General features: G+C 37.1%; 1 protein-coding gene across 1 annotated transcript; it reads right to left on the bottom strand.

Annotated features, from left to right (window-relative positions):
- Positions 1-62,974: 62,974 nt before the first annotated feature.
- prdm5 (PR domain containing 5) lies at positions 62,975-136,172 on the bottom strand. Its single transcript, XM_058764107.1, has 16 exons — positions 135,930-136,172; positions 132,857-132,940; positions 124,961-125,083; positions 120,489-120,663; positions 119,546-119,723; positions 119,363-119,458; positions 119,108-119,229; positions 116,135-116,214; positions 108,632-108,716; positions 108,387-108,544; positions 106,640-106,733; positions 102,430-102,590; positions 94,404-94,497; positions 76,922-77,007; positions 69,226-69,330; positions 62,975-63,744 (listed from the first exon to the last, which is right to left on the bottom strand). The coding sequence occupies exons 1-16, from the start codon at positions 136,026-136,028 to the stop codon at positions 63,580-63,582; spliced, it is 1,905 nt and encodes a 634-aa protein (XP_058620090.1). The 5' UTR covers positions 136,029-136,172; the 3' UTR covers positions 62,975-63,579.
- Positions 136,173-144,179: the final 8,007 nt, after the last annotated feature.

Genomic DNA, 144,179 nt, shown 5'->3' with positions numbered 1-144,179 from the left:
ATTGTACTGGTGGCATTCTTGAAACTTGCATGTGTGGTTTGGCCAATGAGTTTGTGTTAAAGTTGCGTGCAGGAAGGAGGGAAGCGTGGCTTGCTAAACACGAGCCATGTCTCACTCTGGATAGAATAAACACATGTCCTCAGGGACCGGCAGAAGATTGATAAAGCTCCTGTTGAACTCAGGGAAATCCCATGTCTGGCACGGGCTGAATTTGGGGGTTTGTGGGTGACTAGGGTGGAGAGTTAAACCACTTCCCCTGCTTGTTAAACAAGGTCAATAAAAGACATTACACTCTGGGCTCGGCAAAAATCTTTAGCATGTCATTGCTTTCGTCTGCTGGAGAGTGACTTCAGCTTTTGGTTGATCTACAGCATCATGCCAGATGGATCTTTCATGGTGAGTTGAGGTGCGAATGACAGAGCTACCATCCTTGGAAACTGAAATTTGATGTGTTGAATGTATAAAGATTGGTTTCAAATCCAAAAACTTCAGAGTTTGTTTAAAAAACTGTATAATGTGTTGCTTTACTATGACCTGCACTAATACTAGTAGTGCTTTACATGATAAAGTTTGTATAGACAGCTTCTTGGTCACAGTTTGGTCTGCTGGGTAAAATTGGACTATGGTTGGATTAGAGCTCTAAATCTTAGGATTTGGTTTGAGTTAGAATTTACTCACACTTCAAGCAAGGCATGATGAAACATTTCCATCTCTTAATTAAGACCAGAGCCATTTTGAGAGTTGCTAGGCTAATTCAAGTGACAGTTCGACCCAAACTGAAGCTTGTTTTTTTCCTCACTAAAAACTTCAAAGCATCCAGTCCAAACACAGCCGAAAGGCCTCTGAACCATCTGAAAGCTCCTCATCTATCCACAGTCACATGATTCTCCATTACCACGCTAGGGTCAGGAGTGCAATGAGTTGGGAAACTCTTCAGTCCGTTATTGCATGGGCATTCAACCCTGCTTATTAGCTCCAACTCTAATAAAACTCAGCCTAACCAACTAATCAAGGATTAAATGATTACAAGCAGGTCTGTTGAAGCAGGTTGGAACTAAACTTTTCAGGACAGTGGGTTAAAACCCCTGCATTATTGTATTGATCTGAATGATAGTCCCCACTATGGGATGCAAGTATCCGGGGCTGTTGCTATGGTTTCTGGGCCCTCTGAACACATGAAAAGCATATTAATTTGGGTCCCCATTGGGCAAAATAGGGATGTGGTGGGGGTGGGATGTCCTCCTCAGTACAAATCGCTTCCCTTGTTTGCATCAGGCCCTCTCTCTGATCGCTCGGAATCCTAACCTTCCACCTTGTTACGGCACCCCTGCCATCCCCACAAGAATCCTTTACCATTTTAACTAGAAAAAAAACTTTCTTGGTCAACCACCTTCACCAGTTTTGTTGATGTATAGTCTCAGACTCAGATGTCACGCCCACGGACTGTTGGCTGAATGTCTGATGCATATGGCACTCAAAATTGAAAACACTTCAGGGGTTTTGAAGTTGACATCTGATTTGTTGAATTCTACAGGATTTCTGGGATATGTGTGTGTCGCATTCTTAAACGTTCTGCCTGGAAACAGATGCTGTGATGCCAAACCCCTTCATGAAAGAAGAAAGCCGTCATGTTTACAATTGTGAGCGCTTATCAGGATCAACTAAAAAGGCTGGATTTTCAAAAGTATGTGAAAAATTTTAAGTTTGCGGCATAATATCTTTAAAATATGTCCAAGAGTTTTACACTCCAGTGTAAAACTCCACTTTCAAAGTGGCCAAGGTTCCCAGACCTTCTGCCATCAGTCTGAAGCTCTGGCTACGCAAGACTAGTTGATTCACTGCATAACTATATTGGTATACCAGCACCAAACCAGCATAGAAATTTATGCTAGTCTATTTAGCAGGCTACTTAATATGAGAGAAACAGATTTTAGATTTGCAGGTAAGGAGGACTTTAATCAGAAAATATGTTGTTGAGGGGGCTGATGACCTAAGGTGAGTTGGGGTTGAAGGGGTTCAGGAACGAGGCTTATCCTTGTCATCTTCACAGTGCTTCTCATCTTGTTTCACACACTTCATCGCTCTGAAGGAATTCAACATGTTCCAAGAGTGGGAGTTACGAGAGGCCAATGCTTGGTTGGGGAAAATGGTGGGCACCCTTCCCAGAAATAACAAATTTGTAGAGATCAGTGGAACACTGGATTGTATGAAGAACAAAAGAGGAATAGGAGCTTGAGGAGTGGAGAGGAGTGAGCATCGACAGTCAGAAATCTTTATAATTACAAGTTATCATTGTGTCCATCTCTTTTTTATTAATGTTTTTTGCTGTCTTCTCTAATATTGTGATAATACACATGCTTCCTTGTTCCTTGTCCGCCTCTTTTCTATCATCAGCTTTCTATCCCTCCCTCCCTCAGCTTCTATTCTGCTTCCAGGATCTTGTCCATGTTTTTTGTGGGTCACTTGGAAGTGGAAAATTAGCCTTGTTTCCTGAGGCAGGGATTCATCCCACTTATCTCCAAATTAACTTCCAGAGTTCTCGATGATAATCGTACTGATCATCACGGTGAAACAGGAGCCCCAGTAACACACTGCGATAAGTGGTACATCACTGCAGTACCATGGTCTTGCACACATCACTGATTAGCGGTCTGCTAACTTGATCCCTTTACAGTGAGAAGAGAGAGGCTGTAGGATCAGAGCTCCTTCTCTGTAGGTCTAATCCCCATCTCGAGCAGGCGATACTGTGATTGGACATCCCACAGTCTCTGGATGTTTAAGCACTGCGGTAGTTGCTCTGAGTTTGTGGAGTACCAGAACTTTGCAAGTGTTGTCACTTATAGCGCTATCATTGCTAATAACAGGCAGGATTAGCTCTTCTTCTGCTTGATCTCATAATCCTCTCTCTCTATTGCTGTCTCAGCTCATCACAATCCCAAAAACTTCATCATCTCTCTCTCTGCTGTGGCATATCTGAAGGGTATTAAAAGGAATTGACCTCATGTTTGAGGTTTCTGGCCCTGTTCTTTGTCAGGGAGCTCAGAGCTCATTACCACAATGGTCCTGCAAGACTTACAGTCTCATGAGTTAATGTCTTCATTTTCTGGTACTGCTTTAATCAGTTCATCTGTAATAATGCTAACACATTCTACATTTACAGTACCAGAGATATGCTTTTCAAAGTGACTCACAATGCAATGTATACATTTAGTCAATTCTTGCATTCCATGGTGCATTGCTTTCCTTCTGGGAAAGATGGCTCATCTTACACATATTCACACTAACTCCGCCCACCAACGTGTGATTAGGCTAGTCAAAACTACAAAAGACAATCATCTAACAACAGGTACAGTGGTGTAGATGGTACAGCGTGTGCTGTAGTAATTTTTGACGCGATCGATTACATAGTCTCAATACGGTGGCATCCATTTAATAATTTGAATTAAAATTATAATTTACACTCAGTTATAATTTTAAACAATATGTTATTATTGCATATTGTTTTATAATGTCCTACAATACTGAGATCCAAATAATTGCCACTATTTGCAATAATTAGAATTAATAGAAAATCCTACTATTTTAACATAGTGTAAATAGAATCTATAGCTATTTGCACTTAGTTTAAAATACTAAGTAAGAAAATACTGCTATTTTCACTTAGTGTAAATTGGCACTGCCTAAATAAAATGCTCTCTAAAATGGACACACCTCACTCCTCTTATTATAATTATAAACACCACTTACCTCTGCTAGTGGTGTTTGTCAGTTGAGAAAACATTGGACATATGAAAATTACAGTATGTAGTCAGACAAAATATTACTTTTATAAAACATTAGCACAATATTATCAATTTATCAAACATGTTATCAATGCCTTATAAATTCTACACTGTCTGGGCAGTTTTGATGTACTGTTCAGTGTAATATAGAAGAAGATGCACTAATCCTAATATGCTAAACTATATAACATGAGAAGCATGCGAACTGGGATCGGAAAACAAACTCAAAACAGCCGCCCATGACTCAATCATTTCAGAGCACTGGTTGAGTTCACAGATGAATCTTCCGGTGTGTGATCTCCGGGCAGAGAGCTGGCGCTGATGGATGGAGTGCAGTGTTTGATGGATGGGCGGTGGAGAGAGAGAGGGGATGTTCAGCACTGAAGCAGCAATAGGAGTCTTGGCATGAAACCTGCTTCCTGCGTGAGCTGGCCTGCGCTGCTCTGCGTTAATCTGACCTTGTCTTCTTCCCTGATGCGCCTGTAGGATTAATGCTCGGTTTGCATTTATCCATCTAACCCTCCGCCTCCCTCTTCCTCCCCTACCGCTCTCTCTACCCCCATCATAACACTCAACGCTGTGTCAAATTAGAGAAGGAGACAGAGAGGGTGAATAGAGGAGGTATACTGTAATTGCAACCTTATAGAGATGTTTTCACTTTCCACTTCTCTTTTTCTTTCTTTTTTTAACTCTGCAATAAATGGAATTATTCTGTTGTAATCTAAAGATTTGAAAAATGTAGACTTTCTAGTCAAGCTCAGGCACTTTATTAATCACAGAAGTTTATTAATTACAACTAATTTACACAACAGCAAAAATGAACAGGGTGGAACTAATTTAGCCATTGCTCGGTGAGAAATCACAGCCAGTTTACATGAAGGTGTCAACTAGAGGTTCATTTTGGGCTGGTTTAGACCTCGTCACTTCATGCATTTTCTCTGATTGGATAGCTGTCTGATTTGTTAAAACGGTTCCATTTTGGCCACATAAATGTGTCCCTGCAAAATGGATATAAATCTGATCTTCAATTCCTGTGCTATGTGCAAATTTAATGGAGTTCACGTCAACGAAAACAACAGATAGGCTGTGTGCTGCATTTGATAATTTCAAGATGAAAGTCCGCAGCAGGAGTGGCATCAGTACTGAAAAATAAGTTAGTTTTACTACTTTTAATGAAGATGATTGTGTGTTACTCATCCAGTGTTAGTCAGTGGTGTATAAAGTACCTGAAAGCCATACTCAAGTAAAAGTACAGATACCTTACCAGAAAATGACTTTGGTAGAAGTCACCATTTAGAATATTACTTGAGTAAAAGTCTTAAAGTATGTGATATTTATTGTACTTACTGTAAGTACAAAAAGTATTTTTTAAATCTTAAACGTATTTATGTATTAAAAGTAAAAGTACAAGTAAATGCAAAATGTAAAAGAAGCAAATAAATATATATATAAAAAATTTTCATACACAGCTTGAGTAAGATTGTGTTCAGTTTGAACTCTTCCTTCCATTTTGTATTTTTGGGTATGAATAAGAAGCACTTCATCCGGTACTTAGTGTCTTTCATTCCAACATAAGAAAACATTTCTGGAATCTGCATCTGAAATAGCATTTAGATGTATTTACAAAGTTTAATGTATCTCAGAGGTTACATGGATGCATTTAAACTGCAGTTACAGATGCATAAATAGGCCTAATGTTTTGTTTTTAACATAAAACGTTGAATACTGATATTTAAAATAATTTAAGACATGAAAAAATAGTCTAAATTAAAACCGCCAGTATGTAGCAGCAAGTGACTGTTAATGAGTGAGTTCAATTCAAATGACTGATTCATTCAGGAACAAAGCATTTGATTGTGTAAATGAGTGAATCACTGAATCATTTTTTATTATCCGATTCATTCAAAAAGCTGATTCATTCAATAAGTAAACACTGTCCATCGCTCAGAGACGGAAAACAGTGCTGTGATCTTTGTTTGGAACTATTTTCGTTGGCAAAATGAGCAAAAACAAGCAATATTATGTCTAAAATGTAAGTCACTTATTGCTTTACTGAACTTGTATAAAATTATTATAAAATGTGTTATCATGCTTATATCTGCAGAAAAACGGTACTCTTTGTGTGATATAGATTAAGTTAACTATATTAAATTATATAAATATCAAAAGCATAGAGAAGCATTTTTGCCGTCTACAAAGAATGCCTGGAATGTTGAGTTTTAATAGACTAATAAATCAACGTGTGTGCACTCTGTGTGTGATTTGGTGATATAGCCTACTTGATAATGTCAGATCGCACATCATTACAACAACACTTACCATATTATCGCAGAAGATATACTGTATAGTGCACACCCCAGACTCGACTTGAGTGAAAAATTAATCATCGGTTGTTTGAGCACTTATTTGCACATGAGCAAAGGTGTTTTTAGAAGTCTAACTTACAAGCGCCAGACCACTGATTCGTCAAACCTGCTTTCCTGCTGTCCGTGTTCTTAACGAATTTGCTTCGGGGAAATGTATCGGAGTAAAAGTATACATTTTAATTAGGAAATGTAGTGGAGTAAAAGTAAAAGTTGGCTGAAATATAAAAACTCAAGTAAAGTACAGATACTCCCAAAAAATACTTAAGTACTGTAACGAAGTATTATTACTTCGTTACAATACACCACTGTCCGCAGCGATGTGTGTTGCATTAGCACTGTCATATATGATGTCATATAGCCTATAAAACACTCTCACACGTTTATTATTTTATATATTATAGGAGTGACCCTTCTTTTTTTGGTTTATGATGGTGGTTATGACACACTATCTATGATAACTTAATACACTAGTGGCACAGCAGTAAAGCTTTGTGCATGTATCTATGTTCCATAAGCACCATTTCCAGGGGCTTGAAACAGGAAGAGGGGCTGAGGTTAAATTTGGGGAGTGCACAAGAAAATGTAGACTCCATAAAACCCACACTGTGTCCCCAAATACTTCCATGATGGATTTATAAACTACAGAAGGAGAGGGGAACGAACTGTTTATTTTAGATCTTTAAATGTGACCTTTTTTAAGACTGACCACAACTTAAAACAGAAAAAGGGAAGAAATGACTCGACTACAGGAAGCCACAGGGTACCATGTCAAGAAAGACATAAACACAATAGAGGGAAAGGACTTCAAGGACAGGAGAAAGAAAAAAGACAGGACGTAGCGAGATAATGAGGGATAGGGTTAAGAGTTAGGCCTCAAATTAAGGTCATTTCTTCATGGGAGGAAGTTATTATTATTAATGGCTCGTTTCCACTGAGCGGTACGGTTCGGTACAGAACGGTACAATACGCAATTATTTCCATTTCCACTGTCAGAAGTTGTGAATGGTACCAAAATACCGAACCATACCGTACCACTTTTTTGGTACCCTTCCGTTGGGGTACCTAGCACAGCAAAGGGTGCCAAAAGGGTGGAGCTAAACCCACTGCAGAACGTTGATTGGTTGACTAGAATCTTCACTTTTGGGGATAAAGCTTCTCCTTTGAGTGTTCGGCATATTTTCTAAATATTACTGTTATTGTGTCATGAAAAGTAGTTTTAAGAGTTTTTCAGGCGAGAATGTTCTGTAGTTGTATAAAACTCAAATCTGCGGTTTATTCATAAAGATAGCACCTATTTGGAAAATTTTCTATGCCGATTTCGGAGCTCCAGGCGATCACCGGGCGCTCGGTGCTCATGTATCCGCCTCGAGCAGGCTTACGCTCGGCTAGTCCTTCTGACATTTGTCACTGGCTCTGATGTCTCTGTAGTGATTAAACATGAGATACAATTCGTTTTGGGTATATTTAACAGGCATTCGTGTTCTTATTAATGTATTATTTGTTCCTTGTCATATCATTTTGGCTAAGCTCAAAGTTATGTTTAACTTTATATTATTTTGAACTTTACCGTAGTACAGCACTGATTTTGTAGCATACGTTTGACTGATTTGTTTGCCTTATATAAGCCTCTTACACTTTGTACTTATACTTTTATAATGGCTATTATTGTTCATTAAAACTGACATTTAACAAAAAGAGGTAGAGTTGTGCTTATTGTTGCGCTTTATTGTCGATCGCTACTTTCTGGCATACACCACGCCTTTCAAGTAAGGGTATTGTTGGCAGTGGAAACGCAAGCTGGATCAGGGTGTTCGGTCCCGAACCGTACTGTACAGTACTGTACTGACCCATACCGCTTGGTGGAAACGAGCCATAAGAGCGCTTCTGACAAACACACACAGAGAGAGAGAACATGAGGGTCATCAACTAGGCAGAGAAACACAATAGAAACTCAATACCGTTTAGAAAACCTGATCAAATAACATTGGTTCTGCCGTCATGTAACGAGGGTTAATATTACATCTGAATTCCCAAAAACTGAGATCTGTCTGGGGTCGGAGGGTGGTTCGATTCTCATGGGCTTCGGCAGAAATATGGAGTTCGTTTGTGAGGAGGAATGTGAGGCGACAGGGGGCAGACGGTCTCGTTAGGTCACTGCACTGAAGTAGTTTGTTATTTATGGTGTGGGATTCCTACTTTTCAGCACTCACCACGTTTTCACCTGCAGACCCTCTCTGAACGCGCTCAATGCTGGAGCCGGTCGCAGACACCAACATGTGGATTTTAGTCAGGGTGGAGGTCTTTGACAAGAATGAAAACAAGGCTTTGAGAGAATTTATGCCCCTAAGTAAAATCAAAACATTGACAAAGGGCATTTAGACACATTTAATAAACTGTACAGGTTAAAATTGAAGTAAATGACCTCACCACCTTTTGTCCATGCAGGCAGCTGGATTCCAAAAGCCACAAGTGACTCATTAGAAGTGCTCTATATAAACTGCAACTCTGCAGCAAACAAGTAGTGCTCCTCACGGGAGTCTCCACACTTGAAAAAAAGGACTTTTCACACCTGACCCAGTTGGAGCATTTGTTTCAGAACCTGACATGTCTTCTAGGTTTGTCTAGGCATATTTGAACACTGAAATCAAAATAAACTGTCCAAGATTGCCTGAGCAAGGTGGTCATATATAATATGGTCATGCAGAATATGTGCTTTATAAACATTAATAAACAGCCAATATGATAATAATAGGCATGCTAATAAGCAACTAGTTAATAGTGAGAATTGGTCCCTATGCTAAAGTGTTACCGCATAGATTTATGCATATGTGACTTGCAGGAACACATTTGAAATGTTGCCTTGTGAAACTGAAGCAAACCAAGAAGAAAATGCAACACTGTAATTATTTTAATCACTGTCTTCGAAAAAGTAAACAATGTACATTTTCCCAGGAAAAATATCTGACAATCTTTAAGACAAGATGCATCTTTTTTCAAGCAATACTGCATGACATAATTAGACTTGTTTTCATAAATTGTATCCTGCTATTTGTGTTCAGAAAAATAAAGTATTTACAAAAACACCAGGGTGAGTAAATAAGGACTGAATGTTTTTTGGGGTGAACTATTAATTTAAAAACAACTGAGAAAAATAATTGCATTGCAATAAGACAAAAAGTGCATTAAAAAAAAGCTAAATCAGTAAAATAATCCTGAAAATGAATCTAAGCATGCAGTATTGCTTTTCAAGTAAATTGATCTCATTCTTTTAAAGAGTTTTAGGTTATCTCGAAAATTAGACAAAAATCTTCACAATTTATTAGTATGTTGCTAAGCTAATGTTCATTCTGCCATAAGCTTTCTGCAATCAAAACAATGCCTTCATCGGCACTTGACTTGGTTTTGGAACAGCCTTCATAGCCTCGTTTTCATTTGCATCACTTTAAATGTTGTGTTGACCCTGACTAATGTCCATCTTTCTTTGTTATGATCACACTATCAGATATGACCACCAGTAAACAGCATATAAAACCAAAATGAACTCTACCTTCTCATCCATGCCACTGAAGAACGAAACCTTCCTGCGTCTGTCCTCATATGAAGCCCTGCATAATAGTACAAGATATGAGCTTATTTTAAAGCTGTGTACTGTTAATTATAGATACAGTACATCCCTCACATCCTCATGCATGGCCTGTGGGCAGGGTGTGACATTACCACAATGCCTTGGTCCATCTGCTGCAGGGTTGCGTCCGTGTAGATTCACACACCACAGAGCACCGTTTAGGGAAACACAGGGGCAGAAATGGAATGCAAACATTTGCTGAGCTCCTTAAACTACACCAGAGAATAGGAAGCATTCATTATAGGGTGACAGTACCTACACTCTACTGTCTAACCAGTGTTATATAGTAAGTAACTAGTAGTGATGCTCCTAAATTTCATGTTTTAGTTGCTCAGCTGTTACATAATAGTATAATTTTCTACTTGTACTTTAGTGCAATAAACTGCGATGTTTTTGAACACTTGATTGCAATGTAATTACAATTTGACAGAAAATTGTTTTAAATGTATATTATATGTAATTAGATTGTTTTTCACCCACTTAATTAAGACTTAAGTACATCTTAATATGCAATTTCATAATTATATTTTGAAATATTTTGAAAGTGTACTGCTGAATTAAAAAATATGCTAAACTAAAATATACTTTAATGTACATTTTATTAAAACTTGTATATCATGTATTTAAGTATTTTTGTAATTACAAATTTGTAATGATAAAGTTGCAATTTAGAACAATTAAAACATATTAACTTTAAATGCAACTTTAAGTTTAAAACACACTACTATTAAAGTTATAATGAACTTTACATGTAATGGTATGATAGTCAACACATAAGTGTACTTAATTAAAAGTGCAACAAAATATTATTTGAACATATCGATTTAAATTGTAATAATATCAAATTTCAAAAAGTTTCACTTTATAGTACAAAGTACACTTTTAAAATGTGTACTTAAATGTGTGAATAAAATAGTTGAGATAGTGTGCTCTCATTAAGTTAATTTAAGTGTATTGTTGTATTATATTATCTGCAAGTACAGTTTTTTTAAATACACTTTTAAGATTTGAAACACATCCTAAAGAAAAAGAAAGAAAAAGAAAGCTGAATCAATAATTAAATCCCCTCCTGTAATGTTTCTTGCCGAGGTAGCATTGAAAAAGTTTGTTTATTGTAGTTAACAGATTTTATAAATTTTCATTTCATATTCTACAGAAGAAGAAAATCACACAACATGTGTGTTGGAACAACATGAGGATGAATAAATATTGAAATAATAGGTGAAATATATCCCTTTAAGGCATTCGCTTCCACCTTCAGAATCAGATCTGACCACCTGCTTGCATGTTTTTAGTGCTTAAAAAGCGTGTCTAGTGAAATCAGCAGCGTTGCAGCCCTAAAACTCATAAACTTCATCTCCCACGAGCCCTCACTGACGTCTCCACAGGTGACTTCAGAATGCGCCCATAAAATGTATCTTTCCTGTAAGCCGGAGGACCGTGACCTCAGCACGACCCTGCTGCTCCTAGTGATTCATGGGAGTTCAGGAGCGATACAAGCGATTCCTCAGATTCCTCCGAGACCAGACACTGACTACAGTATGACACTTAGGATGCAGAGATCACAAAACCTCAGGGAGTACCGTAACTCACAGTGTGTGTGTGTGTGTGAGGCAGAAAGAGAGGGAAGACAATGGTAGTACAGTCTCACTTTACACCATCTCGCAGCTAATTCATTGCACTAACGTCCATGGCCTCTCCATGTCTGCTGTGCAAGGTTTTACAGGAAGTTCTCTGCGCTCTGTAAACGACTCCCTTTTTGAGCCATGTGTGATCCTGTGGTTGTGTTTAAAGTGAAACACATGGCTGTACTGGAGCAGATTTCTGCCCGAGTGTATCTACACAGACTGCATTCAAAATAAACTAATTCCTTAAACTATTAATTCTTGAATATATTGGCTTGTTTTATATTTCAGTTAAATAAACTACAATCCAAGAAGCGCTGTAATTCTGCTCTGGAATACTTGTCTGCTCATCTGCGGTTTTTACACATAATTTTTCATAATGACTTTTCCTTTTGAGATTTACACACACAACCAAACACTCCAAATACCTTTGCAACGCCCAGCAACAACATAAAAAACACTCTGAGCAGTCTGAGCAACTGCATGACAACACCTAGGAAACCATAGCATAGCAACATTCTATTACACACCCAAAACACTTTATCAACCAAATAACAAGCAACCTAGCAACCACCCACAACATTCTAGCAACTGCACAGAGACACACTTTAAGACATTCTTAGTAACCACGAGCTGTTATTTTAACAGTTTAAAAACAACCAGGACGCTGTATCAGCTGCATAACAATACCCTAGCAACACTTTAGTATAGGGACCAGTTCTCACTATTAACTAGTTCGTAGCATGCCTATTATTACCATACTGGCTGTTTATTAGTAAAGCACATATTCTGCATGACCATATTCTCCATCCCTAATCCTACTCGATACCTAAACTTAACAACTACCGCACTAACTATTAATAAGCAGCAATTTAGGAGTTTATTGAAGCAAAATTCATAGTTAATGGTTTGTTAAAAGAGACTTGAACCTTAAAATAAAGTGTGACTCAAAACACCTTAGCAATCCAATATTAATGAATTATTACACGGCTCTCTGGATTACTTGATTCTGATTGGTCAGTCGTGACATTCTGAGTTGTGTTATTCCCCAATAAAACCATCATCATTAGCAATGCCGAATAACATAGCGCTTATCCAGGTTTTTGAGGCCAGCGCTTCTTTCACGTCTCTCATATCACATTGCCGCGCTCTCTCGTTTCATTGTTTCGACCGTATTTACTGTAAAATGAAACTGGAGGACTTCAGTATTATTCAGTATACTCTTCAGTCTGTGGTAATATTGTTAAATCAATCATCTTGTTGCCAGAACAATTGTTTTGTACACTGTAATGGATTTAAGATAAGGTAAGATTTTAAAACACTTTCTTCTCAAATAAAATTGTATGTCCTCGTCTTTATTAATTTTGTAAAACGCTGTGTAATTAGTGATTAATGACTATACATTATGCCTTTAATATCCATCTCGTCTCTGAACTTTTAGGCTTTTTGGAACTTCTGAACTTTTACTTTGCAGAAGTTTTGCATTTTAAGAGCTGATAAAATATTTCAATTCAAACTATTTTGTGCCTAATTAATTACTTATGTGGCAAGCAGTCCTGTAATAAGCGGGATAATGTACATCCAGCCAGTTGTTATCACAGAATAAACCACTTTAGGGTGATGTAAGAGTCAGTACCTTTTTAAAAGGTATAATTATGTACCATTGAAGTACTAATATGTACTTTTTAAAGGTAAAACTTTATTTTGATAGTCCACTTTAGACATTCTACTAACAGTAAGTAACTTTGCAACTATAGGTACATGACAACTAGCAGTCATTAGAGTATAAGTAGACTGTCTGCTTAATATTTTCTAACACTTCATTTTCTAACTTACAACATACTGACTATGAGAAACTTTGCAAGTATATGTCAACTTATTCTACTAACCCTAAACCTACCCTACTGAGAGTTAGTAGACATGTAGTTGCAAATTAATGAGAATTAGTTGACATGTAGATGCAAAGTTACTTATAGTTAGAATATCTAAAGTGGACTATCAAAATAAAGTGTAACCTTTTAAAGTACTAGTATATATCTTTAAAGGGATAATTCACCTCAAAATTAAAATGACCCCATGATTCCCTCCCCCTTTAGCCATCCTAGGTGTGTATGACTCTCTTCTTTCAGACAAATACAATCAGAGTTATATTAAAATAAAAATATCCAAGCTTTATAATGGGAGTGAATGGGGGCTTATGCTACGCCTACATCCTACATCATCCGCTGGAACGCCACTCTCTTGTGAACGCGCGTACATCAGTTAGCAGAAGATTGAGAATACGGTTTATAAAGTTTAATTTATAAACTTTATTCACCTTTATTCACCCCATGGAGCCGTGTGGATTTTTTTTTATTTTTTATGATGGACCTCTTTATTTTTTCTTCAAAATATCAACAGTCATTCACTGCCATTATAAAGCTTGGAAGATCAAGGACAGTATTTAATATAAGTCTGATTGTATTCGTCTGGAAGAAGAAATTCATATGCTCCTAGTATGCCTTGAGGGTGAGTAAATCATGGGGTCATTTTCATTTTTGGGTGAACTATCTGTATCTATCTAATATGCCCCCTTTTAGGAGTAAATAAAGTACAAAAGTGTACCATTCGAAAAGGTACTGCCCCAGTGGCAGCTTTTGTACCTTTTTTTTCTGAGAGTGTACCTACAGTTGTCCTCTAGCAATCATCCAGATCAAGCTGCTAGAAACCACAAATCTTAAAACTTAAAACACTCAGAACCTTAGCAACCACATGGAGCAACAAACTAAAAACACTTATAACACCTTAACAGATGCATAGTTACATATTTAAAACACTATCGAACTTAACATCCTGGCAACCACTCATAACAGCCAAGAAATCACATTGGCTTGATAACCACCTACGCCATCCTAACATGGTGATGAGTTTGGCACCGACAACAAACAACTCAAATGCGCAAACAGAAGGCATAATGTGCTGTAAGGGTCAGTTAAGTGTGTGTTTAAGAGTCAAGGATCAGTGTATGTGCATGATCTCGCTCCTCAGCTGTATGATCAGTGTTTGGGTGAAGACTGTAGTCACACTGACCCTCAGCTTTGGCTCAACCCTTTAACTCAAACACTCCCACTCTTTACTTTGGCATCTGCGCCTGAAATAAAACTACAAACTTCAATATCATTTTTCACAACTCTGCTGTGAATTGTGAAAGTATTTCCATTTGTTCAGAGCTGGGTTGGATGTGTGTGGTCATAGTGGCTCCTGCAGTCTCGTAATGAGACGTTCTCACATTATAATACAATATTATTTCTGCTTTGTGTTTTGTTATCCAGCAATGCTAAAGGCTGTTGTCTTTCTTTCTTAAACACACACACACACACACATTTTAACTAGCTATACAAATGCTTTGATTTTATTGTTTTTTATATAAAGCTAATTATTCATGATTACTTCATATTATCACAGAAATAAAAGAAAACATAAAGCTGCACTACAGAACCTTGGCCTCACTATCGCCATCTGTGGTCGAAACGTAAAAGTGCACATTACTTGCGGAGTAATTATTTTAAGTCGTGTGCTTCTGTGCAGATGAGTCTGATGATTTGAAGAATCTGTGGTTACCACATCAGAGCGGATCTGTCATGCTCCACCAAGAACCACTGACAGTAAGAGGAACATTCAACAAAGTGTATATCAGGAAAAACGTCATGAGCAAGTAAGCCTCATATTTGCCGCTATGGTTTTGATTCCGCAGTTTCTTTTGACAAAGAGTGATTCTCCAGAGGTCAATGAGGGATGTTGTTTAGAACATTAGTGGCAATAAAGATTCTTTATTTACATTGATGATTGCATCAAGAACCTTTAACATCCATGGAACCTTTCCATTCCATAAAATGTTCTTCACACTTAGAAAAAGAGGGTTATTTTAAGAAAGGATCTTTGGGGAACCAAAAATGCTGCTTCTATGCCATCACTACCAAAACCTCCTTTTAAAACCATATTTTGTAAAAGTGTTGTTAAAAAAATCTTTGAAAATGTCCCCGAATGGAGGTTTTGGAACTTAAATGTATCCCCACAGTATAGCTAAGCAAATTCTCTCTCACGCACGCAAACTATCTATGAAGTTTCTGTCTCTGGTTTGTCCTGTGCTGCTCTCTGACTGTGTAATTCTGACCCTTTATAATCTAATTCAATCTCACATTAGAGAGACGGACGGAGATGAAGCCCCTGCAGGCGAGCCAGCCTCTCATTGCACACACTCATTCAGCCTTAACACACACACACAACCACTGCTTTCTGGAGAACTTTAAAAATGTTATTTCCAGTCCTGCTGCATTATGAAATGATACTGTTTGAGAGGATGAATGTTTTATTATCGCTTGTTATTGTGTGTTTTTATACACTCTAATATTTGGCAGTATTGTACTGTCATGCCAACAATGCCATATTGAATTTGAATTTTGAAAAATTTAATTTATGTATTGTAAAAATACACAAAACTTTCAGAAAGTGTGAGTGTGCTCTTAAAAAGTGCACTTTGTAATAATTACTTTAAAGTACATTTAAATAATTATGTTTTAATAATCTTTTGTCATGCTTTGAAGAAGTTCACTTATTTTAATGTGTTGACTAAAATACTAAAGCACATGCAAAGTATTTGATTATAATTTTAACGGTAGTGTGTTATTTGATATTACATTTAAATTAATATATTTGAAATGTACTAAGTTGCAACTTCATCATTACTAATATAATTACAAATATATTTAAACATGACATACAAATCTTAATAGAAATTACATTACAGTATATTTTAGTTTACTGTAAATGCTTGTCAGTACATTCAGCAGTACCCTTTATATTTCAAAGACAATATATGTCATTATGAAACGTGAGAGTATATTTAATTACATAAAACATGTAATTCCTAATTTAATTGTTCCGAATTGTTCAACTACATATATGCATGTAATATAAATTACATTTACATTTAATTGCAAATGCCCTGCAATTAAATATCTGAAAACATTCAGTTTGAACATAAGTATATTATTTCTGTAATTGGAAAAAAAAAGTATGCTAAAGTGTGCTTATTTTTCACAAGGGATGATGATACTACAGTGGAATATATGTTCATATCAATATGAATACACTGGAAAAAAAATTTATTTTTTATTAATCGCACTCGCACAAAAGACACAGATTCTGTATTGCTCAAATAGCATCGAAATCCATGGGAACTGCCAACATGGAAATGCAAATCTTCAATAGTTCAATAATGAACCAAGGTACGTGAAGAGGGAGTCTCTGATGATTCACACTCATCACTCTTTCCCATGAGCCCCCTCTCTCTCCAGACAGAAGAAATGGGAGACAGTGAGACACAAAAGCATGGTGGTGTTTGGGAGGGACTTTCACATACAGCTGCATACATTGAGCATCAGGGGGTCTCGTGTGTGTGTGTGTGTTTATTGACCCTCTGTCTCCCCCCTGCCGTTCGGCCTGGCCTGCAGCGCTAATTGAATTCACGGAGAACAAGTGGCCATTAATGAAGCTGATAACGATGTACACAGCGAGAGCACACACCAATGAGCCTGACGGAGAGACTCCAGCGGCGGACAGCAAGAGAAAACATACGATCCTGAGGAACCACAGAGGAGCTCTACAGAGATGCTCTATTGTGCTGTCCATCTGTGAAGGGAAGCAATAAAGCAATAAACAATCTGGGTATGTCGAGCCTCACGGAGACAGCAGAAGTGACAAAGGCAAAGAAAAAAATAGGAGTTTGTGTTATGCAGTTATGTCTTTCTTTTTTTATATTTTGGGCTATTTTGCTTCCATCACATGTATTTTGTTTTTCAGGCTAATGGAAAGAAAACATCCAAAATGCACATTTAAGTGTTTATTACATTTCATGTACATATTAAAGGCTGAGTCAACCCCCCCCCCTCCTCTCATTCTCTTTCCACTTCAGTAACACCTACACACACCAAACTTACCGTTTTATTCATATCTATATTCTGGTTTTTACAGAAGGGTTTGCTCGTATAACATTTGTCTAATTTTTCCCTAACGATATGTTTGGTTGGTTGGTTATTTGTTTGTTTGTTTTATTGCTTTTTTTTTTTTCTGGAAGTATTTCCTGATTTATTAAGTGATAAAAATAGATCCAAAATCCACGTAAAAAAAACGTAACCCTAAACACTAATGTCAACCATTTTAATCAAAAAAAGCTTCAGATTTCTATTCTGTAAATGTATGCAAATTATTGCCTGTTAGATAACGGCTTATTTGCTTTGTAAACATAACATTTCCCAAAACGTGTAATACAAAATAATTGCTTTTAATGCACTGTGATTAATCAGTGGGGAAATGTATAGTGATATCTATCAGTTAAAAAAAAATTTAAAATGTGTATCGCAAAAGGAAGGTTTCCATGAAGGAAAATGAACAATTTGTCATTATTTTACACAGGGAAATGTTCATGCTGCTCTTTTTCATAAATTGAAAGCATATTTATCCACCGAGGACCGTCAAGCTGTAAAAAGGACAGAAAAAAAAAAGAAAAAGTTTCATTAAAGTTAGTGGACATAAATGTTTTTTTTTTTTTTTTATCCATTGCTGTCACTCAATTTTTATTGTCAATAAAATAGCATTTAAAAAAAAAAAACATTCTTAAATTTTATTAAAATTATATGTAAATTTGTTTTTGTATATGACTACAAACAACATTTGTTGGGACCACACACACACACACACGCTCATCTTTTATATTTGTAGCCCAAAGTGTGTGAGAAGTTTTGACCTCTGCCCATGGAGGTTTTAATATCTGTCTGATTCCCCTCAATGATGTAATATCTATACCATGCATATTTTAAGACTTCATAAAAGTGCTTTTGTGTTTATGTAGGCAGTTTACTGCAGTCAGACTATTCATGCGCAGCCTTATTAAAACTATAAACGTGTGAGGACTGAGAGAGCAGATAGATGACTAAAGTATTCACATCTGTTTATTTATAGTGGACATCATGTTTCATGGACACATCAAAGGAGTAATTAATTAATAAATGAGTGCTTTTAAAGCTTGGGAGAGTTGAGATTAACAGGGTTGTTCGGGTGGCAGGTGTGGAGTGTGATGAACTGTCAGCAGGCTTTGATGTTTTAAGGCCTGTTCACAGTAAGAAGTCATACCAAATTCACATCAGAACTATTTACTGTACATTTAGCACAACAGTTTTGTTGTCAAGCTCTGAGAAAGATTCACATGGTGAGATGAAAGTGACAATGTTCCAGTCACAGTATCGAATTAAAATTGACCCTACCATCTGAATGTTGCAACAGAAATTGAGAATCAGACCTGGAAACCTTTTTCCAATCTTCTCTTGTCCTCTTTTGGTGAGTCGTGTGAATTGTATACTCAGAGTCCTGTTCTTAGCTGACAGGAGCGGCACCTGGTGTGTCTTCTGCTGCTGTAGCTCATCTGCTTCAAGTTTCCATGTGTTGTGCATTCAGAGATGCTCTTATACAAACTTTGGTTGTTATTATCAGCTTGAACCAGTCTCGCCATTCTCCTCTGACCATTTTCTAGGCATGTTCACCCCCAAAACTGCCATGGCATATTTTCTTTTTTTTTGTTTTTTTTTCTCGGACCAATCTCTGTAAACTCTAGAGACGGTTGAGTGTGAAAATCCAGTAGATCAGCAGTTTCTGAAATAACTCAGACCAGCCCTCTGGCACCAGCAATAATACCAAAATCACGTAAATCACATTTCTTCCCAATTCTGATGCTTGGTTTGAACTTCAGCGGATCGTCTTGACCTTGTCTACATGCCTATATACATTGAGTTGCTGCCATGTGATTGGCCGATTAGATATTTTCACCTAATAAAGTGCTCTCTGAGTGTAAATAGTAATGGGCTCAGTAAGCTTTCCGGTTTCACTTTATTTCGATAGTCCACTTTAGACATTCTACTAACTATAAGTCACTTTGCAACTACATGTCAACTAATTCTCGTTAATTTGCAACTACATGTCTATTAACTCTCAGTAGGGTAGGTTTAGGGTTAGTACAATAAATTGGCATATACTTGCAAAGTTTCTCATAGTCAGTATGTTGTATGTTGTGGACCCATCAAAATAAAGTGTTAGAAGATATTAAACAGACAGTCTACTGATACTCTAATGACTGCTAGTTGACATGTAGTTGCAAAGTTACTTACTGTTAGTAGAATATCTAAAGTATCTTATACTCAACAGGAATGTATATATTTCTATGTTTTCTATGTTAATATATTTTTAAAATGTAATTTAGATATTTTTACATTTTAAATTCAAAGCTGAATTGTCAGCATCATTACTCCAGTCTTCAGTGTCACATGATCCTTCAGAAATCAGTCTAATATGCTGATTTGATGCTCAAAAATATTTCTGAATATAACCAAAGCTGTGCTGCTTCGTATTTTTGCAGAAACTGTTTTTCTTTTAAAGATTCTTATTATAAGCGGTTTCTTTTTTCAATTTCCTTGCTGAACAACTAATACATTTTTTTCTTTTCAAAAATCGTACTGACCCCACACTTCTGAACGATTGTGAATCAGTACAAATATGTATAGAGGTAAATACAGAGTTAGGGATTACAGACAGACGGCGTATTTACGGCACCCTCATCCGTTCTCACAGTCTCAACGTATCTCTCTTCCTGTCATTACACGGTTTGACCTTTGACCTTAAAATCTATCTGGGAGTGGGAATGAACAATGCACAGATTGATAACAGGAAGTACATGTATCCTCGTGTCCTCGTCTATAATGTCATTCATTTAAACAGCTTGACTGAATATTTTAAATACCCCATACATTCAAAATAGTTATATCATCAATAGTGTGTTCCAAAAAACTGACACATTTTACTTCTTCATTTTAATTCAAAAATGGAATTTAGTTTTTACCTGATAGAAAAATCAAACAAAAAATATCAAACAAAAAAATCCTTGTTTGCAGGAGTGTATGTTATTTTTGTTCAATTAAATGCTTTCTAGAATAAGAACATCATGAATGATCTTTTACTTCCCAAACGCCTTTGCAACAGTGAGGTTTTCCAATCATGATGAAGAGAATAAATCTTGTTCTTTCAGATCCTGAACATCAGTTGAGGTGGTTCAAAGGAAGATGGATTTTGAAACCTATGTGTGAAGGGTCAGGTAAAGGTCTGTCCTTCATAGATTGAAGTCTCTGCCAAGCACAGCTCCATCACATCTCCCTGTGCCAGGCATTCGTTCTGTTAGGAGAAATCTGCGTTCTTCTGCTCCCTGCGTGACCCTGTGACCGCAGTGCACTCACACGAACACTAAAAGCTGTCGGCGTCGTCCTCCCTGCTCTGCTGCGCTGCATCTGTCTTGTGTCTGTGACTCAGAGGTGAGTGGTAAAGGGGTTTGGCTGCGGGGAGCCTGTGCGTCTATTTCCACCATTAAACTGGATTCAGGTGCTGCTTTGTTGTCTGTCAGAACCAGCAAGAGTAATGAAGCCTCTCTGTCTGTGTTTCTGTCCTTCTAATCAGGGGTCTGGAGAAACTCACACTCTAAAGACATCCACTGCCCACTATAATAACAGTCATGCCCCTTCATACAGTGATTTACATCACGTGTAGGGCTCATTTTTAGGAAACTGTTCCCTTTGAGTTCCAATAACTTACTGCTCATTTAATTAACAAGAAACACTCACCAATACTGAACTTAAGTCACTTCATTTGACAGATGTGTCCCTCTTAAAACCATTTTTTTTAAATATATTATTATTATTATAAGCACATTTTACATTTAATTTTTTTATTAGAATATTAACTAATTATCATGCCACTATTACATATAAATAGGTTATAAGATAAAGTGAAGATAAACAAACAAACAAACTACACTGTAAAAAAAAGGGGACTTTCAAAGTTGTAAAAAAAAATAGTTTGGTGAGTACTGGAGTATTTTTTTCAATAACATATCATTTCGGTTTTTCTACTTAAAAATTTCACATTTAATTCTGCTGTTTCTACACAATTTTTCTGAGTACATTTTACTAAAATTTAAATAACACCAATTTGCCTCTTTACAACAACAAGAATAATAATAATAATAATTATTATTATTATTTTAATGAATGTATTTTAATAAAGTGTTTTATTAAATTCAGCACTACTATATTAAATGTAAATATCTTTAATAATTTTAAATAAAAAGATTCAAGTAGAAATGGCATTGATGCCTGAAATGAACACTATGTTCTTATTACAAACCTTGAAAATCATGATTTCACTGACATCTAAAAAAAAAAGCAAATAACTTTCCATTCGTGGAAACTCTTTTAAAGCGTCTTTTCATGCCTATGGTAAAGAAGCAAATTTGTCACAGGTTTTTCAATAAAACTTTCATCGCTAAATATTAATCGTATGTCGTCATTACAGATTTTCGGAAAGGTCAAATTGTCAGCTTATTTCAGGGGTGAAATTATCCTTAAAATCAAAACCCGCTGGTCTGGTCAGCGATATCTTGGCTGGTGTGACATGATATGTGTAATGTCTGGTCCGGTCTGTAGTCAGATGATTGCAGACCGTTCAGTGCAGCTGTAGTTGCTGGCTAACATTGACAGAGTAATTGACATTGAATGTTATGTCTCTGAGATATGAGATCTCTGACTCAGTGAGGGCAGTTATGAGTCTAATTAATTGTGACTTGAGTGAAGACACAGATGTCACTGAGGAGAACTGAAATGCTGACAGCTCTTCAATATCATATTTCTGCAGTAACATTGGTTCTTAGAATTTGGCAAAACATGATGCAATATCCAAACATGTCCATCTCATCATGTGTTGGCAAATCAACAATTAAAAAATAGTGACAATGCAAAAATGCATCCCATATGAATGTCCGTAAGTCTACCTCAGACTGATTTGATTGGACTTATTTGTTCTTATATATTTGTTTTTTGATTCTTATTTAGTAACTTCTATGAAACAATATCTTAATTTGGCGCTTTTCACAGCAAATATTCATCTATGCAATTAATTGCTATTAAAAGTGGTAATAACATGTTAGAATGAACAGTGCTCTGAACATAAATGGATGCAATGCCAAATCAGTGGAACCATAAAGAGCAAACCAGTAGGTAAAGATCAATAAAAGTGGTTTCTGTGCTTCACTGTGAGAACTGAGATGGGTTTCACACATGCCGGGGCTGAGAGGAGGATTTACAGTCTAATAAACCAGAGACTTACCACTGCCCTCAACTAATGGATGACCCTGAGGAGAAAGAGTGAGAAGGTGATGTTGCTTTTACACTAGTGGTTTTGGGACAGACCCAGCTTCAATTGACCATAAAGTTTGGTTTGTTTTAACAGAGTGAAAGCCATCATCTGAAGTCGGGTGCAACTCAGGGTTAGATTTTTGTGGACCATAGTACTGTTCATCAATCTGGACATAAATTCAATCTGCTACAGATACTTCAGCAATATTACATGAAAAAAAAACTCCTTCCCTGAAAACAGATACAACAATTCTGTGCATTTCTCAACAAGAAATGGTGATTTGGAGATGAAGCACAATCAAAATCTGAAATTAAATTGGGCCAGTGATAGGGCCCTCGCACCTGTGCTACCACCACCCGGTCGGTGGCTTTAGGAAAACAGAGCAAAAATATAGGACGACTACGTCAAAGTTATTTATTTTTGCCACACTTCCTGTTGCCAGCTGGTGGCGCTATGACTATAAGTACATTTTGGCCTGTAGATGATTTCACGCCAGGGGTCTCATTTATAAAACTCTCCGTAGATTTCATCATAAAAGTGTATGTAGGCACAAAAGTCTTCCAATTTATTAAACCATGTGTATGACAAAACCTGCGCAAAAATCCCTTTATAAATCCCAGTTATTACTTTTCTCACTCCAGGAAAAAGAGTTCGTACTCATGGTCTAGAATGTCCATACAAGTGTGTACATATTTATGACAAGTTTATTTTTTATAAATCCAGATATGTGCATGGAAAATTGCATACGCATATTTCTATGCCCATTTTGTGCATACGCAACATTTATAAATGAGACCCCTGGCCTCTAATCAAACTTTTGAAGTTTGGTGCAGATTGGATATGTTTGAGTTCAGGGCCAAATGGGTGCCATAAGCAGAATTGCATTATTGTGGCTCCTCCCTCAAATATTATGGAAGAAAAAGAAGAAAAAAAAACTACTAAAGGGGTCAAAATAGAACTTTAATAAAATATAATAAAGTAAATAAATAAACTGTAATTAAATTGTATTATTTATAAATTACAATTGATTTTGTATTACATAATGTATTTTAAAAGTGTTATTCAAACCATATGATTATTATTAATTAGCCAATCATTATTGCCTCATTATTTTTATATAATGCATTTTAAGTCATGGAAACTATTAAGGCAGATGCGTTGGTGATGGTGAAATTATTACCGACATTAAAACACGCTATTAAAGGGATAGTTCACCCAAAAAAGAAAATTAGCCAAAGATTTACTCACCCTCAGGGCATCCTAGGCGTGTCTGACATTCCTCTTTCAGACGAACACATTCAGAGTTATATTCCACATTGTCCTGTCTGTTCCAATCTGTATAATTGCAGTGAATGGAGCCCCTGTTTCTTAATCCGAAAAAAAAAAGTATGCATCCATCATAAAACTACTCCACACGGCTCCGGGGTGTTAATAAAGGCCTTATGAAGTGAAACGATGCATTAGTTTAAGAAAAATGTTGATTCTTAAAACTTTATAAACCATAATGTGCAGCTTCCGGTCTCTCAAGCAGGCGCGTTCACGACAAGGCGGTCGAGCGAATGACGTAGGCGTAACGAAAGGCGAACGTAAGATCCGGAAAGAAGACTGTAGTCTCGCGAAAGTAAGCTCTGGGGAGAAGCGTGTAATTTTTTTGTGTGTAAAAGTTTTGTGTACAGCACAGGGAAACCATGTGAACAAGTAAATTGTATGTGTTTTGATTAAAATGGTGTGTTCGTGTCAATACCTGGGATGTTTAAATCATGTTCATGACAGGTGTTTTGTTTTGCTTTCTCTTCTCTGCATGCGCGTTCGTCATGCACTCTCTCCCCGGATCTTACGTTACACCTTTCGTTACGCCTACGTCATACGCTCGACCGCATTGTCGTGAACGCACCTGCTTGAGAGACCGGAAGCTGCACATTTCAGTTTATAAAGTTTTAAGAATCGACATTTTCTTAAACTAACGCATCGTTTTGCTTCAGAAGGCCTTTATTAACACCCCTGAGCCGTGTGGAGTACTTTTATCAGGATTCAGAAACAGGGGCACCGTTCACTATAATTATACAGATTGGAACAGACAGAATAATGTGGAATATAACTCTGAATGTGTTCGTCTGAGAGAGGAATGTCAAACACGTCTAGGATGCCCTGAGGCTGAGTAAATCTTTGGCTAATTTTCATTTTTGGATGAACTATCCCTTTAACGTCAAAAGCCAAAAACGTTTCACAGGATTATGAACGTAAGTTATCTGAAAGTGATGCACAGGCTTTATTTTTATTTTTATTTTTTCTCTGCATCAGTCTGCTAATGTCTAGTTGTCCATCAGTTATGATCATTTGCATTCAGCCGCAAACATGTGGTGACCACCGGCGCGAGAATGGCACGTCACATGTGCTTGGCCTACTGCGTTCACCGTAAAATGCATATATATGTATATATATATATATATATATATATATATATGTATGTTTATATTTTTTAAATGTAGGGTACAACGGGGCTAAAGGCCCACCTTAAAGCTGCAGTCCGTAACTTTTTTGGGTTAAAAATGATCCAAAATCAATATTTGAGCAAGTACATAACCAGCCAGTGTTCAAAACTATAGAATGTACAGAAATTGAAATCTACACACTATACTCATAGTCATGCAATGCTGATGCTGTTAACATTAATAATTTGAGAATAAAGTATAACAATAATAATACTTTGCATGGTTTGATGTGATATGAGCTAAGTGATCTTTAGATTAAATTACCATTGGTAGCGTGATTTATGGTAATGCTTTTTCCTCAGTTGGTCAGAACAAACGTGGCAGACTTGTTACTTTCTTGTTCAGATGGCAATATACAGTATGGTGAAAATTCTTATTTGGGTCATATATTCCAAGACGTAGACTAGAATCTGTGATTGCGAAGTACATTAAATATCCACTCCGGTGCGGTGACTAACAGCTACACATTCACCTCAAAACATTAGATTAATCCGTGCTGAAGCCCTGCTGGAGTACAACCCATGCAAGCAAGATAATTCTACACACAGCTGCAATTCCAGGTTTTCAAACAGATATGGCGACAAAGAGGCAAAATTTACAGACTGCAGCTTTAAGAAAAAATGTGCTATTCACTGCGCCTAAAATGTATAATTGCAGAACAAATATATACGTTGTATTGAACATTAATGGAGCAACAGATATTGTTTGAAAATAATTCATTCAAGCTGTTTATTTTGTTTAAAAATAGTATAAATGTATGAGGTGGCATACAAGGCCCACCAGCATGGGGTAAAAGGCTTTTTAAAATAATGTCTAAGTTAATACTTGTTCAAAACAATCACTTTAGCAAAGTGTGTACTATTTTCTGCTTATTTTGAAAATTAAAATAATAAATTTTTGTTCAATAAATATACTGTCATTAAAATATGTTAATATAAAAATATATTTTAAAATACAGAAACAAAATCATTTTAATTAGTAAATATTCTGAAAGTATTGAGGGAGATCCAATAATAATTGAATATATATTTACAGTAGTAACAACAAATTATATTTTATTATATGATATGATTAATATCATGTTTGTAAATATGATGGTTTCATTATAAACATGGTGATTATCTCTAATATGGACACCCAGCATAATATATGATATTTACCATCTGAATCTAACCATGTCATGTCAACAAATGGAAAAGTCAGCCATCTATTAATTATCATGTTAATTACTGTGCGCCTTTAGCCCCAACAATGGGGGCATTGTTTTTACCCCAAATACCATTCTTTTACATATTCTTTCATTATTTCATTAAAAACTGTTGCTATCTTAAAACTGAAAATCATAAAGAAGACCTTTTTCTCAAAATATATGCATTAATTTTAGCGATTCTCATTTGCTACTGAAATCTACAACATTTTAAAAAACATAAAATATTAGATCTAGAAAGCACAGAATCAACTTTGCGCTGCTGTGCGTGATCGCATCAAGGATCAGACAAATATACACGTGCATCTTGAAAAGCCAATGTTTTGGAAAGTGCTATGCCACGTTTTTGCGCCATCTAGTGGTTTAGATGAAAATAATATCAAAGGCGCCTTTTACCCCGGGGCACCTTTAGCCCCGTTGTAACCTATGTATATTTATTTAAAAACGTATTAAAGTTTGAACATTGTATATTTAAGTTAGACCAACTTTTAGTAGTTAGCTAAATGTTGCTAATATGGTTTAACATGTTACTAGCATGTAGCTAGCATGATTAGCACTTGCTGGCATATTTTACTATGTTGCTAGAAGTGCAGTGAAAACATGTCACTTCCTGTTGCCAGTAGGTGGCATTATGACTATAACTGAATATTTGCATGCAAATGTGTTCAGGATAGGACTCTTACCAAACATGTGAAGTTTGGGGCAGATTGGACATCGTATGCTTGAGATACAACAACTTCCTGTTTGATTTGTCAGGCCGCCATACACACGCCCTCCAATGAAAACTCAAGATCTTCACAATTTAACACCATAAAGGCCTTCAGATTGTACCAACCAAATATGATGTTGATCGGATTAAAATTCTAGGAGGGTTGGCATCAATAGCCTTGTGGGCAGTGCGCCGGCATACAGTGCTGTTGCACCATGGGCATCCTGAGTTCGAATACCATCTCGAGGACCTTTCTTGATCCTGCCTCCCTATCTCTCTCCCACTTTGCCTCCTATCAGCTGTGATATGTCCTGTAATAAAAAAGCCAAAAATCAAGTATTTAAATGGCTAGGAGTAGTTTGTTAGTGCAAATGGCAAAAACTTCAGAGAAAATAAAAAATGGCTGATTTCCTGTTGGGTGCAAGGCTTTGCTCCAGGAGAACCTTTGTAGGTATTGGCACGACATGTGTATACCAAATTGCGTACATGCACATGAAATGCACAGAGTGGGGTGCTTTGTTGAATTTTTGTAGGTGGCGCTATCAAACCATTTTGCCACAGTGATTTCTGAAAATGTAAACTCAGATGTAAATGTTCACCACTTCTGACACATGTGCAAATTTTCATGAGTTTTCCAGTATGTTTAGGCATGAAAAAGCTTCATTCGTCTTCGGAACACAATTTAATATATTTTAGATGAAAACCAGGATGCTTGTGACTGTCCCATTGACTGAATAGTAAATTGCACTGTCAAGGTCCATAAAAGTATGAAAAACATAATCAAAGCCATCTGCTATCAGACATGCAATCTGAATTTTATGATGCGACAAGACGCTTTTTGTGCGCAAAAAAAACAAAAACATCGACTTTATTCAACTTTTTCTGCTCCTCCGTGACACTTCCTGCAAGCGCGTTCATGAGTTCACTAGCAGAGCACGACGCAAGCACACCTCAGATGATGCAGGACGTAAATGCCGTTTACGGTGTGCAATTTACTATGCAGTCAATGGGACAGTCACAAGCCTCCCGGTTTTCATCTAAAATATAATAAATTGTGTTCCGAAGACGAATGAAGCTTTTACGGGTTTGGAACGACATGGGGGTAAGTGATTAATGACAACATTTTCATTTTGGGGTGGAGTATCCCTTTAATAATCAAATACTTCTATACTTGATGGAGAATGGGTATTGAATTTAATGGAGAGAAAGAGAGAGCAAGTTAGTCAGACATGATAACATATAACTATGAGATTAAAACCCAGTTTCATCTGCGAGAACTTCCCATAACACATTGTCACAAATCCAAAACATTTATACAGTTGATTAAAGCATTGCATCTATTTCTCTTTCAGCGTGTGTGTGTGTGTGTGTGTGTGTGTGTGTGAAGTTAATTAACCCCTTGTGATTGCCTTTGGGAGAGGTTTAGCCTTTAATTACACTCATCAAATTATAATCCTCTCTCTGTGAGTATGTGTGTCCCTTAATCTATGAATAATCCCCTGAACCTCTCAACATGGTCCATAAATACATGAGTACATCGAGTTTTACCATAAGCCCAGCTCTATCTCTCTCTGTCAAGTCTGTTGAGTTGCATGATGTCTTATGCTTCGGATGTTTCAGAGATTTTTCATATAGTTCATGTAAAACCAAACTATGCTGAATCTTTAGGAAATGAAGAAGCAATTAAAAAAGTCTTCTGGAATGGGCAAACCACACTAAATAAAGGACATATTGCATGTGAGAGACAGTTGTAGTTGTTTGTTTGATTCATAATCATTGTAGCACTATTTTTAGTCACTATTGAACACTTTTGAACTGTTTTCTGGCATTATGCAGCTGCACAGCACTGTGTTTTTAACTGGATTCATAAAATGCCCTTTTCTTGACAGGGAAGGCGAGAGATGTTGTCTGAGTTCATTAGCTGTGTTTTTCTGTTAATGTACAGTCATGTCTTGTTTTGATTAAAGCCAGCAGAATTTGACTTTGTTCACAGCCCAAAATGGTTCGAGGCTAAGGATGAGAATCGCCTTTGATTCAGCCGTAAAATGGGTTGATTTATTGCCCTGGTTGGGTGGTGATATGAGAGCAGATAGCAGGGAGGGCCAAGGCTCATTCACTCCATTTATGATACACATTGCAAAAATAACATTCTTCCAGCGCTCAGCCACAACATGGGCCATAACTCATGGAGGACACATGGATCTCAGGGCTCTTGATACGTGGCCAACTGATCAGCTCAAATACTAAAAAGGCAGTGTCCTAATATCCATTTTCCAAACTGTCATACTGCCGATCCCAGCATCTTGACCTGTGAACATCCAGTTAACTAATCCTGTCTTCTGTTTCTCAAAAACACCAAGAGGAAAGCCAACACTGATTATAGATCTCACTGATCTGAGTTCAGTTTATGAGTGAAAAAAGCAATATTTGTTGATTATTTTGGCAATATTTTGGCAATGTGCATACGCTCAAATCAGTGAGGCCTACAATCAATCATTTCCAAAAAAGAAATACAAAACCTGTGATAACTAAAAGAAAGAAAGTTGACAAAAAGACTAAATCCAAAATTTGGTGATAATATAGCATAATGGAGATTTACAAGCAGTTTCTAAAAGGTCGCTTTATCAAACCCCAATCCAAACCATTAACAACCCATAAAATCAGAAAGAAATGCTTGTTTCAAAATATTTTCTTCAAGTTCCTAATCCCGGTTCTAACTTTAAAACCTAATAGGGATGTTATTCCAGGACCAAAAAAGATGCTGATCCAGGAACATGTCCAAACTGGCAAATCACAGTCACTGGACAACCACGTCATGAACCCTGCTACTGCACTATGAACGTTCCTCTTGAAGGCAAAAGAAGGATCAGTGGAGAACAGAGCGTACAGAACAGAGTGTGTTTCTGAAATATGGAGAGGCAGGCAGAATGTGTGCGTGTGGGGTACATTTCCTCTAATACAGAAGCGGTACAACATTTCATCATGGTTGAGATGGTCAGACTCATGGGAGTTTTTCTGGTTATCGCATCATCAGCACCTGCGGCACAGTGCTGAACATACAGAATTAACCAGGGTGAGAGCGAGAGAGGCTCACAAGCGGACAGTTAAAGCTGTTCTAAGCATTTTTTTGGAATACCATGCATAAAATGTTCCCAATGCCTGACATATATCACTAAAATAGGTGTCCTGAGAAATCACACCTGGTTCTGTGACAGCACCATGCTCTGTAAACATAAAATCTGAGCATCTGAGCATCTCCCACAAGTTAGCTACTGCATTGACTGCCACTCATCATGCACATTCAGGTTTGCTTACATTGAATTTTCTTGAATATCTTTGGAGGGTTTTTTGGGGTGAGGACGTGTGCTTGAAGCGATTGAGGGTGGTCTAGTTCAGTGGCTGGTGGAAGTTTGCAAGATAGCTAACATTTCATACAGCAGCTTTGAAGGAATTACATGGAATTTTTATATATGTATGACTTGTTCACACTGATTGTCGTTTCTCTTTAACTACTGGTTAAGAAGCTACCAAAGATTAAAAATTAGGCCTTAAATTGAACAGATACAGAATTCCAGGAATCACTGAAATATTTAGCTGGATTCAGCCAAGTCACAGCTATGTTTTAGGAGTTGTAGGACAATGTCTCAAATAGAAACAGACAGGAAAAAGTGCACCAGGAAACACACACCAGAAAACACACATATCCACACGGACCGTGAAATAAAAACCTTTCTCTCTAAGGACTCCCACTTTGGGCCATGTGTTTGACGTGAAGCATTCCAGAAGCGTTAAATGATTCCTGAAGGAAATCCAATCCCCATGCTTCTCGCAGACCTGCAGCGTCTAGGCTAGCCATCCATTCACTGGTTTTCTGTGGTTCAAAGGTGTTTACCATGAAAACCTCCTGTGCCTTTTCCCGCATCCCTTCCTACGTTACAGGTAAATGTCCATAATCGTTTGCGTCTCGGTGTGTGGCAGCAGAAAATCTTTGATGAATGAAGAAACCCCCTGTGAAGGGGACCAGGAAGACTTTCTGAGGGGCCTTGATAATTCATCAAAGACATATCGATAGACCCTTCAATTCTTCACAGAAGTTCTCACGCACTTAACACACGACTGAGAGGTCTGAACTTTCGCCACACTCTTAGAGCAAAGGATGCTGGGACAGCCTCTATGGCAGTTTGATGTGGCTGTTTCCTGAGCCGCAGGCCATAAGGAGATTGGATTCAGACCGTGAACATTTCAAAATTGTCTTGTGACACAGACTCTGAGTATTCTCTGAAGGTTTCTCGATTTAGTTCCATCTGTTAGAAGATGACAGTGACTAAACAGATGTGTATGTGCACCCACAGTAAGTAGAAAAGGTTATGTTGTCAGATTCATGTTAGTTGTTTTAGACCGGGGGCCTTTAAGATGACATGAACATGACTGGCAGATGCCTCCTGAAGGGACACTCATCAACACACACTAATGTCAATCAACACACTCTATTAATTTTTCCTTTCGGGCCATAGTTTGTGTTCCAAAACCTTCATGTCCCTTTGAAGATGATCAAATTTATCTAGTGAATACATTTGATCTTGATGGGTGCTTCCGGAGATCAATCCCTGTTCCAAACTTCTACCAGTTACAGAAAGTACACATTATTCTGGCTGATAAAGTAAGTAATTCAACATAATGTTGTTGCAAACTAGTTCTCTTGTGAAGCATAATGTGGCCATGCTTCAAAAAAAAAAAAAAAAATTAGCACAATACAACAATAAATTAGTTGCAACACAACAAAATTAGCATGACACAACCGAAACAAGCCGCAAGACAATGGAAACAAGTCGCAACAAAGCAAAATTAGCACAACACAAATAAATTAGTCCTATGAGTTGTGGAGATTTCTTTGTGTTGTGCTACACTGACATCCTACGTCATCCGACCAGAACGGCTTGCACGTATGACAGTTAGTGAGAGAAAAGTGTTTATAACGTTTTAAATATGGATATTTTTCTTACAAAAATGCATCAATTCACTACAGGAAACCTTTATTCACCTCCCGGAGCAATGTGAGGCACGTTTTATTATGGATGGATGCCCTTTATTTGACTTCTTTTGGACTGTTGGAAAAAAAAAAAAAAAAAACACCCGCCCACTGCCATTATAAAGCTTGGAAGAGTCAGGACAATTTTTAATATAACTATAAGTCATATACACCTTGGATGCCTTGAGAGTGAGTAAATCAAGGGCTAACTTTCATTTTTGGGTGAACTAACCCTTTAAACTCTGGGCTTTGTGCAGGCCAATCAAGTAAATAAGGCTCAGTAAACCATTTCTATGTGGACAGGGGTTTGACAGTGTACTGTTATTTGGGACAATAATCCTAATTTATCTGCTTTTAGGGTTAGGTTTGGCCAATGGTAAGATTTAGAAAGACTAATAGGAATGTTGTTTAGAATAAATAAGGATCCTCCAAAACAAAATCAATCCTAATACATTTTACTGTAGACAGTTTGCAAATTCTGATCCAATTCCAACCCTGCTCTACCACACCTAATTAGCTGGTTAAAAAGTGTTTGACTGCAAAAGTCTGAAAGCTTAATACTGAGAGGAGTGCAGTTGATCAAATGGCTTGGTAACACTTTATTTTGATGGTCCCATTTAGACATTCTGCTAACTATAATACTATAGGTAACTAGTTGTCAGCTACTGGTCATTAGAGTATTAGTAGACTGCCTGCTTAATATCTGCTAACACTATACTATATTATACTACACTATAACTACAATCCTAACACTTTACTAATATGTTTCTGAGAGTTAGTTGATGTGTAGTTTGCAAAGTTACTTGCAGTCAGAAGAATGTCTAAAGTGGACCATCAAAATGAAGCGTAACCAACAGCTTTACACCAAAACTAAAGCGGTAAGGAACGGTTCCAGTTATGGTTCAACACAGCAAAGACAGGAACCGTTCAGCCTGGAATTCTCAGCACAGTTGGAAAAGCAACTTAAATGTCCGATTCATCCTTGAAAAAGTATTCTATGGGTTCTAATTTATCTCCATGCATTCTAAAACTGATGTCAACACATTGAAATACATTCAAATATATTTTTAACTTAAGGTGCTCTTTTGGTTGGAAATGGCGTCAGGATTGAGTGTGTTTTTTTTGTTTTTTTTTTACAGAATGTGTAGAGGGAGGTTTTACAGAGCTTGTCTGGCACTCTCTGGCCTTCTCCCTAGAGCCCCACACATCGCTAACACACACACACACACACACCACTCACTAACATGCTCATAAGTGCAGGTGTTTGTTTTTAATTGGCTAGTTAGCTGAGAGACATGTCTTACCTGACTGCTTACCGCTGGTGCGTATCTCATTGTGATGAAGAGCCGGTGGAGCCTGTCAGGACTCAGGGCCCGACACACGCAATTTGAAGTGGCACTTTGTCAGCAATTAGCCTAGATTTAGTGTCCTCATGTTGGTGCCCTGACGGGATTGTTAGGAAATGTCACTGACCTCTATTTTTTTTGGAGCAAGTCGCTGGTTTTCATGGGGTTTCCAGTGGGTGGGGTTTACAAATCAGTTGATAATCCAAAGACATTCCTTTCCAATTATGGAAAGATAAGAAGGTAAAATGACATCACTGGAACATGTCAACATGAGAGAGCTTTCTGTTCTTCTTAAATAGATTGTGAATTGATGTTTACCTAACCACCAGACTAACTTCATTGTGAGGTATATCTGTTATGCTAAAGCTGAATGATATTTAAGCTTATCTAATGCTTGTGGATATGGTGGTTAATATTTGTGTCATGGTTTGTAGCAGCTGCTGTTTGATGTTTCTTTATGGCACATTCAATATTGTGTGAGATGTGTTGTTGTTAGCGGCTGAGGCAGAATCCAGTATCCAGTATGGCAGTTTGACGCTTTGGCGTGGCGCTACCTTGACACATCATTTGCACAAAGACGTACAGTGTGTTTTCCATGTTTATTTTCCCTCTGATATGAATCAGGTGACATTTCAAAGCCATATATTTTTCATCAGCTCCTGAAAACCTTCTGTGAATAGTGAATTCATAGCAGTACAGGATGTTTGTCTCTTATTTTTATAGATGCTGCGTTGGTGTTGCTGAGCAACATAGGAAACCGGATTCTCACTTAACTAGATGCTTATTTGCATGCATATTAATAACAAATTGGCTGTTCATTAGAACTTATAAAGCATATATTCTGCATGGCCATATTGAGGCAAAAGTCGTAGTTAATGGTTTATTAATAGCAAGAATTGGATTTTAATATAAAGTGTGACCAACCTTTTACATTGGTCAATCAGCAATTATTAATGAATATCTCAATTATCATTGAGTCACCTTGTAATCATATCATGTGAAAAGAACTAAACCATTATTTGGTCTCTCACGTTCAGCTCAAACCCATGAGTGATTGCGTCTTTCTCCTTTATAGAAAGGTTTGCTATATTTTACAGACCACTCAAATGCTCAAGCTAAGAAAGCTACAGCTGTTCCCTGTGAGTTTCTGCCATTCATAAAAAGACATGAAATCACCCATTTTATACATTTATAGACAGCACAAGCTCTTTTCCACAGTCCAGTGACACTCATAAACACAGCCTGTCCCTCACTACGCTTTTATAATGCAATCCAATCACTCGCACCAGGATGCCAAGAACCACCTCACTCATGTCCCAAAGACTCTGACAAACGGATGACATTTATGGATTGAGTCTGGATCCTGCCCTTTGGGTAATTTATAGAACTATATATGTTATTGTAAAATGGATAGCTTTGACTGTAAATTCTGATTGGATGAGCCTGTTTGCAGAATGCAGATAAATGCACACCTGTGAGCACATTCTAAATGAATGTGCCAAGTTAAGCATCTTGGCTACCGTAAACAGCCTTCAGTCTGGCTAGCAAATTGTATTACTTGGCAAATTTTGGCCGAACTGCATTTGTTGGATTACTTCACAGAGCATTACATCAATCAGTTGCCTAAAAATTAAACTGTATTACAATTTAGTTTTATGCTGAAAAACTGCTTCTAGCTATGTTACAGAAGGTTGCTTCATAAAGACACCACCTTGATCAAGTTCAGTTAAGCATGCATGCCAGATCCTGGTCTCAGTTTCACTGCACCTTACATGGAAAACTCTCTTTCTGTCTAAATCCATCAGACCTTACACTGACCCTTTATTTTGCATGTTAAACATTAACACATACGCTTGGCTGCATTCCTGAAAAGAATGAGAATTACGAAGGGTTCACACAAGGGTCTGAAAGAAACGTGTGAATCATAAGAATCGGACAGGCTTCACATTATAGCCTCAAAACCATCTATTCACAAAACTTCACAATTTTATTTTATTTTTTATTTTTTGAGGACTTTGCATTGAAAAGTTCACTTAGCATTCCTATTTTTCAGGACAGTTACTATTGCTAGAGCATTGCAGCTCAGGATCTGGAACAATGAACATGAGCTGGGCACTATTTTCTTAGTTCTGGTCTGTATGTGACTCACATTAATTATGTTCATGTGCCATGCATTGAATAGTTCAGCAAAAATGAAAGTGTTGTCATCATTTTCTAACTCTCATGTCATTTAAAACCCGTATGACTATATGATCACTGTATGCTTGCATTGTATGGCACTCTATGCTGCTAAATATTTCTCCTTGTCTGAGGAAGAACAAATGAAATATATGTGCTTTCTCTTTTTATTTATTTATCAATATGGTACGAGATGCGTTGGTCAAAAGTAATCTAAAAGTAATCAAAAAGTAGTCTGATTATATTACCTAAAATGTGTAATGATATTGATTACGTTACTAACTACAATTTTTAACATGTAATTTGGAATCAGTAACAGGTTACAATTTGTAAGTAATCTACCCAGCATTGTGTATGAACATATTAACTTCAATTCACCTCAGATTATGTTTGAAATTTATTTATTTTGTTTGCCATTTATGTATTTAGCTAGCCATTTATTTAGCCATTTTTACAAGTTGACCGGGAGTAGATGATCACCAAATGACACAAGCTCATTTAAACTTCTGTCTCCTCCATATAAATACAACATAGATGTTTATATTTTGTATTTTTAAATTAAGTTGATATGCAGCATATCACCACAGTAACATTACCATATTCCAGATATGATCTGTAAATTGTTTGATCTTCTTGGTTCATACATCTGATATGGAAGAAATTATTCACCCTGAACTGATGATAGTAAGAAGACAAGAATATGAGATTCGATAGGGGCGCATGGCAGGATGCTCAGGTTCCTGTGGGTGGGAATCCCCTCATCTCAAATCAAGCTGAATTTGCTGATGGTAGACTTGTTCAAAACAGTCTTTAACAAAGGACTACTGTTATCTCACTGCTTAAAATGACAGTCTGCAGTCGCCAAGATGCATTCACAGTATAAGTCTACGATGTATGCTGAATTGTGAGTACTTTTGACTATTTTTATACAAAAGTAGTCATTTGTTTGTGAACTTGGCCACAATGCACGTTTGTTGTCGCATTTATGCAACTAGTGGGTATTTCTAAATAAAGTTTTTTTTGTTTTTTTTTGGTCTTTGTATTATTTAATTGCACCCTTTATCATCACACTCAGTTCATATATCAGAAATTTACAGTATATTCCTGGCAACTATTTTCAATAGGCAACTTGTAAAGATCACATATTTACATATTATTGACAATAGTGTCAGTACTGTACTATAATTATCCAGTGGTCTTTCTTTCTTTCTGTTTTCAATTTAAATTATTTGTTTTGTAATGTGCAACATATGCATTCTTTATATATATCTTATAATATATATTATATATATATATATATATATATATATATATATATATATATACAGTTCTACTTGAATGTTTGTGAACCCCTTGCTGTGAAATCGTGAGAAATTTTAAAATAATAGCGATCATACAAAATGCATGCTATTTTTTATTTAGTACTGTCCTGAGTAGGATATTTTACATAAAATATGTTTACATTTAGTCCACAAGACAAATATATATATAAATATATATATATATATATATATATATATATATATATATATATATATATATATATATATTTGTCTATATATATATATATATATATATAGATATATACGTATATATGTATATATTTATAAATATACGTATATATATATATATATATATATACAGTGAGGAAAATAAGTATTTGAACACCCTGCTATTTTGCAAGTTCTCCCACTTAGAAATCATGGAGGGTCTGAAATTGTCATCGTGGGTGCATGTCCACTGTGAGAGACATAATCTAAAAAAAAAATCCAGAAATCACAATGTATGATTTTTAACTATTTATTTGTATGATACAGCTGCAAATAAGTATTTGAACACCTGAGAAAATCAATGTTAATATTTGGTACAGTAGCCTTTGTTTGCAATTACAGAGGTCAAAGCGTTTCCTGTAGTTTTCACCAGGTTTGCACACACTGCAGGAGGGATTTTGGCCACTCCTCCACACAGATCTTCTCTAGATCAGTCAGGTTTCTGGCCTGTCGCTGAGAAACACGGAGTTTGAGCTCCCTCAAAGATTCTCTATTGGGTTTAGGTCTGGAGACTGGCTAGGCCACGCCAGAACCTTGATATGCTTCTTACAGAGCCACTCCTTGGTTATCCTGGCTGTGTGCTTGGTCATTGTCATGTTGGAAGACCCAGCCTCGACCCATCTTCAATGCTCTAACTGAGGGAAGGAGGTTGTTCCCCAAAATCTCGCAATACATGGCCCCGGTCATCCTCTCCTTAATACAGTGCAGTCGCCCTGTCCCATGTGCAGAAAAACACCCCAAAGCATGATGCTACCACCCCATGCTTCACAGTAGGGATGGTGTTCTTGGGATGGTACTCATCATTCTTCTTCCTCCAAACACGTTTAGTGGAATTATGACCAAAAGTTCTATTTTGGTCTCATCTGACCACATGACTTTCTCCCATGACTCCTCTGGATCATCCAAATGGTCATTAGCAAACTTAAGTCGGGCCTGGACATGTGCTGGTTTAAGCAGGGGAACCTTCCGTGCCATGCATGATTTCAAACCATGGCGTCTTAGTGTATTACCAACAGTAACCTTGGAAGCGGTGGTCCCAGCTCTTTTCAGGTCATTGACCAGCTCCTCCCGTGTAGTTCTGGGCTGATTTCTCACCTTTCTTAGGATCATTGAGACCCCACGGTGAGATCTTGCATGGAGCCCCAGTCCGAGGAGATTGACAGTCATGTTTAGCTTCTTCCATTTTCTAATGATTGCTCCAACAGTGGACCTTTTTCACCAAGCTGCTTGGCAATTTCCCGTAGCCCTTTCCAGCCTTGTGGAGGTGTACAATTTTGTCTCTAGTGTCTTTGGACAGCTCTTTGGTCTTAGCCATGTTAGTAGTTGGATTCTTACTGATTGTATGGGGTGGACAGGTGTCTTTATGCAGCTAACGACCTCAAACAGGTGCATCTAATTTAGGATAATAAATGGAGTGGAGGTGGACATTTTAAAGGCAGACTAACAGGTCTTTGAGGGTCAGAATTCTAGCTGATAGACAGGTGTTCAAATACTTATTTGCAGCTGTATCATACAAATAAATAGTTAAAAATCATACATTGTGATTTCTGGATTTTTTTTAGATTATGTCTCTCACAGTGGACATGCACCTACGATGACAATTTCAGACCCCTCCATGATTTCTAAGTGGGAGAACTTGCAAAATAGCAGGGTGTTCAAATACTTATTTTCCTCACTGTATATATATATATACACACACATATATACAGGCCTATATTGTGCTAATGTACAGTATCTGTTACAAAATGAATTCAATGAATTCAAACAAAATAAGGTCCAAGTATGTTTAGAAATTATGAATAAGTAAAAGAACAGCTTCTCTGAAGTTGTTGCAGATGCAATCAGATGCTTAAAACGACTTGATGACAAACTTGCAAGAAAAAAAAAAAAATATTATAATAATTCAAGTTCTAATGTGGTTCACTGCAAAACACTCATCAATAAAAAGTTCAGTAGTCCAGGTCACCTTAATACCTAACCATCACGACACACACTATTCACACTCGCACTCAAAGATTTCACAGGAAAACATCTGGAGAAATGCCTCTTGAACAGATTTCTGTTCAATTACTGTTCTTTTGCACATCAAACAGCACACAAAAAAGAAAAGAAAGAAACAGACTTCTCCACATTCCGGCAGCGTGCCTCACTCCGGACAAACTTCACACACCTTCCTTTCTCTGTTTCCAACCTGTTCTCTCTTTCCACGGCCAGCGCTCAGGGAGTCGCACATGAAAGAGCCGCCTATAAAAGAGAGCTAATCTCCCGGTTCTTAAAACACGCTGCGTTTATTTTTACAATCTGCAGCTGCACCTCCCCAGCGCTGCCAGTTACGTGTGCTTGCATGCATGCATGTGTGTGTGTGGAAAGTGCTCTGGAGTTGAAATTGAGAAGAAATGTAAGAACATATGATGGAGAAAAGAGAAAGAGACCTTTATTGTTCTCCTGAGAGGAATTATATTTTCGTATTTTCTCAGGCCTTCACAAAATCTGCAGTTTAGACGCTAAAAAGAAAACTCAACACACTAACCGAACCACTAAGCAGCATTCGCAGTGCTAATATTTAAATAAAATTTAGTTTTAACACTAAACCCTGCTGGGGGGTGGGGGGTACAGCTTGATCCAGTCTTAAATTTATTTAAGATGGTTTCTTACCATGGCATTAAAATACAAAACAATTACTTAAATGCTTTTTCGAAAATGCAACGGCTGAAGGCAAATATGACATCTTTCTCTCTTTTGAGCTACTATGAATATATGTATAGTTTTCCATTTCCATAATTTACCCAACTATGACAATGAAAACTATGAAAACGGTCCAGTGCTTAAACCCCCTCTAAAACTTACTAAACAGACCAACTAACCAACTCTGGCCAAGCTGGGAGACCAACTAACCTTTTTCAGTAACAGGAAGTCACTGAGGAAAAGTGTTTCTTGTGCGCTGGGATTGTGAATCAGGGTGATTGTTCTCCAAAGGTCAGAAATCATGGACTCGTATGAGGAGTGAGAGTCAGGGTTGAGCTCTATGGCCCATATTATGAGGTCCCACCCTGAATGCTGCCTGACCCTTGAACTCTTCTGGGTTGACACCTGCTCAGCCGTCTACTTAACTCTCTATGAGTTCAACAGGGTTTTCCTGGCCAGCGTTCAGGGACTCTAGTAAAAGTCTGACTCCTCGTAGAACATCTGCAAGAAGATTAAAGTTCATTAGTTCATTAGATTAAAGATCAATTGCTCTTGGTCTACCCCTTCTCCCAAAATGTCTCCAGTACAATGTACAAGGGAAAATAATTAACAAAAAAATAACCATTGGTAGCCACGCTTCTGCTTCAAATGTATTCTATTCAAATTGCTGTTTTATTCAAATGGAGAGGAAAAGTGGTAGATGTGTCAATAGGATCTCACTGTACAGTATGTCTGCACTGGGACATGAACATTTTTGTGTCATGCTGTAACAATTTTAAGCTGTCTACACTGAACGTGTCAAAAAGAAAGTTTTAAATCCATTTATCCAGTTGTCAGAAATAGCACAAGCATGTGGAGTCCGGCAGAAACAACACAAACTCATTGTAACTCGTAACTCTCAGTGATGGTTATGTTTAGGGGTGGGGTTAAGGCTGGACCTTCATGCTTTTTCCTAAAAATCTCATATATGAAATCATCAACTTGTGAAACTGTTATGTTTTCGGGTTGGCAGAAACAGAACAGGCATCAGTTTACTGTCATGTTTTATTACATTACACTACATCCAGTGTAGACAGTATCACTGATCATAATGGATTCTCTTTGATTTTGTTGTGTTGTGTCGCTCTCGTCCAGAGTAGGCACAGTGTCTCACTTGCTTAACAAGATTCTCCTCAAATCTACCCAGGCTCATTGGAAATACACGCCCCTACCTACATTTCGGAAAAAACTCAAAAAACTTACATATACTGACAAATTGCTGCAGTTTCCAGTTAAAATGAACACTACAAGCAGTAAAACTCAGACAACTTTTATTCCTTTTCACAAAAAAAATATGGCTGTATCTGAAACCACCCCTTATACCCTCAAGATTTATCTTGAACTCTGTCATGGAAATTATGAATAGACCATGGTTAAACAATTTAATAATCAATTTACTGTGAATTTGTATTTGTATTGTATTACGCTGTATTATGCTGTGAACGAGCGCTTTGTAACATGAATGAATGGATGATTTATCTTCTGGTGAGATGCAGAAATTGGTTATTCTTTAGCTGTTGCTGCGGTTGTACACTCATTTATGCAGTGCGTTGTGGGATTGAATGAGTTCACTCAAGAACGTCCACTATGGTTTCGGACACCACTAAAAATGGCTGTCCCCTCAAATAGTGCCCTATAGTTAAGAAAGTCTAATTTTCACACAATTCCTTACACAAAGGACCTCAAAACAATTTTAAAGGGGTCATGATATGGATTTTGTTTTATACTTATAATGTTAATAACGTTATGTGGAAAAATAATTATTTTCAACCCTCATTCTGAACCTCTCTCTAAAATGACCCGTTTTTTAAGGGGCGTGTCCTTTAAGGCTTCTCAGTAATCGGCCACTGTTATGATTGGCTAACGTTATTGCATAGGAAGCAGTATCAACAACATCTTGCTATTGCATGTGTGTTTTGACAACATAATCAAAATAAAACAATCATTTCCAGACAAAGCATTATTAAATGTTTGTGATGCAGCTACAATCACCGTTTCATCTTTCAACAAAAGTGATCAAGTGTCAAGCCGCTAAGCGACTGAATGCCAGTGGGCGGGGCCTATGGTGAGAAGAATATTCGTCGATGTCTTGCTCTGGAGGCAGTGTTTATGCAAACGACTGCACCCAGGTGACGTCACCTTGCCCATCAGATCCAAAAGGAGCCATTTTTGAAGCTTGATTAAATGCTTTGTTTATTATTAGGAGGACGTTTTAAGTTATGAAACTTGCAGGATGTTTTAATGGTACAAAGACCTCTTATATGCCGAAAGATCAAGGCAAATTTGTTTTCTCATGTCATGACCCCTTTAACATGCTGCAAGATTTAAAAACTGACATTGCATATGCATTATTTCCCAATATACTGCCCCTTGTGGCAACATAGAGAATGTAGTTCATACTTGCCTACTTGAAACTATTTAGAAGACAACAACATGAAATCAGACTCTTATTGTTAGAGGCGTTTGTGCTCACATACTTGAGTGTGTTTCAGGTCTTATAATCCAGAAGACAAGGGGCACCCATCCTTTTATCTGTCCTGAATTTGTTCTGCTGTAATATTTTCTCATTTTCTACTCCCACCATCTCCTTATTCTTTCATTCTAGTCCTGTTCTTTATTGCTCTGGGGAATGACAGATGTAGTCTAATTATCTGTGCATTTGCATGTATACTGCACTGAACTTCTCATGATTCAGTTTGTGAGAGATTGTAGTATGTCTGTGTGCACATGTGAAGGAAAATAAGTACTTGAGTTGAGGATGCATGGATGCACGTAGTACTATATGCTGGAATTGATGTGTGTGTGATTAATGTGTGTTGTCCGGTTTGAAGTGTCCTGGTTCTTTTATCAGGAGTTCACTGGGGCAGGTCGAGTCTCCAGCACATGTCTATGGTTCACCAGAACAGATAACACAACCATTACACTGTTGTCACGGTCACAGATAAAACACAAACACTTCACACCTCATACATCACCATTACCCACTATGCCCTGGGAATGGAAGCGTGTGATTATTAGAGTCACCTGTCTATGCACAGTTTGATATGTTTGTAGCTTTGTGGTTGCTTCATATGTGTTTACGTGCATGTCAAACCTAGCCGTACTCTGCAGACAAACAAGCTGAAAATTGTCTTCAGGAGATGTCTACCTATGTTACAAATGCAAATTTTTCTCATAGTTTTAGGGTTTGGGGTAGGGTTTACAGGTGGCAATACTTTGAAAAGCAATGTGCACATGCAGTTGTAGATGATACTGTCTGCCAAAACCAGCAATAATCTTTAATTAAATTTAATCAAACTGAAAATAATCTCTTTCTTCTTTCACTCAGCTCACCTCTTCACTTTTTTGTTCAATGTACCGTGTTGGGTAAATCGTCCACTGAGATTCTGAGATTACCAGTAGGACCACACACACAGCTTAAATGAGACGTATTAGAAGTTGAAAGCTACAGGTCTTCATTGGTCACAAAAAAGTATACTTCAAGTTCATTTTAGGAAAAAACAAGGTCTATATAGTCCAAGTATACTTTATATACAGTATTAAGTATAATTAAATCAATGTACTAGTAGTAGACTTAAGTACTGTTTACTAATTTAGTACTTCAGGGACTGAATTGGCCAACTTTTAGTTTATAAAAGTATTCTTTTAAGTATACTTTAAGAATAATGGCAGTTGACTGAGTACAAAACTAATTTTTCTTTTCGACAACAACTATACTCTGAGTGATGTTATAGATATACTAGTTTACTATCTATATTCTAGCTCACTTTTTATTTTATGACAGAACACTTTGTAGTGTACTAAGATTTAACTACTAGCTTTTAAACTGCATGTGTACTCATACGTTTTCTAAAGTATATCTTCATTAAAAGTTTAAGCCCAAGTATAGGCCAAATGTACATTTCTTTATACTTGTAAATGTAAGCCAAATATATTTAAGTATACATTTGTTTACTACATCTCTGATAAGTACATGCAAAGTAGACTGGGGGTATACTGTATTATTTTTAGTCTAAACTAAATATACTAAAAGCATAGTTGAATAAAACATTTTTTTGTAAGGCTTAGCATTCTTCATCAGAATACCGCATTGATTGGCCAGTATTTTTTTCTGGTAAACAGCGTGGCTATGCTGGTCTATGCTGTTTTTTTCAACAGTGCACACACAGGACCACATGTTGGCGTGTGTTTTCAAAGAAGTTTTTAAAGAGTCTCATTGGACAGAGTCTCCAGTTCTCCCTACTTTTCAAACATAATTAAGCCTGATCCATATAAACACACCACGGATGGCCCAATCCATCCCAAGCACATGGTCCAATGTGCTTCTCATCTAGAACCAGCATGGATCTCATTTCTGTCCTTAAGACCTCCAAAAAACCCCTTGGTTTTGCACATACATATTATGGACCATAAACTACAGTTGATGTCCATGGGTGTTTGTTTGCAGAGTTTGGTGTCCCTTCATCATGCACACAAGGGGTTTGGTTTAATAGTTGCATTTGGAAAATGAGCCACCATTAAATCCAATGACGACCATTTAAGCAGTGCTTGCTATTAGCATGTGTGTATGGTGAATGGTAGCACTTGTCCACACAAACAAGTGCTTGAACAAACAGCTTGTCAGGTTTCTCGTTCTCTGCATTCTCCCCTTCATTGCTTCTTGAACACCGTTGAGACTTTGGCAGAGATTGCAACCACCTGTTCCTGTGGCCCTTGTAACCTCCCTACCCATGACCTACCCTGCATCTCCCCATGCCACACTTTTTGTAATTTTGGACTAAATTCATTTATATGTTGCGATAATTGTCCCTAATTGTTTCTTTGAAGGAGACCGAGGCGTTCGGGACATCTGGCCGACACATGTCCTGTATCCGCGAGGCGAGCCATGCTTCCAAATGCTTATGAGAGGGCAACTTTGTACCCAGCGGGAAATTTGTTCTCCCCCGGCCTTTGGGGCAAATCAACAGCGAGCATGGTCGATCTCTTTCAGTTGGGATGGTGACACTTTGACCCTGGTTAGATGATCAACATTGCATGAAGCCATGGCCCCCCTCAGATCTACTGTGTGCTGCCGTTTCAGGAACGAGAGTTCTGGGATAACTCAACCTGCTGACCCTGATAGTGAAAGTAAGGCGCTAATACCCTCATTGGGAATCGTCGAGTTTCTCCATGGGGAATAGGTGTCCTGCAGTCCATTCTTTTCAAACTCCGTTAGGCCTGATCCTTCTGAACATGGCCCAATCCATTCTGTCCACATCTGTAGTTCTGGGAAAACTCAACCTGTTGACCCTTGATGGAGAAAATAAGGAACTAATGGTGAAGTCTCGCTGCATGGAATGGATGTCTGGACCTGCAGAGCAACCTTCAGGAATGTACAGAAGATCTCTGGACTTTCCCGTGTGATTGTACATTCCTCATAAGAACTGACACTGACACTGAAACAAGCATTTTTATAAGATCTTGCTCAGGCATACACCAATAAATAGTGAGAATTGCATCGCTATAAAGCAGAACAAGTATGGACATGCAAAACATTGTCAATGTGAGTCAGGATTTTTTACGTTAACATATACTTATGTGTGTACACCACAAACCCACCTACACGCACATTTACGACTACACACATGAACTGAGGGGTGGTGCACAATCATTCATTGAGTCTGAATGCAAAGAAAGTAAATATGAAGAGCTAGAAAAGCACACATGCACACAGGCCTTCTTTTCTGCTCTCTGACATAAACTCACATGCTAATAAAACACTCACTCACAGGTTTGTTTTCTCTGCTGCTGTGTGTGAGTGATGTCTTACTCCTCTCTGAGTGGCTGTCAGTCACTGGGCTATTTATCCTTCATTGATTCCCGCTCACCATCTGGGAATTCCGCTCTGATTTTCTTTCCTGCAACACCTGCAGTGTTCTTTTCTCTCCACTTATCTCTTCCTCACTCGCTTTTTCTAGTTTATCCCTCTCAATGATTTCAGACCTCAGTAATTAATGGGAATTATGAATGAATAGGTTGATGGATGGATGGTATGGATGGATGGATCTTTAGATGGATGAATATTTAATTAGATGGATGGACAGACAGATGGATGGTTTGATGGATAGAAGGGAAGGATGGATAGATTGATCTTTGATTAGATGGACAGACAGAGGGATGGATCGATGGATCTTTGGGTTAATGGATGGATTAAGGGATGGATGGATAGATGTATATTGGATGGAATAATGGATATTGTATGGATGGATGGATGGATGGAAGGAAGGAAGGAAGAATGAATAGCAGTTTGAATGGATGTTGGATAGGTGGATTAATGGACAGATGGAAGAACGGATGGATGAATGGATGTTGGATAAATGGATGGATGAATAAATTGAGGGACGGATGGATGGATCTTAGGTAGATTGATTGATTGATTGACGGAAAGATAGATGGATAGATGAATGCAGAATCAGATGGATGGATGGGTGGTGTGATGATGAATCATGAATAGATGGATCGTTTGATGCAAGGATGGAAGGATCTGTGTATGTATGGATGGGTGGATAAGATCTAAGGATGAGAATACATGGATGGATGATTACTATGGTGAATGATGATGGATAATGAATGATTGATGAATCTTTGGATAAATGGGTGAATAGACATACAGATGGATGATGATGATGAATATATAGATCATTAGATCCGCTGGGTCTGTCTGATTTGTGAATGTGGCTCATTTGAGGTCACAAACCAGGATCAAAGTCATGACGTAGAGCACAATCATGCACACATCTCTCCTCTAAAGCTCATATCAGTTCATGAAGTCAGGTCCCTCTCACTCCTCAACCTGTTTCTAATGAAACTTAATCCACCACACTAAAGATAATTAAGATTACGCCTCAGCATGTGTGTGTGTGATCTTATGTAAGCAAAACACTTTTTATCCAAAGCACGACCCCAAACAACCCTGGTCTCTCTGTTCATCTCTGACTCCAAACAGGTGGGTGAATGAAAGCCAAGAGCTTTACACAAGATCTCTCAAGTTACTAGTTGTTTTTAAAAATGCTATGACATCAACATAAATTACAGTTAGGAGACACAGGCCTCCCCAAGTGAGGCATCATGGGTACATGGGGCTACCGAAGCAACGGCGGCCCTTTGAAGATGAGAAAGTATTTAAAAAATCTCTTAAACGAACACTAATCCTGAACAAATGTTCTCCCCAGTGCTCAGCGCTGATGACTTACCGAGGGCTCGGGTGCACATAAAAAGAAGCAAAAGAAAAAATGCGTGAAGCAATACATTCATTGTCTGCATATAAGTTATGACTTTTCAGCAGACTGGAGAGGAAGCCTTATAACTTCATTTGAAACATGCTTTTGTTACTGTTGAAAATAACATTTGCAGTGAGAAAGGAAATAAGGGTTTCTTGGAAATGAAACATCTTCTCTCACTATTATAAATCACAGAAATGTTTCCTTCTTTCTCAAGAATGGAAATGTATGGTACCACATTAATGCTGCCAATGCCAATGCAAATACAATGTAAACGTGACATTAACTCAATGAAAAACCTACTTGATGACTGTAGCATTACCCAGATCACTGAGGCAAAACTGCAACTGAAGCGTGTCAGTTTCTGCTTCCTGTGGTTCTACATATGAATAATTTACATTTTGAATGATGCACACTTAAAATCACTCTTCTGTGATGGACACTCATAGGAAACAAAACTCACAAATGACATCACTTCAGTATCTCACTCGTTATAGCAACGAGGAGTGGCTGTCTATGTGAGAAAATGAAAAGTAAAGAATGGAAATAGACAGAAAAGGAGAATTTAAGAGGACCCAGGTGTGAACTCTGTGGAACATCTCGCCTCAAACACATACAATTGAGAGTTAAAATCACCTCTTAGGATTTTATAATATATGTTTGTACAAATGAGTCTCAGTTTTCTGAGATAAGTTCATTCAACTGAAAATAATAATGTTTTTTTATATCTGACTTGTTTCTTCTAGATAATAATACAAATTAAGCAAATTAAAACATTTGCATGATTTTTCTCCTGAAAGAAATTAATCATATATGAGTTCCAGCGGGACCTTCAACAATATCTAAAATTGTGAGATACCAAAATCTATATTAAACATTTTTAATATGAACTCAAACATTTCTCTTCAAAATTCTTCCAATAGTTGCAGTACGGTATATGTCAATTTTTACAGCAATTTATAACAATTGATGAATTCATGACTTTTAAAAATCTCCCCTGATGGATTTTAGAAGAAACATCTGAGACAATGTTAATTCTTCAAAGAAACATAAGTGAGATTTCAATGAAGTCCCCTGAGCTAAGAAAGAGCAATTCTGAGCACTAATATTTCCTCTGGGTAAATGAGAAAACAGTTTCACTGAGCTGCAGATGGATTTAACGTGTGTGTCTGAGAGAGTAAATGTTTGTGTAAGTGTGTAGTGAGATCCTATCACACTAAATGCTGCATGGCTCAATGGAGCAGTTCAGAGAACAGATGAGCGGGTGATGAAGGAAAAGTTTGAAGAAGTTCCTGTGTTTGAAAAAGAGATATATACAGGCAACCCGCATACATATATAACACTCAGATATGCACACAAGTCATATCTCTCCTTGTTTGGAATGGAATGGTATGCCATACTATTTTTGAAAGCATATAGTATGCAGTACGAATACAGTGGACAGTATCTGAGTTGACCTTTCATTTGCAATATGACAGTGCCTTTATTATTTATCTACTATTATTGCATTTATTAATATTTTGAACTTTTTCAGGTTTCATTAATGAATTATTAATGAAATTATTATGTAATATATATTATTTAATTATACCATACTCTGCAGTATGCAGTAAGCAGCATTTAGTTCCTGACAAAGCCTCTGCCTTCCATATGCATGCAGACTTATGTCAGGTTCCAATCTGAGCAGTGACTAATGAGAAGAGTGATAAAACAAAGATAAAAACGAGAGGATGAAAGAGAACAATAAAATGTTCTAAGCATCTCCATACAGAAACAAAGATTCTTTCATTCAGTGTTAGTGATTCACATGATGGGCCATCCTGCAGATTTCCCAGCATTCACAGCAGTTACAAACCACAGAATGAACCTGAGATTTACACATTGTCATGTCTGTCCCAGTGGACACAGTCTCTTTCAGCCCGATGTCCTGATGCAGCCCAGATCCAGCCTGGATTCACACTGATGTGGTCGCGTCAGATGGTGAAAGAGGTTTTTGTTTTATCAGGTTGGACTGTAAGTGTGTGAGATATGCGCTCTTCTTTGAGTCATGCTGGAGGCACTGTAATCAGTTAAACTAACCAGGGCTGGTATGGGATGGAGTGTTTCAGATTGCATACTACATACTGGAAACAATAAAGAATACAAAGTTTCAGGTAGCCCAACCTTTTACACTGTGGATTATATATATATTCACTCTTAAAAATAAGAGTTAAAGATGCCATTTTGAACAGTGAACATTTCTTCAAAGAACTTTTTTTTTTCTTAGATTGAAGAACACTTTAATAAAGAACATTTTCCCTCTATTTTGTATATATGTATTCCATTCAAAAGTCTGAAGATTTTTAAAATGTTTTTCAAATAAGTCTCTTATGATCACCAAGTATTTATTCAATCAAAAGTACAGTAAAATCAGTACTGTTGAGAAAATCGAAGCCTGTTTCTGCCACTGAATAATAAAAAATAAAATAAAACAAAAGGTAATTGCAACTTTTTATCTCACAATTCTGACTTTTTTCCAACAATTGACATATTTTCTCAGTATTGTGAGAATATGAACTTGCAATTGCAAGAAAATAGTATTTTTCCTCAGAACTGGACTTTATAATTCACAATTGCAAGTTTATATCTGAAAATGTTGAGAAAAGAAGGAAGTCACAAAAAAGTGAAAAATGTAAGGTAAAAAGTGTATTATTATTATTATTTAATTTTTATTTTTATTCAGTGGCAGAAACAGGCTTCCATAGTTTTCTATTTTAATACATTTTATATTGTAATTTATTCCTGTGATCGCAACTGAATTTTCAGCAACATGAATCTTTAGTGTCACACGATCCTTCGGAAATCATTCTAATATGCTGATTTGCTGCTCAAAAAACATTTATTTTAATCAATTTAATGCATCTTTGATGAATAAAAGTGTATATAATATAATATGTACATATATCATCGTTTTTCCGTATCCTAACAACTTGGACTGAAATATTTTATCATCACATGCTCAACAGGAGAAGAGAAGCATTGAGAGATGTTTCCGCTGGTTCAGAATCACCTGTCCTTCCATGTGTTTGAGCAGATGCAGGTTATAAAGCAAGCTGTTTACCATGGGTAAAGAGAGAGAGCATCCTTGTGTGCGTTTGGCTGAGTGTGTTTTGGCTCAGCTTGAGAGGTGTAGCCTTGAGACTAGACACAGAGCTCTAGCCACACACCAGAGAAAATGAGAAATGTGTGTATGTCTGTGTGTGTGTGCACGTACAAACTCTGATGGCCGCATATGAATTGTGGTTTCCTGTCTGACAGATATGTGTTGTGCTATATTAGTGCAGCACCAAGTATGCACTGACACCAAGGCCATTGATTTTGTTGAGTGTGTATGTGAGTGTCCACATGCATGTGTGTGGTCCAGCAGGTTCAGTGTGATTAATTGAGGGGTCTCAGACAAGTACTATGTTTCCCCCTTTTCAGAAACACACATGTACACATACACTAGAGGGTATTATCTTTGAATCCATCCATCGAGGAGAAGATGGTTACGCAGAGTTATAGCAACAAGGAGAAAATGTGTGAGAAAATAAAAGTAAACAAATGGAATAACAGAGAGAAAGGAGAAAAGTGACAGAGAAAATTAGAATTTAAGAGGACCCAGGAGCGAACCCTGTTGAACATCTTATCTCAAAGAAAACAAATTAAATGAGAATTATCAACATCTCTTCAGATTCCGTATGTTTGTACAAATGTGTCTCAGTTTTCTGAGCTAAGTTAATTAAATGTATAAATTAATTACTTAGAAATTGAATTATTGTTATGAAGTATTTTTGGTTTTTGGTTGTACTTTATTTTCTAGTGTCCTTTATCTATCTTTGGTTATGTCCTATTTTTTTGTCTGCATCACCAAGGGAGCTATGACTGAAAAAAAGGACTGTATGTTTGTACTTCATCTACTTCACTCTCACTGTGATGTATGGTGGCCAGACATGACTCTTTTCAGGGTGACATCTCTCCTTTATTTAGCTCTCACACAACAAACCCTTTTGTTTTTGACAAAACATTCCGTTTAATGTGCTAGATGGCTTTAATTAGACAGATCCATTTAGTTTGAGTTTTTTTTTTTTTTCAGTTGGACATTGCCTCTTGAAAGGTTTAATTCTTTATGAGTCTGGGAAATAAGATGATGCCACTAAGACATCATTCTGTATTAGAGAATGTCACAAGGGCTTCTTTTTTTGTTGTATTTTCCATATATGACTGATTCTTCGATTAGGCAATATTTCTGTAACATATGATGATTATTAAAGAGAATTACAATGATTTAAGTTTTCAAATATAGTTTGTATTAGTTTTAAAATTTTATTGACTCCAGGCATTTCAATTTTATCTGAAAATAACCTCAAAATACACTTATAACATACCAGTTTATAATAATACATTTGTCCCCAATTTTGCTGTAATTACTGTTGCATTACAGCGAATAATAAAAGTTTACAAAACCAAAAGCGTTTACATTTAGTTATGAAGGAAATAAGAAAATACATTTCTGTAAGTTTTGTAGTAAGTCCATTATTTTCTCCAAAAATATAAAAAAATTCACTGGCATCATATATCATTTAAACACAATAGCAATCTACCATTTGTATGTTTTTTTTTTTTTCATGTAAAAATTGTCAATCAATCAATCAATCAATCAATCTTTCCGAGTAAATTTAATTGTCTATTCTGTTAATATAATATAATGTATTATTTTTTAAGCCTACTTAAATACATGCCTTCCATTCATTCTCCAATTGGAAAATGGGATTTAGCTTTCTCCTGTTCATACCCACTGCTCTTTTCTTTCAGTGAAATGCAATTCCCATCATTCCCTGTGTGTTTTTCTGTCAGCATTCGCCTGTAGAGTGTGGACAGCCCGGTGTGTGTGTGTGCATGTGCAGGAGAGTGTGTGAAAGGCTATACATTTATGCGTGTGTGTCAAGTGCGGACAGGTTTGTGGTGGAGTGCTAATATACTTTGCGATGTTTGTGATGTGTGTGCTGACAGACCTAAAGGTTTTGCACCACACCGCTGTGCTGATGTGTCTCTATTTCTCCTTCTTGCCTTTACCGGAGTCATATTATAAATTCAGTCAACGAGTTTCTATCATTTTCCTCCTTTTGGCTCTTTTTTTAAATTCCCTTTTGATACTCTCTCTCTCTCTCTCTCTCTCTCTCTGTCTTCCCTTATTGTGGGGAAACATTGTGAAATGTGTTTGTAGGTTTAGGATAAACCGCCCTGCATTTGCTGGAGACATACCAAGAGAGTGGAATTAAATGGCTGCTCTTTGGAGTTGGATTCCCCTCAGAAAGGGAATGCTGGGCTCTCCAGCAACCACTAATAATTCTCAGAGCGGCGGGCTGGCCGTGTGTCCCGCGGCCTCTCACTGCCTCCCTCATTCAGCTTTCTGACAACGCTATGAGGGAGAAAACTCCAATATGATCTGTTTTCTTTTGCAGAAGGATGGAAGCATGGAATTCCAGCTCTAGGTTATGTGCTTGGCCTGGCAACCCATGTCATGAGAGATAAAACATGAAAAATTCAAATAACTTACTTAATTCTGCCTAGTTCATAAAAGACGGTAATCAAACTTCCACCTCTTTATGACACGAAAATGGATCTGAGTGAGAAAAATTCACAAATTTCCCTGATGGTTGGCTAGACATGGAGGCACTATAAAATCACACAGCCATAGGAAAACGTCAGGATAAATGTTTGCTTTGGCTTGACAGAGCCGTGGAGAAAAAGCCTTAAGAATGGTTTGGATGAAGGACACTAGCAGTGTGTGTTCTCGACGTCTCTGCTGATGTAATTGTCTTAGCAGACATGTTTGAAGCAGTGTTTGTGTTTGGAAAGATCTGAGGAGTTGATGTGAGGGTAATGAGGAGACCTGAGAACTAGCTTTCATTCAGCTGTTTTGTCTGAACACAATGCACAAACACACACAGTACGACCTTTCGTGGTGTCTGGAGAGGTTCTACAGAGGCTTCTCTGGACCCAAAATCCACCCCACTGCCACCCTGCGACACAGAGCGACAACCAGAGTCCCCAGCAGATGGACTGCCAGCGCCTACTGCGATGGAGTTGCCTCCACCAAGAGAAGCAGAGAGCCTGCCATCGCACAGGAGCCTGAGCCCTTTACATCTGACCTGGGGTGTGAGCCGGCTACAGCATCCAAGCCTGTGGGAATATTGTTGGAGCTGGATACTGAGGAATTGCTGGTCGACTGGGAAGTGGAGTTAGCGCTTCCCACCCTGCCCACCCACAAACCTTCCTCCTGTATAAGTTTATATTTGTCTCTATTTATATCGAGCTTTATACAATGCTGATTGTGTAAATAATGCAAGAGGACAATAACAAAGAGTCATTTTTCCAGCCAGTTCATTCATTCATTCAACGTCAGTTCATTGATGATTTAGTGATGTTATCATCCAGTTCAGCTCTCTTCCAATAGTGTCTGTGCAATCAGTCAAGCGTCCCCAACTAAACAAGCTAAAGGTGACAGTGGCAAGGAACCAAAACTCCATCGGTGACAGAAATGGAGAAAAAACCTTGGGAAAAACCAGGCTCAGTCGGGGGGCCAGTTCTCCTCTGGCCAGACGAAACCAGCATGGTGTGGTTTAATTCCAGGCTGCAACACAGGTCAGATTGTGCAGAGAACTTGTCTGGTTCTCGTGGCCTTGTCTCGATGGCTAATTGATGCGGTCTTTGCAAAGGATCTGTCCTTGGGGCGCATCTAGTTGACATGTGCTGCGTCCAAAATCGCATACTTCTCTACTATATAGTATGCAAAAAACAGTATGCGAGGTGAGTAGTATGTCTGAATTCATAGTATTCGAAAAACAGTAGATGAGAAGTGCCCAGATGACCTACTGCTTCCACCCGAATTCTGTAGTAGGCATACGATGGACACTTTACTATCCCATGAGGCCGTGGGAGAGGAGGCGTCTCGTTGTTCATTGTGGTTCAATTGTACTTGTTTAACATCATCCCAGTAAACGACTGACTTGTTGAAGGTTTAAACAATGTAAACCGATGAGATGATTTTGTGAATTGACTATAAAAAAATATGTTTAATCATTATTACCGATCAGATGGAGTTAACCTCAATTCAGTACATCAGCGTGTTAACGCTGCTTTCTTTAAACAGGCGGTTCGTTAAGCAGTTTAATGAGATAAAGTTACAAAACTTAAGGGAATTAAAGCGATTTTATTTCTCTTTTACCAGTGTTTACATTTGAGAAATTTGTTGGATACATAGCAAACTACTGTTAATAAGTGCCTCAGTTTGTCAATGATAGATTGATTATGAATCATCATTACTGTTTAAATCCTGTTTTGATGTTACAGGGACTGATGAACACACCTCTCATCCAGTGTAGAGTGGCTAATGAAGCCCTCTTCTGTGGAAACCGTAATGCTGCAATCAAAGGGCTTGAGTAAGTATACAAAGCAAGTTTTTAAGCAAGTTTTAGTATTAATTTCTAGGTATTTACAGTAGCTATATTTTGTCAGTTGCAAAGTGCTTAATATGTGGCATTGAGTAGCTTTTTTGAAGCACTTGTGTGCACACTGGTTTTGTAGCAGTTTCCAGCTGCTTTTTAAACAAGCAAAATCTTAACATCTGAAGAATGTTGTCTTGAGAATGGGTGCCACACTTTAGAGAAATACCCATACACCAAGTCACCTTAAAAATGTATTCTCTTTATTTATTTATTTTAATTTCTACATGGATAAGAACACAAAGCTTCAGACAAAACCACATAACTTTTGCATAAAGTAGTATAATAGAGCTTAAAGCAACAACAAAAGGGAATTTCTTAGAATATTTTTATAATAGTCTGTAAATGAACTTCAGCAGCTTCAGTTGGGTAACTTTCACAGACAGGTTTCCAAAAACTTCAAATACATAAATGTAACTTCAAAACAATATCAAAATGTTTTCTTCGCCTGTGTACAAGATGAGGACTTTAAATGTGGGTAGCAAAAATGAGTGGGGAAAAAGAAAGTGAAAATCCAAAGTTTATCCCAGGAATAAAGTAATATTTACATTTGTAAAATTAAGCTGAAATAAATATAAACCCCAAGTGACATTTGTGATATGTTGCTAGAATTTTAAAGAACTGTGATATGAATTCACACACAGCCTAAGGCAGTGTGACAGTGGTGGGTGGGTTTCTGCGGGTCTTAAAAGTAGCTGAATCTGTATATCGATTTGACAGCACTACTTAAAAGTCTTAAAATTACCTTCATCGAGCCTGCAGAAACCCTGAAAAAGCTACTTCTATTATCATCACAAGTGCTGCCAGTGGCAGTGAGCTGTAAGCAAAAGGGATGCATACAGATGCAGTGCACCTCTAACTACTGCTATTGCACTTTGTGCATCACAACACCCTGTGTGCCCACACACACATACCTCACTATTTACATATTAACTAACTAACTTGCATAAGCTTAAACAATAGCAATATGAGAGCATGATATTAAAAAAGTCTGCACTGATTTGCAAAGTCTTAACCTGTTAAATTGTCTTACAGGATGTGACAGTCATCTATTGTTCCAGTTACCACATGGAAAGCTGGAGACCCACATACACACTCAGAAATAAAGGTACAAAAGTTGTCACTGGGGCGGTACCTTTTCAAAAGGTACACTTTTGTACCTATTAGGTTCAAATATGTACACTTTAAGTACTAATATGTACCTTTAAGGTACCAAAATGGACCCTTTAGGTACAAACATGTACCTTTTGAAAAGGTACCGCCCCAGTGACAGCTTTTGTACCTTTATTTCTGAGAGTGTAGCTGGGCAAAACCTGCTCCCACTGCCACCAGGTCATCAGCGGTGGGGAAATCAATCAGCCTGCTCAAAATCCCGATGACTGCCCTGCTCATTCTGTGCACAATGTCATGCACAGAGGACTTGAGGATGTCAAAGGATGGTGACCGCATCCTGTATGATGCTGCGTGTGCTAGCCAGTAAAGGAACATCAGCACCTCAATATCCTTTTCCCAGCCATGGTCAGAATCGGACTGCAAAGCTGCAATCAGGGACTTGATGGACTGTCATGAAAGCCGGAGGTTGGGACGAAGGTCAGCTCCATCTTCAAAATATAGACGAAAAATTGGCACAGCAACGTTCAGGCGTTAGTAGGTTGTGTGTGCAAACCCATATATAATTTATGTAAGTGTATATGTATTAATTCATTCAAGTTTATTCAAGCTCACAATCTGTAAATGTGTATATATATATATATATATATATATATATATATATATATATATAAGAATACAATTTGAATAGGTGACACTTTTATTGCTGATTTATATCTATTTATATATGTGTGCATTTTGTCTATAATGTATATATTATGTATTTATGTATATATTGGGTGTGTGTATTTATGTATTTTTATAATGTATCAGCATCTGTCATTTTGTTCACAATTGGCTGTGATGATACTTACATTTTGTTTTATTATATTATGTATTGTGTGTATATATATATATATATATATATATATATATATATATATATATATATATATATATATATATATATATATATATATATATATATATATATATATATATATATATGTATATATATGTATATGCGTTTTGTGAAAAGTCAGGACATATATTTGTATAATGACAGGTATTACGAGGTGAAGGTGACTTTTCAGGACATTGACCCATGTCCTCACTTTTCAAAACGCTTATAAATCACACAGAGTGAGGTTTTTTTGGGGAAAGTTGAAATGCACAGTCTCCTGTAAGGTGTAGGGTTGGTGTAGGGCAATAGCACATACAGTAAGTACAGTATAAAAACCATTACACCTATGGGATGTCCCCACTTTTCACAAAACGAACATGTGTGTGTGTGTAAAATATTTATTTCTATAATGCATGTGTGTATTATATATAATTTATCTAAATGTATATTAATTATAAAGTTTATTCATTGATTCATGTTCCTTTTGTTTCTCCTGTGTATTTTTACTTGCATTCATTACAATAAATTACTTTATTTCCTTACTCAAAATCAGCCTCTGTCATTCTGTTCACAGCTGTGGCTTTTATTTTTATTTATATATAAAACAAAATATAAATATAAAATAATATTTCATTATTAAAAAATAAATTGTAGATTTGATGCAGTAGAGTGGGCTCTATAAATTTTTGAAAGACACGTGACAACACCAACATGGAGGATGTAGTAAGTCCGAATTCCATTCATACTACCCATATTTATACTATATAGAACGTACTTTTTTAACGGTCGGGAAGTACGTTCAAATTCAAATGTAGTACCTACTCAAGTAGTATGCGATTTCGGACGCAGCTATGGTCTCTGCTGACATTCAGGGCTGTAGATCTGGATATGGACGGGATCGGGATGGCTATGGTGACCTTGAAATAATTTGCCTCGACGCTGTCCTGAATACACCGCAGGCATCCAGTCTGGTGTGTCAACCTTCGGCTGGGCCTCATCCCTCCACCCCTATGGCTCTGTCGGGTTCCTCTTTCTCTCCAGTTCCACCTCTGTCCTCACTTGCATTATCATCACCTCAGTCTTCTGGCACCCAGGCTTTACCTCAGCTGCTCGTCACCGTGACTCCATCTCAGTCTCCTGGATCCTCATTGTCGCTTGGTTTCTCCAGCTCTCCACACCTCTACTTGTTCCACCTTGGTCGTCATCTCCTTGGTGTAGCCTTGTACATCCACCCAGGCTCCTGCCTCAGTTCCGCTGTGGGTCACCATACTCCTGGCTGTCTCCTAGGTAACTCTGGGCTCTACTCCACCATCCACTCTAGTTTCAACCACCTCCTGTTCCTCCGTGACCTCATCTGCCTACCAGATCTCATTCTGCTGGGCTTTCTGTCTTTTGTTCATTTAGTTTTCGTTATCGTGGACTTTTAGTTTGTCTTGTTTCTTTTCCCGATGTCTCTGGCAATTCATTTGATCGTCACACCTTTGTTCATTATCAATGTATACTTTTATGTGTATATGTGTTTTTTTCCACACGTAATTTATTTGGAATGCATGAAGAACACAAATATTGTTGCCAAGCTATGTTATTTTTAATTTGCTTCAGGAAATAAAAGACGATTTGGAACCCTCAACTAGGAGTCACATATTATCAGGTCTATCAAAACTTCTTGCAACTTCTAGCATTTTTTTGGCCTCCGGTTCTTTTTGACGTACTATGGCTTTTTTATTTGCGACTGCTTTAACTTGCGCTGCACTTGGTATATTGCATTGGTCGAGATGTAAATGAGATGTTGCCTCTGTGTTCTTTAATTTGCACGTTGTTAGTAAATCAACCGCAGAAATTTCCACACCCATCTGCGCTTTTTTGGAATTGCGCTCTCGTGCTAATTTGCCATATTTAGTAAAACTGGCCCTAAGCACTGTCAGATATTTTGTTTTGTTTAAAATAGTTATTTTTTATCCGACCACTAGGGGCTTCAGCTCTCAGGTAAAAGCAGCACACAACATTCACAGCTATCCTCTTTTATTTCAACTACTGTCTCTTTGTGACTTATCGCCTCCTTTTTTACTCCTCACTGTGGTTAAGGGCCTGGGTTTCCCTTCTTGGTACCGCTCCCTGTTTTTCCATGCAAACACAACACACTCGTTTCCTTAGATTCCAGAGCCACAAGATTGAATCTGGACAACCATACTTTACATTCCGAGGGTCAGGAAGGCATCCCACACTACCTGTTACTGTGGTGACGGCGGTCCTGTCTGATTGGACGGTTTGTGTGGTGAGAGGTTAATGATACTCCTGAAGTCAGGGTGGAGACCAGTGTCACCATCCACACACACACATACACATCCACCGAGGGGCACAGGAAGCCAGCAGAGTCATAAAGAGAATAATTAGAAACACACATAGATACACACTGTGATACTGTGTGTGTGACGTGGTGTTCTCCATCACCGCTGATAAAATTAAAAAATTCCAGGACGTTCTTGCAGGCTGCGGTCAGCGTGTGCCGTGGATTCGGCTGCCAGCGTGGGTTGACACGGACCGGGATGTTCCGTCACGCCCGCGGGGGTTGCCGCAGGAACTCCTTTTTCCCGAGGGAACGCAACCAGGCTTGGGGCGTCAATGTAGGCATTTTGGGAAGGTTGAGGAGACAGGGAGAGATAAACAGAGGACGCGAGATCCCACAGTTGGAACGGATGCAGCAGATACTGATTCAGAAGCCTCACACACACACCACTTCAAAACCCTTCTCACACGCACACGCCCTCACAGCTATGCTGATGATGCCGAGTAAATCACTCGTGTGTGTGGATGAAACTCTGTGATCGAGGACAAATTGAAATGTAGAAAGGGTGTGAGAGAAACAGTCCACAATCTGAAGTGGTTTGGAAATGGTAAATTGTCTACTGAAGAAACTTGAGGTGATCATTTCCCATGTTTGAGGGCAACAGGTTCAATGTCGTTCTCATGCACATCCACATAATGACTGTCGTTGCCCAACAGAACCAGACTTTTGTCTTCTGACTGAAAGTCTGATCAATTTTGCAGCTTATTTTTGGCCAAGAAAAGCTACTTGAACAGGATACAATCATCTGAACAATGTCTGAAAGTTTTTTGGGCAATAAATTGTGAAATTAAGCAGTAACTTGTCTCCGCTAATCACTGTGCCCAACCTAGTACACGTGTCCTGACCTGGACTAGTCTTGACTAAAACACTGAAAGATGTTACCAGAAATGTTACCATGGTCAAGACATTTTCTGGAAGTGTTTAGAAAATCATCAAAAAAAAAAAAAAAAAAAGAAAAACTGAGGAGGACAGAGGGCAGAAAGAAGAAATAAACAAAAAAAAAAAATAAAGGAAGAGAAATTGAGAAACATGAGGCATGTAGGATTGTGTGCAAACATTATCTCATATTTCAGCCTATAGCATGATCACTCTTACACTTCAGGCCCAGTTACATACTGAAAACTAATTTCAGCTGACAAGACATGAGCAAGAGATGAGATATGGTCAGCTTTGTAGCTTATTTTGGCCAAAGAAATGCCCACATGAACAGGAAGCAATCATCTGAGTGAAAGGCCAACCACACTTAAATTGAGTTTTTCCGGGCAGCAAATTGTGAAATTAAGTAGTAACTTGTTCAAAAATGGTATCCATTAATCATTATATTAAGCCTACTTATGTCTCGATCTGGGCTTGGACTCAGTTTAAGCTGGTCTTGACTACAACACTGGTAGATGGTGCCAGATATGCTACCATGGTTAAAAGATTTTCTAAAAGTCTTTAGTTGGCGCTTTATGATACTTCATACTAGAAAACTCCAGAATGAATAAAAAAAACAAACAAACAAAAACACTAAGAGAAAAAAACTGAAGAGGACAGAGGATAAAAAAGTAGAAATAAACTAAAAAAGCAAAAGAACTAGAAATTGAGAGACAAGAGGGATGTACTGTAGGATTGTATGTGCACAGAATATCTCATATTTTAGCCTATAGCATGATCAGACCTAGTTACATACTGAAAACGTATTTCTGCCAACAAGACATGAGCAAGAGAGAATATATGGTCAAATGGTCAACTTTGCAGTTTATTTTGGCCAGTGAAATGCCCATGTGAACAGGAAACAATAATCTGAACGATGTTTGAAACGACCAACCACACTTTTTTAATGAAGATTTTTGGGCAGCATATTCTGAAATGAAGTAGTAACTTGTTCAAAAAAATTGCTCAGCAGTCTCCACTAATCATTGTAGAGACAAACCAAAGAAACCAAAGCTTCCTGCATTTGCAGATCAATCCTGCTCAATGGTCAGGAGGAATTTTGCGCCACTCCTCTGTCTCAGCGCTGCAATATTCTTGGGATGTCTGGTGTGAATTGTTCTCTTGAGGTCACGCCAAACCATCTCAATCAGGTTGAGGTCAGGACTCTGGGCTGCTCCAGAATGAATATTTTCTTCTGTTGAAGCTATTCTGTTGTTGAATTACTCCTGTGCTTTGGGTGGTTGTCTGGTTGCATCACTCTACGTCTGTTGAGCTGTGGTTGGCAGTCTGACAAATTGTCTAACATTTTTCATCAAAATGTCTCGATGAACACAGGAATTAATTTTTCTGTCAATGATGGAAAGCTGTCCAGGCCCTAAGGCAGCAAATCAAACCATGATGGTTCCCCCACCATACTTCACACTTGAGATGAGGTTTTGATGGTGGGCTTAGTTTTTTCCAAACCTCTCAACTTCAGTTACATCTGTCCACGGGGTATTTTCCTAGTTGTAAGGAACATCCAGGTGCTCTTTTGCAAATTTAGATGTTCAGTTATGTTTTTTTTCTTTTTCTGGACAGCATAGGCTTCTTGCAGGATTTCATATCTTCATGGTCTTGGTCTTGTTATACAGTAGACTCTGAAATATTTGGACTCGACTTGGACTTGACCCTCTTCAGGTTTTTTGCCTTGACTCAGTCTCAACCCTTTTCTGGTCTCCGTCTTGGCTCGAACTTAACTACCCAGGTCTTAACCTGGACTTGGACTCAAACTGAGCTGGTCTTGACTACAACACTGGTAGTTGTTACTATGGTCAAGAGATTATCAAGTCTTAAGTTGCCACTTTATGAATCTTCAAGGTAGAAAATGGTAGAAAGAATGCTAAAAACATGAAGAGAAGAAAGGAGGAACAACGATATAAAGTAGAAATAAAAAAATGGAAGAGAGAAGAAAACGAGAGGAAAGAGGAATGTAGGATTGTGTGCAAAGAATATATAATATCTAAAACTTATTTCAGCCAACAAGACGAGCCAGAGAGAAGATATGATTTGAAAAGTGGCTAAGAGAAAATCCTCAGCTGCGATTCATTCTTCATTTTTTTCGTTTTTCAGAGATAAAGACCATTTGAACTCGACTCTTAATCCAACAAGAATTCGCTCCCGCATGCTTATAGAGGTCACAATAACACAAAGAGACACAAAAGCGAGGAATGGCAAGAGGGAACGTCATGTGCAAGAGGAAATTCAGTCTCCACCTCAAAATGAAAGAGAAGAATTAAAGTCCTGGAATAATCTAGAAATCAGAGAAGATGGTTCTTGAGCTCAGCCTGAATTAAATGGCTCAGATGTTTAATATTCAAACAGAGTTAAAAGACTAATTCGTGACTCTAGAAGAACTTTTGTAGAGGAAAGGTCTGATTTTAAATGTCTCACCTTTACTTTGCTCATCAGATGAAATGATTTTGAAAACCTGCTTTTAAAATGTTAAGAAAATCTCACTGTAGCACTTCATATTAGGGAACACTATTCGCAATTAACTGGCTGTTTATTCATACTTATAAAGCATATATAAAACCTTTATTCTGCATGACCATATTTTAGATCCCTTAAACCTAAACTAAACAACTACCTTACTAACTATTAATAAGCAGCCAATTAGAAGTTCATTGAGGGAAACTCTTAATTATAGTGAATAGTGACTACGACCAGGTCACCATTTTCATACTATTAACCCTACATAAGGGTTAAACGTTTTGAGTCCAAAAGCAGAATTTATGCATTTGGCTCTGGATCTCAGACTTAATGACTAATTATTGTTCTATCCAAACCCACACTAAGGTTTTAATTATGCTAACCAATGGTAACCAGCTTTAGAGCACAATCATCAACTGAGCATGTCTAATCAAGCATCAAAGCACATCCGATTCCTCCGACACCAACCATTTACCAAGAATCAAATGTTTATAATTAAGTAAAGGGCAGAAGCACTATCTTCTGAATCCCACAGAGCACTGCAACATGTCTCTCACAGAAGGATGGGGCAAAAGGTTTATTTAAACAAAAACAAAAAAACAACAGGCTGACCAGATTAGTGATATCAGTGATTCAATCATTCATTCATCCAAATGAAATGCAAACTTAGAACCGCAAGATGTTAATCTGGCAATCAAACACAAACCTCATGTGAACCTGAACGCTGAAAATATAAAACGATAAATATTGGATAATACAGTTAAATGCAAACCAACACACTTTACTCTCAACAAGGCTGTAGAAATCTGGCTCGTCATGATCTTTGGTCACGCAACATCTCTTAACGACGGTGCAAAACATCTGAAAAACAACTGATACTCACGTACAAAAGGACAAAAATCAATAGAAAAAAGAAATGGATCAATTTGATGGATATACTTTGCTCTGTACAATTGCACATTTTCATGCCTTCCTCCTATTTAAATCTGAAAATCTGAGTCTTGTGATAGTGTCTGAAGGAAATAAACTGGTTCTGTACATGTAGATAACGCAGATCTTTGGAACGAGTGTGACCGCTTAAAGTACATCAATGCTTGTTTCTACTCTGTGTATTTATGCATTCTTTATATATGGCTTGTGTGAATATGAATATGTTTGTGTATGACTGTCTATCCCTCTGTCTCTCCGTGGACGTTCTCCATGTGGACTTTGAGGTAGTCGTTGCGGGTGAACTTCTTGTGGCACAGGGAGCATTCAGCCATGGGTCTGTTGGGATTATGGGTCAGCTTGTGTCTGATTAACATCTTCTTCAAACTAAAGGACAGGTCACACACCTGGAAATCCACAAACACAAAGAATTAACATTCTCAACACACTGAGAAAATATGTAGTTTTTTAATGTTAAATATCCTTATCCCAGTTTAAAGTCAACCTGAAATGGACCCTTTTATTAAATACATGACGTTGGTCTTTGCAGGACTCAATGGTGCACATTATTCTACAGAAAATGAGTGTTTTTTTCATCTTTAATTCGTAATCTTTAATTAAAATTGATGAACTTATTCTTCCTCTCAAATGTTGTCTCTTAACCAGTGGTTAGTCATTGTTTTAGCTCACATTCAGGTCTTCATTCTCGAATGGAAAACTCACTCCTCACCATCCAAAAAATTCACAATGAATAAAATCAAGTCCCGCCCTACATTTTCTTCATTGAATACCCTGTTTCACATATGTCACATTACTTTCACTCATCCTGCACTGTTTGTACTATGGACATGAATAATGGTGATTATTTTTCTAAGTCATCCATCCATTTTCCAAACCGCATACCCCATGTATGGTCAGTTATTTTTCTAAGCGACGTACAATTTTCGTCTGGCAGACAAATGAGTGAAAAAAATTCCATAACGCTCTTCAGAAAGATGAAACAGGACTTGCAGTATTGGCTTGGGCTATAATATCATATTTTGCATAACAATCATTAATGATGAGAAGAGTCAGTTGCTTGTACATAATATTTTACAATTTTGCTTAATATACCTTAATATGGAACAGATAATGAAACATTTAATTTTCTTTAGGGTTATTATAGTTGAAATGAATAATAAAAATACTATTATTATTATTGATAACTGAAATAAATATATGACACAATATATGTAAAACAAAAAAAAAAAGATAGTAAGTTTTGAAGCATTAAAATTACTTACAATAAACTGAAAAACCAAAACTAAACCTAAAACAGATTAAATTCTGAAGACCCTTAACATAGGCTTACATTGAAGAAAGGTCATATTCAGAGACTCGAATATCATTGATGTAAAGGTCACTGGAGTGAGCTTTTAACTTAAACTAGTAATCATTCATCAAGCAGGCATCCAGAAACCATTTAGCGACATGCTACAATGCATTTTAGCCACTTCATATGCAACGGCTTGGCAATCCTACATTGTGGCTGTGACTTTTGTGGACTTTGTTTCCAGGACAGGACATAATAAATTAGTCTAGTAGCCATAAGTGGATTTATGTTACATAACCCATGAAAAAGATCTATGAGGATGGTTTTTATTTTGGCATTTCACATTTCGTGAAACAGCTCTTGTTTACAGACATCATTCTGTAATGTTGTGTGTGTTAGCATGACTTCATGCCCTGCGACCGCAGAGAGGATGTGAAGGCAACGCTCAATACATCAGAGCAGACACACAAACAGCCAATAACTGAAGGAATAAAAACACAACCAAAGAACTGCAAGCCAGGGCCAAATCTTCTAAAGTTTGCCATATGCTATTGGTTGAGACCTTAACACACACACACACACACACACACACACACACACACACACACCAGAACCATTGGACGCAACACTGCCAACAAAACAGACACTCAGAAACAACCAGTTAGCAAAGTGAAGCCAAACCGAGCAGTAAATCGCATTGAGTTAAATCCTGTAGCGGCCTGGTGCCACTACACACACACACACACACACACACTCAAATATGCATCACCAATGGCACACAAATCCATTTCACATGATACATCAAGTTGATCTCTCCAAGAACACTCAATATTCTTTATCTCCATGAAGAGACAGTAAAATATATTGCAGCTGTCACTTTCTTCATAAAATGAATGTAATTTTTTATTTAAACAGCATGAAAAAGCATTTAATGCCTTGATGGACGACTTATTAGTCTCAGTCTCTCACTATGACATGAGGTGCAGATATTAATGGCTGTGGGCACATGTGAGGATGGAGGTATGCTGGCCATGTGGCGGCAGAAACGCTGGTATAGAGATGCTAAACCATTTATTCACTGATATATCCATGGCAAAAAAAAACACTAAGCAGAAAACTAAAAAAATACTTTGCAAACTGAATGGCACAGCCTGTGTAGATTCCTGTTTGAAGTGTGTAGTTGCATATATATATATATATATATATATATATATATATATATATAAATTCCACATTAAAAAGAATAAAACATTAATATAAGTACTGTAATTTACTGTTTTTAACTACATTTTTACAGTATACACAACCATTCTGTAACACTTTTATTGCTGTATTTATTTGATTAAAAATGCAGTAAAACAGTAATATTACTAAATATTATTGCAATTTAAAATATAATGTAATAATGTAATTTATTCCAGTGATCAAAGCTGAATTGTCAGCATCATTACTCCAGTCTTCAGTGTCACATGATCTTCAGAAATCATTCTAATATGCTGATTTGCTGCTCAAGAAACACCTTTTGAGTGGCAGTGTATTTTGGGGGTGAATTTTCAGCTAAAACTGACTATATAGTGTAACTGGGACACAAAATGAATCAAACTCTCATATAAGATTTTGGTCATACTGCATATCTCAACAAGCAAGTGAATGTTTGTGTGCTGTATTGATACTAGCTGACTGATGAGAAACGAAAGCTAGCAAATCTCCACAGATTCACATTGATTGCATTGTCATGAACAGTGATAAAAAGTCCAACAATTTTTTTCTGTTATTTTTTTGTTTTTAATTTGCCAACTTCTGGCTAGCACTTGCGGTCATCTCAGGGCTCCCGGAGCAGTGCACATGAATTTTGGCTTGTGTGTGTGAATGCGCTAAACAATCCCAGAGCCTCTCAGACGTCCACAGCACGTGCAGTGCGGTTCACATGTGAACACGACATGCTCCAGTTTCACTTTACTGTCACTTGTGTTTAATTCCATTACACAGCGGCCACTAAAGGACACCATACAAAAATAATTCAACACTGATACACTGGAATGCAGGTTGTGGAACGAGGATTTCATAGAACAAACAAATGGCCAAAGCATCGACGAATGCTAGTGTGCTTATACTTTAATGAGAACAAGCTTGTTTAAATACATTCAAATGTGTGATTTATTTATAACAGGTTTGAATGGTCCTTTGTTGCTATATTGTGAATTTTAGTGTATTTTAGTAAATCTAAAACACGATCACTCACAATCTAAAACAGAATAACTAGATCTGAGCCCATTAAATTTCTTTAGACCAAAAATGTGGCAAAATTGTTTCAAAACGTTTAAATCCTCATTTTGACACAAAGTTCCTGTTCTTTAACTTCAACAGGAGCCGTGAAAGACAGGCACGACCACCCCACAAACCACTTCAAATGCAGTCCAATACTCAGAGAAAGCGAGTCAAAAATAAATGAATTTGGAGTATGGATGGTTTCTGGCACGCTGCACTTCAAAAATGCTGCGCATGAAAGAAGTCCCGGGGTAATTTGCCATCATCAATGGAAGCCATTCTAACAACCGTCATCAGCGCGCCAGATTTCAGACCGAATCGCTCCAGGCTTAAAAGACTTGTCACGTCAAATGCGGAGAGAAAAAACCTGAGGAAACAGCCAATTTCATTCTCTTATGCTCTTTAAAACAGTCAAAACTTAGAAGGACATGCATGCAGCTTGCCATAGAAATCAAATAAATACAGGAGGAATGTTCCTCATTTTCCTTAGTGAAGTGAGTGAGTGTGTGTGTGTGTGTGTGTTTAGATTCCTCGAGTCTCCTGCAGAGTGTGTTCACTGCTGGCAAAGTGTTTCAGACTGCACTTGTGTAAGTGTGTATCTTTATATTGCACTCTGATTCACACACTGCCTAAGAGAGATCAATAATTAAGCATTAAACTGTAGGTCAGATGTTGAAGAATAGTCAGCACTCCTGTCCTCAACATGTTATGTCATTTGAGGAACCATTCACATATGTAGCACAATCTAATCATGTGCCTTTTTGAGGTGTGCTAATTTACTGTAAGTGGTCACACAATTTTCATCTGACAGATGTATAAAAATTTAAAACAGGTAATGTACTTAAGATTTGAGTAAAAAGACAATTAGAACAATTTAGCAACTTCTTTTCCCCCCATTCAAAAATTTTGCATTCCATTTTAATGGTTTAAATAAATGGTTTAAAAAAAAAAAAAAAGCCTAAACAATTTCATTCATAAACATTAAAAATTTAATAATTTATTAAATTTTTACAATAAAAGAGCTCTATGAAATCTTCCTTTTTGTCCCCCTGGATTTATGATTTAATACAAATTTATTATTTAAAAGCGGTGGTAATCAAAGGCATAAAACATTAACGTTTTAAGTCCTCTTTCAAAATGTAATGCAAAAGAAAAATTAACAATTCCTTTTATTTTTTGGCAAACAGAGGTTTACTGTTAAAATTAAATCATGGAAGAAAAATTGTTAAAGCCCATACTATGCACTAATGAATAATGCTCAGTAAGACCAGGATTCAAATCTTTGAATTGTACTGGTTAATCCAGTTCACCAGAAGCGTTTTAAATTATTTGCTAATGAGTCAGAGTGACCAGGTTCTTGTGTCAAACTCACTGACTCAGTGATCAGTGGTCATTGGTTAACATAACAGCTCACTGCAGGGGAAGATTATCAGTGAAGAACAACTTCACTTTGGTCTGCCCTTCACACAACGCTGTCACATGACTTCAGAAGACTTGGAATCTGATTCATATGAACCACTTTTACGATGCTTTTTTTATGGTGCCTCTTTGAATCTTGAAAGCTCCAGTCGTTTTTCAATGTAATTGCAAGGAAAAAAGTGACAGGTGCATTATTCATACAAGAAGGACATGGAAGTGTGTATGATGATGACTTATGCAAACTGTCCCTTTAAGAAAGCAAAAATACAATATATATTCATTCAATGAAGTCTTTAAATCACTAATATAAGCGCTGACTGGCTGGACTGTGTGTGTGTGTCCAAAGAAACCGATGGACACAAACGGCTTTTCAGGGACAGTGAGAAGATAGAGAGCAGTTCACAACTGCTGTGGTTTGGGGCTGATTGTGTGTGTCTTAAGGGTCAGAGATGGGTCAGTTTGCGCAGGGCGGTTTCGTCCTTGTGTCCGCCTGGCAGGACGTCCTTCCACTGCGGCTTTGACACCACAGTAACATCCTTACACACACACACAGACAGACAGACAGTGTGAGTGTGTGCTGGTTAATGTGCCGCGAGGGCGTTCTGGTTCGTGGTCTGATGCGCGTCACGGTGCTGATTATGTGGACACGGCGTGGGCCGCAGGGTTAAACTCAAGACTGGCTTTAGCTCTTCTAGCGGTCTTAGACTAAACCCTGCTGAACGTCACACACTACCCACAAGTCACCTCTCTCTCTTCTCTTCCACTGGGATGTGGCTGCGGTGCGTCGAGAGTGGTTGTGTGATAGTCAGCCAGAATCAGACATAAAAAGAGCCTGTGTTTGTGTGTTAGAATGCAGCATTATGCAATGCGGTCTGCGTGTGTAACTCACGTCGCACTGGAAGGGCTTCTCTCCGGTGTGTGTGCGCATATGTTCATCCAGGCCGCGCTTCTGACTGAAGGCCTTGTTGCACTCGCTGCATTTATATGGCTTTTCCTGTAAAAGAGAGAGACTTTGAACACACAATACTAGAAAAGGCAGTGTCCTCTCAGCTATGTTCCCTCTTAGAGAGAAATGTTATCTGTGAGGATTTCCAGTCAGGATTTAGACCGTATCATAGTACTGAGACTGCTCTCATCAGAGTTACAAATGACCTACTCTTATCACCCGATCGTGGTTGTATCTCTCTATTAGAGAGCGTTTGACACTATTGACAACAACATTCTCTTGCGTAGACTACATAATTATGTTTCCATTTGTGGAAGTGCATTGGCATGGTTCAAATCATACTTCGTACTGTCATTAATTTGTAACAGTGAATGACAAGGTATCATATTGATCACAAGTACAATATGGAGTACCTCAAGGCTCAGTGCTAGGACCACTACTTTTCACACTTTACATTACATACCCTTGGGAGATATCATCAGGAAACATAGCGTTAGCTTTCAATGTTATGTTGATGATACTCAGCTCTATATTTCTTTGCGGCCAGATGAAACATGCCAATTCGCAAAACTAATGGAATGCATAGTTGATATAAAAAAACTGGACGACAAATAATTCCTACCTGGTCTCATGGCATAAATGTACCTGGGTGCACTTTTTAGTGAGACAAATAAGTACATACCACAGCAGTTTCCAAAATAAATGAACACTAGAGGCAGTAAAACTCTTTATGCCTTTTATTCCTTTTCACACAAATTTACAGTTTCGATTAATAAAGCGTAATTTTCACACAATTACTTGAAGAATATCATGTTATGACTTCAAAACAATATTAATATGCTGGGAGATTTGAAAACTGATGCTTTTGAAAGTTAGCATCACACATATCCAGCTTCATATCTATGGGTTTTCATAGACGATAGGTTTGTTCGGTAGCTCACGGAGTACGGAGACGTACTTGAGAGTTGAGGAGCTCCAGTTCGAATCCCGTGTAACTATGGTTCGACAAAACAGTTCAAATCTGCATATAAGGAAGTTTAAATAGCATGGTTGCATCAACAAATGCGTTTTTATATCAGTTTTGAATTTTTCAACACTATCAGGTAGGTTTAGGGTTGGGTTTGATGTAGGGCATATTTCCAACACGATAGAGCATTATTTTTTACGGACAGTCCCTGGATATTTGAACTCTGAACTGCCGCAATGTGTACCTGAAGCAACATAATAAAAACACAGCAATAAGAACCTATATCAATGTAATAAAAATGTGCCAGGGTTTACGTATTGAACCCGTGTTTTAGCGCCACTCAGTGGACATTTCTCTTTGAAACTGCGGCAAAACGTCTCGCTAAAAAGTGCACCCAGGTACGTTTATGCCATGAGATCCGGTTGAGTAATTCTCTACTGCTAAATTCTGGAAAAAAAACAGAGGTTTTAATTACTGGACCAAAATACTCTGCATGTAATAACCTTGAAATGACTTTGACTTTAAAAAAAAAGAAAAAAAAAAAAAAGACTGTTATTGGTCTCTGGCATTATTCACAAACTATTTTCCTGTTTGACACTGTAAAGCTGCTTTGACACAATATGTATTGCATAAAGCACAATAAAAATAAACAAACTTGACTTGACACAAAAATAGGGGAAGATTTGGGGAAGATGCCCACCGTAAAGGCATAGTGCACTGCAAAAATTTAAATTCTGTCATCATTTATTTACCGTCAAGTTGTTCTGAACTTATATGAAAAACAATCTCATACAGGTTTGCAACAACTTGAGGGTGGGTAAATGACAGCATTTTCATTTTTGGGTCAACTGTCCCTTTAACAGCAATCAGCAATGCCAGTTTACTTTTAATTGTAACATTTTTAGATACAGTATAAGTTTAGCATGTGTTGGATGATTATGCATCAGCCAATGTGGTATTAAGAAAAATACATGGAAACATTTCCTAATTTAGTTTTTTTATAGTACAAAATGTAAAATTAAAGAAGCCATCTTATCCCTTATTTTGAAAAAAAAAAAAAAAGTACTTTAATGTGCAACTACATCTAAATTCAAAATTATGAAAATGAATGATCTGAAGGCATATGAGTGTGTAATAGTGGGCTCTCCTGGAGGAATTGAATACAGTTATTGAGCTTTTGAAGAGACTAATGAAGAGCTGATACATTCAGCGAGAGACAGAATAATCCCTCAGGCATGAACATACATCTGTATGTTTACAGAAACTAGAGATCCCCATTACACACACACACACCAAAGATGGCCTGGGATAAACAAATGAAGTGCCTTTCATGTGTTACACACCTGGAACTCATTTCACATGGACACACGCATACATTTACTTATATAACAGACTGAAAACACACAGCAGTGCTGTCACACCACAAACACAAACATATTTACTGAATAAAACACACCTGGACATAATAACACACACACACACACACACACATACAAACACAAAGGTATAAATAATGTATAATATATAAACCCGGTCATCATTTTTTATATGTTGCTTAAAAAAAAATAAAAAATAAAAAGTTCACCAATGGCTGGATTTATTTCACTGAAAATACTGTACAATTGCTAATATTTTTTATATCTTTTTTATTTAATTTATTGTTTTTAACGAACAAAGTTCAAAAGAACAGTATTAGAAATAGATTTTTGTAACATTATAAATGTTCAATTAATTTAATGCATCCTTACGCAGTAAAAACACACAAGAAATGTGTGCCAGCAGATGTGTGTATTAGAGATAATATGTGTTTGCTGAGCAGGGTGGTGAACATGCATACATTGATAGTCCGCTCACTCTTCCAACACCCAGCTGTCATGGGAATGGGTGGACACAGGAAGAGAGGATCCTGGGAAATGGAGCAGGGCAAGGTGTGGTCACACCACACAGGATATGCAAGGTGCTGCGGATCAAGTGTGTGTGTGTTTGTCAGAGACAGACGTAATCAATATGGGCCTGGGCCAGCGTAGACACGTGTGTTTGACAAAGAGAGACAAAAAGATTTAGTGTAAGATGAGAGTTTTGACATTTGTAGAGCATAATACATCCAGCGTGTAGCTGTGAGGCTCCATCACTGAATCAGATCAGCAGTAAAACCGTCAGCTGGGAGCGTCAGCAACACGACCCCCGCAAAAATATGTAAAGGTCAAGAGTCACGCTCTACGACATACATTAGCACAGATGGACAATAGCGGATGGCCCATAATGGCTCGCAGCTTTGTCAGTTTACCAATGAACCTTCATCCGGTCGGTTTTTTGAAAGCATGTACCTTCGCTGCCTCTGAACAATCCCACAATGCTGTTTTTGCATGCAGCCTGATAAGACAATGCTATCGATTTTTTTTGGTAACACGTTATTTTTATGTGTCCTTATTATGTGTTACATGTATTTACTATATTAATAAATTAGGCAAATTTACAAGTAATTAACACAAAACCAAATCCTAACCTTAAACCTGTAGTAAACACATTCTTGTTTAATATTACTACTTATTTTAATAAGGACACATTAACACATCTCTGCAGTAAACATTTTGCCTATCGACATGAAATCCATAACTTTTTGCTGGCATGGTCTGAAGATGATCGGAGCAGAATTTGTTGAGTTTGAAAAAGTAGGTTTTCAACATAAATCAAAATGGTGGACAATAAGTTTGGCCGATTATGGCAAAATTGGTATCAGTGACCAGCCACATGACAATAGGCAAAACTATTCAATAGCTATTTGCATTTTTTTAAATTGTATTATGATTTTTTAACAAGGTGGCACTTTCCCGAAAGTTTTTGAGTACCTTCAGGGCATGTCGGGCCGATGTCACATACCGAGTTTTGTTCAATATGTTCAGAAATAAAGCATTTTACATCAAAATTAAAAATGGCCGACATGGGACAACTCTGTATTGTTCGACTTTTTGGCCAAACCATTCAGAAAACATAACCAAAAATATAAATTTTTCATTCCTCCTGACCACTAGGTGGCGCTGTGCCAAAACCATGCAGATAGCCTCAGGTCATGGTTGTCATAACACACACCAAGATTGGTTTGAATACCTTAAAGCACTGCAGAGATATAGTGTCGCGTCCACTTTGTCGTGCTTTTCATCAAATTTATCCACGCATTATTCGAGAGCGGTTTGACTAATCAATCTGAATTCCATAACTTGCCAGCATGGTCTGAAGATGATCTGGTTTGATTTTTATGAAGGAAGAAGTAGAATAATAAGAAAACCAACAATTGACCTATCGGCAAGCCCCGTCCCCCTTAGTTACTGTTGCTCCCTCGGACAAACAAACGGAGTTGCTCACTGTCTTTCAATGACAGCTACAGACGATGTTTTGCACAATTTTGGACACAGAAGGCCACCAAACGGGAATTAAATATTCCATGGAGGGATTTATAAAATTGTAAAAATAAATACGGTGGGTAACTCGAAGCGAGGGTTTACAGATCACAATGCGAGCGGGAGAAGTCTCATATTACGGTCGGTCAAAAAAACTAACTTAATGAGTGTATGACAACCAGAAAATGAACGTTTTTGTCTTCATTTGTACTGGGGTTGAATACTTTGGGACATTTTGCTCTGTTTTGTTTGGATTCAGGAAATGTAATAAAATAAATTATATCGCCCATCCTCTCAGAATACCTGGAATCAGTGTTACAAGTACCCCAGGCACATCGTTTTTCCATTTTTGAAGCATAAACCCCATAAAACCGATGCGAGCTTCTGATCTTCCAGTGTTTCTCTATGGCGCTGAAACCTAAAGATGTCCGAGTTCCGCTCCCCGTGCAACTGATACTCGACTGCCATTGGCTAGTCTGCGTTCGAGGGGAGGGGCTTACCGACAGGTCAATTACAAGCGCTGTCTACGCAGGTGCTTGGCCCCTAACTTAATATGTGGCTCTGTTGAAAAGCAGTGCAGGAAATGGTAGCATCAGGCCAATATAGGGCAACAGCCAGTTCCAGAAGTAAAAATCCCATTTGTTTTGAATGGGAATTGATTTTTAGTAATAACTTGTAAACCTTTAAAGACAGACCTACTGTGAGCTCTGAGGTTGTTAATGCTATATATGCTATTGTTAAAGTTGTTTTAGGTGAAAAGCTACAATACCCATGATTCTGCAATCAGAGAACCGAAACAAGCAAACTGCACAAAAATAACACTTTAGCACCCCCCATATAATAGTCAGTCTCCCTATGTTCTCATACTACTTGGATATTTATGCATATTTTGCCAACGAGATCTTTATGATCTCAATCAAAGAAACTTTTTCTTGTTCTTCGGTCTAAGATGAAATCTAGAGTGAATCACGCTTTTGCAGTCGCAGCCCCTAAATTTTGGCCTGCTGCTATACATTAGGGACATACCGACGAGTTTAAAAGCCATCTGAAAACATATTTTTTTTATGATAGCGTTTGGTCAAAGATAAGTGCAAAGGTTGCTAGTGCCGTATGTGTCTCTTTTGTCTTTATTTGAAATATAATACCTTTTTTTTATATTTTTTTATAATACCTTTTTTTAAGGTTATTAAAATGTTCTCCAAACTATGAAAAAAAAAAAGGTTCACTGAAAGGTTCTCAGAGGAACTAAAAATTGTTCTATTAATCACATTGCTGCGAAAACCGCTGTTTTGAAACTTTTATTTTTAAGAGTGTATAATGAACCTCATCTGCACAGAAAGGCATGTTTGGCCAGAAAAATACTGGTGACGACAATTGAGTACACATGGTGCATCACTGTTCCAGCACATATGTGACCCTGGACCACAAAACCAGTCTTAAGTGTCAACTTTTTGAAATTGAGATTTATGCATCATCTGAAAGCTGGATAAATTAGCTTTCCACTGATGTATGGTTTGTTAGGATCAGACAATATTGGGCCCGAGATACAACTAAATGAATATCTGGAATCTGAGAGTGCAAAAAAAAAAAAATGAAGTTTTGATATATTTACGGTAAGAAATTTACAAAATATCTTCATGGAACATGATCTTTACTTAATAGCCTAATGATTTTTGGCATAAAATAAAAATGTATCATTTTGACCCATACAATGTATTTTTGGCTATTGCTACAAATATACTCCAGCGACTTAAAACTGGTTTTGTGGTCCAGGGTCACATATAGTGTCTGAATAACCTGAAGTGCAAGCAGTATTTGAATAAGCAGGGGGATGTTATAAATTTGGCAACTGTTTAGTGAGGCCCAAACAGAAAGAAATATCCGTCACGTAAGAGGATTAGCACAGTTCTGTCACTGCTTGTTCTCATTACTGCATCACCGATGCTCTGTTTTCACATGATGTCTTAATGGCTGAGTTTCTGTTGTGTGTCAGTCCACAGCTCATATGTTATGCTGCAGAATTGCAGGATCACGCTCCAAATTTGGCAAAGAGTTCCAATGATGTGCTGCATCTGTTCTGCTTTCTTAGGTTTTCTTGGATTAGCGCTGATGTTGCCACTCGGTCTGTGTTATAAATACAAGGGACACTGCTACACTAAACGACTGGGGAAAAGATGGGAGAACTGATACAGTTATTTCAGGAAATGATGTCACAACAAACAGCCCTGTCGTCCATCATCAGAGTACGGCTTTCCAAAAGCATGTTTCGTGCATTTTTCTTGCTATTTAGCGGATGAAAAGTGCTAAGAGATTTTCCACCTAATCACTGTTGGGCTCATTTACATATTTATTTCAAAATCAAGTTATAATATGTGAAGGGGTGAGGAATTTCAGAAACAATTGTCTACTGATCACCGCTCATCCATATTTGGCTTTACAGTCACATCAGGGGCAGTCCTCTCCAGTGACCCTGAGGTAAAAAGTAAAACTAAATGTTTAAACTCTCACATCTGTTAAACAAGTGCTGTAATGTGGTCCTAATCATGCCTCTGTAGCTGCTTTTATGTCACGCACACGGACACGTCTGGACACGCGCACACACACTTAACAGGGTGTCAGGCAGTAGCCTTTTTAGGCAGATGTTGAAGAAAATGTATTGCTTGTGTTTTGTTCTGTGGTGACGAGACGTTTCCTAATTACCCCGCTGCTGTGGAGGTTAAAAACATCCGCTGTGTAGACACTAAAAAACTACACAACTCAACAGGGGTGAAGAAGGTGACAGATGTTATTTACAATCAAGTTTAACACGAGGATATTATTAAATCCTGTTTCTGCCACTGAAAAATAATAAATAAATAAAACAAGGAAATTATAACTTTTTATTTCACAATTCTGACTTTTTTTCAGTCAGATATAAACTCGCAATTGTAAAAAAAAAAAAAGTATTTTTCCCTCAGAATTGGACTTTATGACTTGCAATTAAGTTTATATCTCACAAATCTGAGAAAAGAAGTCAGAATTGCAAGAAAACAACTATGAGATATAAAATCACAATTGCGAGTACAAAAAGTCACAATTACCTTGTTTTATTTTTTATTCAGTGGCGGAAACGGCTACTATAGGATATAGAGAAAACTCACTTGCATATATAGACCCTAGTATTTAGCTTTTTTAACAAACAAAAAAAACATTCACTCTACTTCAGTTCTCACATTCACACTGTTATTTTTAAGGAACCTTGCAAATTAATGTGCATGTATGTATGTAGTCTTACCCGAGTGTGTGTGCGTATGTGCATTTTAAGGCCGTCGTTCTTGCTGAAGGCCTTGTCACAGTATGGACACTGATACGGCCGCTCACCTGAAGACAAACACAAACATCAGACTGTCAGACAACTCACTGATAAACATCCACACAATTTTTTTTTTTTTTTCTCAAATGCTTTTAAAAAAGCAAATGTTTCATGCTTTGTATCATAGTTGATACATCAGGCTTATATAATATGATACAGTGAGAATATGGAGCTCAATCTCAAGGAGGGAAAAAAAAAAACCAAAAAAAAAAACACCTCAATTGTATCCAGAGACCCAAAGTAAACATGCAAGTTGGTGCAGAAGCTGATATTTATATGGAGGAAAAAAAAAAAAAAAAAGAAGATAAAATTGATATGTAATGCAAATCAATGAGTTCTTTATAACAGTAAAATGCATATAAATATCAGTTGTCACTATATCTCTCAATAATATGTCTCACTAAGATGATATTTGCATGATCAGTTATATGATCAAAGCTCTGTAGTTTGTATTGTTTGGTGGAAAAACATATAATGCAATGCAATACAGAGATAATTAAGAGATGAACAAATAAACATTCCTTAAAAGCCTGATGATCATATTTGATATTCAACATTAGAAAAAATCTAATCTAATATATAAATAATAATATGATAATCGACGTACAATATTAATATGGATAATCAAGTAAAATTCCTTTGGTCCAGTAAGTGATAATCTTGAAATATTACTAACAATATAAAAAAGCCATTCTTACATTTACTTCATAAAAAAATTAAAATAAAATTAAAATATCACACCATAAAGACACGTGAACCACAAGCTGAAGGAGGACATTTTGACCTTTTTTTTATTTATTTATTTATTTTTTACATTTTGTTTATACTAAAATGCCTTTCACTTGATAAAAAGTATAAACTATCAATCAGACTACAGAAGACGTAGTAGAATGTGTACAACAGGTTTTTCAGCATGTTTTTAACTTAAAGTCCTTAAAAATGTAGAACAGATGATACAGTAGGCTTTACAGATTTAATAATCAATGGCCGGAGAAGAAGAGAAACCTTTTACCTCATGATACATACATTGCTGGACCACAGCAATATGCTGAGAGAGCATCAAACAGAGGTCAGTTGTCCCAAAAAGCAGTGACAATGACTTTCAGGTAATTAGACTCTTAAAGCCCTTTGGTGCTGGCACGGAGCTGATGACAAAACACCACTGACAGCAATAAAAGGAACGAGGTGGCACTGATATGAAGAGAGATGGTTGTTCCATCATAATATACATACATACATAAGATCTGACCATGACAGCAAAGCCAATGATGGCACTTAATTCAGTTATTCAGTTCCATACTCAAAACTAGGAGCAAGACTGGTAGACATAGACTGTGATGTGGCATGTTTATTTGCTGGCTGTTTTTTTTTAGTAACATAGTCAGTTACGTCATTGTTCGAGTCAGTTGGTTTTGAAAGAACGCCACTAATCCCCATCTGAGCAGCAGTGCCAGGACGGTTTCATTGGAAAATGAATGCTCTAATTGGTGATCAAGGCACATTATGGCTTCATCATCACTTCTAAGGTTCTGCACCACTGGAATCAAAGCTTGGGAAAAACTGGAATCTTCTGCCTCTTTGGATAAAAAATGTTTTGATGCCAGGCATAATTCGGCTTTGGAACGGAGAACCTGGCACAGAACACAGGAATCTGCATAATGTTAAAGACTCCAATATGTTGTGGGATTGAATGCAGAAAGTAACTGTGTCATGCACAGAACCAGCAAAATAAGACAGATTTGATGACTTACTTTGAGGGTTTAAACGCTGCACCTTCAGGCTGGATATCTTTTGTAAAAATTTGTTTCGCGTTTTTGATCACAAATGCCTTTTTTTAGCCCAAGATCAAGTACAGCTTGACTGGATACATGGATACAGCTGCATATTGATATTTCATTCAGACATGTATTTATGCAAACAGAGCAGCCTTTAATCTTTATGAATGTATATATTTACGATTTGGCCTACAGAGGGTCTAGATATATGCTTTCTGATCTTTGACTACATGAAGTCTTGAATAACGTGTCCACAAGGAATCTAAAATATAAAACAGGATTTCCAAATCAATACTTCGTGTGTCTTCAGATTGCCAGTCTTCCTCTCCAGAAACGTAAAACCAAACACACAGGGTTTTTGTGTCTCTATCTCCACCATCTTGAACCGCAGAGACCTGCAGTGGGTGGAGCCGGTTAAGCCCCACCCCTCCGCGGATCAAAGCGTCGCTGGGCTGAATGGGAGAGATGCTATCTGAGCGCGCTCAGTATCAGCACAAAGGAGGAGTGACAAGCTGTCAATCAGAGAGTGGACAAACACATGGGTCTGCTTTAGATAAAGCCGATCCTGGCTGCAGATAGCAGAGCAGTTATGATTTCAGCACTACAATCCAGCAGTGTGAGGTAACAAACACCGCTGCACTGGAGGCCCAATTCAGCACTTCTGATTTTGTTTCGTCGGAAAAACGCTACTAATTAACATAATATGAAAATTGCATTGCAATGTCAATATATTATACATTACGATAATTTAGCAAAATAGCAATGTCCTAGTCAGTGTTGTCATAGTTAACATAAATTAAAGCATTAAATTGAAAAAAAAAAAGCTGAAATAAAATAGAGAAATATTTGATTAAAACCTATGAAATATATAGAATATTTAAAAAATGTTTAAATGGCAACTAACTTAACTTATTTTGGTACTAAAATTACTAAAAAAAAAAAAAAAAAAAAAAAAGAAAAGCTAAATAGAAATATTAAAACAAAACAAAAAAACACAACATTTCTCAAATCTAAAATAAAATGAACATGAAAACTGAAAATATCTAAATAAAAGCTAATTCAAAATATTAATAAATACCATATAATAGCAAATAAATAATACTAAAATATGCAAAAATGCAATGGTCCTCAAATATTTTTTTCTTCAGGATATAAAATGCACATTGGATATCACTATAGCGATATCAAAACTGTTTAGCATCAAAAATAAATGTAAACAAAAAAAAGTCCATATTATAAGTTAAGTTAAGTCATGATGTATTGTCAAGTATGGTGACCCATACTCGAAATGGTGCTCTGCATTTAACCCATCCAAGTGCACACACACAGCAGTGAGCAGTGAACAAATGCACACACACACACACAGTGAACACACACCCGGAGCAGTGGGCAGCTATTGCTCCAGCGCCCGGGGAGCAATTAGGGGTTCGGTGCCTTGCTCAAGAATCATCCAAATTTCTTAATATTACCATGAACTGCAAACACCTAGCAATATGTCAAGATAATAACATTATTGACAGGTTTCAGCAGAGAATGTAGCTGTATATTGTCTTTAGTCTTTACAACATTGTTGTACTCTCTGCATAGTTTAGCACATTTGAAGCCATTCCACAGAATTACATTGATCTCTTATTTTATTTTTTATTTTATTTATTTTTTCTGCATAATCAATACAGTACATGCAAAAGATTCACAGATTTTGTGTCATTTCTTGAGTGTAATTAAAACACGGACTCTACAATATAAAGTGTGATCAGACAGTGTCATACTTTAAATAATCTTGTTGAATTTGCAATAAATGAAAATGGGACATCTCTCCATAGATTATGGCCTGTTTCACATGGGTGACTGCAGCACATGTAAATGACGCTTTATTAATTTTAGTGCCCATATTAACAGAATACACTATTCAAAGAACAGTATACAGTAATAAAGTTACAAAATATTTGTCATATAGGATCTATCGCTTTACATTAGTATACTGTATGCATGCGAATAGCTGTATATAATATATGTAACTATATATAGATCTGTGTGATCATACAGGTTTTACAGATACTTTACTATATGTCCCCTATAGTGCCCCTTTCAACCAAGCAGAGAATAAGTGCACTGTGCATTATATATTATGAATTGCAGTCTGACTGGTTTAATTCTAAAATCAAGACTATGCAGTGTACAAATCAAGTTCTGCATGATGTCAGCAAAATAATTTCCCGCATAAAAAAAACAGAGCTCCGTATAACTGGAACAGCGAGAGATAAAAGTCAACTCACTGGCACAGCTTCTGTTGCTCTGGCATGTCGTATAGGAAATATTTAGAGAGTTTCGGAAAAGACGTAAAATATCAGGCTCACAGAACCGTGAGATCCAGCCGTCACCAGCAGGAAGCAGAGAGAAACCCAGGCACGTGAAACAAAGCTCTATTCTCATTATGGGCCTTTCTGGGCTAATGAAATGAGGGTTTTCTGGATGGAGAATGGCTCCCTTCGGAATAAGTAATGCGTCTGGCAATTGGGGCAGCCCCATAGAGAAACGTGAAATGGCAAAACATAACTTAATAAGACACTGTCTTCAGAGAGATGCCAATTGCTGTGTTCCTGTGTGTGTCCTGATTGTGCAACAATCCAGTTTCTAATTCGCTTTCTTGTTAATGCAATCTCTTGAGGGAATAACTGTTGGATTCAAAAAGTCGTACGTAGATTAATTAGATAAACGAAGAGATTGGTGAGGAAAACTTTTTGCTGCCCTTTGAATAATAAGGTTAATTAGCTCAGCTTCAGGGGGAATGCACATGTAAGATGTTCATTAAACATGAGAGCGCTCTCCAAAGGAGTCTGCCGAGACGTTTCAAATGAGCCATTGTGGTGCTGATTTGATGGTGACAAGCTTCCCTCGTACTTCCAAAATCTGGATGCAATGCACAGTGCAAAACCCATGTAGTCCACCAAGCTCTTCGTAATGGAAAAAATGGTGCCTTCCACATCCTCCATTGCATCTCTATAAATGGTTTTAGGACAAATTTTGAAACTGGTCTTCACAGCTGCATCTCAAAACCACGTATCACATCCCCATCTGTCTCTCAAGATCAATTGGTTTTCTCCTTTGGTTTTGGTCTGTATTTGGGTGTGTATTTCTGCCATCAGGAAACGTCCTCACCCTGTAAAGCTATTTATCACCACTGCGTCCGTTGCAGTCAAGTTGATGTGTGTTGCATGGCTTGATGCCCATTTGAAACTTTCATGAAGGACGTCGGTGTCGGTTTACAGGTCAGCGTGTTGACAAACAAGTCAATATACTTCACAGATGTTCTCGGGTGCATCAGGAGGAGATCCGTCATTTATGTAACAAGTAGGGTATTGGGTTAGAGCTCGTCTTAGTCTCTGTAGAAGACATTAGAAGAGGGATCCAGCGAGATAGTGTTGAGTCTGGACCCTGGGTGGAGGGATTTGAGCATCTGTCAGGTCTGTAAAACAGGGATTAGCTCAGGACAAAAAGAGCCTGTGCTCTCACGAGCAGATGGTATTGAGGAGGACCGTTCCTGGCTGAAGTTCTGCCTCCTCTTCCACGGTCTGATGCAATATTGTCTCATAATAGGAGTCTCCGATATATGGCGACCTCTTCCCTCAGGATGTTGGTCTACACTGAGCGCTGGGTTCAGCTGTGATGTGAGAGCAGCATCTAGCTCCACTAAATAGTGTGCAGGGGTGTTCATACAGCACACGGTTCTTGCAGTTGAGTTTTTAAAGAGCCTTCATTCTGTTCAATTTGCTCTATAGTTGTTTTCGAATGCAAAAATGTATTGTGTGAATGTGAATGAGTTGTCCCTAGTGAGAAACAAAATACTAAAATGTATTTGAAATACATTTATTTTGTGCCAATTATACTACAAATACATCTTTATTATGTGCTTAATAAAAATTCCCTGAAATTGTACTTTTAGTATACTTAACTGGTAACAATTAAATTGGAACAACTAATTTTGTGCTTAATGCACTTTACAATACAATACAATACAATATTTATTTGTAAAGCACATTTAAAAACAACGAAGGTTGACCAGAGTGCTGTACAGAACAGAATTTAAAAAAAAAAAACACACAGGAATAAGATAGATACAACAAGACTATCAAATTTAAAACACAACACTAACAAAACAACAATTCAACTTTAATTGTGCAGAAGTAGTGCTGAAGTCCGAGTAAAGATATGCTGAAGTACATTTGATTGCGCTAAAGTGGAACTCTTGCAAGTATACTTCAGGTACACTTTAAATATCTTGCATTTAAAGATTGATATTATACAGAGGTCATACAATCCTCATCAATAGTGACATTAAAACACATTTTATGCTTAATATTAAGAAATGTGCATTGTGCAATATAGAAATACTCCAAATAAAATTTAATTGTAAATTTATATCAGTAAATCTTATGTGACACGTCAGTAAATATGTTAACGGATTTAAAGTATACTTAAATGTATTTTAGATAAATTACGGCATTTATCTATTTTACTGGGGAGAATTGTTATTTGATTGAATTTAATTAAGTGCTGCACTGATATTAAAATTCTAGCCAGTAATGATAATCTGTTAAGCCCTTTCATTTTTTAGATGAAGAGAGATAAATGGCAGATATAAAATTCTAAAAATCTAATGTTGGTTGATAACCAACTTAGTACCAATGTATTTAATAAATATAAATGTATATTATACTGTATATACATATTTAATTTAAAAATGAAAAAATGGAAAGTAAAAAAGGGTTGGTGTTTTCTTTTTCCCTAGGGGCCTTACTAGGGGCCTGTGATGCAAATTAGCATATGCTATACTCTTTATGTACAATGCATAATTTTCATGTCTTTTGGGGGATGGTATAATGCTTTTTGTACTGTTCTTATCCCGAAAAAAAAAAAAAAGAGCACAAGCAGCACCTGAGCCATATGTAGAGAACATAATATCACAATATACATCAGGGTGGTCTCTTTTGACATGGGCTGGTAAGCATCCATATAATATCATGCTAAAAAATACCTTAAAATACTTTAGGGCTGTGGCGGTGAGTTGATGCATCTTCTTCCAAAACTGTGAAAATCTACTTGCTATTTTGATTTATCGAAAGGATCACTATCCGAGTTCCTGGTGTGTGTGCATGTGCGGAAAAGCCGCTAACTGATTTAGCATGTGCTGTAATGCGACACCGTCTTTGTGTGACCCGAGTGTCTCTGCTCTCTCTCCAGATCCCTGGCGGTCCCCTGTGGCCCCAGACACCCCCGTCTGCTAATCGATCCGTTTGGCACCCCCCTCGTGTGAGAGTGAGTGTGTGTGTGTGTGTGTGTGTCTGGTGAACAGATGGTTGTCCCTGTCACATGCCGAGCATTGTGCTGGTGTTACGAGGAGATCTTTGTAGCTCAGGGCCTTCAGTATGAAAGACATTAGGCCTGTCCATCACACACTCCATCCTGGCTTCCTCTTTCTCATTCCAACATTCAAAGCAGGTTAACACATTCATACACACACGGACTGGAAATGTAGGCCTGAACGCCGCCGGGTATGGACCAGCAGACTGGAACGGAGCGGTAATACAATATTGATCGGTTTTGACCGATAAGTGATTGACTTTGATCAGTCACAGACACACCCAATAACTTCACACTTGACCTGGTGATTACTGACAGACGTCCACAACTAATGCTGTGGCTGCCACACAGGCTTAAACATTACCATGTATGCGCTGTGTTCAGTACATGTTCACGCATGCAGTCAAACACACACTGAAATGTGTCAGGATGGTCGATTATTTTTGGCTGAAGGTGATTTAAATTATATGAATTAAGTGTTTTGCTTTATTGGCTAAGGTTTTTGCACGATAACAGTCTGAAGGCGGTTCGTTTAACGAAAGTATTCGGTTTCCCATGCTATTTAAAAAAAAAAAAAAAAACAGCAGACAGGCTAAATTCAAATTCAAATTCACTCTCTGAAAGTAGGTGGCGCTTATTGAAAAATAAGCTATGATGTATATCAAACAACACCAAGAAACACTAAGTACAGTGACAACAGAGCAGGTTCTGGATTCTTCCGTTGCCATTCACTGTCACTGCAAAATAGTCTGGAAATATTTGTGTGTCACCAAGTTGCCACAGCAGTGGCTCTGATCATGTGACTAAAAGTGTGAATCTTATTAGTTGGCCAGCTTTTTTTGCAGGGCAAAAACCTCTCTGTTAAAATAAATAAAAAATAATAATAATAATCTGTCCACACTGGCAGCAATCAAATGTTTATGCCTGTCTGAATAGATGCTTTAACAGCTGTTCATTCAAATGAAAATTTTTATTACACCAAATGTTTGGTTTATTGCACCGAAACATTTATTTTGTGAGCAAGCCTCAATAGGTACAATTGCAATTGTTACATGCACATCTTGAAACTCTTTGCATTGCTAAATTAATCACTTTAAAGCTCCATTATTACGGCAATTAAACCATTTAATATTAAAAATTATATTAATTCATTGGTCGTAGCATTGAATTTCGCCACTTCTCAGCGTCTCATTAGTTTTTACAGGAATCTCGTTCCATTCTGTTACGTCCAGCTGTGTGAACGGCTCCCAAAACACTTCTGATGTGTCTATTTTGGACATTATCCTCAACCAGCTTAATTATATGTTAAACAGTTTGACGAATCCTGACCTACTTCTACTGATTCAACATATGATTCATGTACTGAACTGCAATTTCTACATGCATCATTACAGTACATCAATAAAGTCATTAGGCTGCTTATACTTGCTGTGCCACTAACAAGGCAAAAAAAAATGGTAATACTTTAATTAAAGCCTTTATGTATAACACATTATAAAGGGTTATTAAAGGGTATAATGCATTATTATATTATTTTATAATGTGCATTGTAATACATTATATCTTGTCGTAAATAATTATAACCAAATTTAAAATGCATAGTGTAGCTATGTAATTGATAAGTGTTATAATGAATTAACTGTGGTTACAATTATTCATGAGATTTTACTAATAATATATATATATATATATATATATAGAGCTCACAATAAGTCTTATAGCAATGCAATGAAATTGAAAAGTAGGCCGACCCTACCTTTTTAAATAAATAAAGGAAATTATAAATATTATTAAATTAAAGAAAAATTAAAAATTTGAAAGAACGTGAGTGTGTGTGTGTGTGTGTGTGTGTGTGTGTGTGTTCTCTTTCTTATAATTCACTTTACATTTTTGGTGGGTTGAGATTGACCATTATTTTTACTAGCATGAAAAACTCTGGAAGCCTCTAATTCAAACAACTCTCCAAATAATCAGTGTTGAAAAAGCATAGTTTTTTATAGTCCTACTCCCAGCGCTGTCGTCAAATCAATCAACAATGGCAGATACAGTAACTGAGGAAAAATATTTCCCAAACACATCTTGAATTTGAATTCATTCAAGTGGAAAAAGCTGCTCTTCTTCTGTTGTTTGGATCCAGTGGTAGGCAGTTCAGTAGAGATGTTTATATCACACACATACATAGTCTAACTGGACTGGATAGGTTTCACTTTCCAGATGTGGACGAACAGTGTGTGTGTGTGTGTGTGTATGACTGTCTAAGTGCGCGCTGTTAGACTACTGTGAGGACACAGGCTCCTGCAGCGAGAACATCCCAAAGAATTACCCATCACTACACACACATACGCGCGTGCCTCGGCTTCCTTTATCATTACAAGATACATGTGCAGAACTTCCTACAGCTGTGCTGTAACATTTCATACTGCTATCCTTCCCCATCTGAGCACCATAAACATGTCACTCCAGCCCTGAGATAGTACCACTTTGTCTCCTCAAGATATAATTGTTGCGTGAAACCATTTATCGGATGGAAATCAAGTGAAACCCTGTCCTAAATCAAGTGAAAAACTTTTAGCATTTCATTGTCAATGTCTGGTTCACTTTGGAGCTTGTTCTAGCCAAGAACGGGCCGTTTTGAGAGGAAGAGATCGTCTGACTGACCAAGGGTGCAGTTTCCATAACTATCGTTATTCAACAATGGTTGCCAATTCTGTTGTCAGCAACATAGCTAAATGATATCCTGTATTTCCCAAAACCATAGCACCAACAATTCAAATGGGAAAAATTTATTGCAGGGAATTTTTGCACCTGTTAGCATTTTGAAACCATTTCAAAGAAGTTGCATCACTATATTAATCACTTTAAAGCTGCACGACTACGGCAATTAAACCATTTAATGCTAAAAATTCAATCAATTCATTGGCAGTAACGTTACACTTGTGTCTCTTGAGTTTTAAAACACTGAATGAGCACAGTCGTGACTAGCCAGATTTCAATAATGGATGCTATGGTAGTTAAGCAGCAAGTTGTTGTACAGGAAACACATCACAATGTTTTGTTTTTAAGTGTTATTTAGGGCTTAGTTTATTTATAAATCAGTCATTTATAGCAATCTCTGCATATGGCTTTCCACACAACATTGCATAAATGATCGGAAATTGTGTTTAAACTTTGTGGTCAGAAGTTCCATCTGTCTAGAAGTAGTAAGCTCTGACTACTTTATGGACATTTGTCTGACAATGTGGAATATGCTGTATGACTAAACTAAGAAATACCTTTCGGAGATTTCACGCTATGAACCTCGCAATCTGTGACAAATCCTGGGATAATTTTTTCCTGAGAAACGCTTATTTTAAGACCAGTATCCTGTAAACACGACTTTGTTTTCTAGTGGACTGATTACAACCTGTGCACGGTGCATCCTGACCAGCGGAAATTATGTAAAGCCAGTCCATTAGACTGGAATCCGACTGGATTTTAATAAAGCTATTGTGATTATTGTGTGCGGCATCCATCAAGTGGTCAGTGAGCGGCCCATGGGTGGAGTGTGGAAACCCACAATCCTGCTATTTTAAATGGAATGCAATCCAACTATATTGGTGTAGTACCTCCCTGACCCTGTTCTCTAATAGAGAAGTGCATGATACAAAGTTCTGGTAGAAAAGAAATGTGGATAAGGAAAACATGATGCCTTGCATCTGGCAAGGCTTTCATCAGATTATTATTTAGAGACTACACAAGCAGAGACCACAGTGATATATCTGTCAAATTATTATTATTATTTTTAAATCTAAGACATAGGTCTTCAATCATGCTCCTGGAGGGCCGCTGTCCTGCAGAGTTTAGCTACAACACTAATCAAACACACCTGAACAAGCTAATCAATGACTACGTTTACATGGACATCAGTAATCTAATTATTTACCTTATTCTGAATAAGACAATATTATGATGAAGGTGTTTACATGAGTTGCTTTTAGAATAATCCTTTCATGTTCCCATTTTACATGTTATAGTACATAGATCGATTAATGGCATGCATCATTACATCACCACGCGACGCCATCCGACGTCTCCTCCAGAATTTCACTATAAACATATAGTTCATCTTCGTGATGATGCCATATACAGTTTTGAGTGTTTCATTTTTAATTTTATGAACGCTTCAAGTGCAGTTAATTATTTGTACGTGTATACAGATGACAGCAGTGTTGAAGCTCTTTTATTCACCGTTAAACGGTTGATCGTTGCCGTGTGTATCTTGTCGCAAAATGCTGCGAAAAGTCGTACATGATGGTAATAGTTTGATTAAAGTGTTTACATGTCTGTACTGCACTTCAATAATGCGACTAAAATAGGAATACTCCACATGTCTTAATTCGATTTGTGTTTACTTCGATTATGACTTTAGCCGGATTAAGGTCATCAAAAATCTCTGTTTACAAGGTAGACTCTTAATGAGAGTATTGTCTTAATCATATTAAAATCGGAATATTGATGTCCATGTAAACGTAGTCAACGTCTTCAGGATCACTTGAAAAATCACAGTGCAGGTGTGCTGAAGCCGGTTGGAAATAAATCTGCAGGACAACGGATCCCCATGAACTGCACTGAAGACCTAGAGCAGGGGTGTCCAATCCTGACCCTGAAGGGCCAACATCCTGCAGAGTTTAGCTCCAACTTGACCCAACATACCTACCTAGAAGATTCTAGTATTCCTGAAGACATTGATTAATTTGATCAGGTGAGTTTAATTGGGGTTGGAGGCTGGCCCCAAGGAAACCCGTTGCCTTAAAATTATTATGTAAATAATCATTTAAAAAAAATAAGTTAAGTGAATTGTCAAGTTCACTTAAGTGTTTTTTTTATTTTTTATTATTATTATTTACTTAATAATTTTAAGGCAACGGGTTTCCTCAATTTTTTTAAGTTAAGTCAAGTTATCACTTTTTACAGTGCAGGAGCAGGATTGGACAGCCCTGACCTAGGGTCTAAGAGGTTTTCAAACTGGTGTCTGAGGGTGCTAAGAAAAAATAACAGGATTGCTTGTTTAGGACTGTCAAAGATAATGTACAGTATAAACTTTACAATTTAAAGCTGAATTACTGTCATTTGGCCCTCTAATGGTTGAGGTGTAAAACTGCAAGTTACAATGTTCTTGTTCTTGTAATTACTTGAGTTGGGCTTCATCTCAGTGAGGAAGAATATGAAAGTCTGAGGCATACTGGTGCACCCATGGTTACACATGATCATTTTATTAGAGCGAATGTCAATAATGACATCAAAACTAGTTCCTTCCTATACATCTGTAAGTAACGTAAAAGAGACAGATAGAGATATAGAGAAATAGATATCTGTTAATAATGTAATTTGGTCCGCTAACTTCCACTGTTGTTCTAAAATAAATAATATAACAAATCGCTGACATACGACATAACATTCGAGGAAGAAAAAGGCCATCTCTGGGCTGGTTTAAATATAAGGCTCTGAGTTTCTCTTAACATCCAGTCCTATGTTGATACTTTGTTTACAATGATACCTCAGATGGTTACCTTTTTGAATGATCTATTGTGTCAGTAATGTTGCTTACTGGTTTACACTGATTATTTAAGTACACTCAATAATTGATTCTTCTCTAAAATTAAAACAAACATGTTTTGTTAATTGAAATAAAACTGAAATAAAATATAAATATTAGATGAAAAACGTTCCTTTAGCACAAAAAAAAAAAAAATGTTTAAGCACTAAAATTACTGAAAATTAAAATTGGAAATGGAATAAAAAATAAATCTAAATAGTAATTCAAAATATTATAAAAAATTATAATAGTATATAATACTAATAAAATAACACTATTCTGTATTACACCTTCTCTACTGCAGCTTTAAATCGGTTTAACAACAATTTTATATCTATTAATTTGAATATTATTTCAACAGTGAATCTGAATTAAATTATTCTTTCCAAAGACAGTTTTAGAAAGTCTACATCCAAACCCATCCCTAAATGGCATGCTACATTCAGTACAACAACATAAGCAACAGAGGTAGCCAGAAATTAGGTGGAAACAAAACCAGACAGGATGTAGTTTTGTGAAAACGTTTCTAGTTAATGTTAGAGAGGGTGTTCAGATCATGGCTAATGTTTTGTGTCACTTTCACCTACAACCATCAATAGCATGTGCACTGACCTCACGGCTGAACTACTTTCACTGATGAGGGCACTAGACTAATGCGGCTTGATCTGTCCTGAGGGCAAATGCATAGGCTTTTCCACACACACACACACACACACACCTTACACATACACACCGTGGCCGTACAATGGCTCTTTTCAGTTTTGCGTAAATGAGATGTAAAACCAGGGCAACTTTAGCTTCTTCCAGGCCTTGACACCTCACATGATGTCATTCAGCCCTTCACATTCCATAAGTGTTTCCTTTAGGTCCTCCTGCATTCCTCCTGCCAATGGCACCACACTAACCCAGCAGAGCGTGCAAACCAAGACTAATGCATACATGCAAACAGAACATCCATTCACGTCGGAGTCCTTGGATCTGTTTGGACAGTGTTTTTAGTTCAACCTTTAAAGAGAAACACCCATTCCGTCTTAAAACAGCCCAGTCTCCATGCGCTTTGGTGTCCTGTACTGTATTTGGCAATCTTAAGGCCATGACACATCAAGCTGAGGTCGCCTAATGTTGGGTCGGCGTTGAGCATCCGTCAGCCTAGTTTTTGGCGTGTGTTTTGCACCAATGGCACAAGTCAGACCCTGTCGGCGGCTTTTTGAGACAGATCGCTCTGATTGGCTGTTCAGCTTGCCAAACCAATATACAAGAAAAAAATGGAAGCACAAAATCAACTAGTCGAGTCAAGATGGCACACATCAAGGATCTTCTGATTTTTCATATCGACAGTCCTAGTTCTGGTTTCTATTTTTCAATGATGAAAACAGACAACTGCCATCTGCTGGTATGGAGAGTTATTTTGTCTTTGCAAGTGTTTTCAAGCAAAAAATTCTTACCCTGATGCAAGTGACGCAAGCGAACACCACACTTAGCTTTCGTTAAAACGCATATCGTTTGTTCTCAAGCATCCATATTTGGTGACTATTTTGTGATAAAAGTAATACTGTAATAGCAATATATAAATACGCAAAAATTAATTGGAGTATGGGTGTCAACCAGTGGCTATTTTTGGTATAGCGCCTAAAACAAATCTCACATGAACCTCAACTTCAAATTTGAAACATAATTTAGTTAGACATATTGATTCAAACATTTTTAGCAATTCTAGATTCCAAAATATTTAATAAAATATTTATTTTATATATTTTTATTACAGTACTTTTTTTTTTTTTTTTACAGTAAACTTGAACTCTTATAACTCTTGTACACTTATTTTCTTTGAAAAGCTTTCACTTCAGCAATGATCTGCTGATTGTCTTCTAATGATCTTAGGTCTGTATTCCAAAGTGTTCATAAAATTACAAGTATTTAAGTAGATTTTCATGTCTGGGGGGAAGTGTTTGACAGGTTAAATGCACATTATAACAATTGCAGGTTACCAGTCTTTCAGAAAAGTATTCAGAAGACTTTGAATATAGGTTATGAGTCACATGGATGTCTTTTATTGTACTTATAGCTGAAAAGAATACAATCATTCATTGAGCTGTTAAGAGGTACACTTGTGGCATTATAAAATGGAAATGAGGTGAGGCTATATGTTTTTAAAGGTAGTTTTTGTATACCGCACTGGCTAACAACCAGAATCCCATGTGGCACCTGAGGATGACATCATTAACACGCTGAGTTCAGTAAAGGTGGATTTGCATAATTCTCCAGCAGCCAGACGTGGCGTGAGCTGTTCTGTGCCCTGTCACGTCCAAACCCGGCATTACCAAATAAACAGCCTTGATCACACGTACAGCACATTCAGCGGTGCCTGAAAAGGCCGCTCTGTCACCACAGAAACTAAAAAGAGTTAAAAACGGCTTTTTGGATGTTAATGTGCGGGTGGAATGAACGTTTTGTGTTTAGTTGAGCTTAAGTGCGGATCTGAGAAACAGATGGTTGGGTTTATGATTAGGTTTAGATGTTTTAATTAGGTATGATTTCATTTATAGGAAGTACTGGGTTGAGTTTAACTTTGGCAGAAGACTCTGAATCTAGCTTCTAATCAAGCAGGTAAACCAAACAAACAATCTTGAGATTAACCCTTTGAACCAGCGGAGAGGCTGTCAGCAAAGGGTTTTAACCCCGTAGAGCAGAGGTGAGCTGGGGGAAGGACAGAGGGAGACACAACTGCAACAGAAATCTGTTTTGCTGCAAGTCTATAGCTGATTTCTTCAGTGGTTTTGGTTTTTCAACACACGTCTTAAACTACACAAAAATTTACGGATGAAGTACACAACTCCGTTGTACTGCTGGTCAAATATTACTCCATTGCAAGTGAAAGTTGTAAAGACAGGTTTTTACTCAAGTACTTTTAAAAGCAAGTACTACTGTGCTTTTACTTAAGTACCAAATGTAAATTTCCCTTTTTATGTCAACGCACTGTTTTATTGTTGTATGTAATACTTGCATTACCTTATGCCTCTGAAGCAACTTACAATACATTATGCCTACTGAATACACTGACTAGCTTGTAGTGTAAAAAAAACAAAAACATATAGAATTCATCCACATTTGATCCAAGTGGACAGTGAAAATTGCTGTAAATACAGACTGAAAAGAAGAGAAAAAAAAAAAACCTTCCTTAAAACCCAGCAACAGAACTGTATATGTATAACTTTACAACAGCAACACTGCTTTAACAAAAAAGCCGAAAAACTAAATTTATTCGACATCAAAACAAACATTCAAAAATGCTGTCTAATCGCTCTTGTGGCACTTTGATATCATACACAGAACGGTCTGTGCAGTTCTTGTCAAACACCTACTGTGTTTTGTTAGGAGACACACAACAGTTCATCCGTGGCTTTATAGGTAATAATTTCATTTACACAATTTTTCAAAATCAATACAATATTGTGTCTAATATACCACAATATTAATCTTCGTATTATTGAATTGTTGTAAATGCATATCACATTTGCAACTGCTCAGTGTTCAATAAATGCTTGGAAATTATTTCACGTAACCCTAGAAGATTGATTACTGCTAAATAGTCTGAAAAAACTTTTTCAGTTTTTAGAAAAAAACTAAAATCACCCACTTTCTTTCAAAGCTGCTACATATTAACGACTTTCTACTTCGAGGACCTTGATAGAAATGTAGTGGAGTGAAAAGTACAATATTTGTCTTCAAATGTAGTGAAATTAAAGTCATAAGTTTCTAGAAAAAAATAATACTCAAGTAAAGTAAAAATACTCAAAATGTGTACTTAAATACAATACTCAAGTGAATGTATAACTCATTACAGTCCACCTCTGCTTACCAAACTGAAGTTCTGGTTTTGACGCACATTGCTAATTACTGATGTGCTGGGAAAATATTGAATGACCAGGATATAATCACGAAGAAGCTGCCAGTGACATAGAAACTAAGATTGTCTTATCAAGACCAGGTAGACAAAGATACTTAACAACACTGATGTTTTTCAGCATGTGTCTCTTTAAAAAAAGAAGAGGAAATAATACTAGTGCAGTTAAAAGAACGGGCAGTCAGATTTACAGGCAGCAGAGGTCAGGGGTCACAATGCTGGATGCCTACAAAGAGTGTTTCTTTCTTTCAGGCGCATCACTCACTCTCACCATGTCTACTGCATTCCAGCACACACATACAGTGTTTTTACTCCACTGGGCATGTGTTGGCCTTGTTGAACTGTGTGTATGGATGTGTGGGGTAGGGGTTAGAAAACAAGTCCTTATACATGCGCGAGTGTGTGTGTGTGAGTGTGTGAGTGTGTGTGTGTGGTAGTCTGTTGTTATGGCAGCACACTGGAATGTTGAGCTCTCCACTATAAAGGCTCTTTAATGAACATGCTCTCTGTCACCATGTCCACGCTGAGATGTTCAAAAACAGAAAGACAGAGACAGAGAAACATGCCAAATGCAATGCATCTACTGTTGTGGGTGGCATACTATATATTTTCCAAATGCATTTTTTTTTTTTTTCCCTTGAACTCACCGTCTGTTGTCATGCCATGGAAATAAGCATCTAAAGCATTGTTTAGTTCCCTGAGTTTTAGCCAACCTCTGAAGTTAGACAAGCTCAGATTAAAAGATGAAAGTTGAGCAAACAGTGTATGTTTGGATGAGGAGGTACTGACCAGTGTGGCTGCGGATGTGCACTCTCAGTGTGCCGTTACTGGCAAACTTCTGGCCGCAGTACGGACAGATCTTCTCCTTCTCTCCTGTATGGGTCTAAAAGAGAGAAACAGTGCAACAGAGTGTTAACATTTGAGAACGATCCCTTGTGCATGATCCATCTTTGATGAGAAATCAGCATCTGAGCTGCTCACACTGGTCACGAATAAACAACCAGTATGAATACTCTAGATCAGGGGTGGGCAAACTCGGCCCTTCCAGGCATGGATCGCGGAAGCGGGGGGGCTGCCCGGGCCTGGGCCCGGGTAACTTTTGAGGTCTGGTACAAATTATGACATACAAAGATAAATAGGCTACAGGCCCATATGGATTACTCATTAAAAGATCGCGATCTCGATTCAAACACACTCAATCTTATTGCTATGTCGATGAGACCATGTCTATAAAACAATTAAAATCACAATCGGAATATTTAAACCTGTTTTCGTGCAGCTGCTGATCCAGAGAGAGCAGCGCTCATCATAAACTTTATGTTTGAAACAGCTACAAACAGTCTACACAGTAGGCTACATTTCTGTGTTGCAAACATTAAATAATAATGAAAGTATTGGGATAAAAGTTTATAGTCTGATGTTGCGGCAGCCGCGTTCAAAATGAGAAACTGACTGTTGGAACTGATGTTACGCTACAAATGATTGTAATTGGCGGCACTAGGGAGGGGCTAGCAGGTGCTCCAGCACCCCTAAAAAGACCAAAGCACCCCCATAGTTTAAGAAAGATTAAATAATACAAAAACATTTGTCTACTTACACATGCATAACTCGTGCAATGGAATATGTGACGTGATTTGCAGTCGCACATTTCGTAATGTCACAGCATTTTATTTTTAAAAATGGATCGGTTCCTTGTGCCAAGTAGGCTAGGCCAGCCCCCGACTATGGATTTTTCTAGTAAACTAGTTGAACGTTTATATCAAATATATTAATATAATAACCTACTAAACCATCTTTTAATAAGCATTTAGGCGTATTATAGCCTATATTCAGCGCTCAAGCGTGCGCATAAAGCTTGCTGCAAAGCACCAGCAAAATAGCTAATAATTATGAATGCATCAGGGAAAAAGTAGACATTTTAATTATTTATTACTAAACTAGTGCTTTCTCAGTTAGTGTCGGCTGCAAACGCCGGCGCTGACTCTCCATTTCCACAGTAGGCTAATGGACGTGCACATTTTCATACAGACTACATAATTAGAGAATATTCGTTTTTTTGTTATTTGAATTAGTTAGACATTTCAAGCTTTCTATAGATTTGTTTCAGTTTAGTTTATGTCTGTGAGCCGGTTCATTGTTGCGACGTGGCCCATCCACAGAGACTGCATGAGACGACAGAAAGCACATCCAAAAATGAATAAGTATTTTATGTTCTTTCCGCAGGAAAAAAAAAAAAAAAAAGATTGCGCGATAAATACTTGAAATACACCTACAGCGATTTTATTATTAATATAATAATAATAATAATAATAATAATAACCTGTTTTGGTCATATTTACTATTTCCCAGCTCCCCCTGTCATTGATCTAGCATCCTCTGAGCACCTGCGTATTATAAATGTTACGTTATGCCAGAAGGTAGCGAACTGTTAAAATGTAATGTACAATGTCTAATTCATTCAATCAAGAGATTCGTTCAAAAACGAAACAAATTCATATATTTCAAATAATATTTTACATATTTTTATTTTAATTGGCTCATTTATAAAATTTTACACTCATTTAAATAATTTTTTGTAAGAAACCTAAGTGAATTAGCCTACATATTATTTTGTATTTGTCTAATGATTTGCTTCAGAATCTTAGGAGAACCGTGATCTATATTCTAAAAATCAATTATCCAGAGTCTTAATAAATAGGCTATCTGGCATCTAATACTAACCGTTTCTAATATTAAAATGTAGACTAGGATGTAAAAGGTACAATTTTACACTCGTTATTTAGTACAATAACAAGGATTTGGTACATTTATAATGCATTACAATGCCACTTCTAATCCATCGTGCCAGTGTGCGAAGTCTTGGTGTTATCAGATACTAACGCAATATGAAGAAACATATGAGCATTATATGAGACAATAAAATCTGTAGATATAAAATACTTAAAGCTTATCACAATGTTAGTTTAAACAATTAGCCTAGATAAATGTGCGCTATTAGGCGCATATCCAATCGTTTGTGCTGAGTGGAAGCTGAAGCGCGCTTCAGGACATCAGTGGAAGCAAATTAAATACGCCGTCATTTTTGCTCATAAAGGTAAGAATAATGCATCGTTTGGAACTATAAATGGTCTATTTGTATTTGTGTGCACATTGTAAAACGTTGTGCTTTTCTTAAATAAAGAAAACAAACAGGATGTGCTTGCCATCTTGAGCAGGAGCGCTTCACATAAATGAACCGAAACTCAGCGAATGTTTTCCTTACATACATGATGAATATATCTATAGAAAGCTTTAAATGACTACAAAACGAAATAATTCAAATCCAAAACAAAAACTCATGATCCATAAAGATGTTTTTCTTTCTAAAGGCGCATTTAATGATGAGATGGCGAGTCAGGATCATCAATTTCATCTTTGCGACACTGACTCAGAAAACACTAGTTTATTAATAAATAATTCAAATATCTCCTTACTATTTCCCGCCAACATATACATGGTAACTTTTGCGCAAGCTTTAGCCTATTTAGCATGCTCATGTCACGTTGCTGTGCGCCATGATCACAAAAACTTATCATTTGCATGCATTTTTAAGCATTTGTGGTTTAAAAACAAGTGACTGAAATGCAAAAAAAAAAAAAACAGCACTACATGTGCAAGCTGTCTTCTGAGCGTGGTTTCTGCAATTTGGTCGGATTGAGGTCGGGTCGTATTCACACCTTAAACAAACTGCACCAGAGTTCGTTTGGAAGCGGACCGAGACCACCTCTTCAGCTCGGTCTCGGTACGGTTGTTGGTGCACACCCAAGTGCAATTGCTGTATTCACACCTGCCCAAAAGAACTGCACCAAGAGGGGAAACGAACTTGAGTTCGATTCAATCGAACCAAACAAGACAGGTGTGAATACACCCTAAGTGATCTAAACTGAGCTGATCAGACTTGAAGCAATCTGAATTCATCTAAACTAGGGTGATCTGAATGAATTTGACCTGAACTGATCCAAACTGATGTGTTTTGAACTGAGCTTATGTGATCTGAACTGTTCTGAACTTAAATGATCGAAACTGTAGTGACCAGAAATTAAGTGATCCAAACTGAGTTCATCTGAACTAACCTGAAATGATCAGTTCTGAACTGATGTTATTTGAACTGAATTGAACCAAGCTGACATGGTCTGAACTGAGTTGATTTTAATTAATATGAACTAAGGCGATTTATAAGGTGATCTAAACTGATTTGATTTATACTGAGGTGATCTGAATGAAAGGGACATGCAGTGATCCAAACTGAGGTGATTTGAAATGGGCTGATCTGAACTAATTTAAACTGCAGCGATATGAACTGATTTTAAATGATCTGACCTGAAGTGATTTGAACAACTTAAAAGTTGACTTAACTGATATGTGATTTGAACTGATGTAATTTGAACTGAATCAATGTGAACTGATGTGAATCATTCCAAACAATTCAGTCTGTTTTCTAAACTGAATTATCAGGTTGACTGAAAATAACCGATTCATTGATCTGGTTCTTGAGTTCAAATCATTGACTCGATTGGTCACAGCAATTATTTAACAGTTTACTTAGGGGGAACATAATCCTACTATAACATTCTTATATTTTGGATTTTTTTCTCATGCAAAGCTGCCATATGGCTCTAGAGGACCAAAATAAATGAGTACATGAGTAACATTTATGGTGGTTTTCATTTTGGGGGCTTAACACCCATGGCCACAATAAACATTGTGTGTAGATCGTGGGAAAACCTGTGAGCAAGAGATTTTATTAAAGAAAGTCAAATTAGTTTAAAATGACAATAAATGTCATTCTAAACTGGTATGACTTATGTAAAATGGTGAGATCATTTCATATTTGGGTACACTATTCCTTCCATCACTTATGTAAACCGCTGAGAATGTATATTCTCACACAGATCTTTATTCATAGCAATGACATGAGCGCTATTGTTAAAGTTTAAGGAAAACATATGAATCATATCATTCTTGGGCCATACTCCCATGAAGCTGCTGTAAGCAGGGCTTATCTCCGAGCGCTGGAGGGAATAACTGCACCAGCTCCTCCACCTCCTGCTATTTTCTCCATCTCTTTATCTTTTTCCTCTTTTCCTCCCTTTTCCCTCTCACTTCCTTTCCCACCTCTTATCGCTGCCCTCCCATCTCCACTTCCTCACATCCATCACTTCCTCTCCTCTCCCTATATCTTGACCCCCCTCTACAGTACATCACTCACTCATATAGTGCAGAAAGACAGTTTAAAACACCATCACTCTTTCTGTCGAATCCTTTAAAATGCTCCTGTGATGTTGTGTAAAAACCTGTGCACACTCACTGACGCTCACACATGTCCACCAGATGCGTCTGTGCACCATTACGTTGGGGTTTGTTTGTGTCAAGGAGCTGGACACGACACTTAACATTATGTAAAACACTGCAACAGTCCTTTTTGTGACTGTACTATGACTGAAATATCTTATAGCTTCCTGCAGTACTTCATTTTGATTGGTCAATTGTGGCATTTTGCAATCAAATAGATTTGTATTATACTGTACAAGTTTCTTATCTTTCTTATGCTCTGTTTTTTTTCTCATGTAATAATAATAAAGCCAATTAAATTAATAAATATTTATATTCACCATGGATGGATTAAATTGATCAAAAGTGATAGTTGTTTAAATTATTATAAAGATTTATGTTTCAAACAAATGCCGTTCTTTTGAACGTTCTATTCATCAAATCCTGAAAAAAATATCACAACAAAAAATGCCAGCTGTTTTCAACATTAATAGTAACTAAATAAATGTTTTTTGAACAGCAAATCAGCATATCAGAATGATTTCTGAAGGATCATGTGACACTGAAGACTTCAGCTTTGATCACAGCAATAAATTTAATTTTGCAATACATTCAAATAGAAAACGGTTATTTTAAATTGTAATACTATTTAAAAAAAAATACTGCTTTACAGTATTTTAATAAAATAAATGCAGCCTTAGTGAGCATGAGACTTTTTCAAGTATTAAAAAAAATATATTCTGCAATAATTACCAGCTGACTGTGTATATTATTCCTTACATAACCGTATTACACAAACACTCTTAGGTGACGAACAGTCACACTCACTTTCTCACACACACACACACACACAAAATTCCATAATAATACAGTAAAGGTTCAGTTGTCACACACTCCATCAAGATAAAAGAGCTTTTTGCTTAAAAAGAAAGCCCAGAATCCATCTATCATGACAATGTGTATGTGAGAGAGAGAGAGATTACAGGGAAGGAGTGATAAATACAAGTGTGTGGTAGCATATGATACCACTTCTTTCCTAACTAAGGACCGAAAAAAAAAAAAAAAAAAGATAATTAAAGGAATAGTTCACCCAAAGATTACAATCTAGTAATTGAGCATGATATTGTCCACTCCAGTGCAGTCAGGACCTTCTATAATTACTTTTGTGTTCTTTCAAAACCATTCTGAAATATCACGACAGTCAATATATGGTGTAATTTTAATTTTGGTTCACAGTTCTTTTTAAAAATATGAAAAGTGTTTAACTATGCTATTTTTGTTTAGACATTTTGCCACCCATGTGGTCTTAGTTAAGCTAGCATGAAAAACCCGTGAAAATTTGGCAAACTACAGTGAAGGTGATCACACCTTTACACTCCAAGGTGATGGACTTTTTCACTGAAGAAAGCAGTATTTCAGATAGAGGACTCTATTTAGCCAGAAGCAACAGTTTGAAGTTAAAAACCTTTTAATGATGGATTTGTTTCTTAAAAACTGCAGCTTTTCTCTTCATAAGACATTAACTGATGGACTGGAGTGGTGTGGATTATTGTGATGTTTTTATCAGCTGTTTGGACTCTCATTCTGACAGCACCCATTCACTGCAGAGGATCCATTGGCGAACAAGTGATGTCTATTTTTTGTGTGTGTTAATTAGCCTATTGCTTTAATAAACAAATACACAAAGCGAATGTAGAACTTTATGAAGTTTAAATTCCCCCAAAAAAAACACTTTCTGTAGAGTTGAAACCTGACATTTTGAATAATGTTCACTGATGAATTGTGCACAATAAGGGACATTTACTACACAATAAGGGTCGATTTTGATTTCATGATCACAATAACTACTGTTTAAGAGGATCATATCAGTGATCTGACATGCAGCTGGGCCTCTATTCTCCTCATGCTGTCAGAAAGTAATTGAATATGATAAAGCTTCTTTACTCTTGTGCCAGCAGCAGGTCACATTTCAGTCCTGTCTGAAATTGGATGAAACAATGTCAAATTCAGCCCATGCTATCTCAACTGTAATCACATACATGGCTTTTAAACTATATAGAGTTTGGTGTCACTGTGCTGCTGTTCGTGTTAAGTGCTTTAACTGAAGTATAAATCTGAGATGAAATTGAATATGAAGTTGAAGGTATGTGAGTACAATCATCTTCTGTGTGGATGGGGCAATAAATCATGATCGAGCCATGCTCCGTTATGATTGGAGGGACTGCTGGTTATACAATGTGCAGGATATAAGATGATTATGGAATTCAGTTTCACTGTGTGTGAGGAAACAGATGGGAAACATTAACGTGCTGGATTATATGTGAGCAAACTTCAGCTGAAAAATAAATAAAAGTTTTTCAACGGAGAAATAAAAGTGCTTATATTAGAAAAGAGCTTAACTGCTTTTTTATATTGAAACTGTAATTGTTCCATAAAACACACATTGGGTAAATCTTACAAAATGTCATATTTCACCACAAAATTTAAGTGGAGGCATATTGATTGCTCTGCTCTTTATGACACTGACTGACTGATTGTACATTATGCTGCTTATTACATAGCTAAAATAAAAAAAAATAAATGAACAAACTTTTGAGTTATTGTATTATGTGAAAAATCAGCGAAGAGTGATTAAAAGAGATATAAAACTATCATAGCTATGTTATAAAATAGATGGTTTTTGAACACAGGATGTCATGATTAACCAATCAGAATTGTTCAAGATTAAATTAAATTAAATTAAACCCAATTAAATAATAAAATAAAATAATAAAATAAAATAAAATAAAATAAAATAAAATAAAATAAAATAAAATAAAATAAAATAAAATAAAATAAAATAAAATAAAATAAAATAAAATAAAATAAAATAAAATAAAATAAAATAAAATAAAATAAAATAAAATAAAATAAAATAAAATAAAATAAAATAAAATAATAAAACGACAAATCAGATTTATTTATTTTTTCTTACATTTCATTTCTGGACCATCCATACAGTGTGTGAGCACACAAACTCAGACCGGTATGGAATGTGCAGACTGATTTGAATGTTTTAAAACTACACAGAGCTGATAATATTTAGTGGCAATTTTGTTAAAATTTTTTAGGCAAAAAGAACCACGGTCTATTGTCAATAATGTAGTGATGTATGAATCACAGCTCACACACAGCTCATCTTGAACCCGTTCCTCAAGCAAGGATTCCTATTGAAATGAGTGTGAAAATTTGTCGAACGCTAAATGTGACCTCACATTTATACTCTTATTGGTAGCTGACAGCATTGTTGAATTAGCCAAAAAATATTGAATAAGCAAACACAATGAGTCAGGGCATATGTAGAACTATGACTAAATAGAGTTTCAAATTCAAATGAGCCAAGGCTTTCTGCAGAGATCTGCGTCTACAGATTTTGTGTGGGTCAGCTTATTATGAAATGTTTTGACACTGATGAGATCTTGGATTATTCTGTATTTTAGTGCCAAGCGTCTGATTCTGAACTCACCTTCTTGTGGCTCTTGAGCACAGATGGCGTGACGAAGGCCTTCTCACACAGGTCACACTTGTACTTCTTGTGGCCATCGTGTACGACCTGGATGTGCACGTTGAGTGTGTCCTTGCGCTTGAAGGTGGCGTCACACTGGTCGCACTTAAACGTTCTCTCACCTGGAGGGAGAAGAGCAGAAAAGGCACATGATTGCAGTCACAGTGCCACAGCGATTCAAGCATCCCATTCTAAATCACACACCCAGACTTCCTGAGACGCCAAACTTTAGAAAAATGTTCACGGCCCTTTGAAAAGCGTAGCTTAACAGGGACTCGCTTTGTGTCCGAACCCATTTTGCTGCCCTCAGAGTCAAAATTGTCCCATTATTCTTTTATGAGCCACTTTTTGCTTTAGAAGAAAAGGATGTGAACCTTCAGTTTCCTGTTGTTTTGAAAGATGGAGAGATTTAATGAGGAATGATAAAAGATCAGGTAGGAAAAGAGGTGAAATGTTTATCTCTCACAGTTCTTTTCAGAAGAAGGCAGTCTGTTGCTCTTCTAAAGCTTTCTTCAAATCATACATATGTGCTGTGAAAAGCTCTTCAGCTCAAACAATGCAAATACGCAGTCTGTGCCAAAACTCTAGTTCTGGTCTATAAATGGTTGAATCGATTCCAACACGTCACCGCATCTAATCACCAGCAGAACAGACTGAATGCTGGGTTATAAAAACCTGGACTATGAACAATGTATTTAAATTAATGGGAACATAGAGCGGCTATGCCAGCCTTGTCATCACTTGAGATGTTAATCTTCCTTCTTTTCCGTACCAGTCAATCTCTTTATTCTTGATGTGGTTTTGTTGGTATTTGGACACATATCAGAGCTCATAAGGTTGTGTGATGCCTTCTTATAAGAAACTGGTAATGTCGTTCTGTAGCTCCGTCATGTAAGCAGGTCCGGTCAGAAACTGATTGTAGTCCACAATCCACAAAGGTTTGTTGGTGTGTCCGTAATTTCAGTCAGTATTGAAACTCCACTTGTAAGCTTTGATTTTAGATCTTTGCTGATCTTTGAATTCTGGGAAAGGTGATGGAGGTATTTGCTCTCCTGATATTGAGAGACTAGCTTGTATTCTTTGCCTAAGCATTAACAGCATTCTGCATTAAACATTTTTGATAGCTGGTCCAAAATCCTACATCAAATATGTTCCCACTGGCTGTGACTGTGTCACTTTGTACAGCATTTTGCTTCAGTGAAAAAAATCATTCAATAATCAATCAACCTGAAATTACATTCATAATCCATTTTACTTCTGTGTGACACAATATCCAAAAAGAACAGAATGTAAGATGAGACTTGGTTTTATCTTTCCATTGACTGGATTGTGAAAAGTGGGCAGAATGGCATCAGATCTAAATGTGAATTTTCAGTACATTGTGTTTTTGTATTCACCACTATTACTGTGCCCTGTTGATAGTCATAGGTGAACAGAACAGAAAAGTCTGAAAACGATGAATATCATGTAGGTTTACCATTTAAAAGTTTAGGTTGGTAAGATTTTTTTTTTTTGGTAAAACTTTTTCAATACTTTTCATGTTATCTCATGTCAGTTAAATAACATTAACAGATGCAACTTTTGATTTTAAAGGGGTCATATGATGCAATTTCAAGTTTTCCTTTCTCTTTGGAGTGTTACAAGCGGTTTGTGCATAGATAAGATCCCTGAAGTTGCAAAGACTAAAGTCTTAATCCCAAAGAGATATTCTTTATAAAAGTTAAGACTTGTCCACTCCCCCCTAAAACGGCTCATTTAAACATGCCCCCACAGGTCTACGTCAAGGTGTGGGAAGATTTGCATAACACCACCCAAATGTATACGCAAAAAAAGAGGGCGTGATTTTCTTACACAGAGACGCTGTGTTTCATTGCGAAAGCTCAAGTACTTTGTTTGGGCTTCCAAAAGAGGACACAACTAGAAATCAGTGCTTAAGTTTTATTTACAACACTGTTCCAGAACAGTTCAACCCAAATATTAGTGCAGCACATTTTACGGAGGACTGTTTCCTGAACCTGGGAGTAGCTGCCAGCTGCTCAAAGGCTGTTTCTATAAAGTTGGGCAATTACAACTTTGCAAGGACAGTCTGGCGCGTCTGACTCACAGCCTGTAAGTATGTTTTATATTATGTCCCCACTGGATGCAGCAAATGCCTCGTTTATAATGGGTTTCATTGTTTTTGTCTCGTCACGCCAGGACACGGCATCACAACACGGTAAGGTGCGTAACATTTCCGTCTCACGCTTGAGGTATTCGGCCAATCACAACGCACTGGATATCTGTCCAATCAGAGCACACCTTTCTTCTCAGAACAATCAGCTTTGTAAAAATATACGTGTTTCAGAAAAGCGAAGCATAGAGGAGCAACAATAATGTACAGTATGTGGAAAATAATGTGTTTTTTTTACCTTAAACCGCATAAAACACATTGCATTACACCAAATACACAAAATAATGTTCTTTTTAGCAACGTCATATGACCCCTTTAACAGTTTGTAAATGTTGAAAAATAAATTAATAAACTAATAATAAATGCTTTAGGAGTATTTTTCATTATTAATTCATGTTAACTAATGTACTTAACTAATGCTAATACAGTAGAATACAGTAATATTGTGAAATATTAGTTTAAAATAACTGTTTTTATATGTTTTAATAAAATGCAATACAAAGCTGAATTTTCAGCATCATTACTCCACTCTTCAGTGTCACATGATCCTTCAGAAATCATTCTAACATGCTGATTTGCTGCTCAGGAAACATTTATTATCAATGTTGAAAACAGTTGCTGCTTAAGCATTTTGTGGAAACAGTAGCATTTTTTTTTTTCAAGATTCTTTGATTAATAGAAAGTTTAGACGAACAGCATGAATAGAAATCGTATGTAACATAAATGTCTTTAATGTCACTTTTGATCAATTTAATGTACCCTTGCTAAATAAAAGTATTATTTCTTTCCAAAAATAAAAAAAATAAACTCTTACTGACCCCAAAGCTTTGAATGGTAGTGCATAGGCTAAACAATTTAATTACAGCAGTTGCAATGTGCACATTTAAGCTATATCATTTTTAACATATATACTCAAAATCTGTTGATTTTGGGAATTAACCAATGGAGAGATAACACTTCTGTTAATCGGTCAAGCGATCAAGCACAATGCCAATAATAACAAAAGACTAGTGGATTTGTCAATAGCTTTTGCAATGCAAATATTTATATTTGATTTAGTGTAAATTATACTATGCCAAAAGGCAGTGAAGATGATCTAAACTACAAACACACACACACACACACACACACACACACACAGACAGGGGGGAGGTGTTTGTGAAATATTTGTGGAGGACTTACCCTACTGAGCCACTCGGGCCTTTTAAAAACGATAATGTGTGTTTAATAGATGGTCACAAAAACAGCTTTATTTCAAAACCAAATATTGACACAGATGGAACAGATTATGTCACAGTGGGCCGTAAGTGATCACACACACACACACACACACATACTGTAAATACAGCACACATCACAGCAACCATGCACAAATCCAAACCCACTGCACAACCCCTGCCCTCCAGATACATAAAAGAGTGTTAGCCCAGTATTTCCATATACGTGTGTGTGTATGAGAGAGAGTCTTTGGGGAGGACAGCAGGAAATTCCTCCAGCTCAATAATCTCAGTGTGATCAGTCTAGACTGGGCAGAGCAGCGCGGAGGACCATCCTGCCTGGACCAGTCGGCTCCAGGAGCCCCTGCACTCGCAGACACAGAGCCCAGGCTTTCACTCTTAGAAATAAAGGTGCTTCACGATGCCATAGAAGAACCTTTTTGTCTAAATGGTTCCATAAAGAACCTTTAACATCTGAAGAACCTTTCTGTTTCACAAAAGCTTCTTTGTGGCGAAAGAAGGTTCTTCAGATTATAAAAAGGTAAGAAAGAGCTGGTTCTTTAAAGAACCTTTGACTGAATGCTTCTTTGTGGAACCAAAAATGGTTCTTCTATGGCATCGCTGTGAAGAACCTTTTAAGCACCTTTATTTTTAAGAGTGTTGGGGGCCGCTGGGGGCCGATGGAGAGGCTCATGTCAGTCTGGACGGGGGCTGATTTGAGCGTCAGGATGCTTTGAGCTGCTCACATTTACTCACGAGTATATGCACAAATACAGACACTTACTGGTATGAATGAGGAGGTGGCGCTGTAAGGAGAACGGGGTGCGGAAGAGGGCCTTACACTCCTCACACTGGAAAGGCCTTTCTTCTGAATGAGTCTGCAGACAGAAAACAGATCAGAGAAGTGATTAACAAACTGAAGGTTTCATTAATGAATCAACAACAACATGAAACACCATTCGTGATGCATTAAATTTCCATAATGCGCCATATTTTGGTGGCTCGTTCAGTAAAGGTTGGTATTGCTTTTTCAGATTTCAAAAATGTATTTTTAGGGCTATCAACGTTATTGTGCACTTAAAGTGATAGTTCAACAAAAAATGAGAATTCTGTCATTATTTACTCACCTTCCCGTAGTTCCAAACCTGTAAGACTTTCATTCATCTTCATAACACAAATTAAGATACTTAATGAAAACTGACAGATTCCTGTCCCTCCATTGTAAGTCCACTTACCCAAAATGTTGACACTTCAAAAAGTTCACGAAGACAACTTAAATGCAATCCATATGAATCCAACAGTTTAATAAAAGTCTTCTTAAGAGACACTTTCACATTATATATTGAGCAGATTAATTTAGGTCGGTCTGATCAACACATACATAGTATGTATCAAATATGGTAAACAGAAGCTCAAACGTACTGTAGCTGTCCAATCTGTAAGAACAAGTGAGGCAAGTATGGTTGAATAGACTTTCATTGTGTGGACTTTCATTGGATGGACAATCTATTTTAGATATTAATGAAATGTACATAAAAGATGCTCTGAGTCGGGACAGTTGACAGAATTGCTGTAGTGTCAAAGGTGGAATTAAAAATGGTAAAATTTCACTGGTATCAACAATAACCTCATTTATTACAAAACAAGGTTATATGGGTTCGAAAAAAAAAACAATGAAAACAATATTTTAATATTTTTTTATAATTCTTTTTGTGTGCATGTGTGGTGGAGCCAGTGCAAATTTTGGCAAGGCAAGTAAAAATGTGCTCCACTGACTCGACCAGGTCAGTTGAAGAAAAATTAAATTTGATACAAAACAATCATTTAAATTTACAGTTAAATTTAGTTGATTTTATAATATCACAATTAATATATAGTATCATAAATAGTTATTATTGTAAATGATATAAATAGTAGTAAAATAATTAGTTATATACATTATATTATATTTTGGAAGGGGTCCCATCCTAAGTGGTCATCATATCTGAGGGACATTGGAATCAAAAACTTTTGAAAACTTTGTAAAAATGAAGTGGATATTAAGTGTCCTTGGTCAAATCAGTAAGAAGCAAAAAAAAAAAGCAAAAGCAGAGAATGTTATTATATTTAGAAAAGGTTTTCATGTATTATTGATTAGAGTCATTTATTAGGAAAGCAAATGTTGTCTTATTAGTTTTGAATGTTGCTTTCTGTGTTCTTTTCTTTCTTTCACACACTCTCTGTGTTCAGAGCTGTGTGGGGTTTTGGGGTTAATGTTATCTGCAGGGTGTAAAGGTCAGGGGTCGTGCGGGGTCCCTACAGGTCAGGGTTAGGCTGAAGGTTTTGATTAGGCTCCACAGTGGCTGATTGGGCTCCAGATCTCCATTAAGATAAGATGACAGCAGTTTATTTGGCCAAAAATCTGTCGGATCGATCTGTCCGTCCAACCATATGTCTTTCCTGTTAATTCTGCCGCTCTGCCTGACTTTGACCTGGAACAAACGAAGGCCTCTCAAGACATCAAGAACAAACGCACACACACTGACTGGTACCTTTTTGTGGTTCTTGTAGACGTTGCGGTGGGCGAACTCTTTCCAGCAGAGCTTACATTTGTACGGTTTATCCTCACTGTGGATGATCTTATGAGCCGTGGCCTGATCCAGACGCTTGAAACTTCGGCTGCAGATGTCACAGGTGTACGGACGCTTTTCTACACACACATCACAAACACAACATCTCAGTAAACTAGCTTTTGCTGGTGTAATTACATTACTTGTATGTAGTGTATGTTGTTTACCAGAGTGTGTGATCATGTGTCGCTTCAACTGATTCGTGGAGATGAACTTTTTATCACAGTCAGTACAGTCAAATATCTCATGAACCTGAAAATACACCAAACAAAATGTATTGTGTAAGTACAAAAAATACTGTGAAAGTGAAAGATCTAAAAAATACATTTCTGTCATCATTTACTCACCCTCATGTCGCTTCAAACATTTATGACTTTCCTTCTTTTGCAAAACCCAAAAGAAGATATTTTGAAACAAACTATTTTGGTTACCATTCAATTCCATTGTATGGAACTAAAACACGTTTCTCACAAATCCTTTGTTTGAAATGACATGAGGGCCCTTTGAGGGCTCAAAACAATAACTTTCAAACAGTGAACTTTCAGCGTCACCAATTGTGTTTAGTAACCACAAAGTACAACACACTGACAGACCAGACCAGATTTGAGCGCTCTGTGTATGAACGTAATGACCAGAACACATCTGAGGTCTTTTAATGGACCGTTGAGGGTGATTGTTGAACTCTTGGGTGGGATTTAGTTGCCTGTTCTTGGTGTGTGACCTTGAAAATATCCTTAACCCAACTCACAGAGGACGACACACACACACACGGACAGATGGAAATGTAATTAAACTTCTGAGCGGTTTTGAATAACTCCGCTGCTAAACACAATTCTGCTCTTCAGCTGAAAAATGTTCACATTTCAGTCTGTCTGAACATTTCAGTCCGATTTCTCACAGGGAATCAGGAGGTACAAATTACTGTGAACTCCAGCCAGTCAGTTTCCGTTGAAAATTATAAACGGTCAATAATAAAACTGTCACATTTTCTCTGCTACTTCATCCAGTATGATGAAAACAAGGCGCCACATGTGTCACAATGCATGATGTAAAACCAGTTTTGAAGTACTTTGAAACACTATCTTTCCAAGCTACAAGCTTCAAATAATTTAGTTTAACTACTTGAAATTATTAGAAATGTGTAGCTACTAACTCTTTTGAAGTGTAGCTGGCTACACTACACACTACTAACATAAAGCCACCTACATTGAAGCCATTTAAAGAGGCAGCAGCAACCTTAACATCAAGCAAGAACATTAGTTGTACTAAATTAAATATAGATTGTTACAAGCTATAATGAACACTATTGAGGGATAACAATCATTTTAGAACTTTAAGAATAAGCCGATTCAATGAACTTCAATAACTTGAGCATTCTGGGAGTGTATGCAATTGTTTTCTTGTTTCAAGCTTTGTGCACAATACAATGCAATATAAAAAAAAAATAATAATAATAATTCTCTCACAAACTTTTCCATTACGCGTTAGATCAAACAGGTTGTTACTGTAAAAGCTGTGATATGTGAAATTGTCTGAGCTACTGTCATGCTAGTGCAATTATAGTAGCATTGTAGCACTGTATAAAATAGTGTTGACAGTCCTGCTCAGATTGCACTGTTGAAACTATGTAGTGGTTTTACACAAAGTAATTGTCCAATTAAACACTCACTGAAGTTTTATACAACTGTGAATAATCTGTCGCTGTCAAAAAAATGCGGCCCAACTATAAATCTGAGCGATTTTTCCAGTGGTATTTTATTGCCTTTTTTGTAGCGATGGCTCCTTAAAATTGTGTTTTGTTAAAAGTTAAGATGTCAAGTAAATATTATGTTTAAACATCATCTGTGTGAGAACCTATAAAGACTTATACAGGGAAGGGTGGGGTAAGATGTGCCAGTGGGCAAGCTGTATCACAAAATGCACCAAAACTTTGGCGATTCAAGAAGTTCATAAAGACATCGTAAAAGTAATCCATATTAATTGAGCAGATTCATATAAACACTGATGACATTTACAGTAAACGTTGATCAGCATGCATGTATTGAGCACATAAAATATGGTAAATGGAAGATCTAAAAGCTCCACAGCACAGCTCTGATGGCTTAGTTTTCTGTGAAATGCTTGGCACTTGTAATCTTCTCATGCCAGTTTATGAATGTATAGAGAAACTGTCTGCATGTGGAAGAGACTCTACAGAGTCTTTCAAGTCTCCACTCTCACAGAGCAAATCGTATTCGCAGGCTTTCCAACAAACGACCTGCAGTCGGATGGACACGGTCTGGTGCAAAAAGGAAGACTTGACATCTATTACACAGACAAAGATGGAGAGGGATGGAAAGCCAGGAAAAAGGTCTGCGACCAAACTGTGTGTTTGTATAACGGGCAGTCCAGGAAATTAAGTAAGGCCACAGAGATTTAAACTTCATTCTACTTAAATGAAACTTAAATTTATCATCCTGTGGGGGAGTTTCATTTTCTGTTCTACCTATAATGCCAGAATGATTTCATCGATGAGTTGAGAAAGGTGCATGTGTTATGTATGCACAAATTACCTAAAATAGCTTCCCAACTAACTGTCTTTTGATAAAGAATAAATCCAATAAATGGATTGACCAGGATATAATTCAACCTGATGCAACATCGATATTACGTACATGCGCATACTCACTGTGCATTTTGCCACAGTTTCAAAGTGAAATGTCCAATAAATGGCACTAAAACAGTTATCCATTACTTGACTGTGGCCACTTTTTTATTATTCTGCTTCAGGCACGTATTTTGGCAGTTCAAAATTCAAATGTCTGGGGTGGGAAGTGTTGCTAAAAGGCTAATGGTGTGTGCACACCAAAAGCGAAGTGATTATTCGCATCACGTTATCGCTCTAGATTACAAATTTTTTTGTGTCACTTGCGTGAATAAATCATTGTGTAATGTTTTCCTTTATATTCTGATACAACCGGACGTGTCACACTGGACGTGTCATTAAGCTCTTCGCTGATTGGCTTGCGCGTCATGCAAATTTTCTGCTCAAGTCGAAATTTTTTAACTTGTGCAGAAGATGTGATTGAGGTGTTTATCGTGCTTTTGTGGCAATCACATCACCAAATTCATGTCATTCACATCGCCTGGTGCGAATTCGCGTCTATTCGCATCTTGCATTGACTTTGTATGTAATCTGCTTGTGCGAATAATTACATTTGCTTTTGGTGTGCACACACCATAATGCTCTATTGTGTTGGAAAATAACATACTGCCTACACCAAACCCAATCCTAAACCTACCCAATAGTGTTAACGAATGCTATAAAAATTCATTCGCTGATGCAACTGTGGTATTTTAACTTCCTTATATGTAGGTTTGAGCTGTTTTGTTGACCTGTAGTTTCATGGGATTCATATCGGAGCACTTCATCTCACAAGAGCAACGCCGTATTGTGTGAGCTACCTAGCAAACCTACTGCGTTAGAAAATCCGTACACATGTAGCTGTATATGAGACGCTAAAGGTGCTTGCACACCGAGTCCGAGTTTTTTCGTGTTTCATATTTGTCATCCTTTCCTATCTAAATGCTTGCTATGGATGCAAAAACGCAGAAAATCGAACCTTAACTGAACTATTTTATGACAGTTGAAAATTTCGGAGGCAGTGTGTAAACGTGATTGATACAACGTGAGCTCATATTTATTTTTTAACATCCGAAAACTTAAATTACCTTAACGTTCAAAAGTGTCAACTCTCACACCATGTTAAAACTGTTTTGAAGTCATAACATAATACTGTGTGAAAATTAGGCTTTCTTAATTGGAACTCTGGCCCTGTAAATCATAATTTGTGAGAAAAGGAATAAAAGAGTTTTACTGCCTCTAGTGTTCATTTCAAATAGAAACTGCACTGATTCGTACGTATAGGTATGTTTTTTGAGTTGTGCAGGAATTTAGGAAGAGGCACGTATTTCCAATGAGCCTGGGCAGAAATATTATAAAAACATTCTAAAATAACATAATATTAAATCATTTGAATGCATCTTTGTTTTAGAGCAAGAAAGTGTCCAATAAAACAAAATGACATAGAAGAGCCAAACAGGTTTGGATTTAACATTACCCACGGGAAGAATTTTACAGAAACATTAGCATTTCCTCTCTTGAGAGACTGACCGCTGCCGAACAATCAGAAACGCACACCAGAGCATCATGATGCTCTTGCAGGTTTAAGCCAAATCCGGACAGCTGCGACTGGAAAGACTCGCTCTCAGAACGGCTGCGCTGATAACTGCTGATGAGTGAACGCTGACAGGAGGAAGTGCCTGTTTTGCGTCAAGTTTAGGCAAAGAGAGTGACGATAGCATTCTCCAGGCCAAAACACAGCGGGATGTTGGTTTGGTGTAGCAGTGGAAGCTTGGGATGCATTCCAGTCGTAAGAACATTAAACCTGAATTGTGGTTCTTCACCTACCTCCTTTAGTCAGAAAATGAAATTACCTTCATTTGTCGCTCTCAACTCGCTCTGCCAAAGTTTAGCGTTGCGGTTTCAGTGAAAAGCATCTAAAAAGTGGTATATATTTTGAAAAGGACACCCACACAGCCTATCCATGAATCTTTCCAAGAGAAAATGGACCAGGAACCATTTCAGAGCTCTGACTTTTGTGGTGATTTGGAGATGGTGATAAAGCTATTTGTCTGATATTCCTCAGGTCTTTTTGCAGAGGAACCCTGACGCCAGCAGGAAGGTCGGGCAGTCTGGACTCCCCAACTCTTAAATTTCACAAGGGCCACGGGGATGAGCTTGTGAAACAAAAGACGACCTTTCTGTACACACTCACACCAGTGGAAAACCTTACAACATCAACATAAAGCCCACCTCCAACTGAGAGACAGAGAGAAATGGACGGCATACAAGAGCAAACCAGAGTCTAAGACGGCTAAGTTTCTTATTTTTTCCAGCTTTTCAAAAACAATGAAACAGATGAGGACAGAATTACATATATGGATCAGACAGCAGCCAAAGAAAGAGAAAAAGAGGAAGTCGAGAACTCAAGTGAGATCCAAGAGCTGAGGCCTCATCCTAAATGGTGTACTTGACGTATCTCACAATTCTGAGAAAACAAGTCTGGATTGCGAGTTTACTGTATATCCGGAAATTCTGACTTTATAACTTGCAATTGTGAGTTGATATCTTGCAATTCTGAGAAACAAAGTCAGAATTGTGAGATGTAAACTTGCAATTGCGAGAAAAAAAAAAAAAATCTGAATTGCGAGTTTATATAACTTGATATTTCGTAATTCTGACATTGTAACACAATTGCGACTTTATATCTTGCAATTCTTACTTTATTACACACAATTGCAATTTCGTAACACGCAATTGCCATTTTATATTAGGGGTGACCCCGAATAGTCAATGATTCGATGCTTCGATAGGAGGAGCCTGATTCCACTACCAATCTCACAGTCGAATATTTGCAGAGGTGCTCAAATATCTGATTTCACATAGAACTACCAGTTTTCTCCCAATAAGTTAATATGCAGCCTATTATGATAATGCTGTAAATAACAATCTGAAAAGAAAGAAGCTTCAAATAAATATTTAATTTTGCGTGAATAAATCCAACCACCCCTATAGATTTAAGTTTCACTTTCCATGATCCGTGACCGACAGAGGAGGCAGGGATTTAAAACTTTAACAAGACTCAAACTGACACAGACAGAGTGAAAGACTGGATTTTTTTTTCGATCAGGTAGGGTACAAGCAAACCCTACAAAACATTTCAGCCAGATTATATATATCGTGTACATTATTTTTCTCGTATAAGATGCATTTGGTTGAGTTACACTGCAGTAAAGCGCTTCATTGAAGTACTACGGTAATTATCTCTTCAGCGCGAGCGGGGCAAACAACAACGCATAACATAACATGGACTGCATAACATTATGACGAGAACACTATTATAATAAAATGCTGTGAATTTTTATAGCTTAGTTGCCGTGTTTCTGCACATTGTTGTGCGTCCACAAAAGGAGTTCATTTAGAGCCGCACAGACATGTTGGTGTGCATTTGGGGCATTTTGTGCAAATAGCCAGTAAGGCGTAATATTAACGTTATGTTGTATAAATAAAGAAACGTATTTGATATGAGATAACAGTTAAATCCCATTGATTAAAAACTTGCTAAATGCTTCATTCTACTGGTCATGTTCAGCGCGCGCAGCTCAGAACAGAAATGCAGAACATTATTAATAACTACTGTCATATACATATATAACGTTATAATGAGAGCACTATTGTAAATAAATGTTGTGAATTCAATGTTAACTATCTTTTAATCAAAACATAAAGCATTAATTACCCCGTTTATATCTGCGAGGCATCCGCTACATATTTTGCCTGTGTTAACATCAGTATTTATGACTGTCAAATGTCTGACTTGACTCTTGGTAATGTAGGTATTTTGCCCCGCCCCCAAACATATGATTCGACTATCAGTCGACTATCGGCAAGATTTGAAAATTCCAATTTGACTATGTAAATCCTTAGTCGGGGACACCCCTACTTAGTTTATACCATGCAATTCTGACTTTATAGCATGCAATTGCAACTACATCTCGCAACTGCGACTTTATATCAAGCAATTCTGACTTTATAACACAACTGCAACTTTATATCAAGCAATTCTGACATTATAACACAAATATGACTTTATAACACGCAACTGCGACTTTGTATCATGCAATTGTGACTTTATATCATGTAATTCAGACTTTATAACATGCAATTGCGATTTTATCTCACAATTTTTACTCATTACATGCAATTATGACTATATATCTCACAATTGTGACTTTATACATGCAATTCTGACTTTATAACATGCAATTGCGACTATATCTCGCAACTCTGACTTTATTACATGCATTTGTGAGTTTATATATTGCAATTCTGAGAAAACAAAGTTGGATATCAAATATCAGGCCATTCTGATATTTTTTTTAAAAGGCAGAATTGTGAGAAACATACGCAATTACTTTTTTTTTTTTTTTTTAATTAAAAAAAAAAAAAAAAAACACAGGCTTCCAAACATCAGAGACTCATATATTAATCATATTCTGTTTTTTATTTTTTTCTTGGAGAAGCTCATAAAAGTAAGTTTAATCTAATGATATCTGAGCTAGTAGAGTGCTGCACCAAACACATTTAAATTAAGTCATCGTCATACTTTTAGTTGCAAATATGGCTCCTTTTTACATAAATACATTTACACAGAATCATAGATTTATAATTGTGTTTTATTCACAAATGTGCTCTATGGCTCTCTATGGTCCCAGCAAAGTATGTCAGATCTTAATCATCTGCTACATCCTTCACAACAAAGCACTCAAATCATGCCTGCAAGATGGCGAATTACGTGGTGCAAATTGTGTTCAGTGCTAGAGTTTTGAGCATGTTCGTTCCATTACCCAATTTGCATAATTCCATTAGTTCTAAAGTGTGGACTAAAAGTATGGATCTCTGCAAGTGCTGAGGGTGCCATTTGAGACAGGGCCAGAGAAAGAACAGACGGATAGATGGCGTGACAAAGGAGAAAGATTAAAGCCAAAATAGACGAGCGAAAGGTAAGAAATATGAAGAGATGGACTGGATGAACGATAAGAGGAGATTTATGAAGGGATGATCTGACCTTGCGGTGCTCCTGCAGGTTGAGTGAGGATGAGCACTTCTTATTACAGATGGTGCATACCAACTTCCTGCGAGCACTCCCTACACACACACACACAGATCATACATCACATGAGCAGCAGGACACATCCTGATGGCATGAGGAGCTGCTAATGGAGACGCTGCATCAGTTCCAAATAAACATCAGGAAGTGCTTACATAAATTAGTTCCTGGTTCAGCATGAAGTACAACACCAAGATGAAAACAACTATATTTAACAGGGGTGAAAGGTCAGCTAATACGTATTTCCCATAGAACAGGAAGTGCACACCTCAAAACAGTTCTTAAAGGGGTCATATGATACGATTTCAAGTTTTCCTTTCTCTTTGGAGTGTTACAAGCGGTTTGTGCATAGATAAGATCCCTGAAGTTGCAAAGACTAAAGTCTCAAAACCAAAGATATATTCTTTATAAAAGTTAAGACTCAACCACACCCTCCTAAAATGGCTCATATGAACACACCCCCACATGTCTACATCACTGTGTGGGAAGATTTGCAAAACACTGCCCAAATGTATATGCAAAGAAAGAGGGCATGATTTTTATTCTCGCTGTAATATTGTTGCTGCCGCCGGCGCCATGTCCTGGAGACGCTGTGTTTCGCTGTGAAAGCGAAAGTACTTTGTTTGGGCTTCCAAAAGAGGACACAACTGGAAATCAGTGGTTAAGTTGCATTTACAACACTGTTCCAGAACAGTTCAACCCAAATATTAGAGTGTGTGCAGCACATTTTACGGAGGACTGTTTCCTGAACCTGGGAGTAGCTGCCAGCTGCTCAAAGACTGTTTCTAAAGTGGGGTAATTCCAACTTTGCAAGGACAGTCTGGCGCGTCTGACTCACAGCCTGTAAGTATGTTTTCATATTTAAAGAATTTGCCACTGACTATTCAAACGTGAGTTTTGAGCAGTGTAGAGTAGCGCTTGTTGTTTGTCGTTTCTCCGATCACAAATGCAGATATGGTAATGTTTACGCGGTGTGATGTAATGCGACGTGTAAAAAGACGGTATAAGTCATTATAATCAGTAATTATGTCCCCACTGGATGCAACAAATGCCTTGTTTATAATGGGTTTTATTGTTTTAGTCTCATCGCGCCGGGACAAGGCATCGCAATACGGTAAGGGGTGTAACATTTCCGTCTCGCGCTTGAAGTATTCGGCCAATCACAACGCACTGGATAGCTGGCCAATCAGAGCATGCCTCGCTTCTCAGAACGATGAGCTTTGAAAAAATCGAAGCGTTTCAGAAAGGCGGAGCATAGAGGAGCAACAATAATGTACAGTATGTGGAAAATAATGTGTTCTTTGAACCTTAAACTGCATAAACACATTGCATTACACCAAATACACAAAATAATGTTCTTTTAGCAACGTCATATGACCCCTTTAAAGAACTGGTATTTTAAAAGGCTTTAAAAATGTAATTTAAAAGGTCATATTCTACACTTTCTAGCATGTTATTCGGTAATAAATACACTTTAAATGTTAGTCAATGTTTCTTGTGGCAAAAACATCAAAATTTTGTGTTTAATTGTTTTCCATCTTCTCACTGACAGTTATTATTAATATTTTTATTTTATTATTATTATTTTTTATGTATTTATTTATTTTTTGTATTGCTTCTTTAAATTCCTTCTGTGACTGGTTAATTTCAGCATGCTGGCATACTGTTAAATCTTAAAGGGATAGTTCACCAAGAAATGAAAACTTCACCCTCAAGTACGTGTTTCTTCCTTCAGTTTCTGGTCCCCATTGACTTCAATAGTATGGAAAAAATACAATGGAAGTCAATGGAGACCAGCAACTGTTTGGTTACCAGCATTCTTCAAACACAAGAAAGAAACTCATGCAGGTTTGGAACAACTTGAGGGTGAGTAAATGAAAACGGTGGGTCTCTTTAATAGGTATATATTGATCACCACAGCAAATTTGTGTGTTCAAAGTTTAACAAAACTTAAATCCAGTGCAAAGTCTGCACAGGGAAATTCCAGACTCCAAGATTTCCATTGAAATGACTGAATTTCGCCCACTGAATTTCATCGTACAGTGACGAATGTGACATTAGTTGTGATTGTGAGAATATTTTAACATCCAGAGTGCTTCTTGGGTTGGCTTTAATGTCACAGTTAGAAGTTATTGTAATAAATAACATAAAATTTGTTGCAAACAATTCACACTAATAATTGTAAATAAAATAACTTTATTGCAAACAAACAGGTAAAATAGAAGTTGTCAAGCTGTTGGCATGCAAAGCGTATAATGTTTTGTTAATTATAATGTGAGATATCTACTTTTTTACCATTTAGATTAATTTTACATTTTCTGTCTGACAATTCAACAGAGATGATATTTACAGCCCAGAACGAACAGAACAGAACAATGGAAAAGAGGTTTGGTTTACGCGTTGTAACGTTTACATCAAGCCTTTATTTCAAAACAGTGTCCTGTTTTCCATGTCCACTTTAAAGACTCGTATTATAGCAAAACATGCACATTCATTAATGTAGCTGTAAGCACTTCCACAAGCACTGAGGCTTAATCGCTTAATAGCTTACTGTTTGGATTCATTTGCAAATGACTGATTCACTTGCATGTGGTTAAACTGTCCAATTATAATTACTGACAATAACACTGAAAACATTCTGATACGCGCTTTCATCAGCCGATTAGGGGTCTTTGACTAATTTTCTCAGATGTCTGCGCTTCTGGCAGAGAGACAGACGCGCTGAGAGTCTGGTGAAAAGATGAGTGTAGAGAGGGAGGGAGCGCTTAGCGTTTATCTGACAGACAGAGGGGATGAAGAGCGGATCAGAAATGAAGAGATTAATGAAGATGTTAAACAGCCGCTGATTAGACTCTCATTACAGACGGGTAATTTCGCACTCGCTTCAGTCTCACTTTCACTTGTATGTGTGTGCGCGCGCGCGAGACAAACCTGTGTGGACGTTGCTTTTGTGTTTCTTCAGGGCGTCTTTACTTCTGAATCTTTTCCCACAGCTCTCAACCTTACAGATGAACCGACCGTCTCCTTTACACACCTCTTTGTGCTGCTCAAAACTGCACGTAAAAACACTCAATTTTAGCTGCTCTCTTCTGAAATGTGGCATATTTCCAAGTCAAACAGGATATTCAGGGGATCGTGAAAATGGGGACTGCATATTAGAATGTAAACGATTAAATATTGATGTACCTGGACTCTGAACAGAAGGTGCTGTGACACAGGACACACTGATGAGCTTTTGAAGGGTCTCCTGATGAAGCGGAGCTCTCTGTACAGTGAAGAACACTGCAAATCAACAGGTCATCAGCATTAATACACGAGACACTTATAAGCTGTATATTGTGAAAGTGTGTGTGTGTGTGTGGTACTGACTGGCGCTGCAGGGCCTGTTTGACAGGAAACTCTTTTCCGCAGGTGCGACATTTGAACTCTTTGTCCTCTGTACTTCCTCTCTGATGAAGACTCTGAAGATGTTCAGCTAACACTTCTTCACTGGGGAAGCTGCTCTCACACAGCAGACATGGGTAATCTTCCTTCTTAATCACCAGCTCTACACACACAAATAAATGTACTTTATGAACCAGTGCTCGGCTGATACGAGTTCTGCATTGGCTGATATAATGCTGCCATATTTATCATAAAACATAACACAATGGCATAATAAGTTGTGTGAATCAGGAGAGAAATATGCACAGATCAAGCACCGTTTACAAACAAAAACAGTCAAAACAGTTCTGGATTTTGATAAGAGAGGATTAAGATGTTATTATGGATTATAGACTGGTTAAAAAACATCTTAATGATGGATTCTTGGATGATGGTTTCTTACAAATATGGATTACTTGTGGATTATTGTGATGTTTTTATCAGCTGTTTGGACTCTCATTCTGACGGCACCCATTCACTGCAGAGGATCCATTGGTGAGCACAAGTGATGCACAAGTGATGCAATGCTACATTTCTACAAATCTGATGAAAAAACAAACTCATCGCCTGAGGGTGAGAACGTTTTTTAGGAAACTTTCATTTTTTGGTGAACTACACCTAAGTGCTTCATAATGGATATGCAGAACTGATTTTTGTTTTACTGCAGCTTTTCGACACAAAAATGACTACATGACCATTAGGCTACAATAAAAACATGAAATTTGTATTTATTCATAACAATTGTTATTGTTATTTTCTGTCATTATATTCATGCCAAATTGTTGTGATCTAGATGGCTATCTGTAGACCGAATCACACATTTCTGTGTAAATTGTTCATAAAACCATGCATTCGTTATCCTTTTTAGAAAGACACTAAACACACATACCTGTTTCTGCACTGAGGTGTTTGCTCTCTGTACTGTTCCCATCTTCATCTTTGATGTCCTGGTCTTCCTCAAGGTCCTCCTCTTCCTCCTCCATATCGCTGTCCAAGTAGCCAATCAGAAGCTCTGTATCAGTCTCGATGTCATCAACAGCCAGATAGAAGATATTCTCTCCATCCTGCTTAAAGAAACAGTGTCGGCTGCTTCAACTAATCGAGTTTTGAAGTTTTTTTTTTTGTTTAATGCTGTTCTTTTACCAAAGAAAATAAATGCAAAAATAAATATTAGAGTTTACATGTTATTAACTTGAGTTAAAGTAGTCAGCTGGAAATACTCTCAGCCAATAAGAGAACCAGAAGTAAGTGTTGTGTCTGTGTGTGTGTGTGTGTGTGTGTGTGTGTCTTATTACAAAAGACATAAACTGAATTAGACGTAGAAAAGCAAAATCCAGGTGTCGTCTGACACTAAACAGACAACACAACAGAAATCTGCTGTGAGGCGCAATCAAACATCAACCATTCACACGAGGGGAAGCGTAAGATCAGCAGCGCTTCCTGATTAAGGTCAAAGGCCAAACACTTGAACCTCTGTTTAATGGCTTTATCAGACCTTCATTTCCTAAAAGGTCATGCAGAAATAAGCACAGTTGCTGTACATTATGTTAAAAACACAGCCCCAGATTTCTCCACAGGGAGATGGTGAGAGAAGTGTCATGTGTGAGGAAACACAGACTCTCTTCTCTTGATTCTGCTGTAATGGCCATCAGATCGCCAACATCTCAAACTCACCAGAGACCCGTTCACAGACACACTGCAACGATTGAGCAAACCAGTCTGCTTCCATATTTCATATTTTTACCACAAAAATCACAATTTCTGCTTCTCTAGATGAATTAAGCATAATCAAACAGTATGTTGGAGTTTAGCCATCTTTATTGAGATATTCTTTGCAAACGAAAGTGACTGCAATCTTAACAGTAAAAGACTGTAAAAATCTACTGCAAAAACCTGTTAATTGGTTAACATTAAGTTCCCTTACTATATACAGGGAACAGATGTAGCAGATATCACTGGACATTTCATTTTGTGATTTTAAAGAAAAAATACTGTAAAATTACGTCATATTATAATTTGCAATAAATAATGTAAATTGATATTCACAGAATTATGTACATTGTTAAATTATTATTTATTGTATTATTTTAGTGTCATGTTTGTCACAATGTCATTTGTGTTTATGACACCAGCTATATATACTGTAGATTTAATTTCAATATGTAAACTAAACTAAAAAAAAAAAAAAAGGGTTGGTACCATTTTTTACGTATGTATACATGTATGTATTTATTTATTGTTTACAGTAAAGATTTGTCAAACATCTGCCTGCCAAATTTTTACCAAAAATACATTATTACATTATTTTTAAATTACTGGAATCAATTGGAAATATTAAATATGAATTGCAATTATTTGAAATAAAATTAGGCATTTTACTTTCTTAAATTTAGATTTAGCTTTAGAAGATTCTTTATACCAGTTTCCATAAGGTAGAGAGCATGTCAGTGTATATGATAAATATAATAAATTAGCAAACTAGATGAGCTAAAATAAACAATGCATTTAGGTTTGATTGATGCTTACATGAAATTATGAAGAAATTTCTTAAATGACAACAATTTTGATTCATATTATAAGGGAAATAGTCATCAAAATAGTTATCAGTTTAACAATTACCATTATCATACTGCACATTTACATTCGATTTTTGTTGCAATTGACTCTAAGTAAACCCTCCAGCGAGTTATTGCATGTTAAGCACAAAGTTATGATTTTACGTGTTGAGATGAGTTGTGGAATCATTCTGTAATCACAGCATTATTCCCATAATTGCATCTGAATCGTGAGGTGCTATAGGTGCATTAACACTGACTGTGATTAGGGCACTGGAGGTTGCCAGATCACTGCACCATTGGTTGTTACTTAACTGCCATGTGATCTCAAATGTGTACGCCCACATGTGTGTGTGTGTGTGTGTGTGTGTGTGTGTGTGTGTGTGTTATTGATCTAAGGCTCATTACACTCCTCTTATCTCCACACTCTTTGGTGTTTTCAGATCTCTGGCAGTATGAAAGAACATCAACACTGCCAGACATAACAAACAACTCATTCCATCTCATTCCCTCCACTGTCTGCTTCTGTTTCTGAGCCTTACGCAAAGCTGCTGTCACACTCTGTGGCTCTGTACCCAAACCTAATGAGTGGCCTATGTAGGCAGCACTTTAAGGAATCATAGGTGTACCCTATATGTGAAGGCTGTTGCAAACCCAGACCGGAAATTTTGCTTTGTTCTAGAAAAATTTAAAGCTAATTTGAACAAAAACTGTAAGGCTGCATCACACATGTTCTGAAGGCAAACCCACAAAACACTGCAAAAATCTTAGTGGAAAAAATCCATCAAAAATATCAGAAGTGAGAAAAATTACAAATTAAAGGAATAGTTTTCTCAAATATGAAAATTTGCTGTAAATGTATTCAGCCTCAGTCCATCCAAGATGTAGATGAGTTTATTTCCTCATCAGATTTGGAGAAATGTAGCATTGCATCACTTGTTCAGCAATGGATGCTCTGCAGTGAATGGGTGCCGTCAGAATGAGAGTCCAAACAGCTATATAATAATCCACAACTAATCCACAAGTTTTTAACTTTAAACCGTTACTTATCCAACATACAGATCCATAATGCAAAACCACTTCCTCCGGTGAAAAAGTCCATCTACTGTTGTCTCTTACATCAAAATCCACTCACATACTTGTTTAGAGCTGTTTAAAGTTAAACCACCTTACTAATGACTCTTTCTTAGATGCAGGTTTACACCTCACAAGACATTAACTGATAGACTGGAGTTTTGTAGATTAGTTATGGATTATTACTAGTGCTGTCAATCGATTAAAAAATGTAATCGCGTTAATCACAGTCGTGGACTGTGATTAATCATGATTAATCACAAATTTCAAATACTAGGATTTACCTGTAAATGTGTTGAAAAAGAAATGCATGAAACTAGTTTAAGGAGATCGAACCTTTCACACTTCCGTCAGGTATGAGACATAATCCTTATTATTATTTTATCATTATTCTTTTGTTTTTATTCAGCCATTATCAGCCTTTATACTGGCAATAAAACGTTTACCAAGCCACATCGCTTCAATCCCAGTATACATTTACACAACTATTATCAAAAGTATTTCTAAATAAATACAACAAAACATTTCTTGCGACCTTACGTGAAGTATTATGACAAAATGCATTATGAAGAAGAATTGGACCTGTTCTGCAGCTGCATTAGAGCTAACATTAGCATCATGCTTCATAAGACAGTTTATGAGATTAATAATACACTTTTACTCAGAACTCACTTCAAACCACCATCAAGTGTTTGTAATAACTTCCTTTTACGATCACGTGTGGAATTTGGTCGTTTACTGTTGTTAAAATATGCTATTTATAGCCTTTTATATCGCTGCACAAATTACCATTTCAGACGTACACATTCATTTAAAAAAAATCACATACAGACCATATCCTATCGTAATCGTGTGTTTATTATCTTATATAATCTATAGTGGCTATTGTCATGTTTATTTCTGCTGTGTAAAAGCTTTAACATATGCTCTGTTGAAACTCACGTTTTGAAACAGCCTCTCCGTTCTTAAGTTGCCAGGTATACATTTCAAGTATAATACACATTAGTAAAAGGATCTATTTTAATTTGTATTTGTCTATATACACTTTGGGCGGCCGCGGTACATTATAAAAGTAGCCCAAAAAACCACAAACCACGGCTCTGTAATTTTTTCCCGCGACTGTATTTTCAAAGTAGCCCATTTGTGCCGTTACCCTGGTAACACTGTTAACACTGTTCGCTGCACCCTCATCACACAATGATAGATGACCTTCAGCGCTGCGATGACGGGAAGTTGGGGTCAAACCTTATCAAACGATTAATCTGCGTTAAAAAAATATTAACGCGTTAAAAGTTTTTGATTAATCGCATGCGTTAACGTTGACACCCCTAATTATTATATAGCTGTTTGGACTCTCATTCTGACGGCACCCTTTCACTGCAGAGCATCCATTGCTGAACAAGTGATGCAATGCAACATTTCTCCAAATCTGATGAAGAAACAAACTCATCTACATCTTGGATGGCCTGAGGGTGAATATATTTTTACCAAATTTTAATTTTTGGGTGAACTAATACAAAAAAAAAAATTAAAACATTCAAACTAAGCAGCTTTCTGTTGATCAGTTCGGCAAATTTGTAGCAAAATCTGTGTGTGGAAAGCTTTTACTCTCACATGTAAATGTGACCACACTTTTAGAGTTTTTCAGTGTTAGCTTAGCAACATGCTAACCCCAAACTGTGAGAGAGTAAAGAGATCTCTGTGGTTATCAGGCTGTGGCATCTTCTCATACCTGAATGGCGGCCAGGTTCTTCTGCTCCTGTGAAGGGGCCTGATGAACGAAGCGAAGCCAGTTAGCATGGCGAGGGTTACTAGCGTCCAGGATATAAAGCACGTCACCTTTATTCCCTCGAACCTGCAGAAGCACACAGATTCAAAGGTCACAAGCCAGTCCAACAGAATCAAAGTGGCAATGCTGCTCCTCAAAGATGCTTCAACAACCTCTAAACAGTCACTGAAAGTACAGTGTCCAACTAACAATCCAAAGCTTTATCCACTCAAGATGCTTTCATGAATTGCATAGCGTCCAAGTGGGACCAAAAATTACGCACTCGGAGCCTCTTCTACAGTGAACATAGATTAAGTTCAATGGTACCGGTATCTGACCACGGTATAATCTCAGTGAAACTCGACTTCAGTGAGGCTCTATGGACTGTGTGTCCACTGAATCCAACCACAGATCCATGCAGATTAAAGCATGTTACAAACAGCATGATAGTGCTGTGATGTTTTTGATGTTATTTTATTAACTAAAATACTTCAAAATGCACCATGAGTGACATTATAAATAATAGATTATAAATAATAAAAAGATAAATAACATGCCTTATTTTGATGAAGTTTTAGGGAAAGTTGCTCTTCTTACTTATTTTTAGGGATGCACAATCAATGTTGGGGGAAATGCATTAAAAGTAACGCGAGCAACGTAAACACAGCTACTTTTTAAGTTACAAGAGTTATGTTTTCAAATCAGTAACACCAGTTACTTTGTTTTCTCATGTATAGACTGACAGCTCTCCTGTCCTCATGCTGAGAGAGAAATCAGGAGTAAGTTCAGAGGCGTTGTGTGCGCTGTGTGAACATGATGTTACTGTAGATCTAGACTAAATGTGAACATGCATTTACTCAGCTCACCTGCACAAAAACAGATTCAGTATTCCTCAAAATTAATGAAAACAGTGAAATGCAAACTCAAAATATGATGCAAACCTGCAATAATTAAATGTCAAATAACAAAGATCCTTTACGTATTTAATCCCATTTTATTAACCGATATGTTTGCTGCTGAACTTCGTTGATCCAGTTGAACCATACTAATAAGCAAAAATGACTTTATATTAATAATTGACAATACAGTGGTGGCCAAAATTGTTAGAACACCTGATAGATCTGAAAATATTGACCTTTTTTGCCTCCAAAACATGGTTTCATTTCATAATGTTCATGATACATTGTTTCTCTGAGCACAACAAATATGAGATGAAGTGAGTCTACTGTTTTTATCCACTTTTAACTTTAATATTTGGTGTGTTCACCTTTTGCAGCAATCACAGCAGCACATCTCTCTGGCATAGTGTCAATATATTTCCTGAGAACTTCAACACTAATGCTATCCCATGCCTTCTGCAACTCAAGCCAAAGGCTTTTATTTGAATGTACAATAGATCTGTCCAGTTTTTTTTTTAAACTCGCCCCAAACTTGCTGGATGGGGTTGAGGTCCGGAATTTGAGGGGCCAGTCCATCATTTTCAATGTTCAGCAGATTCCTTCCGTCGCAGGTCGTTCCGGCAATAGTTCGTTTTATGGGTATTATAATGGCCAATTCAACAAAAACAACTGAAACCTCTTAAATATGCCAAGTGTTCTAACAATTTTGGCCACCACTGTATATCAATATCATACTGGTCAACATTCAATATTAGACATTTTTTTATTTATTGGTATCAGTCAAAATTGGATATTTAATTATGTTAATTTTCCCTATTTTACATTTAGATTACTCTTACTGAAATCTTACTTAAAGATTATTTTAAAAAACACTAAGGGCCAGTTTTACTAACAGCTTGCGCCAGCGCAAACCGTCTTTTGGCGTTAGGGTTAGGGTGTAGGGGTTAGGGCAGTGACGAATTAGCGCTGAAAAGGCGTGGACACAGTTATTTTTTGACCTTATTGAATATGCATTTCTAGGAGTTTCCCTTTCAGAAGCAAAATTTATGGGAGGGTATTCAAAGGTTAAGGCTAGAAGGGATACGTATGGCACTACTGGGCATGCGTACATCACTATAGCGTAATTTTTGTCACACTGTACTAGAGGCGGGAACCGAGGAACCCGACCAGATTTCTTGCAACGCAGGATTAAATTCCCATATAAAACACAGTAGCGGTCGGTAACTCTGGTGTAATTTGAATGGGAGTGGGCAGTCTAACAATAGCTATACCGTTCCCGACCTCCTTTCAGAACAGCATATCTGCGCTTTATTCTCATTGACCAGCCTCCACTCAGGACTGTTATGCACGCATGAACGTGCTTTCCGCGTGACGCATTTTATTTGCGGGGTCTGTGCGTGCAGCGTAATTTATTTGGAATGCAAGAAAAACATTTGGCAAGCCATGTTATTTTTAATTTGTTTCAGGAAATAAAAGACGACTCGGAACACTCGAGAAGTCACACAGTATCAGGTCTATCAAAACTTCTTGCAACTTGTAGCATTTTTTGATATACTATTTTTATACACATACTATGGCTTATTTATTTCTTTATTCTTTATTTGCGACTGCTCTAATTTGCGATGCACTTGCCTGTATTGCATTGGTCGATATGTAAATGAGATGTTGCGTCCTGTGTTCTTTAATTTGCTCGTTGTCAGTAAATCACGCTGTTAGGAAATGTCCACGCCCATCTGCGCTCTTTTGGAATTGTGCTCTCGCGCAAATTTGCCGTTTGATAAAACTGGCCCCAAGGGGCCGTTTACACACAACACGTTTTTCCAATCAACTGCGCTACTTTTCCATTGTTTTTCAATGTAAACATGCACTAGACGGATGTGTTTGACAGCGCCTCACACATGACGCACCGTTGCATACCTCAAGTTATACGAAATGTAACTTCTGCAAAGCATGTCTCAAGACCTTGCAATCTTTAATATAAAATCTGAAAATTTCATTTTTCATACAGCACATTATAATGTCATGATGCTTAAATTCACTTTGATTTTTGTGTTTAGGATTTCTTTTTTTTTTTTTAAATCGGTTAAAAATAATGTTTTAATGTTTTAATCGGTTACACTTTATTTCGATAGTCCACTTTAGACATTCTACTAACTATAAGTAACTTTGTAACTACATGTCAACTAATTCTCATTAATTTGCAACTACATGTCTACTAACTCTCAGTAGGTTTAGTGTTAGTTGAATCATTTGACATATACTTGCAAAGTTTCTCATAGTCAGTATGTTGTATGTTGTGGACCCATCAAAATAAAGTGTTAGAAGATAATAAACAGACAGTGTACTGATACTCTAATGACCGCAAGTTGACATGTAGTTGCAAAGTTACTTACTGTTAGTAGAATGTCTAAAGTACACTATCAGAATAAAGTGTTACCCTTTAATCTGCTATAACATGACATGATCAGAATTTGAATAATGGATCCCTACTTATTATGCAAGTATAACGATATTCTTTATAGATAAAACAAGACTGACAAGTATATCCAACGACATTGCATTTCCATAAACCTACACAGCAGTTATCAAGCACTGTTTTACTAACAAATTTGCTTACACAACAGTATTACATTGAGAGCACCATTTACAAGTACAACCTACAGATGTCCCTCGTAAAAAATAAATAAATATACTGACTAAAATGTATTTTAAATAGTGATTGAATATACCACAAATACATTTACATATGTGCTTATTAAGAATACCCTACAATTCTACTTTTAATATACTAAAACTGAAACAACTATTTTTTTATATTTAACACACTTTAATTGTGCTGAAGTAGTGTTGAAGTCGAACTAACGATATACTGAAGAATATTTGATTGTGCTAAAGTGGAACCATTTCAAATATACTTCAGGTACACTTGAAATATCTTGCATTTAAAGACTGATATTATTCAAAGACCATACAATCCTCGTCAATATTGATATTTAGGCTTAATATTAAGAAATGTGCATTGTGCACAAGTATACTAGGCTACTCCAAATAAAGTTGCATTACAATTTTTATATCAGTAAGTCTGGAGCAATATGTCAATAAATATGTTACATATTTGAACTATACTTAGTATGAAATAAATGCATTTTAAATATATTACTTTTTTACTAGGGGCGTGATCATACATATTCTCAAACAGGACATCTTTCTCATCATTGTAAAGCGCACAGATGGTAGATGCTGGATGTCTTGAATCAGGAACATTGCTCACTTCCCACAGGAATGATCTTGGTCCCACTGTTTTTGGATACAAATTATTATTTTGAGACATTTCTTGTTCTTAACTTACTGAAACGACGACTAATAGCGACTTATTCTGACTAATCTTGAAAGGTACATTCCCTTAAATTGCCTGCATCACAACACACATGCAGAATGAAAGAGCGGCACAGTCAAAGATTGCATACTAAGATGATCTGTCATAATAATTATATGCACAAGTGTGTAATTTGGGAGAATTTAAGCTCGCTATACTTTGTGCAGAATAGTGTCATCAGGGCAGGCAGAACAATAAATCACAACTCTAATGTGGCTGAACCCGACCTGTTCTGCGTTATAATTAAAACTTTTATGCAGCCGAAAATAAACCCAAATCTTTAGTTTCAAGAGCAGATATTTAATGGGATATTAGATACGGCATGCACTGGGAGACGTGTCTGGCATGGGAGAGTCAGCGTGAGTTGAGTTCATGCTGGCATGTCTCATCCAATTAATGGTTGCCTGGAGATGAGCAGTGATGCATCTGTCTCGACAAGAGGGGCAACAACTTCTCCAAGACGATTAAAATTCAGTCAGACCTCAAAGATCGCAGTTCAGAGAGATACAAATGCAAACAAAACTGAAAACGGTATTAGTGGTCTTTGCAAAGACAAACATCTCTATAAGTGTTAGTATTATCTGAACAAACCTCTAACCCAAAGTATTAAACATTGGTGTAACTCATCCCGCACTGTTTGTGCTACAGACATGAATGAAACCACAAGTCATGTGACTTGTTGAGAGGTGTTTTTGTCTGGTGAAGAATAAAACAGGAAAAAAGTCCAACAGACTTACAATGAATGAGAGAAAAATCAAGCCATGTCACTCTTTACCAGAATTTCATTAAATGCAAAATACTGAAAAAGTATTATAGCTTAAATTTATATTAAATGCAATTAGTTGAACTTTAAAGTGTTTTTTGACCCACTTAATACGGTTAAAGTGTAAAGTACTGTCAAATTTACTGACAAGTATTTATGGTAAACTGAATTGTAATGTTGTTTCTATTAAAACTCATATGTCATGGAGTTAAATATATTTGTAATTACATATTTGTTGTGAAGTTGTAATTTAGTCCATTTAAAATGTATTAACTGAATAACGCACTACAGTTTTAATTATTTAACGTGCTTAGTATATTATTTAAGTGTACTTTAAAACAGGACAAAAAATATTACAACAAAATGGTTTTAATTTGATTTAAAATGCACTTTAAATATATTTGATATATTTTAAATATATAATGACATTATTACAAAGTGCATTTTAAAGCGTACATACGTGTTAATAAGTCATGTACTCTCTTTGAGTCTCTTAAGGGGCCTTTTATTTCTTTAATATTATATTAACTGAAAGTCTTTTAAATATATGTGACGCTGGACGACAAAACCAGTCTTAAGTGTAAATTTATCGAAATTGAGATTTATACATCATCTGAAAGCTGAATAAAGCTTTCCATTGATGTATGGTTTGTTAGGATCAGACAATATTTGGCTGAGATACAACTATTTGAAAATCTGGAATCTGAGGGTGCAAAAAAATCTAAATATTGAGAAAATTGTTTCAAAAGTTGTTCAAATGAAGTTCTTAGCAATGCATATTACTAATCAGAAATGAAGTTTTGATACATTTATGGTAATTTAACATTTATCTAACAAAATATCTTCATGGAACATGATCTTTACTTAATATCCTAATAATTTTTGGCATAAAAGAAAAATGGATCATTTTGACCCATACAATGTATTGTTGGCTATTGCTACAAATATACCCCAGCGACTTAAGACTGGTTTTGTGGTCCAGGGTCATATATATATACACACACACGTTTAGAGGGATAGCTCACCCAAAAATGGAAATTCTGTCATCATTTGCTCACCCTCATGTTGTTCCAAACCTGTAAGGGTTGGACAATTTCTGGTAAATATCTCAAAATTTTCCTGAATTTCTGGGAACTTTCCAGAATTTTGGGAAAATGTAATAAAATTCTGGATTTTTTTTTATTTTTTATAAACTTTTTGAAAGTTTGCAGAAATTTACTGGACGTTTTCTGCTTGTTTGCAACCCTAACCCTGCAAGACTTTTGTACATTATCAGAACACAAATGAAGATATTTTTAACGAAATCTGGGAGATTTCAGTCCCTGCATTGACAGCCTATGCGATTACCACTTTGACGCTTCAAAAAGTTCACAAAGAGATCATAAAATGAATGCACATGAATGTAGCGGTTTAGTCCACATTTTCTGAAGAGACTTGATCACTTTATATGATGAACAGATTGAATTGAGGCTTATATACTGATCAGCAAACATAAACAGAACCTCAACAGTACTTGCTTGACATGTGAGAACAAACCTCATTGGTTCTAGCATAAGCTCAAAAGTGCTGATTGAACCTCATTGGTTCTCACGTCAAGCGTGCATGCTTAAAGGGTTACTCCACCCCAAAATGAAAATTTTGTCATTAATCACTTACCCCCATGTTGATCCAAACCCATAAAAGCTTTGTTCATCTTCCAAACACAACTTACGATATTTTTGATGCATTCTGACAGCTCTCTGACCCTTCCATAGACAGCAATGTAATTAACACGATCAACGTCCAGAAACGTAGCGAGGAGATCGGTAAAATAATCCAAGTGACATCAGGGCTTCAACCGTAATTATACGAAGCTACCAGAATACTTTTTGGACGCAAAGAAAACAAAAATAACAAATTTATTCAACAATTTGTCTCCCCCGTAGCAACATTTTGGACAGTATCCACTGAACGTAAACAGCGTATGCTGTTCTGTGTCAGCTGCGTCATGCGGATACGCCGTTTACCTCGTTTATGCTTTGATTTGAATGAAAGCAGCGTATCCGCGTGACGCAGCTGACACAGAACAGCGTACACAGTTTACGCTCAGTGGAAATTACAGTTGAAGCCCTGATGTCACATGGATTATTTTACCGATCTCCTCGCTACGTTTCTGGACGTTGATTGTGTTGATTCCATTGCTGTCTATGGAGGGTCAGAGAGCGCTCAGAAAGCATCAAAAACATCTTAAATTGTGCTCCGAAAACGAACAAAGCTTTTACAGGTTTGGAACGACATGGGGGTAAGTGATTAATGACACAATTTTCTTTTTTGGGCTGCAGTAACCCTTTAATTTGCCATAACTAACTTAAAATTAAATCTGTTCGTCATATTAAGGAATCGAGTCTCTTCAGAAAAGTGGTAGTTGTATAGATGGTCAATGGAGGGACAGAATTCTCTTCTTCTGGATGACAAGAGTAAAAGAACAACAAAATAAAATTTAAAAAACAGAGACAGAAACCTATAGCTAATACCTAGCAAACTATATATCAACACATTATAAAGCACTCAGGACACCTTGGCAACTGAATATGAACAATCCCAGCAGTCTAGCATGGTCACGGTGAGTTTTGTATGGGCCACCACTCTCATTCTCTTCAGAAAAACATAAATGTTGTACAGTCATAAAATAGGCCAGATATAAACTAGCATCTAGCATTTTCAAAAGGGTTGATAAGATATGAGTTGCCTTTGAAGTGCTCCCAAGTGACACAAAAACAAAAAACGTATAGCAATGCATCGGGGGTAAAGCGACGGAAAGATTGTTGAGTCTAGTCACCCACCTCCCACATCAGTCGTGGATCCATGCTTTCATCCAAGTCACTCAGCATCCGCTTTTCACCTGCGAACGGACCAAACTTCTCACCCTGTGAAGAAAGAGCGAGTGTGTGTGACTGGGCTTTGATGTCACATCCAGCAGTTTCTGTGTGCTATCTGAACATGATCAAGGAAAGGCTCTGTGGGATCTCTAAGAGTCTATGGGTAGATTCTGCACTCAGATGCCAAGTCGACTCAGAATACAGTTTCAAAACATGACGTATGTTAAAAATGGTCTGAAATCTTCAGATGGCATTTCCTAAGGCTTGTGTACGCTTCAGGTGACTTGACCGAATTCAGATGCGACCAATTGAAAACTCAAGACAAGCAAAGAAAGTGAAACAGGAGATACCAGGTTGAATCTTGTTAAGAAATAAAGTGATTATATATACACTGTAAAAAAATAAAAAGATTATTATTGGAGTATGTTTCACAAGATAATGCTATTTCAGTCTTTCTACTTGTAGGCAGATTTAATTTATTTCTTTGTAACTAATTGTGAAATTTACTAACAAGTTCTGAGTGATCGTTTTGTTTATTTCATACATTCCCATACATTATTGAATGTGCAATTTAGTGTATTTCAAATCTTAAAAGTGTTTTTTTAATCAATGTACTTGTACTAATTGTACTCGTAAATTACACTAACATAATACTGATTAAATTACATGCCACTTAAGTGTACTTAAAGGAAGTACACTTTCATGACCACATTTCTTAACACACTTAAGTACACTTTTAAAAGTTTTACTTTAAAGTACAATTTAAATCAGTATCCCCTAGTTTCACAGACAAGGCTTAATCCTAGTCCCAGACTAAAATGCAAATCTGAGCTGTTTCAACTGAAGGATACTTGCACTGATTGATCTTAAAACATATGTCAGAGCCTTTGTTTTCTCTCAAAATGCACACCAGTAATGTTTTTTCTAAGGCACGTTTATAAAAATTACTTAAATGTCCTAATTGAACTATGGCCTAATCTTGGCTGAGTCTAAACCCTGTCTGTGAAACCTGGGCTGTGTTCAGCCTCGAAAAAACTGTGCAAAACGTTTATTAAACTGAAACGGTGGTGCGTTGAACACCTTGTTCTGATGACGCAAGTGTTGTAACTATGGCAGCTGAGAAGGCCATTCTTTGTGTTCTTTTTGAAGAATTTCCAGAGCCTGATGAAATCGGTATAAATGTGTGTTTAATACTGCAAAATACGCTCGATGTTACAGTCACTGCCCTTGCTGTCCAGAATAAAAGAGAGCATCCCAATCAAGTGAAGGATTTGTGGAAACTGTGGTTCCTAATTATTGTGATCCAACATTTGCCTCATATTTCAGGATGAAAAGACAAACATTTCAGGTGAAGGATAATCCACTTCTTACCTCCGAGACTGTGTTATGATCTATATGACCGTATTATTTTTATTGTGAGTATTAGGCTTATCATAATTGCTGATCACTGTTGTTGTGCTATGATATTGTAATATTTACCATTATATAATCAGAGGAGCATAGAAACGTTTATGAAAGTGTCACTCACAATACAACAGCAAAATATATAAATATGTAGCATTTTTATGTTACATTAATCAGTGTCTAGCACACCTTCCTAAGGAAAGGATATGGACCAGAAGACATTGCAATTACTGCATGATATTTAGACAGACTTAAAGAAGTTCCAGATCTATACTTTGTGCTCTTATTATTTCAGTTATTTTGCCTTTAATGTAAATAAACATGTGCAAACAATATACTTGCTCTTGTGAATTTATTTTGATGTTAATTACATTTACTTACAAATTCATCATCATGTCACATATGCTAGGTTACTATAAAACTCTTACGACAAACATGTCTTCTAATGTCTTCAATTGTTGTGTATGCCGAAATGCAGCGGACACATATTAAATGACTTCACTTGGACCCATTGTGCGAGCTGTCTCTTTAATACCGCGTGGTTTATATACAAGTTGCTGCTGATTGGGCTGATATTTTTGACACCAAACAAGAGAAAACGTATCTCAAACCCTGTTGCACACCGTTTCCAAGAAACATGTCGTTCAACCCAGAAAGCGTAGCAAAACGTTGGGCACCAGTGTGAGCCTGAAAGTGCCCCAGGCCTATGTTTTAATAATCTTTTGTCATGCTTTAAGGAAGTACACTTATTTTGATGTGTTGACGAACATAGTAAAGCACATGTGAAGTATTTCATCATTTTAACTGCAGTGATTGTGTTAGTTGCATTTAATATAAATTTTAACTTTTACACATTTAATTTAATTGTAAATAACATGTAATTAAGCGCCTGAAATCATTACATTTAGTTTGCTCTTAAGTATATTATTTCCATAAGTACTTTTTTAAAGATATGCTAAAGTGTACTTATTTTTACAAGGGTATATATTAGCAAACAAGTGCAATTATGTGCAACAATTTTAAATGATTAAGTGCAAATATTTTAAATTATAATATTCTATGTATTTAGGGTGATGATAATTGCTTAATTTTATGCACACATGTTTTATTGTTATTTTTAAAATTGCTATTTTCTTATGTTGGGGTGAAATATAAGTAGGCCATGTGCTTTGTGATATTTTAACTGGTTGTAAAGTCTTGCTACAGATGCAGACATCTTACAAACAATTTCTACAGTCATCCACATTTACAGCCAAATATCATAGAAACTATAGCCTATTTATTGTTTTTGCTGTGTAAAAAATAAAATAAAAAATATGAGACAGTAGAGTACAATAGGAAACTAATATCACGTTACCACAGTTGTAGGCTACTGTAATATGGCGGAAATGGTGGTTGGCATGATGAATTTTTGGCGGAAACGATGGTTACCATGGTGATTGTTTGTAAGGGACGTGGCAGCACACGTAAGCACATACACAGAGGAATGCAACTACAACCAGGAGTATATACTCAATGTTTTATGTGCAAAGTAAAAACAGTAGGCAAAAAAAAAAAAAAGGAAGAAGAAGAAGCGTCCTGCACTACGCATACTTCATCTTTCATGCTGAGAGTTTGTTTTATATACACGAACCTTTTTGACTGCTCTGGCAGTGTACAGCCCCATCCCGTCCTGAACTTTAGAGGACTTCAGCACGAATCTGTCCGGCACATACATGCCCAACATCCTCATTACTTCAGAAAAACGCCTTTCTTCAAAACAAAACAGACGAAACGCGCTCGGAAACACAGGTTAGGAGCTGCTTTGATTCTCTCTGCTCGCTGTGTTTGTAAATCTCAATCCTGTCTGGTCTTCCATGTTACTGTCTGTACTGGAGACTGGCTCTGCCTTCCGATTGGCTGTTGGCCGTACAGGGAACGCGTTTCTGCGCTCTGATTGGTGGAAAGTTTCTGAAACTCCACGTTAGTGGCAGAAACGAAGTTAGTTTCTGCAATCTGATTGGTGGAAAGTTTGTCGCCGTGAGCTACATATTTTACTTTCCCGGGAAAGTTCACCATATAATTCTAGAAAAACGAAATAAAACTAAAATCACGCATAAATAATAAAAACTAAAATAACAATGGTGTGGCTAATAATAATAACAATAATGATATGCAGGTTCTGGTCATATAATTAGAATATCATCAAAAAGTTTATTTATTTCACTAATTCCATTCAAAAAGTGAAACTTGTATATTATATTCATTCATTACACACAGACTGATATATTTCAAATGTTTATTTCTTTTAATTTTGATGATTATAACTGACAACTAAGGAAAATCCCAAATTCAGTATCTCAGAAAATGAGAATATTACTTAAGACCAATACAAAGAAAGGATTTTTAGAAATCTTGGCCAACTGAAAAGTATGAAAATGAAAAGTATGAGCATGTACAGCACTCAATACTTAGTTGGGGCTCCTTTTGCCTGAATTACTGCAGCAATGCGGCGTGGCATGGAGTCGATCAGTCTGTGGCACTGCTCAGGTGTTATGAGAGCCCAGGTTGCTCTGATAGTGGCCTTCAGCTCTTCTGCATTGTTGGGTCTGGCATATCACATCTTCCTCTTCACATTACCCCATAGATTTTCTATGGGGTTAAGGTCAGGCGAGTTTGCTGGCCAATTAAGAACAGGGCTACCATGGTCCTTAAACCAGATACTGGTTGCTTTGGCACTGTGTGCAGGTGCCAAGTCCTGCTGGAAAATGAAATCAGCATCTCCATAAAGCTTGTCAACAGAAGGAAGCATGAAGTGCTCTAAAATTTCCTGGTAGATGGCTGCGTTGACTGTGGACTTCAGAAAACACAGTGGACCAACACCAGCAGATGACATGGCAGCCCAAATCATCACTGACTGTGGAAACTTCACACTGGACTTCAAGCAACATGGATTCTGTGCCTCTCCACTCTTCCTCCAGACTCTGGGACCTTGATTTCCAAATGAAATGCAAAATTTACTTTCATCTGAAAAGAGGACTTTGGACCACTGAGCAACAGTCCAGTTCTTTTTCTCCACAGCCCAGGTAAGATGCTTCTGACGTTGTCTCTGGTTCAGAAGTGGCTTGGTAGCCCTTTTCCTGAAGACGTCTGAGCGTGGTGACTCTTGATGCACTGACTCCAGCTTCAGTTCTCTCCTTGTGAAGCTCTCACAAGTGTTTGAATCGGCTTTGCTTGACAGTATTCTCAAGCTTGCGGTCATCCCTGTTGCTTGTGCACCTTTTCCTACCCAAATTCTTCCTTCCAGTCAACTTTGCATTTAATATGCTTTGATACAGCACTCTGTAAATAGCCACACCTTTCAGTAATGACCTTCTGTGACTTACCCTCTTTGTGGAGAGCGTCAATGTTCGTCTTCTGGATCATTGCCAAGTCAGCAGTCTTCTCCATTATTGTGGTTTCAAAGAACAAGAGATACCTGGAATTTATACTGTAGGGATGGTCATTTATTCAAACTCAAATGTAAATATTCTAATATTTTGAGATACTGATTTTTGACTGTCATGAGCTGTAAGCTCTAATCATCAAAATTAAAAGAAATAAACATTTGAAATATATCAGTCTGTGTGTAATGAATAAATATAATATACAAGTTTCACTTTTTGAATGGAATTAGTGAAATAAATCAACTTTTTGATGATATTCTAATTATATGACCAGCACCTGTATATCATATCATATTATATGCTGAACAAAATTATAAACGCGACACTTTTGTTTTTACCCCCATTTTTCATGAGCTGAACTCAAAGATCTAAGACTTTTTCTATGTACACAAAAGGCCTATTTCACTCAAATATTGTTCACAAATCTGTCTAAATCTGTGTTAGTGAGCACTTCTCCTTTGCAGAGATACTCCATCCACCTCACAGGTGTGGTATATCAAGATGCTGATTAGACAGCATGATTATTGCACAGGTGTGCCTTAGGCTGGCCACAATAAAAGGCCACTCTAAAATGTGCAATTTTATCACACAGCACAATGCCACAGATGTCGCTAATTTTGAGGGAGCGTGCAATTGGCATGCTGACTGCAGGAATGTCCACCAGAGCTGTTGCCCGTGAATTGAATGTTCATTTCTCTACCATAAGCCGTTTCCAAAGGCGTTTCAGAGAATTTGGCAGTACATCCAACTAGCCTTACAACCGCAGACCACGTGTAACCACACCAGCCCAGGACCTCCACATCCAGCATCTTCACCTCCAAGATCGTCTGAGACCAGCCACCCGGACAGCTGCTGCAACAATCGGTTTGCATAACCAAAGAATTTCTACACAAACTGTCAGAAACCGACTCAGGGAAGCTCATCTGCATGCTCGTCGTCCTCATCGGGGTCTCGACCTGACTGCAGTTCGTCGTCGTAACCGACTTGAGTGGGCAAATGCTCCCATTCGATGGCGTCTGGCACTTTGAAGAGGTGTTCTCTTCTCGGATGAATCCCGGTTTTCACTGTACAGGGCAGATGGCAGACAGCGTGTAAGGCGTCGTGTGGGTGAGCGGTTTGCTGATGTCAACGTTGTAGATCGAGTGGCCCATGGTAGTGGTGGGGTTATGGTATGGACAACGAACACAGGTGCATTTTATTGATGGCATTTTGAATGCACAGAGATACCGTGACGAGATCCTGAGGCCCATTGTTGTGCCATTCATCCACGACCATCACCTCATGTTGCAGCATGATAATGCACGGCCCCATGTTGCAAGGATCTGTACACAATTCCTGGAAGCTGAAAACATCCCAGTTCTTGCATGGCCAGCATACTCACCGGACATATCACCAATGTTCCCTCTAATTTTTTTTCTTGCTGAGCAAAACTTTTCTTTATTGGGCGGACATTTCAGCCACCTGAGCAAAAACATTATTTATACCAGACCTGTACAGTGCGTGTAACTTTTAACTTTAATGTGCTATTTATATTTGATTTGACCCTTGATGTAACTAAATGATGTACATTTTAGGTTATCTGATAATTTTTTTTTACAGTGCAATACACTGCCATTCAAAAGTTTGGGGTCAGTACATTTTTTTAAAGAAGTTTCTTAGGCTCATCAAGGCTGTATCTATTTGATAAAAAATACTGAATATTATTTCACAAAATAATATTGTGAAATATTATTGCAATTTTAAATAAAAGTTTTCTATTTGAATATACTTTAACATATAATTTATTCCTGTGAAGCAATGCTGAATTTTCGGTGTCACATGATCCTTCAGAAATCATTCTAATATGCTAATTTATAATAAATGTTGGAAAAAGTTGTGCTGCTTAATATTTTTTGGGACCTGTGATACTTTTCAGGATTCTTTGAGAAATAAAAAGTTTAAAAGAACAGTTATTCAAAATAGAAATTGTGTGTTACAGTATACACTACTATTCAAAAGTTTGGGGTCAGTCAATTTTTTCTTTCTTATTTTTTTATTTTTTTATTAATACTTTTATTCAGCAAGGATGTGTTAAATGGATAAAGAGCGATAACAAAGACTTATATTGTTAGAAAATATTTATATTTTTAATTAATGCTGTTCTTTTAAACTTTTTATTAGCCTAATCAAAGAACCAAAGAAAAAAGGTTCCAAAAAATATTAAGCAGCACAACACTGATTATAAATCAGAATATTAGAATGATTTCAGAAGGATCACGTGACACTGAAGAGTGGAGTAATGATGCTGAAAATGCAGCTTTGCTTTACAGGAATACACTATATTTTAAAATATATTAAAATAGAAAACCAATATTAGAAATTGCAATAGCCTAAGAGTTCACAATATTACTTCTTTTATTTTTCTGTATTTTGATCAAATAAATACAGCCTTGATGAGCATAAGTGACTCCATTAAAAAACAAGGTCAATTATTTATTAGGTTTATAATATAGGCCGAACATAATATAATATAATATAATATATCAAAACAACTAAAGCATTTAAACTGACAAAGGAGAATAGAAAACAAACTGAAGCATTTAAACTGAGATCTGTAAGTTAAATATAAAAAAAAAAAAAAAAAAAATGTAATTCTTATATAAGCTTATATTTTCAAAAAATAAGCTCTGTGTTCAATCATAGTTCATGAAACTTACACGTTTTGTCCATCAAGATAATCTTCACGAAATAATTTAACTTTGACAAATTTTGAAGCCTAAATAAAAGCACCAGAACTGAAAAGCTAAACTTAGGCTATAAACGAACTACAGCACCACGGTCGCTCGCCTTCAACGTCACCACCAGCGCGCTCCCGATAACTGTTTCAAACTTATTTTTAACATGTTTAGTGAAGGATTTACTCTGTATATGAATTTTAATCCACGCTACATGAACCGTTTCATAAACTGGAATAAATACAAAACTAGAGCCAAACTGAAATGAGACATTAGTAATAAATAGTATAGTGAATAAATGAAATAATCTTAACTAAAGGACATTTAAAGCACGTATTTATGTACATTTCGAAATAAGGTGCATTAAAAGTCAATAAATCCTTGATTAATATGAATATTTTAATTAAAAACGTATCCCCGCGTATTTAATCTTTTAAATAACAGCAGAGTGAGTGAGTTTTTGACTATGGTTAGATTAAACTTATTTTAGTAAACAAAGTACCACATTTCAGCTATCATTTTGTTAGGGTGGATTTTATCCTTGCTTCTAGGAAATCCTCAATCTAACAGCTTCATGTTGCCTTAAACATTTAATTTCAAGGTGGCTTTAAGCACTATGCATCATTAAAGTTTCACTTTCATCACGTAAAGCCGGTAAATGTGGTGTTTACATGTAATAATCGTAATATGAGTTTACCTTATAGTACGAACCCAGAGTCTGTATCAGTAGGAAAGCGATAAACTCAAGCATCGTCCATCCGAAGACATGTCGCATTTCGGGACAAAGCAAAAAAAACATTGTCGAACAAAAATATAAAATGCGGGAAACTATTCATTGGTTATTCTAAAATTAATTGTATTACAAATTATACTACAACTGGAAAATACTAAATTGATAAACTGCTCGGCGTGATGACGTTTAATGTCTCCGACAGCGCCTGTAGTTAGCAACCATCTTTTTTAAGAAACATAACAGTTTAAAAAAAAATCACGAGAGGGGTGTACTGGTGTGTTTTATGTTGTAGAATAAAACGTGAAAGTATCTTGAGCCTGTGTGAACCACGGACCTTATTTAAGGGATTTAACCAAAATCCCATTCAAAAAACCCATTGACTCTGAGACGATGGAACCGGAAGCGCTAAAATGCTAACTCGCTTCCGGGTTTTCGCCTACAAAGTGACATCATAGTTCCACCACTCTATTTGGCGCACACCGTTCTCTTTCTATGAAACCTGTACACCGCATTCACCGGTTCTAACGCTATAGCGGCACCAGCTCTATAGCGGTTTACCCGAGCATTGCAATTTTTTCGTTTTAACTAGAGTACAATCAAATGACTTTCCCAACTCATTTTAGCGTGTGCGCGGCACATTATTTCTCTCTTGTGACTGCGGTGGAAGAAGTCTTGTGACGTCTTGTAGCGCAACAAGAGCTTAGAGGGAACATTGCATGTCACCCATTGAACATGTTTGGGATGCTCTGGATCGGCGTATACGACAGCGTGTTCCAGTTCCTGCCAATATCCAGCAACTTCACACAACCATCAAAGAGGAGTGGACCAACATTCCACAGGCCACAATCAACAACCTGATCAACTCTATGCGAAGGAGATGTGTTGCACTGCTTGAGGCAAATGGTGGTCACACCAGGGTTTTCAGACCCCCCACAATAGAGTAAAACTGCACATTTTAGAGTGGCCTTTTATTGTGGCCAGCCGAAGGCACACCTGTGCAATAATCATGCTGTCTAATCAGCATCTTGATATGCCACACCTGTGAGGTGGATGGAGTATCTCGGCAAAGGAGAAGTGCTCACTAACACAGATTTAGACAGATTTGTGAACAATATTTGAGAGAAAAAGGCCTTTTGTGTACATAGAAAAAGTCTTAGATCATTGAGTTCAGCTCATGAAAAATGGGGGCAAAAACAAAAGTGTTGCGTTTATAATTTTGTTCAGTGTATTTTACAATGTATTACGTAGTTATTTATTCATTTATTTTTATTTTTATTTTTTTAGATTTGTGGGAGACAAGCAGTTTCTGTGACAAAGGGGGACCACTAAGGGCCTCTGTTATATTGCCAACTCATCGGGGTTAGTGGGGGACATCCCATAACAAAACTGCCCTGATGGTCCAGATTTAAACATATAAAAGCATTAAATTAAATTAAATTAATATTACCATTTTACTGAAATATTTTATTTACATCTGACTTCCAAACAGAGCTAATGCACTTCAGTATGAACATTAGCCTCGAGTCTGTCTGTGTGGTCTCTGTTTCATGTGCACATTGTGTTTTCTTTAATTGATTTTTTTAAAGCTATTTGATTTAATGTTTCATAAACAACCCGTCCATACAATCTGCCGCAGTAAATGGAGGATGGATGTGAATATAACTTGCCGTTAACAATCACAGCAGTGTTTGTGTGTCACAGGTGTTTAGATGCTGTATAATGGTCCTTCAACCAACCTGGATGTATTAAAAACAGGTTCCTGCTGAGAACGACTGAGGAAAATGGGCATAGAGATGCACAGGGCTTTTAAGGCTGAGGGCCATTAGACTAAAACCAATGTCTGTAGGTATTGTTCGATCCCTTAGTACATTTTATGTGGTTTTCATTGTGAATTGTGCAGGTATACAGGACAGTTATATCCAGCTCCACCTCAGTACATTAGTACAGTAAGTATGTCAACCTTCTGTATGATCTGTTATGAGGACCAATGGTGTTTGGTGTTATTAACGTTGCACCTGCTTAGACATTTTCAAAACATCTCTTTGTGGTTGATGGAAGAAAGTGAAGGCTGGCATACACTGCACAACTATTAATATTTGAACAAATGTTTAAAACACTAGGCATAAAACACTTGCTGACTTTGTAAATGGTTACAGAGGAAAACTAAATGACTGAAGACCTTCAGTCACAACAAACCCATACAGAAACATGTGTCTTGTTGCTAGGAGTCACATGACAAACGAAAACAATAAGGTCACACTTTATTTTAAGGTCCAATTCTTGCTATTAACAAACCATTAACGATGACTTTTGCCTCAGTATACCCCTATGTTGCTGCTTATTAATAGTTATAAGGTAGTTGATAAGTTTAGGTATTGGTTAGAGTTAGGGATGTAGGGATGCTTTATAAGCACTAATAAACAGCCAGTATGTTAATAATAGCCATTCTAATAAGCAACAGTGAGAACTGGTCCCTATACTAAAGTCCAAAATCTGAGAAACACAGCCTCTGCAGGCAGCACACGGATGTAGGAAGATAACAAGGCACGGCCGAATCTAATGATCATGTCACATCCTGTCTACTGAAGTGTGATCTCCCTCAATCATCTGCGTTCGATTCCATAACTGAGCTAAAAAGTAAAGATGGCATCTTAAAGTTGCGGTTGGTGGTCAGTTTTCATGTAAATGTATGTTTTTACTTACTTTTTAAATTTTTAATGTCATTTCTAGTGGAATATTAGTACTGTAGGAATGAAATATTTGCTTAGTTTCTCTCTTTAGTTGTAGATCATTAAACTATTATGCTGCCTCAGAAAGCCAATCTGAAATCAGTTTTGGCAGGTACCATCCTGTGCATCTTATAGACTATAAAAAGCCTTCAGACTTTAGCCTATAGTCTCAAGCTAATATGTCTGTGCCCATCATACACAACATGATTTTCTGTCAAATCTGTCAACTCCGACCGACAAAATCTGAAGACTGGCTCTGAATAGCGCTGACTCCTCCAGACC

Source organism: Onychostoma macrolepis, chromosome 23 (assembly GCF_012432095.1).
Source record: "Onychostoma macrolepis isolate SWU-2019 chromosome 23, ASM1243209v1, whole genome shotgun sequence".
NCBI classification, from domain to species: Eukaryota; Metazoa; Chordata; class Actinopteri; order Cypriniformes; family Cyprinidae; genus Onychostoma; species Onychostoma macrolepis.
This window is presented reverse-complemented; position numbering and strand designations above follow the sequence as displayed.

What these genes read in the sequence shown, in the direction of transcription:
- prdm5 (XM_058764107.1), bottom strand. Translation starts at nt 136,028, where the DNA reads ATGAGGATGTTGGGCATGTATGTGCCGGACAGATTCGTGCTGAAGTCC. An exon ending in ATCCACGACTGATGTGGGAG is followed by an intron (nt 125,084 to 132,856) that starts GTGGGTGACTAG and finishes GTGCTTCTGCAG; the next exon opens with GTTCGAGGGAATAAAGGTGA. An exon ending in TCTACAAGAACCACAAAAAG is followed by an intron (nt 106,734 to 108,386) that starts GTACCAGTCAGT and finishes TTCTGTCTGCAG; the next exon opens with ACTCATTCAGAAGAAAGGCC.